Here is a 110,907-nt window from a genome sequence, read left to right on the forward strand (position 1 = left end):
GACAATCAAAACATAGCAGTTACTGAGAGAAATATGAAGAGTTGTTAACCTGACTACCAAGAGTGAACAAATAATGTAAATTCTACCCACTTTTAAGTAATAGATGACAGCAAATGCTTTAGAGTATGCAGAAAAGAAAAACCCTCCAGACCCTCCTGATGAAGCCAGCCTATCACTGATACCAAAACTCAACAAAAGTCAGACAAAAACTAAACTACAGACCAAAACCACTCATGAATATCAATGCACAGGCCCCAAAGAGTGTACTAACACACAGATTCAACGTAGAAAGAAAACCACACCTTTGTAAAATAAATTTATATAAGGAATGCAAAGATGATTCCATCTTAAGAAATCTATCTATATGATTCACCATGTTAGTGTTTAAAAAGAGAAAAACCAAAGGGTTATCTCCATCAATGCTTAAAAAGCACTTGAAAATTTCAACCATTCTTGATTAGCATGCTTAATAAAGTAGGAATTATAATTTTATATCACACACACATGATATAACCAGAAGAGAAAGCCTATGCTGTATCGGGAACCACTAGGATGTTACCCTCACCACGACACCTAACCATCATCATCTTGGAGGTAACAGCCAGCACAATCAGACAAGAGAAATAAGTAAGAGGTATAAAAATTAGATTGTAAAGATAGAGTTAATATTAATCATTATTTATAGGTAATATGATTATACAGCTGAAAAGCCCAAGAAAATCACCTGAAAAAGTATGACAAACAATATGAGTATTCACTACGGTGATTATGAATAAAGTAAACATAAAAGAATCATTAGCATTGCTACTGGGAAAGCTATATGAGATTACTAGTATTTAATTCACCTTTTTTGACTTACAGAAATAGCAATTTCATGCGGGTCAGCCTAATATATATAAAGAACGACTGCCCAGAAAACATAACGGATAAAAGATGCCATATATAATGGCCACCAAAAAGACAAAGTAGTTGAGGATAAAATTGAGAAATGTTCACAATTCATACAAAGAAAACTTTCAAAAATTCTTGAATGGATTTCTGTATCTTCCCAATTAATCTAGAAATTTAACATAATATCAATGAAAACACCAAAAGAAATTTTTAGAAGTAGAAAAACTGGCTTTAAAGTTCTTATTGGAAAGCAAAAAAACCTTCGAAGTTAGAGCTAAGAAACTTGCTTAAAAAAAAAAAAGGAGAATAATGGGGGAAAACCAACTCTACAAGATAGTGTAACATAAAACTGCATCTAAACGGGTATTTTGTGAATGAAGTTGTAGGCGCCCAGGGCAGGCTGCCCTCGGGTGTACTGCAATGGCATACTGATTATTTTGAATTGAATCTATTTGGGAAACAACCAGGACAAGGACACTCAGAACCTTCTGTGTGCCCCTGAAAGCAGAAAACAAATCTCCCTTATGAAAAATAGCCTCCCTGTACTATGAAGTAAAAGACATCCTTATTAACAGAAATAGGGATGTTAAAGTCGAGAAAGCTATAAATAAGCCTTGCTACTTTTTCACTAATTCCTCAGCTGAAATTCTGCTTAGAATTCCTTACTAATTAAAGTTGCCAAACGCCTGCTTTCCTTACAAATCTATCATCCCTTTGTCTAAAATGTATAAAAACTGCCTGCCTTAGCCATTTCTTCTCAATTTCATTATTGGGCCTCTTTTTGCATGTAACAAAAGTTTGGTTTTTCCTTCTGTCAACCTGTCTCAGGTAAATTAATTCTTAGTCCAGCTGGAAGACCATGAAGGTAGGTGAAAAATTTTCCCTTGTCGTCAAAGTCAATGGAATAGATTCCAGAATCCAGAAATAGACTTGTGAAGAATTTCAGCATGATGAAAGTGGCATTTTAATTGAATTGGGAAAGGATTGATTATTCAATTAAAAATGGCTGGACAGTTAACTGAGTGACTATGTAAAAAAAAACCCCAAACTTCCCTCTATATCTCAAAATAAATTTGAGTTAGATCAACAGATTTAAATGGTAACAAACGAAATCTATGAGAATATTCGAAAAGACCACGGAAATATTTCTATGAGTAAATCCTTAGGAAGATATTAGGGAGTTCTTTGGAGTAAGCAAATATTTTAAAGATCTCAAGAGACATGAGAGGTCTTACAAAGTCTAATTTCCTGATGAAGAGTTGGAGATTGGGTTAGGTGAAACCTCCGAAACTCTCTTCTTAGAGGAAGGAGTGGGGAATTCCAAGTACTCCCCTTTTGCCTGCTTAATGCTGTTGATGTAATCAGTGTATTGGCCTATTTCACAATCTCACTGGGCAGGGCTTGAGTGCAGGAGGAGAAGGTAGAACCCAGATGTCAGCTGGATTACCCTATCCTTTGAAATTCAAAGGAAATTAGCTTGAGCTCCTATGTTCTTCCTTAAGGAAATCTGGGCAATTTATGTATTTTCTAATCCCCTTGGGATTTGGAGAATTAATTTATCTACTGGTTTGCCTAACCATGTGCTATCAGTATTGTGCATTGCTTTTATAGATGGAGCAGACTTTACAGAAGTTGGCTTGGTTTCCTTTTGCCTTTGACACCCTCTTCACATAGTCTCACCTGAAATTTACCAGGGCTCTTGGGGCTCTTTATGCATCAGTTCAGCTCTCTTCACATGCAGACTATTTTGATCTTTTCCAGGCTTGCCTTTGCAGATCCCAAAACTCCTTGGTATGTTTTGCAAAACAACGGCTCGTCTAAGCAAATGTGAACGTTGAGCCTGCCAGCAGTAACAGGGCTAGCAAAGACTTTTCTTTTTGGCCTCTGTGTGAAGTAGGGGGCTGATATTTCCTTACTGGTAGGAGCTACTATTCTGTTGTCCTTAGAAGGCAGAAGAGGCTAGAGTCCGTTTTGGTCTTACATAATTTGCTTCTTCTCCATCAGAGAAGGGACCAGATTTCATAGCCATCTGAGTTACACTCTCCCTCTTGCCTAACATTAGTCACTACATAAAAGAAACAAGAAACAGTCCAAAGGTAAAACCGTACAGAACTTCATTTATGGAGTTCCTAGGTCCTGAGAGAAAGTGCTCAATCTAAGTCCCATTGAGCATATTTAAATACTATTCCTAAGATGTTTGGACCAGGATTCATGCGTGAGCCTTATGATTTTTAAAGTTATTAAGTTATTAGGCTGACTTAAAGCCACGTCTGGGCCATCACTTAGTTACTGAAGCTCTTTCAGAACACAGACAAACTGTCCTTTTAAGAGATTCTGACCCTTTATTCGTCTAAATGTCTGGGTAAGATATTTCCTTCCTGTTTCCTGCATTCTAAATCTTCCAATGTCCACCTCTGGGATAATAATCATATCCATATTGTTCAATACCCTGAAAAGAATGAGAAACATTTACATTCTATGGTAGACTGTGGTATGTAAATTTATCAGAGGATATTTTTCTTATTATTTTATTTCCGCTACCAGTGTTACACTGTTGTTATTTCTTAAAAAATTAAAAGCTCCACACTTTCAGGTCAGTAATTTATGGATACAATTAAAAAGTCAAAAGACACAAAAGACTACATATAGCTAAAAACGAGTCTCTCCAGCTCTGTCCCTCACGTACTCTCTTTTGCAGAGGAAACCATGGGACTAGTTTCTTATCTGAAAGATGTACTGTCCCCTTCCCCCCAAGTACACATTCTGTACCCTCCACAGTCCCCATTCCACGTTCTCTACACATTGCTCGGCAGTTTGGTTTTCACTTAGCCACGTAGCTTGGGGACCGTTCCATATCTGCGCAAACAAGATTGACTTATCTTTAAGTCGTTCGTCGTTCCACTTTGTGAAGTTATCATCATTTATTGAACTAATCCAAATCAATGGACACTCACATTGCTTCTAATTTTTAGTTCTCACCAACATTTCTGCAATGAATTACTTTATATGTAGGTCATTTTGCATATAAGAGAATATTTGAAGGGTAAATGAGTAAAAGCAAATTGCTGAGTTAAAGGGTATGAGCAGTCTTAATTTTGAGAGCTATTTTCAAATTGCTCTCTGAAGGGGTTGTGCCTATTCATGCTTCCACTGCCAAATATTTGAAGATACCTGTTTGCTAGTACCCTGACCATCAGAACACGTTAATTTTTAAAAATTATTTTCCTTTTTTCACTTTTTTTTTTTTGCTGTCAATCTTATAGGTGAAAAGTGTATCTCAGACTTTAAGACTCTTCTCACTGAATGATTCAAAATGTCTTTTTACCATATACTGAATTTGTCTATTTGATGCATTTCTGGGCTTTCTGGTTTATTTCATTGGTCTCTCTTATCTCTTCAGACACTATTACTACAGTTTTGATCACAGTAGCTTCGGAGTATGTTTTACTTTAGAGTAGGGTTTAACCACCCTTATTGCTTTTCTTTCCCAAGAAATTTCCTGGCTGTTTTTATTTTTTCTCCATGAATTTGAGAAATAAGTTTGTTTTGCTTCAAAATGAAAACCCTGCTCATTTTTACTGAGATTGCATTTCAGGAATAAATTATTTAGAGATGCTACTACTTTTTAAGGTTTATCATTGCAGGCTTACCATTTCTTACCAGTATCTTTTGAGTCATGTCTTCCTGAAGCTCATAAGAATGTCTTAAACGAAATATTTTCTTATTAATTCTTCACAGCATCTTGGGAAACAGCAGGGAAGACAGAAGATAAGGGTGTAGCCCAAGATTCCATATGATAAAAAGTCCTAATCCAGTTTTATACCTACTATTTCCTAATGCCTCACCACCAGTATATTTTACAGAAATTCAAAAACAAAATAAACTCTTCTACCAAGGATTACATTTTCCTATTGTGAAAAACCAGCAATGTGCAGGAACAATTCTGCAATGTATTTTTTGTGCGATGATCAGTGGCCAAGCACAGAATGCATTCCTATCATGGAGTAACAATTTCACAAGAATTTTGAAACCAGAGTTGGCTTGGATGCTGCACAATGACACCCAGGATCTTGGCCTACTTCCCAGATTTCCCTTTTTGGGTTTTCTAGCAAGTTTGGTCATGCCTGGGAATTTGCTGAATATGGTACTTGGATCAGTGACTTCCTGAATGTGACATTGGGATCAATGGCATTTGTCTGCCCAAGGTTTTTTGGAGTAGAATTTTTAGACATACTGCAGCTGTAAGTAAGTCCTTTATTGACCCGGTGCTCAGTTGCAAGGGTGCAAATAGGAAGGGCAGCTTGTGGGTTGATTACGGAAGGCAAAGATCTTGAGAGAAAAGGTTCTCTTGTGAATATTGAGTTACATACCTGGGCACACTGGTGTTCCAGCTGGAGGATCTTCAAGTCCTTAAATAAATATCTAATGGATTAAAAAAGCTATCTTTAATGCCACTTTTGACAAATGGCCACTTAGTAAAGTTCAGCCAAGACGCGATAAACAGTTGATTATCTGCAGCACGTCCTACCGTCACCCTGGCTCGGTTAACATGGGGAGAGCTGACAAAGAGCCTGCATGAGTTACTGAATTACTTAAGATACAAGCACGTGTTGAGGTATATCCGAGTGTATTTTTGGATTAATTTCCAAAACAATTATCGTTTCCATCATTTTGTTTCAGTCAGCACTATTCTCCTCAATGCCATGTATAATTATGAGCTGACTTATGTAAAATATTTTAAAAATGTATAGTAGTATGATATACATACCTAGATAACGTCTGAGATTACTTGCCACCACATAAATGAGAACATTCTTTAGCTTGGCCGTCTGAAACAAAAAGACTACTGTGTTCTAAACTAGAATGTTATGCAAGAATCTGAATAACATAGTTTACTGAATGCTCAGCCTGTTTAGTGACATACCAAAGAGTAGGACAAAGGCTAACAGCAAAAACATGGGGCAAGTTTTCAGCAATGAATTTAAAGGTATACGGATGATGAAATATTTAATTATCAAGGCAGAGACCAGGTTGTAAAATCTAGCTAATGGAAGTATAAAGATGGAGTGATTAATGGGGTAGCTGTTTAATTTGACGATTCATTGGTTTGCTAAGCAGTAAGAGTGTTGCCCAAATCAGAAGATTAGACCTCTCTGAACGGGAATGGCGATGATGTGATGATGTCATGTATCACTTGCCTTTTATTCCCGTTATCATGGCAACACCTTAGGCTATAAATATGAACTATTTAGACACGAGAAATTAATAAACGGTAAGGCAGAATCGGCAACCAAAGGAAATTGTTATGGTAAATGAGGCATATGGCATATGAAGTTAGGAAAGTATTTACAAGTCTAGGAAAATAACATAATACAAATTTCATGATTCTCCTTAGATTCATAGAATTTATCTCCACCAAGTCATATAAGGAATGCTTTCACAAACATGACTGTGCTCCTGAATCTTGAAATTTGCCATAAGTATTATTAAATTCTGTGGTTACAGGACTCAACAAATTTCAGGTAGTCTTTCAAGCCTCTCAGAGAATGTAAAACATGATTTAAGCTCAAGGGAATTCCTTTTCTTTTTTTTTAAAGATTTTATTTTTAAGTAACCTCTACACCCAACATGGAGCTTGAACTCATGACCCCAAGATCAAGAGTCACATGCTCTTCTGACCAAGCCAGCCAGGTGCCCCTCTAGTTCCTTTTATTTATTTTTTATTTTTTTTTAAATATGTTATCTATTTATTTGAGGGAGAGGGAGAGAGAGAGAGAGAGAGCGCGCGTACGCACATGAGCAGAGGAAAGCGCTGAAGGAGAGGGAGAAGCAGACTCCCCGCTGAGCAGAGTCTGACCAGGGCTTGATTCCAGGACCCCGAGATCATGACCTGAGCCAAAGCCAGATGCTCAACGACTGAGCACGCAGGTGCCCCCCTCTAGTTCCTTTTAGTAACAATTTTTCATTAAGGATTTATGGACTTCTTAGGGACCTCTGTATAGCTAAGAACCTGAGTGTCTATATATATAAACATTACTCACTACAGAAAGAGAACAGGAAACAACAATTCAAGGGTAAAACAAAACAACAAACTCATTATGGAGTTCTTAGGTCCTGTGAGAAAGTACTCAATCCAAATCTTGTCGAGTACGACTGTTGGTACATATCCTGTATAACTGAAAGATTTCAGGGTCTGAATTCTGGAAAAAACAACACCATTAAAACTGTGGTTCCAGGGTGATTATGACAAATTACAATACAGGTTATTTTCAGCTTGCTTAAACCTAGGGTATCTGGATTGACCATTCATAGGATGGTTGTATTCCTAGGTAAGAATATTTAGCTTTTGTATGTATTGAAAGAAATACAGGTAAGATTATACTCACTGAACAACTCACTTGTCAAGTCATCAGCCTTCCTGCTTACAGCCCCGAAGAAGGCAAAGTAGGATGCAATCACCCTGGTTTATTTTTCTTGTGAAATATGCTCTTTTCTACTCCCCTTGCAAGCACTGTGGTTAATTTTACCAGCAATCAAGACCACAAGCAGGGGAGTAAGCTAGAATTTTGACTGAGTCACGATTCCCAGGCCTTTTCCTATAGATATTTTTGTGGAGTCCTGTTTTGAGGCCCATCTGGAACATTCTCCCACACATCATGCTGGGCATGGCAGCAGAGCACAGGTTTAAGCATCTCCACAACGCAGCTCCACCACCATCCTGTGGCTATGTGACCAGGGACTGGTCACCTAAACCTTTGTGTCTTGGTTTCCTTGTGGAAAAATAAGGTCTAACAACAGCGTTTACCTCATAGAATCGTGAACATTAAATGAAGGAATACATCTAAAGCATCTAGAATGGCGCCAGGTAGATGTTAACAATGATTTTATATAAAAGCCACTCAAGTGAAGATTTAATAAACTTGGCATGTTGTAAGCTTCCACACCCCTGGATATAGACATATCCTTAAGTCTTTGTACAGTTGAGGGGGGAAAATGAGCAGAGAAAACTTTGAAACAGGTGGTGATAGCAAATCTTTACGACCACAGATCTAGATGAGAAAACTTCCCAGGCTTTAGTGGGTCAGAAACGGGTGTTTTCCAATTCGGCATTACGATGAGGCACCAGCTCAGACCCCCAACAAGGCGCCCCAGTTGTTCCCATTGCCTGAGAACTTTCTACTGGCCCTACCTGTGGGAATGCTTCTCTTCCAGACCAGTCCCTCCCTTTCTCTGGGCAGTGGTACCCTTTCCCCACAGAAGGCATCGTTAGTACATGTGCTCAGGCAACCATCAGAGGGAAAGTTTTGTGTAAGGATTGACCTTGGGGTGCATTTAAACATAGGTACAAACTTTGGCTCCCCCAAAAGTTATAGTCCCAAAGTTAATAGTTATTTGAAACTTGGGAGTATATTCCCTTCTTTATAAACACTAAAGCAAAATCTTCTAGTCCCTCACAAAAACAGATTAATTGACCAACTACCATTTCTCACGAACTCCATCTTCTTCCCCTTTGTTTTCCCTTCCACTGTGTTTTAGTTACTGTGGGGGTAAATCATAAATTACCGTCTGGTAGAGAAAGAAACAGTCTGCAGCTGGAACGAACTGGGAAAACACTGGGGATTTTTTTCCTCCTATCATGAATTCAGTGATTACTGTCTTCAAAATAAGTAACAGTTCAATAAATGGGAAAAAAAGGGGCGCCTGGGTAGCACAGCGGTTAAGCATCTGCCTTCGGCTCAGGGCTGATCCCAGTGTTATGGGATCGAGTCCCACATCAGGCTCCTCCGCTATGAGCCTGCTTCTTCCTCTCCCACTCCCCTGCTGTGTTCCCTCTCTCACTGGCTGTCTCTATCTCTGTCGAATAAATAAATAAAATCTTAAAAAATAAATAAATAAATGGGAAAAAAAGAGAGAACACATTCCAGGGTGAGGGGATGGCAAGTACAAAGGAAGAGAGATGTGAACATACACTGTTATGTTTAGGGAAGGAAACAGTTCCTGGTCTCTGTAGGAAACTGTCACCGAGTTACCGTGGGGCACAAGCTGGGGAGTGCCTATAATTACATCTAGCTGGCCATTTTTGTTTGGCACAGGTTAATACAACCATTTTTTAAAATAGTATGCTCAGGTTCTATTTTCAACTTCGGCCTGACATACACTTCTGTCACACCCTAAGAACTATTCATTTTGCTTTCTTGGGTTGTGGAAAAAGCAAGGTCCCTTTTGTCTGAGCCTCTTAGTTCCAGGTAGGGTCTTTCCTCAAGGCTTTTCCCAATTCAGCAGTTCCCACGGATTTTGATAAAATAACTTTCCTACTAGAATGTGAACTCCATGAAAGCATGAATTTTTGTATTTTAAAATTCATTGTTATTCTTAGTTCTTAGAATAGAGCTTGGCACATAGTACCAGTGTAGACATAATTCAAAACATTTAAGCACCTATGATATGGTGCCCTGGGGAGGGTCCAATATGATTGAGGTATGCTAACTTTAAAGAACTTGCAAAGAAGGCAAAGAGATGTGTAATCAAACCCCAAATCAAGGCAGAATGAAACCAGTGTAACTATTGAGGTATACGCTATCATGGGCAGTGCTATGGACCGAACATGTGTCTCCCCCAAATTCATATGCTGAGACCTCCCTCCAGAGAGTTTAGAGGTGCGGCCTTTGGGAACAGGTTAGGTCAAAGGGTGGAGCCCTCATGAATGGGATTAGTGCCCTTATAAAAGAGATCCCAGAGAGCCCTTACGAGGGTACGGTGAGAAGAGAGCTGTCCATGAGGAACAAGCCCTCACTAGACACCGGATCTGCTGGTGTCATGAGCCTGGACTTCTTAGCTTCCAGAATGGTGAGAAATGTTTATAAGGCATCCTGGTTATGCTATTTTTGCTATAGCAGTCCAAAAAGACTAAGACCTTGTGCTCACACACAGTAATTAATTTCAACCAGAGGATTGAGGAAAGGTTTCACAAGACATTGTCCTCAAAGAGAGAATTTCCATTAGGGATGTGGAGGTTATTTTTGGCCAAGTGATTATAAGTTTGGACTCTTCTGTTTCCAAGAGATAGAAACCCATCTCAAAATAGCTTACCCAAATACAAGGGAAGTGTAACTGGGAAATCTGGGGGTGGTACTTGCTTCAGCTCTCCCAGAACTCTTGACCCTGCTTATGTGTGTATGCTTCCTTTTCTCCCATAGCAGACAGACAAAATCCATGTTGCAGCGGAGGGAGTGGAGTTTGGTCACAGATCGCTCCATGCTCGCATCACACTGGATTGTATTTAATAGCCATAGAAGGCTATCTTCATTTCAGGGCCAGCAAGTAAGATCCCATGGGAAGCCTCTGGTCAGTCTAGTTTGGGTCACGTGCCTATCTCCAGGCTAATCACCACAGTTCATTGAGGAGGAAGTATACCCGTCACCTGGCCACGGTACAGAGAGTGCTATGACAGAGCTGTGTTAATAGGGACTCATACAAACAGAAAATACTTTTGAGCAGAGATAGGAAAAGTTGCAAGACTTTTGTAGGATTGGCAGCTCTACTAGAACCATACCGAGTGGGCAGGGCTAGGACGGTTTGCTTCCTAAGAAGATGGAGAGGAGAGCACCCCAAAAGAGGAGAAATAAGGTGTTAGGCAGACAAAAACAACAGGTAACCACGACAATAACTAAAATGCATGCGCCCACAGGCAAACGGGATACAGTTTGCCGTGACAGAAATTTGATTGCCAGCGCTCGGCAGTGGGAGATCAGGCAGGAGAGTTAGGTTGGGCTAGGTCATGGGGAGCTGATAGCCACGGATAAACGGGAGTTGTCAAAGGGCTCAGATGAAGGAATGTTGTGATCAGACCTAGGTTGCTCTACTCCTCCTTTCTCAGAAACAGCCTCTGGGCTAAGTCTTCGGCAACGTCTAAGCTGTCGGGCTCTCATGACCCTGGACTTCTTCCAGTCCCGTTTGCCTTTTCTTTCTCCAGTCCACACAGTCTCACCTCAAGAAGGTAGCCCCGACATCCTGGCTGCTTGTTTCCCAACCTAAGGTCGACACGCCATGAGGGAATTGTTTTTGTCCAGCACCGAAATTCCTGGATTCTTACAAAATACACCTAAAGCAACTCCTTTTCAGTCACTCTGGCACCAACCAAAGAGGGGGGGGATAGGAAACAGAAATTACTACCGGTTGGTGGCTAATCTGTGTGGGTTATCAGGGTTAATTTTCTATCGCTTATCACATATTCCAATTGGCCTGAAAGCTTGAGAACCAGGGTCATCTTTTGAATCTTGGATCGATAAGCTGTGAATGGATTACACTGTACAAGATCTGAACGTGCCCATCTTTTTCTGTATGTGCTCTTGAAGGAGCCAGTGTGCCCCTGTGGCCACCAACCCCCCTAGTAGGAGGCGGTATTGTGGCCATGGCTCATGAATGTGTAGATTTTAACATCTTTCCCTCTTCATAAACTTTTGGAGGTTACTATGAACTGTATAGGACCAGGAGGATTATGTTCCTAAGAATGCTTAGAACAGCCGCCTCTTCCAGGCTGTTACTACAGAGCATAACTGCCCGCTCCTGGGGAATGAGATAATGAAGGGGTCCGTTCAGCTGGAGGAGCATAGTGTAACCCAGGAGCAAACTACATTCACACCTCACTTCCTTGAAATGATTAAATGTGCTTGCACTAGCTCCAACTGGGAAAACGAGAAGTGAACACTTCTAAAACGAGGGCTGGTTTTTTTTTGCCATCCAAGCGGATCACTGCAGAGATAAAATGGGAATAATGCTTCAGTAAAAACTGAAGTTTCTGAGAAAATTAACCTTCACTATTGAAAATGAGAGGAAAGAAAAGAAAACGAAAAATGCCACCTTCTAAGAGTTGTTACCGGCAGCCACTGACAGCGTTTCGTACTGTCAGGGAGAGCAGGCGAACATCAGAAGAGGTCACAGAAGCCGAAGGAAGGGTCTTGGGAGGGGCACAGAGCTGGCTGCTTCTGAGAAGTGCACCCAATGGCAGAAAGCAGAAAGCTCCCCAGACTCTTACTGGCAGAGTTTGGATTTGTGATGACAGCCTCAGAACCAACTGGTTATATTTTTCTATGACAAAGCTCACAGGAATTGAAGGTTTTTCAGAGATCAAACATAGAAGGTGCCGTGTGTGGGTGTGGTCAAGGGAAGGTATGAGTGACACTCATCGATACTCTGTTTCCCGGGAGAAAGCGTTAAGGGTGAAGTTAATACACTTGTTTTTCATCTTACTCCAACAGAAGACCAGACGTAATCTTCCTACAGAGTGACTTCCCAAAGTATCCTGATAACTGTAGGGTGGGGAGGAAGCAAGTCGCACCCTGTTACAAATAAATGAAAAACCATAAGGTGAGAGACAATACTAAGCACGCTTCCACCCTTATTCAAACACAAAGGCAGAGGAAAAGTTCATGCTATCTGCCAAGAGATTATTTTGGGGGAAAAGCAGCATGCGCACACACACACACACACACACACACACACACACAGCAGCAGCAAAAATTTTCCGAAGTACTTAAATTAAAAAAAAGTCAATTAGTTAACTTATGTTAGAACAGTTTTAGGAGGGACCTGCTTGTCCTGAGTTGATAAAAGGCCAACATACAAACACTAAGGAAGGGAGTGAAAGGAATATCAAACATTATTTCACACTGTGCAACCTCCCTACCAAGTTTGCATTTGTCTCCAGAATGGAAAACTAATAATGTTTCTGGTGTAGCTTTTTTTTTCTTAATTTATTTAATTTTGTTTTGTTTTTCTTTTTCTTGAGTATGTTGAGACTGAGACAAGAAAGGCCCTCTGTCCCTATCTGGTGGGGCACTCTTTCATAAGGGTCTTGGAAACAAAGGAGACCAACTGGGGAACTCAAGCCTGGAGCCATTTATCAAGGGCGGGCAGTGCAGAAAGCATCAGGTTACACAAGAGGGCTGTGGGTGGGGCACAGAGCACGCACAAAAATGGAGAGAGGCAGTTTCTGCCCTTGAGGAGTTCCCCATCTCGCAGGAGGAAGAAAGCCGCAGTGTGGTCTAAGATGTGGCTGGGAATGGGGGTGGGGATGGGGCTGTGGTGGTGGTGGGGACTAAGTTCTAATTCGGACTCTGTCATTGGCTGGTTATGTGATCTTACAGGGTGGGAGTGGTCACTTGTCAAATGAAATCACAGGAAGGGGCAGATCTCCGTAAAATGGAGTAATTAAATGTGATGATCATTTCTCTAAGTATATTCCAATTAAAAAAAAGAAAGTCTGGTTAAATAAAATTTGAAAAACTTTCCTTCCCTGACCACCCACAGTACCAGATCCAGTCTTACTACATTTAGGGTACCAAAGGCTCCCAAAGTCCTGCTGTAAAAAGGATTCTTTTAAATTTGGCATTTCCCAAACTTATTTTCTGAAAAAAACATCTCTTCACATTTGCCAAACATGCTTTGGAAAATGCTGATCTCTTTGCCCCTCCCAGCTTCAGAATTCTATCGTTAGTGGTTATGTTTCCTTACCGGCACCATTGCTTCCCTCCTCTGCGCTGTGCAGTCAGCCTTTCATTGTGTCTCTTGGGCTGAACCTAACATGCTGCCTCTGGCTTTATTTTTCACGACTTTATGCTATTTAAATGCTCACATGAAACTAAAACAGGGTTGGACCAGATGACCTCTAAAACCTGTATAAACCCTGAGATTTTAGGATTCTTTGAATATCGTCACAAACATCCACTGAAGACCAAAACAGGATGTAGATAACCAGGGCTGTTCCCATCACAGCACTCACGTTTACTTAATGAGAACACTGAGATGCGATTCTGTATTCTGCCATTCTGTACACAGCTCTAAACTCAATACTGCATTTCCTTGCAACTTCCTTTCCCCTTGACTAATGCAAAAGGAGAATATAGGGGGACAGTGTGGGTTGTACGGGCTCCCTAGACCCATCTTAGAGGGGACAGAGTTAAGAGTCCAGTAGGGGTGCTCCTGCCAAATCTGCTCTTTGTAGGTACAGCAAAAGGTTTTTCATGTAAGTAAATTCTTATAAAACATTAGGAAACTATACACATTGACCATACCTAATTATAAAAATATTTAGTGCATGTGTTTCAAATTCAGCCAGGGTACCATCCAATTCCCGGCAGAGGCTTGAGGCCCAGGGGTGAGAGAATATGGATAAGAGACAACTTGAGAATACCCACAGAAGTCGACTAGCCAACACTCAGAGAGTTTAGTAAAATTCTAGTTCTTTCACCAGTGTAGGATTACTATATCCTCTTTTTTGCTCTGTCTTGACCCTTCTTTAATGTTACCCATTTCTTTTTTAGCCCCATCTTCATGACAAGACTGTTGAAAAATACTTTTAAGATAGGGGCACCTGGGTGGCTCAGTCAGAAGGGCATGCAACTGTTGCTCTCGGGATTAAGAGTTCAAGCCCCATGTTGGGTATAGAAATGACTTAAATAAACTTAAAAGAATATTGAAAAAAACACTTTTAAGACATACACTCAAATTAACTTTCTCGATTGTCCGACTGTAGTAGCTGAGAAGGCAGAAATATCGACCAACCTAATTAACAAGAAAGCCATTCAATTGTTTTTCTTCCACCGCAAGCCTTACAGTGAAATCTCTAGGTCTGGTCTGCTCTACTTTAAGGGGCTCAGGTGCCATCACTGAAATGAAGGGTGAACTGACTGGGACACCACTGATGGTTTCTTCTCCCCATCGACTCTTCAGGGGAATGCAAAGCTGGCATATGGCATGTGAATGCCGTGGAGACCAGGGTACTTCAGCCCCCAATGAGGAAACAATAGAGAGAAGAGAATGAGGACGAATGTTCACACGTCACTGTCTGGAGGCTTCTCCAGAACATGTGCAGCGTGAGAATTTCCAAAGGCTGACATGCTATTTAATAGAAAGCAGTAAAAGATTAGATTCTTACGGTCTGCTTCACATATAAAGGGGTAGTTCCAGTACACTGTGTATTATGCTTTATAATACAGTAATGATAGATTGTAACATAAACATAATTGCTGCTGAAAATAAAGTTATGAACTAACAAAAGGCTTTAGCAAAGGCTAGTTTCAAAGTAAAAATAAGGTAAGATTTAATCCAAAACATTCTCCTTATTCTAAGTTTTGATAATTCCTGGGACCCTAATTGGGTTAAAATTGAATGATCTGACCAGTACTCAGAAGAATCATCAGAGCATGTACACAAAATAGAGAATAAAATTTTAATGGTATCAAAAACAGAACTTTTTGGCCAATTTAGTACTTGCTGGAATAAAGTTGCAAAATGTTACTCAGTAACGGACTTAGCTTCTAAATCAAGCTGGAATCACACATACTCTGTATATTACTTGAGTATATACAAGTACATTCCATGATAACATGCAGAAACATGGAAACAAGAAGAGTACTATCAAATCAAGATCACCATCTCTATTAATGAAATAATGAATTGAAAACAAAACACCTGTTCAGTAATCCAGAATATATCATTTTGCCAAGGGGGTTTTAAGTGTTGTTCTTTTCAAGAATTCAAATAAACTCCATATGGTTAAATTTGATTTTGTTTCCTCAACATCAAAAATGAGAAGCAGATAATAGGCTATAGCTATGGGTGTATCTTTTTTTTTTTTTAATTCCATAGCAAATTAAAAGGTTTGATAGACTTTACTCTTCTCAGGTAAAAAGGGCTCTTCACATTCTAGTGGTAAAGAATGAATCCCTTAAAGCTCGTAAACATTTGAGTGTCGCACCACCTACAGCAACATAAGCTCAAGTACCTTGAATGACACAGTCGCATGAGACAGGAGTTTGATTTTCCTGAGAACTAAATTAGACTTACAAAATAAAACAGGGTATGAAAATGACCTGAGTTCACAGGAGTCTCTAAATTTGAAAGGGATTGCTTCAGCTTTGCTAAGATTTCATCAAAAGCCTTTTATAGCAAGCATTTCTTGGGGAGTCACATATTTGGTCGTGGAGACTTGGGATCTTTTTAAGCACGAAGAAGTGCTTTCTGCTGTGCAAATTCAATGAAAGGCCAGAATAAACAAGAGGACTGACGGTGCTGTAGGAAAACCTACAGGTGAGCCTATGGATTCCACTACTTTGTTCAAGAAAGGAGCAGGTGAGATGTTCAACTGATCCAACTCTGCTCCCAGTCTGACGACGGGCAGCTAAGAAAATCCTTGCAAGATAAGCAAAGACAGCACCTTAGATGGAACCTAGTAGAAGCCACTCGGAAGTGAGGGTTGGTTGGGGTAGAGATGGTCCCCTCTAAGTAACTCTCCTCTGTACGTCAGAACCCCAGAACATATTCGAAAAGCAGGGTAAAATACTGGCTTCACAGTCTCTTCTCCAAATTACGCATTACAACTTCTGTGATTATTACTGTTTGCAAACTACTAAGAGGTCACATGTGAATTACTGGTCACTGAACAGCATATAAAAGACTATAGGCTAGCCTCAATCTGAGCTCTTCTGTTTGCTCGGTCATCTAATTCAAGGCACTTTAAAATGTTTTGGTGCCTTAGTGTATTAACACGTAACATGAGAAAAACACTCATTTACTTACCTCAAGGAGCTACCACATAGATGACTGAATCTTAAAGAACTTGGAGCTCCTCAGATGAAAAGCACTGTGGAGACAATCACAGCAGAGGAAAATTCTCCCAGTGCCTTGGAATCCTGATCTATGTGCCTTGTGTCTCGACCAGGTTTTCTTAAACACTTCACAAGTAAAATGTGTTAGTGGCACTCTATCCCTTTATATATGTTAATTGTTTGGCACACAGATGTTTATATATTCAAAATAGTTGTAGTACTCACTACTCCAAAGTTGTTTACTAATTGTCCAATAAAGTTAATGAAATGTAGCCATGATGGAGTACTTTGTGTCAAATTTAGAAAACTTTAGCTTTCTCTGAGGTACATGTCACATAATAAAAAGTTCATTCTTTTTCAAAATAACTGGTGTTAATTATGTGAAACCACAAGTTTTTAATGAAAAAAATACCGAAAGTATGCCACAGTGTCTATATATTCATCTGAAGAGTACAAAGATGGAGTTTTGAGGAAAAAAAGGGTCTTAATGCTATAGAAAACAAAGGTGGTTCTTAAATTGTTCAAAGGAGACATTTTAAAAATGTCATGTTTCATATACTGAAATAAAGCCATTAGAGGTAATAAATTATAAATACAGTAGTTCAAACATTGTTTCTTTTTTTAGCATTAATTTCTCTAAGCAAGTTAAATTCAAAACACTTGAAATCTGTTATCCTCTTGTTTCAAAGGAACTGCGGAAATAGAAGCTTTCACAGAAATGTACCACAGTGATACCACCTGGGATCTTCACATAGACTACACTGGACCTTGGCCATTCTAGATTTACAACGTATTTTGGTTAATACATTAGATTCAACTCAAATGCCTTTATACTTGGGAGAAATCAGATTGTGATTTATAACCTTACAGTTCACCCAAACTCAATTCCAGGTCGTGCTTGATTTTCTGCAGGGGGTTCTGTCAGACTCATAATTAAATGATGAAAACTGTAAATAATTTCTTGCAGACTGAAAAAATATTTTTGTCTTTTAAATAAAGTGCTTTTAAATTCAAATGCTTCTTGCCCTAAACAAAACTGAAACACACTTAAACCTGAAATCTCCATATCTTGACACACACATTTTAACAGAAAGAAATCAGTTTTGGGCCACTAATGTCCTTCCAGAGTTCAGATTGGATCTAAATTGGGTTTTGCATTATTGTCGTGCTCATGTTTGTACATGAAGGTTAAAAGAAAGAGGGCAACATCCAAGGAGGACCAATAGGCAGTGTGTGATGTAACGGCTGACCAGTAGCGGCTCTCCACGAGTCCTTCTCTGAGTTCAAAATCGATTCTGTGATCCAATTCCACTAGAAAGAAAGTCAAACAAAGGAGTAAGGGTTACAATACGTTCTATACAGACTTCACCTAGAGATGAGAATAAAAATTTAGCTAATAGAAGTGATTCTCGTAATTATCTTTTTTTTCCTTAAGTGACTTTCCACTCTAAGCTTATGGGGGAAAAAAACCCCAAAAAACAGAACACCCAAACAGCCTCAATAGCTCAGGATTCTATTTGGTGGAGTCCTTTCTTTTGTATGCTCAGATCAAGATGGGATAATAAAGGAATAAACAAAAAAATTCACTTGGTATCACGGGGTATATTTGGAGTAAAGAAATTGAGCTCAAATCTTAGCTTTCCTATTTAATTTTTGTTCCTAATCTGTAAAATAAGGAAAACAGCCCTCCTGCAAAATTGTAGGCCAGGCTCATATGCAATAATGTCTGTGGGGGTGCACAGGTCACTCAAAGGCTCCTTCCCTGGGGAGGTCCTATCCATCACCTCGCTTGGTGGTGACTTTTTGCAGTCCTAGACTCCCCACGTGGCCATGCAGTCAGCAGGGCCTCACATGTGCCTGGGACATACAAGTGCTCACTAAATGTACGATCGATAAAGAATCCATTGGGTGGCTGGGACAGTTAAACCAGAGGAACAGTGCTGATCCTTGGGAGGAAGGACTCCATTTATAACAGTGCTGTCCTCAAACAATTCAGTGAATTCAGTCAAGCCTTTTTCTAAAACCCACAGTAAGACCCTGCAATACCTGTTAGAGAAAAATCAAGGCTAAAAGAGAATTACAGAGGATTCATTTAATAAGTCCTAGAGATAAAACACTTAGAAAAACAATACTTCGATCCTTAGGATCTCCTTTAAAACTGTCATTGAGTTACATAATATTTTGAAGGAACTATCTTAAAAACAAAAAAACCACTCGAATCTTTGTTCAGAGTGCCAGAGGATGTGGGAAGTAAAAGGCGGCAACAATCAGGGAGGCTGGGACAAAAGTTGGGTGTTTGCTTTCCACTGAACTTGATAATTGCACATAGGAAATCATATCACTCTAGAGAGTGCTTTCATATAGATGTTGAGCTAATGGTTATTTTAAATAGGTACTTGTGACAAGATCCTTTGGTGATTTAAAAATGCATATAGTTGTTACTTTTCTATTCAACTATGCTTTTCTGACAAGGAAAGTCCATGGATCTATCCATACCTTTTCAGATAAGGTTACCTTACCTAAGCAGCATAAATACCAATTAGGTTATAAAACACTTGTAAAATATATTGACATAGGCCCTTTACAATTTTTTAAAACTGCTATATTGCTCATTTAAATTACAATAAGCTAATCCACAATACATCAGAAGCAGCTGAAATCCATACGTGGAACTGTGGGGTAGTAACGTCTGAATCTTTGGTCTTTTGTATTCCATGGGACATTTGAGTTGCTTTGTAGGCACATTCGGGCACAAGAGACAGAAAGGTGAAAAAAGAGGAAATTGGAATTCTCAAGCATGATGAAGAGAAGTCAAACTGTAGTTATAGAGAAAAGAGCAGAAATAAGAGGAAAAACAGAAGAGATGAGAAAAATAGACATTAATATCGGCGAAGACCACTAAGTTATAATTTCTACTTTAAAATGCCACTGTAGAATGTCTTCCTAGTCTAACAGTCTTAAGTCAAATTGTTAAGAGTCAAAGAAAGGGAAATTTTTTCTGTTATAGCAAGTATTATTAGGCTTTGATTTTGTGTCCAGCATTTACTCTTAAATGCTGTTACTGTCGTGAAACACTGCCTTTCATATACTAAACACTCAAATGCTGAATTTAATTACCATCCAGTTATAGCCTCTGTCATTCTTATCACCTACAGGGACTTTCTCTCCGTTGCTATTTATCTGTAGGCTGTCCTCATCAAAATGGGAATAAGGTAGCCAGCCTGTACCGGATGAATTGGTTTCAGTCTCTCATTTTCCTTAAGGCGTTTACAATAGGCAGTCTGGCTGTTAGTGCAGCTGACCTCACGTGTGTTGGTTCTGTAGGTGGAGAGATGCAATTAGGTGGGCCCAAGTCCCATCTTCTCTCTCCCTTTTATGTAGATCACAGAATTTCCAAGGGAGCAAAGGTCTAGGTGGCAGTACCATTCTTTACGTGCTGCGAGATGTGCTCTTGGCCAAAGCAGGGCCAAATCTATATGGAATTGCCTTGGACCTACTTTCTCATGATCAGCATATCAAAAATGGGTGCACAACACAGCTGGTAGTTTTTTCCTAGTTTCTCTCACTGAGTTAGGTCAAAGAGAAAGGAGAACATAAAATCATCACTTGGTCGTTTCTTCTCTCTTTTGAATGCCTAAGGGCTAGAATTCCTCTATCCACAAAGACTAAGATCCTGAACAACTGAAGAGAACTAAAACTGAGAAAAAGACTGTTAGATTTTAACAATCATTAGCAGTTTGCTTATACTGTTTTAAAACATGGATTCTTTTCTTTTTGGGGGAGTCTTGCATACAGGCCTGTTTCCCTTCCTATTCCCCAAAGTGAATGTCTGCAATTTATGAAGTGTGGAGGTAAAGTGTCATCAGTACTGTGCTTTCATCAAAGAACTTTCGGCACAAGGCTTGTCCACATGGATATGGTATTAAAAAAAATGTGTGAACAGAAAGTGAGCATATTAGTATTAAAATGTGTACTAAATGGACAGGTTTCTACTCTTTTAATGTAAACATCTTAACTTCCCTGGAGAGAAATTTTCAAAAACTTAACAGTTATCCTGGGGTACCTGGGTGACTCAGTTGGTTAAGTGTCTTTTGGTTTCCGCTCAGGTCATGATTTCAGGGTCATGAGATTGAGCTCTAAATCGGGCTCTGCGCTCAGCAGGGAGTCTGCTTGGGATTCTCCCTCTTCTTCTCCCCACCCCTCACTCTCTCTCTCTCTCAAATAAATAACTAAAACTTTAAAAAAAAGTTATTTGTAAGTAATAATTATGGTCATAATTGCACGATTTTTGGCTACAGGCAGACACCAAGAAAAATACAGTAAAGGAAAAAGTCTTCAAATGACTGGCAAAAGATTCTTTCATAATAAAAAAGATTACGTTGAGTTCTTGGTAAATTATGTCTTTTTATTTTTGTGTTGCCTCAGTGCAGTCAGACAACTCATGAGGTGAGGTGTTTGACATTCAAGGAATATTTACATTTTGTGAATTGTTGTAATTTCAAATATATTTAAGAATATTCTCCGACTATCCTTTATTTGAAAAAACAAAAACTCTAAAATGAGTTTTATAACCAGTTTTTGTATCTGTCAAAATAATTTCCCAACACTAATCTATCCTGAAAGATACTCAAAATACCTCATGTTTGATAACAGACGGGCTTTACTGGTAAATATAGGCTCTGTGGGTATACCTTGAATACAAAAAAACTCCAGGAGATGGCCAGATTTGCTGGATCCTCTACAATCTGGTTTAAGAAACTTTTCCAATCATATTTAGAACTATTCCCTTCCATTCATCCTTCCATTCAACTAACTTCTGGTTCTCTACATACCCTGTGCTCTGCTTATGCTGTTCTTCTCCTGAAACATCTTTCCCCTCTGCATGTCCAAATCCTACTTCCACAGAGCCTTTTGTGATTTTCCTAGGTGAAAGCATTTTCTCATTCCCTAGAACGGACAGAGTACTTTACCTGTAACTTTGTTACATGGCTGCTCATATTCTACCATATACTGTAATTATTCCTGTAGTTACCTACCTCGCTACTACAGAATATCTACTCCCTAGAAAATAGTTACTTTCCAAACCCGCATTTAACATCTTTGTGGGCAGTACTGAAGTCTGTTCCATTTTGGTATCTTTTCTAGTGACTAGCTCATGGTAAAACTATAACAAGTAATGTTAAAAGAAAAAAAGCAGGGGAAGAGAAAAAGAAGCCATACACATATTACCATTTGAATCAGTCTGGTGTAGTTTTAATTAGTGGGCTAGTTGCCTAGGTAGCTGGGATGGTTTTAAGATGGTAGATATAAGGGCTACTTGAATGCAGGATAAATGAGTGGATTAATTTTCTTTCATCCAACTAAATATGCAAAAAGCACAAGTCAAATAATTTCTTCATGGATTTGACTAACTATTTACATGAGCAGGGGCAAGTGAGAGCACTTATATAACATCATTCCTTGAGGGAAATTCATGAAGTTACACCAACACAAACTGTTGCTCGAGAGCAAAAAAATCCCAATCAGTTTGTTATATTAAAATACTGTTTTGAGGGGCGCCTGGGTGGCTCAGTCATTAAGCATCTGCCTTCGGCAGGGCGTGATCCTGGAGACCTGGGATTGAGCCCCACATTGGGCTCCCTGCTCCGCTGGGAGCCTGCTTCTCCCTCTCCCACTCCCCCTGCTTGTGTTCCCTCTCTTGCTGGCTGTCTCTCTGTCAAATGAATAAATAAAATCTTAAAAAAAAAAAATACTGTTTTGGAATTTTTATCCAGTAAGAGGTTTTTTTTTTTCTCCCCCCCATTTGAAAATAGAAAAAAAAAGTGTGAGATACTAGCAATTAAACAGAGAATTTGTAAAATTAGATGTGGTTAAAAATCCAAGGGAAAACCTGTAACATGTTTTTTGTCAAAGACAAAGCCAATATTAAAAAAAAAGAAAAAAGAAAAAGGAAAGAGACAGGAGCTGTGGAAAAAGGAATGAAAGTTAATGATAAAAGTGATTTTAAACTAAGATTAATCCTTAGTGATACATTTAGAATCTGCAGAAAACTAAGAGACTGAAAATATCTCTTATATCCAAAAATACTAATTTTTAAAAGCAACCCTATCCCTCTTAAAGAAGATTAAATGTTTGTGTTGAAACCAGATACCAGCAGCTATGGTACACCTACAGCCCTAAGGAGTAATGTTACTGACACCTGAAATAACTGGGAATGATTACATTTCTTATACTATGAAACTTTTTTATATCTAAATGTCTTACATGAAAAGAACAGTGAACCTCTTTGAAGCCTTTAGGACAATAAAGAAGGAAAACGGCCTAATGGTTTTCGTCCCTCTCTATAAGGTTCCTTCTTTGTAGGAACGTACAGGAGTATCATTTTAGCACATTAAGCAGCTAATCAGTACTTGGGTTTCAGGACCACTACTACTTAAGATTAGGAAATACAGGAAGAAAATACATATAAAATAGTCTATAATGGTGACATTCAAGCTGATCTCATAGAAGAATTGATGCAATTTTTCAGTGAGCAGAAGACCTCTAAGTAGATCATTTTCATAGTATTCTGAACACTATTCCTGACATATACCATACCGAGGGTATTATCTTTATTCTGCATTACATTTTCCGGAAAAAGAAGTTGTGGGAGATTAAAGAACGATTCCTGAAGTCTGAAATCTGTGAAAAAAAAACACAAGATGCTGTAAAGTGTTAGCTGATGGTTACAAAGGGCCTTCAATGATGTAGTGGCCAAAAGTTAGAATACTCCTCCCAAATATGCTGATTAAACCTGGCATACATAAAGTAGTACATACTTCGGTTTTTACGAAGAGCTCTTTCATGGAAAATGTAAGCATAATTAACTTTGAAATACAATGTCATAATCTGTTAACACCCAGATATTCCCCAAATTTATGCTCATATAAGTTCTAACATAGAGGCAAAACATGCTAAAAGAAACAGATTTTTTTTTCATAATATGTTACAAACACAGGGGAGTACAAGAAATGGAACCATAAAACACCTGTAAATAAGCCTGGACTCTTCAAAAGAAATGACAAACAGCTGTCTAAGATGCTTCAACTTGGTAACAATAAAGTGGTTTCAATGGACAACACACACGTACTCGTCAAAGAGAGAAACCCTGATTGATTCATGAATTCAAAGTCTGTGTCCATTTTACCCTCAACTAGCAAGAGAATCAAAGTCCGCAGCTTCAGAATAAAGGTTATCAAGAAGAACTGCTGTGAGGAGAAAGAAGAAAGGAAGCCAGAATCACCTAATCACAATGACCAAATTCCTGAGAGAAGATTTAAGGAAGAAAGGCTTTCTGATTGGCAAGATATAACAAGTATGACATAAGGAATGTCTAAATCAGGATTACACAGAAAAGTGTATTATTGAAGCAAGTCTAAGAATTAGTAAGGCAAATCTTGGGAATTTGGTTTAAAAGGAACTCTATAGTAGTTTAATTTTAATAGGTATATAGATGTCTAGAGATAAATACATGTTAACTAAGAGTCATGATGATCTCATACTTAGTGGAGTCTATAGTCAACAAGGAATTTACCATTAGGACCAACTAAGAATTTATATGCAAGAATGACAGAAAGTGTACTTATTGTTAAGCTATCAAAATATAATGATGCAATATAGCTAAGCATCTCTATAACTGTTGTCCTGAAAGAAGAAACAGGTTTCTCTATTATCATTTTGAAATTACTATGTTAAATAGTAAAAAGACCTAAAAAAACAGCTTTCTTTCCTCAGATCCTATAGATTCTCTCTTTATGTCTTCATTACCCTTTCTCAGGGGCATTAACATTACAAGGAATTGTGACTTTTTACCTGTCATCTTACAAAATTCTTTGAAAGTATTTTTCCTCCGAAGTTCAGAATTTTGACCTCTGCGTGTTGCAACAGAATTTTGTATTTTTACAGTCACATTTCTGATATTAAGTTGAAGTGAAAGCTTAAGTCAGCAATAGTATAGGAACTTATGTAAGAAACTAAAAAATGAATTTTGTACAAATATCAAAGTCTAAAATGAATTTTCTAGGCAGTGTTCAAAAGGCTTACAATTATAAAATTTTCAGTACTCGGAGACTGACACATAAATAGGATTAAGTTAAAAAAATGCTACTGGTCCAAATAGGAATGTGCAACTCAGGAATGTCCAGGATAATTCCTTCTGGAGAGGGGCTGACTGTGGAGAAAGATCCAGCCTCTTAAGACTGCCACACCTGAGCTTCCTTTTAACTACATTTTATGGATGGCAATGGATGCTGGTCATTTTAAAATTCAGAGTGGCAGACACAGCAAGAAAATAAGGCTACAAGTATCTAAAATAAAATCTGCTTAAACATTTATTGACAAAGGAAAGGAAGTTTTCTGCATTCTACAGTTATAAAAGCAGCTAGTTTGAGAATCCACAGTTCCTTATGTAAATCAATAGAAAAATAGGACTTATTAGTCTTATTTTAATGGACACTTAAAAATAAGGTTCGAAATTAGACCCTTGGAATTAAATATATACTAAATATTTAAGAGTTTCACAACTATTCAAGATTTTAAACCTCAGAAATCTACTGGAAAAAAATTAAATAAAGCTCCATGGTAATGCCAAGTCCAGCATAACTATCCATTCATTCATTCATTTCTTGAATATCTTCTTTTGCTAGGTAGCTGGGATAGGGCTGAAAGCCATACAGTGGATCCGATACAATAATAATAAGAAAGTCCTATAATTTGGTTGGATGAAGGGAACTGTGGAATTAGCAGCAGGATGGTTTTGGCATAGTAGCTTTTAAAAAGTATCAAGAATATACAGCATAGGTTTGAAGCAGTTAAGAGAATTGTTAAAGTCATATTTTAAAAAATCTACTTTATAAAAATCAGGGGGTGCCCACCCCAAAGAGATTTGTTTTATACTTAATGTTTAAGACCCCTGTGCCATTGGGCCCTGATTATTAATGTTCTTAACTATTAATTCACCAATGCAGAGAGTAAAACTCCATTTACCTGGAAACTATACTTAAAAATATAATAAAAGGTACTTTTTCTTTAAAAGCTAACTTATGCTTTAGATTTTAGAGTTGACTGCTCCTGTCAGTACTTTAATCCTCTCTGCCCTCAAGTTGTAAGGAACAACGTAGATGTGAGGAAGGAAGAGTACGAACTAACAAGCAGAATCCAGAAAGCCAGAACTGCTGTGTGGAAGGGTCTGTGTTGCAACAGTGGTCGTGGGAAGCGAGGCAACCGGCTTCTTCTCATCTTCTATTGAGTCTTTTGATGCCTCAGACGGCTGGGATGTGGTTGAACGTCCAAATCTTGAAAACAACATTCCTCCCAGGCCCTTTCCGATGCTAGCGGCCCCTGTATTTCACAAGACAGGGCAGTCAGTCTGCTGAATTACACCACACACCAAGCTAAAGAGCACCATCCAGTTACAGCCAACTGGCAGAGGAACCAAGCCCTAGTCATAGTTTTCCAGGGTGGGAACATAGGAAAACTGTAATTTATATTGTAGGTTTCTAAGTAAAAATGGTGTTGCACAGAATGAGAGTTGTACAAGCTGTAGGAATATAGCTTACAAAAAAAGGAATAAAGATTCTATTTTATTCAAGTGATCATAGTTTATTAAATTATTTGGTAAGTTTAAAAACTTTAATAAGAACCATGGCATTGACATGGGCATATATTTACTATTGATATGCTTTACTACTGAAGTGAATATTTTATAAGAAGCTATCATAAACAATCTGTATGACAAAGTGAAATATCAATGAAAAACCTATTTATAGTGCCATCTTGTGGCATTTTATATTAAGACAACCCGTAACCAAGAGCAATGGACTAATTCAAGTTGCACATAATTGAGCTCCAGCCCTACACCAAAGATTGTGGCTGGTGCTGGAGATCATTTAAAGAGAAATTAAATATCCTTGTTGCCCCCAGAGTGAACACGGTTTGAGAGACTGTTAAGACACGAATCGGAGAACTTGGGGGGGGGGCACCCTTAGAACTCAAGTATTCCCTCATTTTACAGATGAGGCAGCAGACCTTTAAAAATGATGTAACTTACCCAAGATCTTACAGTAGGTGGCAGGGCCAAGATTAAAATGAGGGTCTTGATTCCCAGACCTTCTCTTGTCTATCCAGCTATCTCACAGTCTAAAATTACAAGATCTGATCTAATTGGAGAACCGTTAGGGCTTTTGGCTCTCAATATGAACAGTCAGAGGGTAGTTAATTCTAAACACAGGGATTAAATGTTGGATGTTTTGTAATAAACAGAGTATTTTCAAGTACCCCAAATTTAATGCCTACCTTAAAAAGTGCTTCTATTTACTGATAAGAAATACTTAAGAGGAATTACCTAATATACTTGCTTTGCCTATATTTGTTATAGATTCCCCATAGTGTCGGCGGGACAAGACTGGTGAGGTCACAGGGCTTGGTATTGTTGAAATGCCTTCATTTTCTGGAATTGAGGTAGGTTCTTTTGCTGGGTGGAGAAAGCTTGGCTTCATATACTCATAAGGTAGAGGATTGGAAGTATTATACCAGTGGATCTGGACAGGTGAAATGTTGCTGTAGTGTTTCAGTATTAACGGTTCTAATCTATAAGCCTTGATCAAAAAAAGTTCAAAGAAACACATTAAGGCACAATGCTTGGATCTTACTAAACTGTTTATTCTTATTCTATTGCATGCTCAGCAGACCTTGGGAATTCAAAAAACCCTGGTATTTCTAACATGCATTCTTATTTGTTTACTGTTAATAATATGTAATTAGTCTAATTATATACCCTTAATGATGAGATTATAAAAAAACCAATTAGCGTTAGTCTAAGCTAACAGTGCCCATTAATTTGTTTTTCAGAGAAACAGATTAATTTTCATTATGTTCTGATATCATCTAACAATTAGATTTATGTTAGTCTGACCAACAAAGCTGAAGCAGTAAACAGTAAACTAGAACGATAAATAAGGTCAACCTGTAATATTTTAGGAGCTCTTAGTAAGCTCTCTTTTCAAACAGATTAATTTAGTAACAGCACAAATTGGATGCTGACACAAGACCATTTGTCTAACTTGAAGAAAGAATGATAGTGCGGAAAAGGCAATGAACGGATTTGGCCAGTTAGAATTAGAATTCCCCAAGTTCCTATTCTGGCCTCCCTCGCTTGTCAACCGTGACACCTACCAAGTTACTAGGTCTCAGAGACCCTGTTTTCTGAGGTATAGGAAGGAGAGTAATGTTTCCTACCTCACGAGGATGTTGAGAAGAACGGATAACGTCTGTAAATACTGCCTAGCACAGTTCTGACACAAACTTTATTAAAAAAAACTTCAAAAAATCACAGGAAAACTATAAAATGGGCAGTAAAAATAACTTAATACACTGACTTTGGAGCCCCCCCTTTATAATATAACAAAGTTAAGATTATACCCAGGACAGGGTATACAATGACAACTCCAGAGTTGCCCTACGAACTCAAGTTCACTTTCAAGTTATAAGGCAATGAGTAAATGTGTATTAATGAAATACTTAATGTCTAGCTGGGTGTTTTCACATATATCATACTTAATACTAACAACCTTATGAGGTAAAATATTATCATCTGCATCATATAGATAACAGTCTCATGAGAGGCTTGGCCAAGACTGCGCAGTCTGTATTTGAATCTAATACTAGTTTTCAACTCAGTAAAATTTATTTTGTAAATACAGCACTTTTGATTCTTTAGCATAGAGGAGATTTTCTAAGATTCTTGTATTTAATCAATATTATATTTACTTGGTACTAGCTAAAGATCTTTTTAAAGACAAAGCTATTTTTCTGAGACTGAAAGCTATTTAAAATGGTTTTAAATTTAGTTATACCTAGCCTTGTCCCCAAAAAAGATTTAAGGAAGCATTTTTCTCATCTAAAAATCTTACTTGGTATTAAATGGCCTACCTGGATGCACGATCACTGGAGTGTTTACATTTAAACATTATTAACAGTACAAACGTAACAGGGAATATAAAACCCTCAAATTTTATATACCCACCATGCTAAAATAAATTCATCCACCTTTTCATGTTAAACACATGAAATATTTGAATATTTGATAATACTGAATAAGGGGACCTAACAGACACATTTCAAAATTGTAGCATGCTTCAGAGAAAGAAGAATTTAAAGTGAGATTTTAAAATTTATGGTTGCTGGGTTATTGGTATCACAACTGGTAATGGTTTGACAGTCGAGAAGACTCCTGTTCTGGGTATTAATTGTCCATAGATAATATTTTTCATTATGCTCTTACACTATAACATAAACAGATCATTTCTAAGGTATTTCCCGAGCCCTAAATTAACCAAAACACAAATGTCTTAATAATAGGAATCTATGAATATATAATCAGATAAATGAACTCGTTTCTCATTAGTTCAGTTGTACCCTGCAATATTTCTTACAGAGTCTTTAGGAACGATTTAATATTGAGGGAAAAGCATCTATAACTGCTACTTACCACTGGATCTGTTGGATGAAAAATATTTAGTAACCGGTTACAAATTTCTCTGGGCAAAATATGATCTTGACTTCCAGTGTTTCCTGGGCGGATGCCACGCAATGCCAAGAAAACAGCTAGTGGGGATCCCATGCAGAAGAAATTCTCAACCTAAAATGATAAGTTGTCTTAAATTTTAAAACTGGTTAAGTGTTTTCCAGCAGAATTTGGGTACAACATAATATGTGGTAAAAATGCAAATAATAAAATTATCTTCAAATATAAGTTTTTTATGAGCTTTGTTCAGGTGGTATCTGCATTATTAGTTAATTATATGCCAACCATTAATTATTCTAAAAACCTATTTTCAGAAGCAACTTCATTTTCCTTAAGTCTACTAGAAAACAAAGAACGAGAAGGAGGAGGAAGAACTTCTTAGTTTCATTAAGCTATTATTTTGCATTAAGTAATATTCTAGGTGCTGTGAAGTCTATTGACCAGTAAGGCAGAGCTTCTGCACTCAGTTTACAATCCTGTGGGGGAGGCAGAATAAAATAAATGAATACAGGAAAAGACTGCTATAAGAGAGTAAAGAAAGAACGAATTCCAACTCTGAGGGTGTTTACACAGGAAGAAGCATTTTTTCCCATATTGTTTGAAATTTTTTTAAATTCCAGTATAATTAAGTGTTTATTAGTTTCAGGTGTACAATATAGTGATTCGACAACTCTACACATTACTCAGAGCTCATCACAGTAAGTGTACTCTTAATCCCCTTCACCTAGTTCACCCATCACGACCCACCTCTCCTCTCCTCCTGGCAACGACCAGTTAGCTCTAGGTATTTAAAGGATCTATGTGTTTGTCTTTTTGTCAATTTGTTTCTTAAATTCCACAAATGAGCGAAATCATAATGGTACTCGTCTCTGACTTATTCCACATAGCATTACACCCACTAGATCCATCCACATTGTTGTAAAAGGCAAGATTTCATTCTTGTTTATGGCTAATATTCCCTGGCACATATATATCACATCTTCTTCATCCATTCATCTATCAATGGACATTTACGTTTCTGCCATAATTTGGTTATTGTAAATAATGCTGCAGTAAATATAGGGGAGCACATACCTTTTCAAATTAGTGTTTCTGTATTCTTTGGGTTAGTACCCAGTGGTGAATTACCGGATTGTACGGTAATTCTGTTTTTAATGTCTTGAGGAACCTCCATACTGTCTCCCACAGTGGCTGCACTAGTTTGCATTCCTACCAACAGTCCACGAGGGCTCCTTTTTCTCCATGTCCTCACCCACACTTGTTGTTTCTTGTGTCGTTAATTTTAGCCTTTCTGACAGGTGTCAGGTGGTATCTCATTGAAGCTTTGATATGCATTTCCCTGATGGGGAGTGATGCTGGCACCTTTTCATGTGTCTGTGGGCTACCTGTATGTCTTCTTTGGAGAACTGTCTGTTCATGTCTTCTGCTACACAGGAGGAAGCATTCACGTTGGTGATAAAAGGTAAAAAGGATTTCTACATTTGGGGCTGGGTCATTGGGGCCAGAAAGGAGGACATTTTAGATTGACAGAATCACTGTGAACTAAACCAGAGGCCGGAAAGAATCTGGCTCAATTTAGAAAATAGAAATAGATAGAGTTGAAAAATTGCGTGTCAGGAAAATGTAACTTGGAATGAGAATGTACAGAACCTTGACTATTTGACTAAAAGAAGTAGGACTTAATTGATTTTATAGGTAGTAAAGAACAGGATTTGACCCATGTTTTAGGAGGTTGGTAAACTTGGTAGTAGTCTGTGGATGAACCAGAAAACTGAGAGTCTGGTGACTCAGAGACAAGTTAGGAAACTACAGAAAGTGTTTAGGCAAAAGCTAATCTGAACTGGGCAGGACAGGATGTTCCATTCAGAAATGGAAATGGGAGAAGTGAGGGTGGAATCAACATGACTGAAAGGAGATGGGGATGAGGAATGAGTCAGAGGCAAGTTACAAGCTTTGGGCCTTGCTGACTGGGAGAGTGAAAGGAAATGGAGAGCCAGGATAATGCAGTATACATGGAAGCCATGGGAGAGGGTTTCTAGAAAACTAGTGTGGTCAGCAGCACTGGATTATATACAGTACGCCATACCTCTCCCCGCTAAGGTCACCCTACATCTCTCATATGTCCCTTGATCCTGATAAGTGAGACATCTCCAATTCATCCTTCCCTCTCCTCCCCAACAGCAAAGAAGTTATTCCAACAGACTCCAACACTGTTCATAGCCTTTCATCTGGACTGCACTGTAACTATATTGGCTTTTTTTGTTTGTTTTTAAAGATTTTATTTATTCATTTGTCAGAGAGAGAGAGAGAGAGCACAAGCAGGGGGAGCGGAAGGCAGAGGGAGAAGCCCGCAAGGAGTCTGATGTAGGGACTGATCCCAGGACTCTGAGATTATGACCTGAGCTGAAGGCAGACTCCCAACCAACTGAGCCCCCAGGCATCCCACGCACTGTAACTATATTGTAATTACCCTTGTCCCTGACTCCAATTTTATGTACCTTTAGTCTCTTTCCCCCACTGCATCCAAAGTGATTCTTTTTTCCCAAATGAATGAATATATATTTTGAAAATGGTACCTTTATGTTAAAGAAGGTATGAGAAACTTTTTGTTTGTTTTTAAAGGACTGGTAACTTCGACATGTCTGAAGCCTGAAGAAAATTAACTTGTGTTAATTAAAATTATAGGAAAAAGCATTTGAAATAGTGACACAGGTGAAAACACCAATTTTGAAAGGATTAAGATAATTAAGATAATAAAGGATAGAGAAAGATACAAAAAAATAGTTGAGATAGAAGCTATGTAAATCCTTTCTCTTTTTTGTAAATCTTTCTGCTTGATACACACACGTATATATTTAGATTGACAGAATCACTGTGAACTAAACCAGAGGCCGGTTTACACCTAGCAAATGCTTTATGCTTTGGTCAGGCGTTTCATAAATGTTTGTTAAATTGCCACATCCCTGGAATAAATAACTTTTCTTTATGATTGGTATGCAGTTTCACAGACAAACACACCAAGTAATTATTCTAGTAATGACCGCTTTAGTGATATCTACACCCATCAAAGGATTTTAAAGGTGAAAAAGAGCTTCAGACATTTAATCTAACCTCCTTGTCCGGAGACGAGTAAAAAGATGAATTCAGGATCTTAAATGATTTGGCTGCCAGTACATAATCAGTTAGCAGCAAAGCTTCATCATCAGAAACAAAATTTCCCACTCTCCACACCAGTATTTGTCAATAGTTTGCTTTTTTCTAAGTTCAGTGGTCACCTATAACAGATCTAACATCTGTATTCTGAAAGTAAACCCATCTATTCTGCTCCTCTTAGATCTCTGGAGTCCTAAATATTTGCCAATTCATCAGATATTCCTTTTTAAATTTCAGATTTCTGTATTTTTTCTCCATGAGTAATTAAATAACAACTAAAAATCCGTATTATTAGATGACATGTGACTATGTTTTAGAAGAGTACACAATTACAGTGCATAAGCTCTAGTAATATGATATTGAATTTTGAGAACCTAATGTACTTGGAGGATCATACTCAAGTCTCCAGTAAAAACCCAGGACTTGAAATACAAGAGTTTACTTTTTCTATCAGATCAGTTCTACATATTTAACACATTGATTATATATAATAATGGTGGTAGAGATGGAACTCAAATTCCAGGTGGAGAGGACTCCAAAAACCACGCTCATATGATTTTTAAATAGAAGTTATACCTTTACCGTATGGCTTTTAAATATGCTAAGTTTAAAAAGAAAACATTGTAAGTCATTGAGATAGGCTCAGTAAGAAAATTCTGATTAAAAAAAATTTCTGCATCATTCCATCACTCAACCTGGATATTAAGTTCCTGTGATAAAAGAAAGAGGTTTCAAGAAGAGATAATATAGTACACTATCCCTGGATATACATTCAAATGGAAATGAGTCTTGAGGAACTTGTGCCAGGCTCCATTTAACACTGCAAACAAGTTCTCTGTTATGCAGCTATAGGCTGTATCCTTTCCAACAGTCAGGTCAATGTTCACATCTCTCTGTCACTTTTTATTCTTCTAAATCACTGCTTTCAACAGCTCCATTCTGATGCTCAAAAACCCTGAAAAGTTTCCCACTGTCCAGTCAAATATAAGTTCTTTATTTCTCGCTTTTCCTATTATCCCACAGCCCCTTGCCCAATCCTGTGCATTCTAGCTGAACTGTTTTGCCTGCCCTAAACTAACCACATACATCCCATCTTGTGTTTGTCATATACTTCTCATGGAAAGAAATGCCAGCTTTCCATCCCTAAAATCATCACTGATTATACTTCTACTTATTTTTCCTATCAGCCACAACTAGCTGGTTACTGAGGTTTGTTAATTCTAAATGCTAAATATTTCCCAAATCTGTCTTTTTCTCTTCCCGCTATTTGAGATTATTTCATGTTCTTGGAGGTACTATGAAGTCATACTCTTCCACATCTTTGTTATGCCGTTCCTTTTATTCAGAATAGCATTTCTCCTTTCCTCCGCTTGGCAATATCCAATTTACTGAGATCAAGTACAAATGTCATTCCTTTGTAAACCTTTCCAGGCAAAATTAAACCCCCTCTCTCCTGTATATATCATTCTATACCCTGCTAATAGTACCAATAACACTGTGTTACAGATCCTGAGGGTTGGGGAACCATCTTGTCCATTCTTTTCCTTGTAGAACCCCCAAACTAGCAATGGCCAACACATAGTATGTGTTCTAATATACATTCAATTGAAAGAAAAATTCACATTTCACTTGAATGCTAATGTCATGCTTCAAATGATGTTTGAAAAGAAATTGAGCTGAATAATGAAAATCTCATCTCTCTTTCCTTACCTTAAATTTTAAGGCAGGTGTTTGTGTCATGGATGATGCCTTCAATCCATGTAGTCGTTCTTCTATTTCTCTCAGCCTAGGAAGCAGTATGAGATTACATACTAATATTTATATTTATAATTTCATAAATATTAGACGCTTACTAGTTCACTAAAGAAAAGGATGACCCATTATCCAATCCCTCAAACTAATCCCTACTGACAGTATTTAACAAATGCATCTGCTGTAGTCTATAAATGTTTATAAAATGATTAGTAAAAGTAGCCCTACTCTTCATAATAGCTGCTGTTAATAGCTTTTGGGGAGGATCCTTCAGAAAAATGTGAGGCAAATACAAGCATATATACATCTTAAAAAACACACACACCGAATGTTCATACCATATGCACTGTTCTAGGTCTTTCTTTTTTTCTACTTTTTTTTTTTTTAATTAAGATTTTATTTATTTATTTGACAGAGAGAGAGGCAGCAAGAGAGGGAACACAGCAGGGGGAGTGGGAGAGGAAGAAGCAGGCTCCCAGTGGAGCAGGGAGCCCGATGCAGGGCTCGATCCCAGGACCCTGGGATCACGCCCTGAGCCGAAGGCAGATGCTTAACAACTGAGCCACCTAGGTGCCCCCTTTTTTTTTCTACATTTAATGATGAATCTTGGAGGTCTTTTCATTTCATCGCCTCGTGATCTACTTCAATCTTTGTAACAGCTGTGTCATTGTCCTTCATACAGATCAACCACAGTTTATTAATTCTCTGCTGATGAGATGGGTTATTTCAATTTTTTCCCATTATAATGCTCTGTATCTACTTACATTTAATAAATAACAGAACTAATTTTTTTAAAAGGTGCAGTTCATTTTCTAAACCTGATTTTTTTTTAAACTGGATTTTATGTCTCAAATGCTGCTCCGCTTATATTTTCTCTCAAAACTATCAATTATTTCGACACTACAAAATTCATGTATCTAGCCTATGGTACTTAATAATATTCTAAATGAAATCCTTAGACAACTTCTATAAGACTAAAATAAATCCAAGGCTTCCTGAATAAAAGTATTAGTCAACTAAATTGGTTGTTTTTATATGATGCTACCTATCACGATCAGGGACTTTTCGCTATTCCACTAGAACTGACGGGATGCGTTAAGAGCACAGAGAAGAACAGAGCACGTAACCACAGCTGAAGACAGGAATGTGGTAAAGAGTTATAAGACAGTATCAGGAAGGCCACAAGTGATCCAATAATCGTGAATCTGTGAAAAAATTGGCCAAGGAAAAAAGGGCTTTAAAATTATTTTCAGAATAATAAGACAGACAAAGGCCCATCTCTAAGATTCATAAAAACTATGAAGGATTATAAACTGGTAAACATTTTCGATAAGGATGCTGTGTGGTGACTCAGCTTGGAATAAGCTTTAGCTTTCGCTCCTAATATTGTGAAGAAGAGATGGAAGGAAAAAGAAGATGATGACAAAACAACTTTGTGGTACTGGAACACAGATGTAATTAGCATGAAAATTAACAAAACAGTCTCTAGCTGATTAGTCATGTTATCTAATAATCTTCACACTCCGAATACCATACTTTTCTTTATCATGAAAATCTTACAGTGACCTCCTAAGAAGTCCAGTAATTCCACAAGGACTTAAAATGCTTGAAGAGACTGGGTAGTTTACCGTCGCTTTGTTATATAGAGTTCGTCCAGCAGATGTCGTTCTTCATAGCTCATCCATCGCTCATCCGGCAGCTCTTCTTCCTTCTGCAGCAACTGTTCATAGAGTCGAACTGGATTCCAGCCAGTCATTATGTCATAAGTAATCACACATCCCAAAGAATGTGACACTATTGAGACTTTACCCCCTTTTTCTTCAAAGTCTGGATTCCGAGAACAGAAAAGGGAATATAATCGATTCAGCTCCTGCTGAAGGCCTTTAACAAGCTGTTTGAAATAAGAAAACATCATCATATTAGAAATAATCACTCACTTTGCTATAAACTTTATTTCTAAACGCAAATACATTAAGAAAGAAAAACAGACATTACTGGCCAAATAGACCTAGGTCTATTTTATTTTAACAAATAAACTCAAGCACTTCAAAACCTAGCAGAAAATGAAGAAAAGTATAATGTGTAATCCACCCCACCACTAAAGAATGAAGGCAGATACTACCCACCTACATCTTTTCACAGTCCTTAAACCAACTCTATGAGCCAGCAGTTTCATAGACTGAAAAAAAAGTTCCATGCAGATTCCATTAAGTCTTCCAAAGAGCCCCTTCAAATTTTTTCTTCATTGCAACTTATTCATATGCTATTCTAAATTTTCGTACCTTGTAGTTTTAAGCTATAGTGAATTTTATTTTATTTTTAAAGATTTTATTCATTTATTCGACAGAGATAGAGACAGCCAGTGAGAGAGGGAACACAAGCAGGGGGAGTGGGAGAGGAAGAAGCAGGCTCCTAGCAGAGGAGCCTGATGTGGGGCTCGATCCCGGAACGCCGGGATCACGCCCTGAGCCGAAGGCAGACGCTTAACGACTGCGCTACCCAGGCGCCCCAAAGCTATAGTGAATTTTAGAAAAAGAATATCTGCGTTTATGCTAACAGGTGTGCTAACATATATATATTATTTCATTATGCATTTAGATAAGAGTAATGTAATGAAAGGCCATTGTATGATTGAAAAAAAAAAAAGCTAATGTTGATTTAGTCCATATTCCAAGACTCTCATTAAGCTGGCAATATGTATACGAGTAAAAAGTTGCTTTATGTGGTTGCAAAGCAGGGCTTTTTAAGGCTAAAGTTTAGTAATGTGGGAAGTATCTTAGTCATTTTTCTTTGTAAAATTGCTTCCTTTGAAATTTAGCTTTAACAAATATTAACTGGAATACTCCATAAAGTCAGAAAAAATGCTTGTTAAACCCATACTGGGCCCTGACCTGAGTTTAAGGCAGTTCTCCCCTCTTCCTGTCATTGCTTACTACTATTTGATTATAAATTTCCTGCTTGATATTAATGTAATTCCTCATTTCAGTACTAAGTTCTTAATATGCCAGCTGCTACTCTGACATCCAAATATTACTTACGTCTTACTTCTATTTTTGGTCTTGTTATTTCGTCTCAAGAGGCAACTAGCCTCCACTAGACTTTCCTGAACATTTTCTACCTGCTGACACTAACTGAAAATCATTCGAGCATTCCTGCCCGGCAGGATTAGCAGCGACGTGAAAGAAGGCATGGTGCTCTCTCTTGATTGTTGACATCACAGAACTCTACAATGCAATACTCAGGTCTGCTTAAAGCTACTGAAAGTATGTGTTGGGTCTGATGAAATATATTCAGCCAATGAAGGAAGAGGAGGATAGGAGGAGCTGCTAGCCTGTGTAAGGGTGATAAGGGGCCTTTTCACTAGGGAGAAAGGCAAAGGTTTTACTTTAACTGGACATTTTTTTTCTTGGGAAAAGCCAACTCCAACTTTCAAAGTGCATCAGGATCACATGGAGGGCTTGTTAAAGACAGATTGCTAGGCTCCAATCCATAGGGTCTGATTTAGCAGTTCTGGACACCACATTTTAGGAACTACTGCCTTAGTGGCAAATGTATATAAAAATCTTCTAAGACGTGGGTTGTAGATAATTCCAGTCAATATGGTTTAAGGAATAGGCAGTGTGATAATAATTATAGGGCTCTGCTCAAAGGGAATTATAGTGTAATGCTTTGGACTTAGCTTTGAGAAGAATACCAAGTAACCCTTAAAATTTGTAAATTTTTTTTTTTAAAAGATTTTATTTATTTATGTGACAGAGAGACAGCCAGCGAGAGAGGGAACACAGCAGGGGGAGTGGAGAGGAAGAAGCAGGCCCCCAGCGGAGGAGCCCGATGTGGGACTCCATTCCGGAACGCCAGGATCACGCCCTGAGCCGAAGGCAGACGCTTAACGACTGCGCTACCCAGGCGCCCCATGTAATTTTCTTGATTTATAATCTAAAATGAAAGGAGGTGCAGAAAAAGCTAAGGTATAGATAAGATAAACTCCTTCAAAAGCAACATTTGTTAATAGTTTTTACTTTTGAAGTCCTTGATTTTAAGACTCACACCATGTAAATCCAGAAACACTAAAAGACAAGTACTCTGGCAAAAGATATCCAATCTTTTTGTTTTCAAATACCACCCTCCCCATCAAAATTTAAAAATTAAAAAAAGGAAAAGATCTACCAGCATCTCTACCAGTGATTAACCTATTTCATATCAAAAAATTTTAAAGTATTTCTCACTATACCAATACTTCAGTAATCACATATGGATAACAAAACAAGGATAAATATCCAAGACAGAGAAAGTCTATTTGATGTTAAAATATTTCACCATGGAATGAGAAACACAGAATGGACAGTTTCTGAAGAGCTGATGCTTTCATCTGTTTTAACCATATACTTGCATAGAAGTGGTTTTCATGTTTCTTTATTAGAACATTATCTAGATATGGTAGCATTTTTAATCTTTGCCCATAGCTTACATATACAGGAATGTTTGTATTCCAAAACATTATGATTTTGAAAGCCAAGTTTTATTTTTTTATTTTTTTTTAAAGATTTTATTTATTTATTCGACAGAGATAGAGAGCCAGCGAGAGAGGGAACACAAGCAGGGGGAGTGGGAGAGGAAGAAGCAGGCTCACAGCGGAGGAGCCTGACGTGGGGCTCGATCCCATAACGCCGGGATCACGCCCTGAGCTGAAGGCAGACGCCTAACTGCTGTGCCACCCAGGCGCCCCGAAAGCCAAGTTTTAAACCGTTGTGCACTACCTCGAAATGCTTTTATAAATCATCCAGTCAGCAGCAAAATGAGAAATCCACCTCTATTTTGTGTCCACAAAGTCTACTCTAATTAGGGTTTCTTCTCCTTCTCCTCACTGATCCAATTATATTCTCCCAGCTAATGATCCCTTTGTGACCAAGTATATTCATTTGAGATATATGAACCAAGATTAATGATATACCCTGTGATATTAATTTTATTAGCTCTACAATATTATCTAATCAAGTCAGCTAACCTCACATGGTAGGCAACTGATGGCTTTTCAAAAGCTTAAGAGTTTTTAATTTTCGTAACTGCTGCTTAAAAGTTAAACTTTATGAAGAAAATCAACCCAAAAGGAAAAAGCCAGCAGTTTCAAGAGAGAATCCAAACCAACAAAGTATGGCTGAAGAATATAATTAGTCCTTTGTCCTCTCTGCTTCAGGAAGTTTTAATGAGAAAAAGTAATTTAGAGAGTTTTAGTCATATGCATCAATTGAACGATTTTCAAGTAATAATAACAAGAGATGGCCACGACCATTCTCTTTAAAATTCTTTATTTTTAAAAGTCATTGAAAAGAGAGTTCAGATGTACAAGATGTATAGTTCTCTCTGGATTTTTCATGTTACTTTACTCAGGGTTAAACTAAGGGCCAAAGGCTTTCTGATGTCTCTGTAGTCTGGATTAGTTTCCTTTCTTAAAATGGGTCCTTAGGAAGTATGACCTGAGAAGTACTAATTGATACACAAACTTTTCCCTTAACCATGGCTTTTAAGGATTATTGGCACAATCACTAATTAGGGTCCTCCCATGAGCATCTCACAATCTCCAGCGAAAGGGGAACTAAGAGATGATCTAATTTAAACTGCGGTGAAGGCAGGACTCCCTTCAGTGGCAGCCTGGTAAGTCGCTCAGCATCTACCCCAGTGAGTGTCTACACTCTAAGAGGACACCTCTAGTTTTTAAAAACTTTTTTCCAGTTTATTGTGATATAATTGACACATAACACTGTGTAAGTTTAAGGTGCACAACATAACGATTTGATCTATGTATATATTATGAAATGATCAACTAATAAGTTTAGTTAAAATCCATCACATTATTTACAATTTTTTTCCCTTGAGACTTTTTTTTAAGGCTGCTTTAGTTACTTACAAAGTTCTTGTCATTAGTAAACAAACATGTTCCTTTCCATATTTTCTATCACTGATCCTTATTTACTTTCTAGAGTTAACAGAATAAGTCTCTTCCTTTTTTTTTCTTAAATGGGAGACCTTGAAATACATAAAGACAGATAATTAATCACAACTTGAGAATCTAAGGAGGAGGAATTGTACTGGGAGTTCTATATACATCTTTAATCCTCATGACAACCTTTATCAGGTAGGTATCTTCTGTCCATTTTATAAGTGAGGAAGCTGAGGAAGTGGGAAATTTGATCTAAGGTCACATAGCTGGTTAAGTGGCAGGTTTTGAATGGCATTTATTTTACCTCCAAAGGCTGAGAGGAAGGGGGGAAAAAAGGCTCTTTCATATGCCTACCGAGTAAACCAAACAAGGTTCATTCACCAGGCAAGATACAATTCTAAAGACCTCCTGACTGCTGTTATTTATCACTACTTCCTAAGGAAACAACACTGTTTAAAAATAATTTAATCTAGAATACTGGCTAACATCAACCTGGTGCTAAATGGGCTTGATTTGAAGAATCATCATTTTTTTAAGAACAATTTTTTCCTGTTTCTAAGTTTTCTTTTGTTCTTCACAATACCTTAAGCAATGTTCCCCAAATTTCCCTGATGGTATCACCAGGGTAACTGTTAAAAAACCCAAGTTCACAGGCTCTACCTCACACCCCCTGAATCAGAATCTCCAGGGAAGGGACTGTGGAAACCATTCTTTTTCATTCCTTTTCTTAACCTTTTACCTGGAAATAATTTCTAATTGATAAAATGGTGCAAACAACAACAACAACAAAACAACAAAACAACAACAAAAAAACTCCACAAAGATCATCCATATAGCCTTTACCAAAGGTTTATCTATTGTTAGCATTTTATCCTGTTTATCATTCTGTCTGTTTCTGTAGCACACACATCCCTGTACATTTTTTTGTGACCCATTTGAGGATATATTACATACGTTATCGTCCTTTACCCCCTAAATACTTCAGTGTGTATTTCCTAAGACTAGGAATATTCTCTTCCATACTCAGAGTGTAGTAATCAACTTTACTTTGATATATTTGAATAAATTTACTCTGATATAACATTTCATCTAATCTGATCTACCATCCACATTTTGTCAGATGATTTAACGACATCCTTTGTAGCATTTCCCCCCATCCAGTACAAGTTATGGTCTAGGATGAGATGTTGTATTGGGCTATCCTGTCTTTTCAGCCTCCTTTAATCTGGAACATTCTCCACAGCCATTCTTGTCTTTCACAATATTTACATTTTAAAAGAACACAGTGCCATTCTTACTTTATTTGAACTTCCTCATTCTATGTTTGCTTGATGTTTCCTAATGACTGGAGTACTGCACAAAAGATGCTGTGTCCTCCTAATGTCCCTCATAACACCCAATAAAGGCGTTGCCTAATTTCTCCACTCTATACCTGTTTTTTTTAATGACTATGCAAATATCTTGTTCTTCATCAAAATAATGCCTTCAATTAAGCATCCACTCATGAATCTTGCCCAAGCCTCTTTTACCTGATCCTACCATGACAGCTGCAAAATGAGGATTGTCCTCCAGCATTCCCTCCATATTATTCAGAAAGTCCTTTGCGTTTATGGTCGGCAAAGAAGCTTTCTCCCCCATTTGTGTATCGGTTTGTAAATCATACAGATTATGAATTTCTCAGTGATTTTATAACTCCTTTTTTTTTTTTTTTTAAAGATTTTATTTATTTATTTGACAGAGAGACAGCCAGCCAGATAGGGAACACAAGCAGGGGGAGTGGGAGAGGAAGAAGCAGGCTCATAGCGGAGAAGCCTGATTTGGGGCTCGATCCCATAACGCCGGGATCACGCCCTGAGCTGAAGGCAGACGCCCAACGACTGCGCTACCCAGGCGCCCCTGATTTTATAACTTATTATCCCTATTATAATTCTATATTAAAACTACTACTACCAATTCCTTGCAATAAGTAGTAATAATTACTTGATTACTTTGGTGCTCAAATTGTTCCAGATTTGGCCAGTGGGATGTGCTTCTTTAATTTGGCTCCTGTGTCCTTGTGACCTGCCCCATCATTCTCTGGAGCATTTTCCTACTTTCTGTCATGACAAGTTGTTGAAGCTTCCACCTGTACCTATCTTACTCCAGTCTGAGTCAGCCATTTTCCCAAGGAACCCTGCTTATTCTTAGAGGGTAATAATAGTATTGGAGACAAAGATCCGGGTGCTAGGTATGCTCATTAGATTGTGGTACCCTCCCTTCTTGGCCCTTTCAATGCACACAGGTGGGTAATATATGCGTATATATGTATATAAATATACACTTAAATATACAGACATCTATACACACCCATATATTTTCAAAATCATGAATTCACATTTATACCTTCAATTCCAATAACCCCCATGAGACTGTTGTTTTTCCTATATTTTTAATGAGTACCCCAAGTAATTGCTGTAGTTAAGGATGTCTGGGAAACGCTGCTCACGATGGATGATGAATCTCAGCCACAAGTTCTCTGGTGCTTTTCCACAAAATTCAACTGGATTAAAAGACAAACTAATTTAAAATGCTGGGTGTTCTTGGGGCACCTGGGTGGCTCAGTTGGGTAAGCGTCTGACTTCGGCTCAGGTCATGATCTCAGGGTGCTGGGATGGCCTCATTAGGCTCCCTGCTCAGTGGGGAGCTGGAGAGCCTGCTTCTCCCACTCCCTCCGCATCCCAGCGCCTGCACATGTGCGTGCTCTCACAAATACATGAATAAAATCTTAAAAAAAAAAAAAAACCAAACACTCTGGGTGTTCTCTATTTCATTTATCTTAGCTGTCAGTTCCCTCTTTCCACTGAGTATCTGTTTTATTCAACTCCATTCCAAAGGTAACTATTTTTGGAGATATAAGAGTAAAATAGAAAGTGACTACTTTCTCAGCACTAGCCAGTGGTCAGAGCTTTGAGTCTGACACTTTTCTCTTTCCAGTTTTTCCTGTTACTAATGTCAACTTAAAATTTTTTTTTAAAAAGCTCTTATTATTAGTTTTGGGGAACATGTCTCAGTACGTTTTACCCTTAAACATTCAGGATACCTTCTTAGGAAACCTACCAACCATATGTGTGTGTATAAAGTATACTTATGGTTTATGAGTGTGTATATATGTTATATGCTCTCAGCCATTCTCGTTCCTTTTTTTCCCCCTTACTGGTTTCACTTGCAATACTATAGTTCAATTTCCTAAACTTTAGTGCATATCCAACAATGCCCAAAATATACTATAAAGGACTATGAACACATAAATTATCAGTATTCTACCTCATGAACCAGGCCTTCCTTGTTGGGTTAGAATGAGGTCCAGCACAGTTTCTTTTTACTGTTTTTACTGTTTATTGTACTTTGTTTTACCGTTATCATGCGGAGCAAGGCAGACTTTGCCCCATACTGGGATATGACAATGAGGGACTATAGAAAGAGGAATGGTGAAAAATCCTGAGGGGATGGCAGCCCGAAGAGAAGAAAGTTCTGTGGCAATTAATCTAACATATTTCTATAGATATGCAAGGGATATCCTGAGTGAGGTCAGGGATGACTCTGAATGAACAGAATCAGAAATGAACTGGCTTGGAGCAGCACAGAGCAGCTCTACTGGTAACTATTCCTTGTACCAGTTTCTTCATCTTTTGAATGAGGATACTAACTATATCTATCTCATAGGGTTTTTATGAGCATTGGACAAGCTAACACATGCTAGGTAATTAACAAGGTTATTCCTACGCAACAGAATTCTTTTTTTCTTACCAATAACGTGACAAAATGTATTCAGTGCAGAGTCTCTCATCCCTCTGAATAAGCTTTTACCCTCCCCTTCCCCCCACCCAGGGTTATTTTTGTGATGCATCAGCAACATTACTACTTAAGGAACTATATGAATTCACTACAATGACACAATAAAAGCAAGTCTATTACAAACAAAAACTTGAAGGAAATTTCTTAAGTGCCTAAAACTTTCTTGTGAGGAGAATAGTTGTAGATATAATCCGATTTAGGAAAACTGGTATTTTTCAAAGAGCTGTTTTCTAACCAATCTCTGACTTCCAAGATTATCCATTGTACTAAGGGTTTCCCAATGCGTAGTTTGAAGATAATCAAATTTACTATTAAATACAGGCTATTTATAGGTTAATGGATTCCTCTAAATTCTCATTTGCTTGTAAAAAAAAAAAAAAAGCATAAAAATTTAAAATTCAGGACACATATGCTATCACTCTAAAAAATACCCAACAGCAACAAGATAATCATGATACTTACTTCATCTCTATAAAGTGGGCTAGTATAATACATGATGTCCATTGCACTGCTGTTCAGCATATCCCTTAAACCTCGTACTTTGTCAGGAGTAATGGAATCGACAGTGTCTATAAATTTAAAAAAAAGATTAAACTTACAGAAGATCTTTGTTTTAGGGAAAAAATAAATTGCAAAAAAAAATTACATTCTCTGAAACAACAGGTCTTTAAGTTCATGTTTAAAATTCAAGAGTGGCTTTGGATCTAATGAACCTTCCCTTCTTGCAAAATGTTGAAAGAACAAAAAACAAAAACAGTAAAAGACTAAAGGGGACACGGGAAGGAAAGGAACATTAAGGATGAAAGCCATTATCAAATCTCTAAAGATTTACCATTTTTTCTTATGTACTGGCTTTTGCATGACATTCAGGGGCACCCAGAGCAAAACCAGGCCAACTCTATCCTTGGAACAAGGGTTAAGGAACACAACCTCACTCTTCCTGTACCTCTTTTTCTGTTTCCTTTCTCTTCTTCTTTGGCCTCTGTACCTTGGGCCTGGCAATACCCACGTGGAATGCCTACTGCCATTGGTGGCAAACCAGCAACAAATTAAAAAATTCCCCTATGCTTTACATACATCTTTCTTTAGTGAACCCAAGATCCTATGGACAAAAGCTGCCAAACTACAAACACGCACAAAGGCAAATCAGCAGAGGGCCTCTTCAGTAAACAAGATAAAGTTGGTATAATTTACTTTTGAAAAAAGAAAGTCACTTACACTGCCCTGCAAACAATTTAGCACTCCTGAATTACTGCTAACCCGTGGAAATTCTACCTTGAGAAGCTTGTTCTCCGAAATGCCTAATAAAATGATCAGAGATGCAGGAAACTTTGCATTTCCCACAAAAATACAAGCAGCCCTATACTTGGATAAATATCATAATATGAAAGCACAAGTTAGGCAGGAGAAGGCTTATATTTTTAGTCTAGTGCAGTTTCTCTTACCTTCCAGTTTTTCACTGAATTGGTTTATTTTTATTTATTCCCTACTTTAATACAATCTAATAATGACTGGAAGACAACGATTCAAGCAAAAGCTAGAAGTTTTTTCAAAGATGTAAAAGGTATGGGTAGCACAACCCATTTTTAAACTGTAAAAGTGAAAGATGTGACTACCATGCTGATACGAAGAGTTTCAATGCCATTTTAATGCATTTTCAAAAAAAAAGCTTTTACTGTGAAATACACATACATACAAAGAAGATACTTAATAAATATGTGCATCTGAGAGAATAATTTATATATGGGAACACGTTTCTGCTACCTAGCTTAAGAATATTGCCAGTATCTCTGAAACCCAGAGTATATCCCTAAATGATCACATGCCTCTCCCTAAGTAAACACCAATAAGAAGTTGGTGTTACACTCTTGCTTTATAGATTTATAGATTTACTACATGTTCATTAATATTAATAACTTTAGCCAATTCTATAGCATTTATTATGTGCCAGAGCTTAATATTTTATTTCATTTTGTCTGTTTCTGAACACTATGTAAATTGAATTATTTCACTCCCAATAGTGTGCTTCTGAGAGTCATTGATGTTGACCCATTTGGTGTAACCCACTCATTTCCACTGCTGTATACTATTTCACACATATCTAACAACATACCCACTTTCCTTTGAAAGACATTTGGGTTGTTCTTAGTCTTCTGCTAATATAACTATGCTCCCAATAACACTGTTGTACAGGTCTCCTCGTGCACATGTCTAGGAGTTTCTTTAGGGTATATACGTCCAGGAGTGAAACTGCTGTGGCATCGAGCACGTGCACACTGAACTTTGTAAGAATATGTCAAACCATCTTCCAAAGTGATCATACCAATTCACACTCCCACCAATAGTCAATGAGCATTGTCAATGCAGTACAGCCTCACCAACATCTGGTATTGTCACTTAAATTTTTGCCTGAAGGCTGAAAGATATTTCATTGTGGTTTTAACTTGCATCTCCTTGATTACTAGAGAGATGTACATTTTATAATATATAAAAATATATAATTAAAAATATATATTATAAAACACAGACACACCTATATATATACACATATGTGTATGTATGTGTCTGCCTATCTCCACTTAAGTTTCCCATTCTTTATCCTGGATATTAAAGCTTTGGTGATTATATCTGTTGCTCTGTTGCAACATCTTTTCCATTTGTGGTTTGTCTTTCATTTTTTATGTTGACTATTGAGAAAAAGAAGTTCTTAATTTCAGTCTAATCAGATTTACCAATGTTACTTTATAGTTGTGTTTTTGTGCCTTATTTTTTTCCAATATGTTTTAAAGTCCTGGCTTATGTATTTGATCTTCTGGAATGTGAGGTACGAATCATTCCCCACCACCCCCACCCCAGGATAACTGGCTACCAAGCACCACTATGGGACAGGCCATCCTTTCAGCTGTGATCTGTAACGCTGGCTCTGTCATACTTCAGGTTTCCAAACTAAGCACGGATCTGTTTGAGGGGTCTCTAGTCTGGTGCACTGACCTGTTTGCCTATCCTTGTGCCAATCTAAACGGTCTTAAATACAAAAATTAAAAATAGTCCAGTTATCTACCAGCACATGACACCCTCTTCACTCTCTTGTTCTGTATCTTGGCTATTTTCGGGCCTCCGATCTTTCTACAATAATTTTGGGATTAGCTTGTTAAGGTTTATGAGACTTTATTGGGATTTTGATTGGGATTGCATGGAATCTATAGATCAGTTTGGGAGAATTAATATCTCTAGGATATTGAACCATCCAATCTACAAAAATGACCTTTGTATGTATTTAAAAATTATATTTACTATCTTTTGTTTTTTTCATTTTAATATAAGTATACATATTTTATTAGATTTCTCGGAACCTTGTATTTTTATGCTATTCTGAAGTTTTGCTGGCATATAGAAATGCAGTTATTTTTGCATATAGATCTTTTATTTCACAGCGTTGTAAATGATTTAATTCTAGTAATTTTTCCTTAGATTCTTTTATATATTCTGTGTAGACAACCATAAGACCTGCAAATGAAAACATATCTTTTCCTTCCCTTAAAACTGTTATTTCTTTTCCTTATCTCATTATGCTGGTTAAGACTTCAAATTGAGTATCTTTTATAAGAGCAGAGTATCCTTAGCTTGTTCCTAATTTAAAGGAAATGATTTTAGCCCTTCAATACCAATGAGGACAATGACGGTAAATGAAGGTAAATACTCTTTATCAATGTTTTTTAATTTATAAACAGTAAAATTGACCCTTGAGTTTTAAAGCACATATTCTTTCGCATAACCACCATGATAATCAGAACACAGAACTGTTCCATCACCCTAAAAGGTGCCCTTTTAAATTTAAACTCTCCCTTAAACCCTGTAACTGCTGATCAGTTCTCTGTCTCTACAATTTTGCCTCTTCCAGTATGTCACATAAATGGAAGCACATATTATGCAGCCTTTGAGACTGGCTTCTGTAATACTGTAATACTGGGATATACAGCTGACCCCTGTACAAGGTGTGAACTGTGTGGGTCCACTCACACATGGATTTTTTTTGGTATATACAGCACAGTACTGTAAATGCATTTTCTCTCCTTATAGTTTGTCTTTTATAATAACGTCTTTTATTATTCACAATAAGCCTCTTCCAGCCATACCTGAGTTTATGCTAATAAGGTGACTCTTGAAGGATGGGAACTGACTGCCAGAGGAACCAACCGTGTGATTAGAGGGTTGAACTTTCTGCCCCAACCCTGACCTCTGTAAAGGAGAGGGCTTGAGACTGAGGTCAATTGCCAGTGATTTAATCAATTATGCCTACAGAATAGAACCTCCATAAAAACTCTAAATAACAACAGGGTCTGGGGAGCCTCTGGATTGGCACACACATGGAGGGACTGGAAGGGTGGTACACTTGGACAGGATATGAAATCACTGCACCCCTTCCCCATACCTTGCCCTACATAGCTCTTTATCTGGCTTTTTATTGTATCCTTTGTAACACCCTTTTAAATCAGTAAATGTGTTTTAAACTAGTAAATGTAAGTAAACGCTACCCTGAGCTTTGTGAATCATTTTGTGAATCTGGTAAATTCCTGAACCTTCGGATGGGGTCACCGCCCTTCCCCAATTTATAGCCAGTGAGTCAGACGTACAAGTGACGATCTGGAATGAGTGATGGCATCTGAAGTAGGGGGCAGTCTTGTGGGACTGAGCTCTGAATCTGACTGCACTTTCTCTGGGGAGTCTGTGGCAGAACTGAGTTAAACTGCAGGACAGCCAGAATTGGAGAAATGGTTGGTATGGGGAAAAACCTCCGTATTTTGGTATCAGAAGTGTTGAGAATAGAAACAGTGGTGTTTTTCCTTTAGTCTCACTCACCATAATGCCTTTAAGAGTCTATCACAGTAGTTTAAACCTGATGGAAAATAACAGATTCAGTTTTATTAAGTGTTAATTCATCTACACTGTCTAAATTCCTGAGCAGCCTCAGAAATCTATCTGGGTAAATGGGAAAAGCCCAAAAGATAGTGTTAATTACACTAGAACCTTACATACAAGTTCCTGCTGCTGAGAAGTCTTCTTTGGTCACTAGTATTTTTTTTTTTTTTTTGAACTCATTACAACTGTGGATACCTATTTTGGTTTATAAGCTATAAGTGACATTCTTAACTGACTATGAGATAGAATCACAGACTTGGAAGAATCTGTGGAAATCATCCAGGGAGGCAGGTTAGTGCCGATGAACAAGAGCTCTGGTATCATACAGATCGAGATTCCGTCTGCCATTCTAAGTTAAATTCATTTACCTTTCACCGAGTTTCAGTTTCCTTATCAGTGAAATAGAGCAAATAAAGTGGGTACATTTCATAGACACCTGAGAAAATTAAATGAGAAACTCCATGCAAAATGAACGATGGAGTGCCAGGCACACAGTAAAAGCTCCACAAACAGCAGCCGATATCATGTCTGAACAACTCTTTCACTTTCCAGATTATGCAAATCATGAACTGAAACATGCCATCCTGATGGTTTAAATATTAAAAGGTCACAACTTTGTGCATATTTTAGCTAATAACTCTTTTAGGAAGCAAACAAAAATGATTTTAAACAAATATATTGTATAATTTCTCTATGGTAGATTAGAATGCACCAGCCCAGGGAATGCAGGAACAAAAGAAAAAAAACACCTGAGATTTTATCTTCCAAATATAGGAAAAGAAAATTATTAGAAAGAAAATATAAGCTCATATGGAATTGTGGACAATGTGGACAATCACTTTCTGTCAAAAACTTGAGACAGTATTTTTTCTCCCCACGTGCTCCCCACATCCTCCCACTGCGCCCCCTAATCCACGGAAGGCATGCACGAAAACTGGGCTATCTGTGAAATCTACATGGTGATCCAAATCAACATACATCAATTATTTTAAAAATCAATCACAGACCTGTACCCCTGAAACAAATAATACATTATGTGTTAATAATAATAATGAGATAAAAAAATAAAAATCAATGGATTTTATTTACTTAAATAATCTAGAATGAAGACTGAATATACCTCAAGACAACTAAATGAAAGACACTTTGTTTCCAATGAGCAACACTTTGTTTCCACTGACTAAAATCACTTAATTTTTAAACAAACTGTACCTCCATCAAGAGTAAGTTTTGACCTCCACTCAACAGGCAGAAATTCAACATGTGTTGCGTGGTTAGAGAAATGCCTTTCTTCTATTTTTCTTGCAGCTTCTCTCATCCTGAAAAAACAGAATAAAAACAAAACAACATATTATCAGAGTAACTTCTCACATGTACTTACACGGTATAAAATGTCTTTAATCATGTCACTTAGACTTGCTTCTAACTTCATCCTATAACGTTTCAATCATTATTACACTATGCAGTTCACAAGACTAGGAAACCTTAATTTTGAAGATATTTCTCTAAATTTGTTATCTATGATTTCAAATATTACAAACTTTCACATTATACTCTAAATAATTATATGTATAAATCTTTAGTAGAGAGAGCAGGACATCAAATTCCCCCCACCTTCAGCCATCACTCTGCTCCAAATATTAGCAAGTCATGGCCTATCTTATTTCATCTATTCCTCCACTCATTCTCTCCATAATATGAATTTTTAAATTATATTTTAAAATTAAGATATAGCAAAATTGACTTCTTTTCCCTCCTGGTGTCAGTTGTATAATTTGTGGTTAGCACCCCCACAATTAAGATATGGACTGGTTCTATCATCCCCCCAAATTCCCTCACACTAACCCTTTATAGCAGCACCCTTCCCCCATAATATTTTAAAGCAAATCCCAGACATCACATCATTTCATCTATAAATCATTTAGTAGCTATTTTTTTCCATAATAAATTTTTTTCATAATAAAATTTTTATTAATAGCTATTTCTAAAATGTAAGGAAAACATAACGTATTCAGTACTGTTATCATACCAAAACTTTCAATAATTTTTTGATTTCAGCAAATATGTAGTTCAGTGGTCCCATTTTCCCAGTTAGACTAGAAATGTTATTTTATAACATAAAATATACTTTTACACTTGTCTGAATGGAACTCCAAATATAGCAGTCAGCTCCCCCCCCCCCCCCCCCCGGCCCTTTATATGTGGGGATATATTCCAAGACCCCTAGTGGATACCTGAAACTTTGGATAGTACTGAACCCTATATATACTGTTTTTCCTATACATACACACCTATGAAAAAGTTTAATTTATAAATTAGGTACAGTGAGAGCTTAACAATACCTAATAATGAAAGAGAACAATTACAACAATATAATGTAATGAAAGTCATATGAATGTGGTCTCTCGAAATCTGATTGCATTGTACTCATCCTTCTTCTTGTGATGATGTATGAGACGATAAAATGTCTATGTGGTGAGATGAAATGAGGTGAATGACGTAGGCATTGTGACATAGTGTAGCGTTAGGCTACTACCACCTGCTTCCAGATGCAGATGACACCAGATAACTGACATCACAGAGAGTGAAATTAAGGATAAGGTGGGGGACTACTTTACAGTCCATGCACTGTAGTTGGTGGATATGTCTCTTATGCGTCTTTTAATCTACTGGTTCCCCTTGCTCTTTTTTTGGTTTTGTTTTGTAAATTATTTTTGTCCTGTAGAGTTCCTCAGAGTCTGATTTTTAATGACTGCAACTCCATGGTGTTGTTTAGCATGTTCTTTGTCCTCTACTTCCTGTAATTTCTTAGTGAGATATCAGGGCTTGATCAGATTCGAGTTCTACTGTTTTGGCAAGACTACTACTCCATGGGTGCATACAAATGTGGTGGTCTCTTTTTGGTGACACTAGCAGTTACGACAATCATTACTTAATTTATTATGGTTCCATCACTCCTTATTTGCTTATAAAGCTTACACTTTTCACATCCACTTATCTGTACTTCTCTAGAAAGAGAAGTTTCCTCACATCAAATATTTGGCTGCTTTGTAGTACAACCAAATAGTTTATGAACTGAGAAAAGGCAGGATGAATGGTTAATTCTTCCCTTTTATTAACAATTTTCAAAATACTGAGTTCTTAGCTTGTATATTTTTTGACATCTTTACTAACTCATAGACTTAAGACTTATTTGTTCTTTTTTTTCAAGATTTATTTGTCAGAGAGAGAGAGCGCACACGTGCATAAGCAGGGGGTGTAGCAGGCACGGGGGAAGCAGGCTCCCCACTGAGCAAGGAGCCTGATGCAGGACACGATCCCAAGACCCTGGGATCATGACCTGAGCTGAAGGCAAACACTTAACCGACTGAGTCACCCAGGCATCCCTATCTGAGGTGTTTCAATCCGTTGCAGTTATCATCCTTACTGATGCCCAAATTGTCTCCTTTTTGGTCAGCAAATCTTTCCAAGTTGGCTTCTGTGTCCTTTTGAAACAAACTGAGTTTTCCCTTTTGAACAGTTTGGGGGCTTTTTTGTTCACAGAGTTGTACAATCATCACCACTATCTAACTTCAGGACTTACATTGCCCTCAAAGAAACAATGTAGCCATAGCTGTCACTCCCCTTGTTGCCTCTCCCCAGGCCCTGGTAATTATGAATCTATTTTCTTTCTCTATGGCTCTGTCTCTTCTGGATATTTTATATAAATGGAATCATACATATGTGGCCTTTTGTGTCTGGTTTCTTTCACTTAGCTTAATGTTTCAAGGTTCACCCATGTTATATCATGAATCAGTACTTCACTGCTTTTTATAGCTGAATAATATTCCACCATATGAATATACTTTTGCTTATCCATCATCAACTAACGAACACTTGGACTGTTTCTATTTTGGGGCTATTATGCGAACGTTGCTATGAATATTCTTTAACAGGTTTTTGTGTAGATAGGTTTTCAATTTTCTTGGGTATATACCTAGGAGTGGAATTACTGGCTCGTATGCTAACTCTGCGTTTAAATTTTTGAAGAAGTGCTAAACTGTTTTCCAAAGCAGTTGTACTATTTCACAATCCCATCAGTAACATGAGGGTTCTAATTTTTCCACATCCTAACACTTGTTATTTTCCATCTTTTTGTTAAGAGTCAACTTAGTGGGTGTAAAATGGCATCTCTTTGTGGTTATGAATTCCATCTCCCTAACGCCTAATGATACCGAACATCTTTTCACGTGCGTATGGACCATTTGCATATTTTATCTGGACAAATGTTCAAATCCTTTACCTATTTTAAAAATAGAGTTTTTTTTTATTGTAAGAGTTCTTTACACATGCTACATACTATAGATCCTTCTCAGATTATGATTTGCAAATATTTCCCCCATGCTATGGGTTTTCACTTTCATGATAATGTCCTTTGAAGAACAGAAGTTTTAACTTTTGCTAAGTCTAATTTATCTCTTTTTTCCTCTGTGGCTTCTACTTGTGATGTTGCATCTCAGCAACCATTGCCTAATCCAAGGTCACAAAGATATACTCCTATGTTTTAAGAGTTTTATAGTTTTGGCTCTTATATTTTGGCCTTTGATTAATTTTGAATTAGTTTTTATATATGTGTGAGGCAGAGGTTTAATTTCATTCTTTTGCAGATAGATATCCAGGTGTCCCAGCACCAACTGTTGAACGGCTATTCTTGGGGCACCTGGGTGGCTCAGTCAGTTAAGCATCCAACTCTTCATCTCAGCTCAAGTCTTGATCTCAGGGATCTAGAGAATTATACTTTATTGGACTCCATGCTGGGCATGGAGCCTATTTTTTTTTTTTAAAGGGCTATTCTTTCCTTAATGAATTGCTTTGGCACTCTTGCTGAAAATCAATTGAACTCTCAATTCTATTCCATTGATCTTGCTTTGTAGCAAGTTATGAAATTGGGAAGTGTAAGTCTTCTGTCTTTGTTCTTTTTCAAGATTGTTTTGGTGTTCTTGGTTCCTGGCATTTCTATATGGATTTTAGGATGAACTTGTCAATTTCTGCATAAAAGACAGGTAGGACTTTAATGGGGATGTGTTGAGTTTGTAGCTCAATCTGGGAAGTACTGCCATATTAACAACATTAAATCTTCTAATCCACAACGGTCATTTTCGTTTATTTGGTCTTCTTTAATTTCTTTCAAAGATGTATTGTAGCTTTCAATGTACAAATCGTATATTTCTTTTGTTAAACTTATTCCTAAGTAGGTTATTTTTTTTTTGATGCTGTAATAAATGGAAATGCTTTTTCTTTTTTTTTTTTAAAGTAAACTCTACCCCCACGTGGGTCTTGAACTCACAACCCCAGGATCAAGAGTCATATACTCTTCTGACTGAGCCAGCCAGGCGCCCCCGGAAATGCTTTCTTAATTTAATTTTCAGATTATTCGTTGCTAGTATATAAATACAACTGATTTTTGCATGCTGATCCTGCATCCTGTAACTCTGCTGAGTTCATTTATTAGCTGTAGTAGCTTTTTGTGTGTATGTATAGGTTCCCTAGTATTGTCTCTCTATAAGATCATGTTATCTGCAAACAGAGATCATTTTATTTCTTCCTTTATAATCTGGATCTCTTTTATTTCTCTTCTTGCCTAACTGCCCTGGCTGAAACCCATAGTACAATGTTGAACAGAATTGGGAAGGGACATCCCTGTTTTGTTTTTGATCTTGAGGAAAAGCTTTCAGTCTTTCATTGTTAAAGTATAATTTTAGTCATGAGCTTGTAGATGCCTTTTACCAGATTGAGGAAATTCCCTTCTCTCTCTAGTTTCCTCAGTGTTTTCATTACGAAAGGATGTTAAGTTTTGTCAATGCCTTTTCTGCATCAAAAACCACATGGTGTGTGTGTGTGTGTGTTTCCCTTTGTTCTTGTGTCCATAAGGAATATTGATTTGTATTCATAAGGGATATTGGTCCATAGCTTTTTCTTTTCCTTATGGTATCTTTGTCTGGTTTTGGCAACAGGGCAATACTGGCCTCAAAGGATGAGTTGGGAAGTTTTCTTTCCTCTTCCATTTTTTGGACAGTTTGTGAAGAACTGGTGCTAACTCTTTGTTTTGCAGAATTTGCCAGTGAGACCATCTGGTCCTGAGCCCCCCTTTTTTTTTTTTTTTTGAAGGAAGCTTTTTGATTATTAATTCAAACGCTTTATTTGCTAATGGTCAATTTAGATTTTCTATATCTTCTTACTGATCATCAAATCAGTTTGGTAGTGTGTATCTTTCTAGGAATTTGTCCATTTCATCTAGGCTATCTAATTTTTTGCCACAGAATTATGTGTAGTATTCCCTTATAATCCTTTTGATTTCTGTAAGGTCAGTAATTATGTCCCCTTTTTCATTCCTGATTTTAGTAATTTGAATCTTCTTTTTTCTTGGTCAGTCTAGCTGCAGGTTTCTCCATTTTGCCGATCTTTTCAAAGAGCCACAATAATATATAGAGATCTGGGGCACCTGTGGCTCAGTCATTAAGCGTCTGCCTTCGGCTCAGGTCACGATCCCAGGGTCCTGGGATCGAGCCCTGCTTCGGGCTTCCTGCTCCCCTGGGAGGCTGCTTCTTCCTCTCCCACTCCCCCTGCTTGTGTTCCCTCTCTCGCTGACTGTCTCTCTGTCAATAAAATAAAATCTTAAAAAAATACATAGAGAGAGATCATCCTAGTTGTTTTACAACTGCACAGTTTTCCATCATATAAATAGCCATAGTTTATCAACCAACTCTTACTGATCACGTTTGGGTAATTTCCCATTACACATAAGGCTGAGAAGAATAGCTTTATGCATATATCTTTTAAAAAGTAATTTTGCTGATATTATCCTTGATTCAGAAGTTAAGTTAGCTGGGTCAAAGAATAAATGCATATATAATTTTGATAGACATTCCCACATTCTCTCTTCTTCACTGCAGTTTACTAGCAGTATGAGAATGCCTATGACCTATAGTCTGGCTAAAGGATTTTTGCCAATCTCATAGTCAAGAAATGGCATCTTAGTGCATTTTTAATTTACATTTGATGAGCAAGGCTGAGCATTTCATTTTCTGGGAACTGGTTGTTCACCTCTTTAGCCTATTTTTCTAAAAGGCAGGGATATTTTTTCTTTATTTTTAGAAGTTCCCTATATATTAAGGATATTAATTGTTTATTTGTGATATAAGCTACACACAGTTTCTCTCAGTTTGTCTTACTTTATATTTTTGTCAACATAGCTTTCTTTGGAAAAAATATTTATCAATATTTTTCCTTATTGTTTCTGGATCAGTTATAGTTAGGATAGTTTTCTCTATTCCTAAAGTGTAGAAGAATTCAAACTCCCCTCAATTCCACCTTTTAAGTCCATAGAATTTGTAATGGCTTCATTTCTTATGTTTAAATATGATCCAACAAAAATTTATCTGAGTGTGAGAAATGGACCCAATGTTATTTTTTTTTCTTATGGCTATCTAATTATCCCAATATTTGTTTAAAAAGTCTATCTCCATTTCCAGTATATTTTAAAAGGCATTATTTAGAATATGCTTATATTTTATTGATTATATATCCCCAAAGCTGCCTTTAAAGACATCTAAATAATTTCTAGGTTGCCAAAAGGAAAATCTGCTTTTTGTTTTAACATAACTGAAAATAAATGATAGCTAAAACTTCAGACTTGAAGGCATGACCTCTTTTATTACTACCTACAAAGTCTAAAAGTTCCTTTTTTTTGTTTTTGTTTTATCTTTTAGAGGCAGATACTCCAGTAAGGGTTATAAATACATTTTTAAGTTTCTTTGCCATCTTTTCAAATGTTTAGTTTTAACAAGTATAATATATAAGACTGACCATATTTTAAGATTTCTAATATTATTTTATCCATCTATTTATGTTTGATGGTTGTATAATTCTTATGTATTTCATTATGACATAATAGAATGACCTAATCAAGTACGTCAAAACTGACGGGGTTGAGGAACCCTGACTGAGTTATGAACTCAGGAAAACACTACACTTGCCTAAAATACTGTCCTCTTCTACAGTAAACTCACACAGTTCTCCACTCCACAGGACCACTATCCTAGTTCTCCAATGGTCACATATGTAGATACTGAGTAGGCAAGCAGCCATGCCTCCGAGATCACTTGGTGGTAACTAATTGGAATGACTCAAAAAAAAGGAAAGAAAGGGAAAGATGAAAGAAGATCGTAAGGAGTGGAGGAAGGAAGGGGATAAGGAGAAGGAAAGAAGAGGGAAAAGAGAGGGGGCAGGAAGGAGGGAGGGTGGGAGACAGAGATTGGTTATGACCCCAGATTTGTCTTACTAAAAATGGTAAAACACTTCCTAAATGTATAGGTCTTGACTACATGAGAAACACTGAGACCGATGGAGGGCAGAGGAAACAACAAAACAGGAACGCTTGAAAACCATTATGCTACGGCTCAGGCTACAAACCCATGACTGTGCAGCTGTAAGGCCACAGACAAAGCTCTGTCCTGTTATAAGCTTATTAAACTTCAATGTTTCCCTGCTAGGCAATGAATGCTTGTTCAGTTGATATTTTGAAAAAGGAAGAGATTAATAGTGCCTGAGAATTACTGTCCAATTAAGGATCATTAAATTGCTCTGAAAAAATAAGTCTTTCTAATTCTCCTAAATTAAATCAATTGATAAATTGGTTTCAAGATATACATAGGAAAGGAGAAAAATAGAAAATGATGAAAATAGACAAGGTACACTCTTTACACAAGAAAGCAAGGTCCAGAAGTGTATATGCCACCTTTGTGTGAAAAAATCCAGATTTGCCAAAAGAAACTTTAGAAGAATATAAAATAAATGGATAACATTGCTTTGAGCCACAAGGACAGGGGACAATAAGGGATGATGGAGATAAGAATGGGAGTCAGACTTCTCACTCCGCACATTTCTATACTTTGATTTGTCAACCATGTGAATGGACTTCCTATTTAAGAAATAAATTTGTGGACAATCTTGTTTGCTGTTGTCCTTCCTCCATTTTTTCTGTGCTTACAGGTTTATGCCTTTTTTCTTTTAAAAATTCCTTTGCTATCATTTTCAGTGAGGTTTCAGGAGGGAATGAGATAAGCCTAAGTGTTAAATCTACCATGTTTAACGGAAAGTTTCTTTATACTCTTCTAAAATTACAGCTTTATCATTACTTATTTATGGTCTTAGTATATAAGTTCAGTGAAGATTTCCTTTGTAATAAATTGCCACAAAAAGTATATCCAATCCAATTCAAATACATTCATCCTTTTTAGTAAACCAGTTCTGATATTCCTAGAAGTTGTCTATAAACATTCTTCTCAACCCACATCAATCACTAAAATAAGGTGAGGGATAAACCTCTAATTCTACGCTTCTGAAACATGATTTCAAGAGGTCCTCAGAGAACGAAAGGTTACCAAAGGGGTGGAGTCTAACCTTTTATACTACTATGTTCATTTCAACCGTAGTCTCACAAATACAAAGAAGATTCAGAATGGTAGTGACAAAGGTGAAGTTAATTTTACTCTTTTTATAGTTTTGGACAACTAACTTAGGAATGGTAGAAAGCAGGAAAAAGATTAAGAGATCCTCTGGATTTTCCCATTTATTATTAAGCAGAATTCCTTTATGTTTATTTTCTATCAATTACTAATTTATGTGGGGAGTTTTCTATCAAATTAACCTGTCTCTGAAGGAACAGCGGCAATCTTTTCTGTAGCTGATACTTTTTTTTTTTTTTAAGATTTGAGAGAGAGAGAAAGAGAGCATGAGCAGTAGGGGCAGAGGGAGAGGGAGAGAGAGGCCAAGCAGACTCAGTGCTGAGTGTGGAGCCCGACATGGGGCTCGATCCCATGACCTGAAAGTACCACCCGAGTGGAAACCAAGACTCGGACACTCAACCGACTGCACCACTCAGGTGCCCCAGCAGATGCTTGTTTTTTTCGAGCTACTTTGGATTCATTCATCCTACTTCCAATACAAGCTCTTGATTTTTATCTGTGGCTCTACCTCTCCCTATGTTTATGATGAAGCCAACATCCATCTGATTGTGGAGAGATGACAAGTTCAGCAGATTAGACCCTGCATGGCCACATGTATAGATTCAGGCAGTTGGATGCAACGCCATTGGTCATTGAAATGTCTAGACTAGCTGGGACTTCTGGAAAAAAGGGCTTATTCTTTCTTCTTGAAGTTGAACACAATATAAATCACACCTGGAACCAGATGTCTGAGAATAGCTCAAAAATGAAGGAAAGTAGAGTAGATAGAAATTGAATTCTGGATTCTCATGACTGGAAAATCTTAGATTTAGACTTCTCAGTTTTATGGATTACTAAATCCTCCTTTTGGCTTAAGCCATTTTGGGTTAGGTTTTCCCTTACCCACACCCAAAATAAGCAAGGTGATACCTTCCCATTTATCAATAGCTCCAGAAAGAACATGCCATTAAACCTATGTCTCAGGTGCCTAGGTATCCAAGCAAGAGATCAGCATTTTAACAATAAAAACATAATATTCAAGAAGTCATGTACAACTCATCAGAAAATAAAGTCAGAATCAGAGGGAAGAGATTTTTGTAACATAAGCTATGAAGATTGACAAAAGTTAGGGTGGCTTGGCAGTATCTGACAAAGTTTTTTTTTTTTTTTTTTTTTAAAGATTTTATTTATTTGACAGAGATAGAGACAGCCTGTGAGAGAGGGAACACAAGCAGGGGGAGTGGGAGAGGAAGAAGCAGGCTCCCAGCAGAGGAGCCTGATGTGGGGCTCGATCCCAGAACGCCGGGATCACACCCTGAGCCGAAGGCAGACGCTTAACCGCTGTGCCACCCAGGCGCCCCTGACAAAGTTTTTAAAAGTCGAACTGTACTTTTACTTTAATCCATCAGTTGGCATCAAGAGGTATTACAATAAAAAGTGAAACAAAACTCAACACTGCACTATTAGAGAGATGTTGATGAGGACAAAGTTCCTGGTATCATACAGTATTTGCTCTAAAGGACTCAAGAAACACATTTACTTGAAGCCTCAGAACCAGATAAAGTGTGCTCTGAACCAACAAGTATTTGTTTTCATCACATCATAAATATGATTAGACTTTTCTTTCTTTTTTTAAATTTTAAGTAGGCTCCATGCCCAACACGGGGCTTGAATTCATGACCCTGAGAACAAGAGTTGCACGCTCTACTGACTGAGCCAGGCAGGAACCCCCGATTAGATTTGGTGGAATCTTTAACCCTAACATTTCCCTTCAACATAGTCCTTAACATTTTTCATCACACACAAATACAAACAATCCCCCACCCCCATAACATGTTGGACTTCTTAGAAAAAAAGATGAATATAAAGAAATTAATGAGGTAAATAATGTACCTGGTGTGTTGGTAAAACACCCACTGTTCTCTGCATAAAATTTAGAGTATGGTTTCCCCTGGTAGTAGTTAATAGGCCAGGTTAAACTGCTAACTGGCAATTAAATGGTTCTCAGGGTTTTTTTATAATTATGCAACTTTGAAATTATTCTCAGTTTCTGCAGTTCAGACAGTAAGATACAAACTGAAAACTAAGCCTTTTTCTTTGCTTTCAACCTTAATGTAAATTAATAAGTTAAAAACACTTTCTTATCCTTCATCTTCTCCATGCTATGGGGAAAAAAACTCAAATATCATCATCATCATCATCATCTGGACATAATCACTCTCAAAATTTGGTCCAGAAATTCCATCTATAAAGTAAGAGATATTAGAGTAGTAGCATTGAAGAAACATGTGGTGGAATGATTACACTCTGTTATACCCCAGGCAAAAGTTTGGATTCTAGACTAGATGAAGAATGTATTCATCAACGAACTCACATGGCTGTATTTTTGATAATTCTTCCTTGGTCCATTTTCTGCCCAATGCCATGCACGACAAATACAATATGGGTAGTCTGTGATGGCTTGTCTTCTAACGTGGCTTCTTCTACGTAACCTCTATGAAGTCTGGTCCCACTACTTGATGCTGTAGAAAAATTATGATTCTAAGTTTACTGTTTATTTCAGAAATAGCATTTTGACAACAATATATTGAAAGAAATAATAAAGTAAAAAGGATCTTAAGAAAAAATTTCACTGGGCTGGGTGGGGATGAAATTTGTAAGAAGATGTATCTTGACTGGCTCAGATACAAAGTGCTTAACTGGACATGATGCCAAAGCCAGAAACGACAGGAAAAAAGAAAAGGAAGGAGGGAAGGATGGACAGAACACATAAAAATTTTAAAAAGTTCTCTATCAAAAAAAATACCTGAAACAAAGATAAAATAAAAGATGAATGACAAACTGGGAAAAATTTTGTAAAATATGTGCATAATTAGTTAATTACTGAGGTACAAAAGAGAGCTTACTAATCAAAAAGTGAGAAGACAACCGTTCAAATAGCAATATGGGCTAAAGGTACAAGGTAATTCACAAAACAAATACAAATGACTAGTAAACATAAGATAATCAAGCGTATCTGTTATCAAAGAAATCACAACAAAAGATGGAATGCAAAAAAAATCAGTATTAGACTTAACAAAAATTTCTGAAAAATTTATTAATAATGCTCTCACATCTTCCCTCAGGTACCATTTCCTCTTTTCTTCCCTTCAGTCACACTTCTATAAAGAGCTGTCTATTCTGCCTCCATTTCTTGACCTACCTAGACTTCAACCCATGCCAATCTGGCTTCTGCCCCCTCAATCCATCCAAGTCACCAATGACCTCCATTTCACTAAATCCAACAGAAAATTTTAGTTTTCACCTTCAATTGCCATGTTTTATTTTCACATCACTGCCTGAGGTTTGACTGATGCTGTGTTTCTAGAAGTATAAAAGATATTTATTAATCTTGTCAGATATCATTCTAAATATATGATTATCACTGATGAATACATGTGAACTCAATCACCTTAATAAAAGTTTCATTTAACAGGGTGGTAACTGCCACTAAATTTAATACATATTTAAAATATACTAAAAATAGAATTTCAATAGTCTGTATTTTGAACGTAAGAGAAAAAGATTCTCAAAATCTTGACGAACTATAGTAATATTTAACAATTACCTTTAGAAAATCCCAGTTTTTGGGTTACTGTTCTTGCAATTTTAGATGTTGTTGCATCACTATAAAGATACACTTCATCCATACTGTGCCAGTCCACGTGATTTCGACTCAACTTGAAACTATGAATAGCTGTTGCAAAAGGAAAAATTTATTTGAAGGTTGCTCATTTGCGTGAAGAATTATATATAATACACAGATTTTTGAATCAATATTTGAACTCAGTTCAATAAAAAACTGTTTCGCTGAAACAGATATTGATGTGAAGCAAGTAATGGATAGGGACTTAATTTTATAAATGATTAACCATGCTACAGGGAATGTCGACTTGTTAGAACAACGCGCAATAACTGGCTTACCACCATAATTACCTCTAACATGTAGTTAATATGTTCTGATTATTAAAGAACTGCTTTCCCAGGTGATATGACCATTTCTTAGGTCTAAGGGATAATATATACCTTCATGAAAGCCGTCAATACCTTTGACATAGAAACTTAAGTTTCCTTTCTTCTGTGGATTTTATTTTTAGATCTCTGAAAATTTCACTCAGTGCAAGACAAAACAAGACTAAGAGGAAAAAATTATATTTTTAAACTGGGAAGAGAACAACCTAATTTGTTAGAATATATGGTAGTTTTAAAATGGATATGTTATCCATTTTATCCAATTATCACTGGATATTGCTCACCATAACAGAAATCCAAACTTTAAAGATGTTTTAATAAGAAATCAAAATTTTTTCTACTATGATGTTCAAATCAGTATAGTTATTGCATTTCTGTAACTAAGGTATGCCTGGTGAAAATAAGCTCTAAAAAAAAAAAAAAAAGTCAAACCTATATGCTCAAGGAATACACAAGCTCTCTGAGGCAGGTACTATGTCTCGATCATTTTGTACCACTAGCACCAAACAGTGTCCTAGCACAGTGTCTGACATGTATCACAAATTCAGCAACGTTTGTGGAAGCAACGCTATTAAGAGAACTGTCATAACATATTCATCCATTCATAACTTAATAATTGCTATATTCTGAAGGCCTTAAACTTTCTACTCTGTATCTCTGGTATAGAGATGAGAAAAATTCACATACCCATCTTCAGAAAACCACATACTTTAAAATTGCGATACCTGGTTTATTTTTTAAAAAATCCTTTTTAAACAAAATATTATCTCCCATTACATATAAAGACCCAGAGGTACAAAGAGATTAAGTGACTTGCCACAAAGCTAATTACCAGCAGAGTTTATCTATTCTGATTTGAAGATGGGTTGAAAATAACCTCAAGTTAATATGAAAGGTTATATAGCCCTGGTCAAGATCTAAGATCATAAGTCATTTTTATGAAAACCTATTCCCTACTAGAACACATAGAAAAGTAAATCCTTTCAGGGAAATCATTCTTAGCTATGTTACAAATGCAATTTCAAAAATTTATGAAAAACCAATTTATATTTCACTTATCTGTCAAGATACATTACTAACATAGAACACAGACCAAGATGCAATTAATGTAACAAACATTAATAATGTTCAATCCAAAAAAAAAAAACAACAACAAACCAATAACAATGTACAAACTCAGCTTTTTTTTTATATATAAAAGAACTTCTTGTAAATTAGGAAAATCTTTTGCAAGAGTTTAGTAATTATTTACTTTTCTATGTCTGATCCAAATCACTATTTTATGCTTTTTTATCTAATGTTTCTAAACTACATCTTTGTGAAAATAGTGTTGAGCAACATATGCTTAAAACATTTAAACTATAGAACCAAGATATTAAGAGAATAGTGTTAAGCCAACCAAATTTTTTTCCTTTTCAAAGCATCTACAAACTGCCTTAAAGTAAAACATCTTAGTATTGGTGAACATCCCGTTACTGGACCACACACATTATTTACAAATGTTTATATCGCTTATAATTAAGGAACTCTAAGCAAAATAGCACAATGGACACATTTCTAAAAAACTAATAATTTCTATGCTTTAAATGCTGAACACTATAAGCCAGGGAGAAGTAACTACATGGAGAAACAAAACTACAATTACTGTACCTTGAGAACGCTTTCGTTTAAGACCTGCCGCATCTGTACTCTCCTTATATCCTCTCCATTTGAACAGAGAAGGGAGGGAGAAGGGAGGGAGGTGGTAGACAACTAAGAAAGCAAAAACACTGAGCTTCAAAGTAAATTTTAAATGAGGTTTGCCATTTTGCCTTTTTGTTGTATTAACTTTAAAAAATGAGTCATATTTGACAAACATTATTCTAAATGCTTTATTCATATAATTTCTAATTAAAAATCAGTAAAGCAGAACATTAGTTTAATAATGTTTATCAAATATATGCTCTACTTTTATTGAAAGAAAAAAGGCAAATGATACCTAAAATTTATCACTTAAAGACAACTATGGCTCATCATACTTAATGTCCTTGTACAGATAGAATAAAAAATAGGTCATGATATTTTTGTATGCAGAAGGGATTTATAAGCCCCATCTTCACAATACTGAGGTTATTTACTTTCACCAAATTAGCCGACAGCTGATGTGCAAATTAAGAAGGCAATAAATAATATTTTAAACATTTAATGCAGTTTTCTTGAGAAAATATCACAGTATACATTCCATTAGATGCCTTCTATTACTGAAGTATATAATGGAAGCTTCCCACAGAAATAAAATATTCTTTTCACAACCCTGTTTGAGTTGGGAAAAGAATTTTAAAACGAAACCTTTGCCAAAATAAATCAAACTGGAAGCTCTTTAACTGGTTAGTGATAAAATAATGAAAGTTAGTAATAAATTATAAAAAAAAAGTCACTAGTAAAAATGCATGCTGTGACACCTTGTAAACATGAAACAGACAACATAAAGCCAGATAGACACTTGATATTTGGCAAATCAGTAGATAACCTTAAAGTCAACACTTGCCCTGCTGAACACTGATAGTTACATATCAGTAAATTTCTTTACATTTTAAATAAGCATTTAAAATAAATCCACTTGAAATTGAACCTTATAAATCAGTTTTTCTTTTCTTCTTCTTCTTTTTTTTTTTTTTTTAATAAATCAGTTTCTTAACAGTTCAGGAAATGAACCACAAAACCTTTATGACTTAGTTCAAATTTGTGTTCTAAAACATTTGCTTTTTCATCCTCACTCCCTTCTACATTAATGTGACGTTCAAAGGTTAAATACTGCTCAAATATGAATATATTTAATTCCTGTTGTCCAGTACTAAATACATTTTAAAAATCTGTTGTATGTATAGATGAAATATATTCAAAGATTTGTTCAATAAAGGTAACTGAGAAATGCTTACAAGGTACTTAATAATTACAACTATATGTAATTAGATGCCTACAGACTAGGATTAAAAACTGGGTTGTAACATTAAGATTATAAAAACATTTCATTGTTATAGAGGGGTGGAAAATGACAACTGAAACAATTTTCTTCATTGAAAAAGTTTCTTCTCAAAGATGCCTTCTGGTCAGTTATTGAGGAGTAGATGCACCACTTGCAGGAAACATTTTTAAACAAAAAATTCTTTAGGATAAAGCTAAATATCGAAGTAGATCAAACTGGAATAAATTTGAGACTTTACTACTCAAAGAAACAAAACCTAGATTTTATATATCCACTAGTAAAACTAACATGTGCCAAATCCATATTTACTAAAAGAAAACTAAAATAATAAAAAAATATCATTAGTAAAAATGTATGCTGTGACATTTGGTAAGCATGAAACAGCCAACATAAAGCCAGACATAGACTTGATATTTGGCAAATCAGCAGATAACCTTGAAGTCAACATTTCCCTGTTAAATATTGCTGGTTATATACCAATACAAAATGTCTTTACATTTTAAATAAGCAATTATTTAAAAAATCCACTTGAAACACATATGGACCATTTGACTACACTTCAAAATTACGCAAACACTTTCACAAAACTAGTCAAGATATAAAAAAGCAAGGCTTTTCTTTCTGAAGGAACAGTACAATTTAGGGATTAAAAAAGACAAATACCCCAATATCCTAAAAGTAGAGAAGTACATTTATTTAAAACATTTTCACAAAATTAAATAGACATGGTTCTTTACCTTCCTCTTAAATTCTTATTTTCACTTGAAAGTCACTTGCTGTATTTGTCACAATATCCCATAGCATAGTTAGAAAGCTTAATTTTTTTCAACCCAAAGGACAGAATTAGGGGTACTACTGTAAGCACAGTAGAGACAAAAAGTATTTACTATCAATCCAACAGGGATCACCATTAAATGAAATTCAAGTGTTAGAAAGCATTATTCAAGTTTTTCCCCTAAAATAAAGTTTTAGTTAGGAATTCTTATGTTAGCAAAAATATGCATAAACTCAAAATGTTAACTTATTAAATGCTAACAATTAAATATTATTTTATATACTAAAGCCTTACATAACAATGAAAAAGATTTTAAGTACTATAGCATTTCTAATAGATTTCCTTACTAATCCTTCTCTTAAAGGGATTTTCTTCATTAAATAATTCTGAAAGCAGAGTATCAAAAAAGGGGGTTGCTGATGACATACTAATCCCCAGAATAGAACAACTCAATGACTTTTCCCTTTCTAAAAGCTGGTAACCTGGATAATCTCAACTTCAGGGAAAGCAGGTCTGCACAGCTCAAACATGCCAACTGTAATGAGAAAACTCCCAGCAACCTTCTTGGATCTCAGAGAAATTAAGTTAGGTACATGTACAAAATGTAATAACTAAAAGCTAGAAGATGGAAATCCTCTTAGTCACCAAAGAGGGAGGAAAACGAAAGCTGGTTAGAAAGGATTAGCAACTCCCAACTCCTCTCACGTTTTTGACTTTTGCAGTTCTATATTCACAATTTGGGATAGTCTTATCTAGCAACAGTGATAGGAATAAACACTTTACATGCCAAATTGTTAAATGTTTTAAGTCCTTCAAGATACACCAACGCTTGTGATGTCACAGTACCCCAAAATAGCTTGAACGGTAACCTATCCATGACTTTATATTGATAGTGTGTGACTCTTATAGATAGCATATAGTTAGGTTTCACATGCTTAATCTGTCAATCTCTGCCTTTTAATTGGAGCATTAGTTCACTTACATTTACTGTAATTACTAACATGGGTGAACTTAGGTCTACCATTTCCCATTTATCTTCTCTTTGTTCCATCTGTATTTTGTTTCTTGTTTCTCCTTTCCTGATTTCTTTTGGGTTAATTAAATATTTTTTACTATTTCATTTTAATGCACCTACTGGACTTTTCTTTCATAACCTTGACACTTAAAAAAATCATCTTTATTGAGGTATAATTGACAAAAGTATAAGGTATTTAACGTGTACATCATAGTAAATTGATATACATTGTGAAAGGGTTCCCCTTATCTAGCTATAGTTAATTAGACCCCTTAACACTTTTGAAGAGCTCTGATCAGTTATTTTGTAGAATGTCCCTTGAGTTTATTTGATGTTTTCTCATGATTGGATTGATATTATGCATTCTTTGGTCAGGGTGAAGTACAGGACTAACCCATTTAGTTTAACCTTTTTAAAACTGATTATTGCTTGGATAAATTACAAAGTGAGTCAAACACTAATCTGGCACCATGTTCAAGTATTTTCAAAATTACTTATTTGAAGGGCTGATTTTATTTGTAGAATTCATCCACAGTGAAACTCTAGACTTCCATTTGTTAGGCTGCTAGAAGGTGGGGTGGGAAGAGAATCAATTTTTATTTTAACTCTAACAGAAAACAAAATTTAGATTAAAGTATCTAAATCACAAAAAGTAATGATGCTTTTACAGGTTATCTTTACTTTTACGCTAAAAAAGTTATGCTAAACCTTCATCAATCTATTTCAAGGCTTACTTTGAGATTAGTAGGAAAATTAACAAGGAGAAAATATTAAAAAATTCAATTTATTTGTGGCATCAGCTACCCTAACCAAAACACAGATAAGGTCAGAAAGAAAAGGAATTATTTTAATGTCCTTCAAGGCAAGAACTCTGTTTAGTTTCTTTGAAATTCCAGAGGAAAAAAAATTCCACAGAGCACTTAAGAGTTCCTAGATACAATATTTTAAAATGTTTTTAATTATTAAATGGGATTTTTCCAGAAAGCCATATCTGAAAAACTCCACGTCACTGTGATTGCAAACTCTCTGTATTCCAAGTCTGTTTGCAGAATATCTAATTCTGTATTCACTGTTTACTGTGTTATCTTATACTCACTCTTTATGACTACTCTCATCTTTGGCTTTGTCTTCCCCAAAACTTCTTGAGGGTCAAAACCCTGTATCTTTCACAAAAGTGCCTAGCACAGTACTATCTGCACATGGAAACATTTAAAACCTCCTGACGATATGAAGAGTCAAGGCTTTCTCATATGTACATGAGAAAATTTAGGTGGAAAAGAAATTTTTACCCTAATTAATGAAATATGAAATTTCAGAAGGTTGGAGGTAAGAAGCAAAATAAAAGATTATGTTTTTATCTTTGCAGATATGGTAAATTTGATTTTTCTAACAGTGGTGGCTTTTTGGACAGCAAATGTTCTTTCCTTAAGACCAGTGATAATTTTCAAATGTACTACAAAATTTCCCATAATCTCCAAAGTGAAGTATCACATCTTAACAAAGAAATGTGTGTTTCACATAAAAAAGAATAACAAGTAAAATGGCTGTAAATTTATGACAACAGTATATATACTAAATTGAACTTAATCGTTAATAACGACATATGCTGAAGCTTTAGTTACATGCCACAGTATATTTTAAAAAACCATTTTTTCTTCTAATGAACCTTAAAGAATCATCATTTAGAAAGATCACAATGCAAAAATGTTCTAACAGCTTAAAATTTTTCTATTACTAATGAGAATTTTGCCAGAGTATATCCTTAAAGCTAGCAAAAAATATTACTGTAATACCCTAAACTGACACTCTAGAATCAACACACATACTCAAAGACATTCTAAAAATCTACTCACACAAATACACCATGTTCTTTATCAGACTTAATTTAAATGACTGACTCATTAAAATCAGGGCACTGTGAGGAAAATTGAAGTATCCTGCCATACTTAACATTCTGATAGGCAGTAGAAGTAAAAAAGACACACAAAATTCTAATTTTTATTGTAATAAAAACAAGATTCCAAATAGATATGATCTAGAAATTAAACAGAGCTGATGACTAACTTCTATAAGATAAATTAGCAAGAGGAAAAAGAATATTTTGAATACAGTACAAGAAAGGGGAATAATCTACTTATATTTTTATTTTTTATACTCATCCTTTTTCTCTTCCAAGCTCTTAAGTTTTTTCCCCCTACACTAATAATAAGGAATTCGAGTGGCTAACCTGGGTTTGTTAAGATGAACTGCCATTTCTGAGGGAGGACTGAAGGAGAATTAACAGAAAGAAGTCTAGAATTCGGCCTTCTCCACCAGCAATCTTAGTTTGGTAGTGCTGATGAGCCACAGCTTTCCTCACTTACGTAGACTTCTAATCAACTAGACACAAAAGTTATGTTAATTTGGTATAAACTAAACTATACAGTTTCCTTGTTTGTGTCATGAATGTTAGCATGTGTGTGTGTGTGTGTATGTGTGTGTGTTCAGAGAGAAAGAGAAGGAGAAAGAAAAGACTTAGGATGTTTGTTACTAACAATAAGAAAAAAAAAATAAGCCAATTTAAAGCTTATTGTTTTGCCATTAATTATGTCATGTGAACAATTACTTCCAACCACATAATTTTTTCCAAGCTGCGTTCTGTGAATTACTTGATCAATACTGAGTTTTTCTGCTTTAGAGATGTTTTATGAGAAGGGGAAAAAAAAATCACTAATTCATATTTTAATTCACTACTTTCAACAGGGCTTGCCAAGAAACCTCCAAAATAAAGGCAAGCACAGAAGAAGAAATATTATTTTCGAAAAAAATATTTTAGAAAAACATATTTTAGAAAAAAATATTTAGAGAAATCTACAAATTCTAGTCTACCTATATTATTATACTCACCAGAATAGCTGATCCCACTGCCTGCAGTAAATGGAACAATAGAAGTATTTTTAACTTTACCACACATTTTGAATTTTACTCAAGATCAGACACATAATGAAACATGGCAATCTTGGCTATTATATAAATATTTTAAGTTATTGCAAACAAATCCAAATGCTGAGTAAGGGAATATAAAGAGTAGACTTAAAAGTTGATGGGGTTCTCAATATGGAGACAACCTAAAGGTACTTATACAAAGGAAATTAAGTGTTGTTTTTTTTTTTAACTTCAGGAAAAGAACCAATATTAAAATATTAACGAAACTGCCCTTTTGATATAATGACAGATTTTTTGTAGATTCATATTTCGTTGGTAATTACAAACGACTGAAAAGGACTAATTCACAGAACATATAACAATTTGTACAATAGTAAGTTATGTTAGTGTCATGCCAATGAACACGTATATTAAGTAAAATAACAATTGGGACAGTTTAGAAATTCATAGCAGTATTAAATTCTAAAATAATAAAATGTTTAAATCAGAAATTTTATAAATTCTAACACTCATGAATTACTATGCAAAATTAAGAACTACTCTAAACTTCATCAGGAACTTACTTGAAGTTACTTGTAAGTAACTTGAAGTTACTTACAACATATTAAATGTATTAATTGGTCTTACCGTCTTTTCCATCTATGGATTTTGACACTTCAATATCAAAATTTTCCTGCATCTGCTGACCTCTAAAACAGCTGAGATGTTCTTGCTCAATTAAATTACTTTCTTCTTCTTCTAGAGGCTGCCAAGTACCATCAATAAACCACTGTCCACGCATTACTGGTATTTTATCTGCCTCTGAAAAGAGAAAACACAGAATTCTACATTTTAGGATACAACCTCCATGAAAGAGACATAGTAACTATAATTTTATGTTTTGTTGCTACTGTGGCAAAAACTTCCATGACCCAGCAGAATCATTTAAAGTTTTAAATTTCAGATTTCAAGCCATAGTATATATTTTTTACAGTATATCATTTTATTTATATTGGATATGATACACAAAAATTACTTTGGCATTAGAAAGGTAGATGAGCAGTTATCTTCGTAACTGAGGCCCTGAGTAACCCAAATTAGTAGGCGATGGGGTTAAGACAAGTTCATGCAAGACTCTGGTGATAGTTCCAATGTCTTAGAAAATACTGATATATGCTCCCAGAAGTAATTCAGAAATAGTGTGTGTGGTAGTAGTGTGTTGCACTTTTTAGGGCTGCCTTGAAGGTTACAGACTCCCAGTTAGAATATAGGAATAGCTGATACATTTAATTGTAGTAAATTCCTTACCCATTTTAGAAAAAAATTGAGTAGAAAATTTTCTTGAAAAACTATAAACATTCCTTTGATTATACATTGTTCCTATAAGCCTTCCTTCCTTCCACCTCTCCCCTCCCCCTTCCTTTCTTCCTTTCCCTCCATGCCCAGTGTGGAGCCCAATGCAGGGCTTGAACTCAGGACCCCAAGATCAAGACCCAAGCTGAGATCAAGAGTTGGGATACTTAACTAAGCCACCAAGGCACCCCTATTTATTTTTATTTTAACTAATGTAACTGTCAGTTATGTTTCCTTGAATCCTTTAAGATTTGTAAAAAAATAAAGCAAAAAAAAAAAAAAATGGAAATAAACCCTAAAAATAAAAAGCAAAATAAAACAAATGAACTTAATTATGTAGAGATTTGGTGGTTTAACCATATACAGAAAAATTATTTCAAGTGGGTTTAAAACACAGTAAATTTTACGTATATATTAGGATACATCCTGTAAACAAAAAGAACTACAAATACATCTTAAGCCTGAATTTTGTTTCCTTGAGCTTTTTTTTTTTTTTTTTAAAGATTTTATTTATTTATTTGACAGAGAGAGAGACAGCCAGCGAGAGAGGGAACACAAGCAGGGGGAGTAGGAGAGGAAGAAGCAGGCTCCCAGCGGAGGAGCCCAATGCGGGCCTGGATCCTATAATGCCGGGATCACACCCTGAGCCGAAGGCAGACGCTTAACGACTGTGCCACCCAGGGGCCCCTGTTTCCTTGAGCTTTTAAAAATGTTGCTCTACGGTAGCTTTTCTTGGTATATTATTCTTGAGAAGTCTGATATGTCTATTTTTTTTTTTTTATAAGTAAAGTGATCTCCTGCTCACTCCTTACCCCAGAGGACAGAAAAAAAAAATTGCCTTTAAAGTCTAATATTTTTGACTAAGAGTTCATTTTCTGGATCAATCTGTCCAGGTGGGCTCTTTTAACATATAGATTTTAGTTTTTCTCTTGTTTCTAAAAAGCTTCCTTGGATTATGGTTTAGTCATTAATTCTGTTCCACTGATTTCTCCCCTTTGGGAACTCTAATTGTAGATATGTTGGGTCTTCCTTTGCCTATATTGTATTTCATACACTTTCTTTCTCAAGTTTTTTACTTCTTTCTGCATCTTTTCCATTATTTTCCTTCCTTTTATCAATGCCTCTTACGTCAGTGCCCCTATTAGTATGTGCACAAGTTTGAAAATTTTTTTATTCAGTTGGAGTATTTGTTTCCTGAAACTTCTGGAGATGATGGTGGATTAGGAGGATCCTAAGCTCACCTCATCCCACGGATACAACTAGGTAACACCCACATCAGTGTAAATAACCCAGAAAACAACCTGAAGACTCTCCACAGATAAATATAGCCACGAGGTCACAAGAACGAGGGTAGGAAGGGTGGAGACGTGGTTGGGAACCAAACTGACTGGGAGACTGTCTGCAGGAGGAAGTGATGCTGCAGGCACAGAGAGGGAGAGGAGCAGACACCTCACCAGGCACGGGGGACCTGCACTGGGAAGAGGAATCCTCATAACGTATGGCTTTGAAAACCAGAGGGTCTTAACATCTCGAGTTCTTACAATCAGTGGGGATTGAAAACTGGAACTTTAAAAAACAGTGGGCTTGGCTCTGGGAGAGCCAGAGAGTGATAGAAAGTGAGTCCCTGACTGAAAAGAGACAGTAAGAAAAGAGCCCCACTGAGACACAGATTAGATACTACACTTGATCTTAGCCAAAAGGCTGAGAAGCGATTGAGACACAGATTAGAAAGAGCAGTTTAAAAAACACCTGGGGAAGATTCATTTGTGAATCTCAGAATGTATGCTGGAGAGACAGGGATTTTTAAGATACTTCTCCAAGAGCAAAAGAGCTGGAGGGTGCCATTTCCCTCCTCCTAGCCTAGATATACAGACACCTGGGGGAACCACTGGGAACTCTCTCCACCTAGCTTGTTAACAGAGCTCTTTCCTGTGGACCTGCCCCTCCCACAAACCCTCAGCAGGAGTCCATTCAAAGCAACAAGTGTGGCAGTGTGCAAGTAGCCCCAACAGAGGCCAGCACCGCTCCAAAGTGACTCCTGCCCCAGGGAGAGGGGAAGACAACCACACACAACAATCGGACTGCAGCCCCAGCAGTAGTCAGAGGCCAGACATGGGGTCTGACTGCAGGTCCCACGTACCAACAAAAGCTTCCGAGGCGACAACAAAGAGAAAGCACCCCGCAGTTCAGTGATACTGCATCTCTGACAAATGCCTGGTCTGACTCCACTCAAGCCCAAGGCAGCCCCAGACTGGCCCATTAACAACACAAGGACCAAACCTTGCCTGCAACAGGCAAGGGGAGTCACTGCAGATGACTGGACTGAAGGCAGTGTGGCTCACCACAATAGTAGGGCATAAGCAACACACATAAGAAACACCTGAAGTGCCAGGTTCTGGTGAACAGGGGACACTGCACTGCAGGGCACTACAGGAATCTTCATCTTAAGGCCACTACTGTCAGGAGCAGGAGATGTAGCCAGTTTACCTAACACATAGAAACAGAGAGTTAGACAAAATGAGGAGACAGGAATATGTCCCAAATAAAGAATAGGACAAAACACAACAAGAAAGCTAAATGAAATGGGATAAGTAATATGCCTGCTAGAGAATTAAAGTAATGGCCATAAAGATATTCACTGGACTTCAAAAAAGAGTAGAGGACCTCAGTGAGAACATCAACAAAGAGAAAACATGAAAAAGAATCAGAGATGAACTCAATAACTAAAATCAAAAATACATTAGAGGGAATAAACAGTACACTAAAGGGAAGAAGAATGGATTGGCAACCTGAAGGACAGAGTAATGAAAAACAATCAAGCTGAACAGAGGGAAGAAAAAAGAAAAAGAAAAAATAAGAATAGATTAAGGACACTCAATAACACCATCAAGTGCAGTAACTTTCAAATTACAGGGATTCCAGAAGAAGATAGAGAAAACAGTGCAGAGAATGTATTTTGAGGAAATAATAGTGGAAAACTTTCTGAATCTGGGGAAGGAAACAGAAATCCAGATCCAGGAGGCACAGAGAACCCCCAACAAAATCAACCCAAGGAGGTCCACACCAAGACACATAGTAATTAAAATGGCAAAGTATAGTGATAAAGAGAGAATTTTAAATCAGCAAGAGAAAAGAAAACACTTAAATGCAAGGGAACTCCATAAGGCTGTGAGCTGATATTTTTTAGCAAAAAAAATTGCAGGTGAGAAGGGAGTGGCATGATATAGTCAAAGTGCTGAAAGAAAAAACCCTGCAACCAAGCATACTCTATCCAGCAAGGCTATCATTCAGAAGAGAAGGAGAGATAGACAAACAAGAATTAAAGGAATTCATCACCACCAAACCAGCCTTTCAAGAATGTTAAAGGGCACTCTTTGGAAAGGAAAGACCATTAGCAGGAGTAAGAACAGTAGGAAGCATAAAAGCAGTAAAATTAAGTATATCTATAAAAATCAGTCAAAGGGGGGGTGCCTGGGTGGCTCAGTCATTAAGCCTACCTCAAGAAACAAGAAAAATCTCAAACAACCTAACCTTTCATCTAAAGGATCTAGAAAAAGGAAAACAAAACCCAAAAACAGTAGAAGGAAGGAAATTAAAGGATTAAAGCAGAAATAAACAAAATAGAAATTAAAAAAATAGAACAGATCAATGAAACCAGAAGCTGGTTCTTTGAAAAGAGAAAAAAATTGATAAATTTTTAGCCAGACTCATCATAAAAAGACTCGAATAAGATCGGAAATGAAAGAAAAATAACAACCAACACAATAGAAATACAATGTTCATCTAAGCTCTTTCTGTAACACCACAGAAATACAAACATATAAGGGAACGTTATAAAAAATTACATGCCAACAAACTGGGCAATGTAGAAAACATGTCTTAATTTCTAAACACATATAACTTCCCAAAACAGAATCAGGAAGAAATAGAAAATTTGAACAGACCAATTACCAGCAACAAAACTAAATCAGTATTCAAAAATCTCCCAACAAACAAAAGTCCAGGACCAGATGGCTTCACTGGTGAATTTTACCAAACATTTAAAGAAGAGTTAATACATACTTCTCTCAAACTATGTCAAAAAATAGAAGAGGAAGGAAAGCTTCCAAATTCACCCTACGAGGCCAGCATTACCCTATACCAAAACCAGATAAAGACACTACAAAAAAAGAGAGCTATAGGCCAATATCTCTGATGAACATAGATGCAAAAATCCTCAGCAAAATATAAGTAAATTGAATCCAAAAATATATTAAAAAAACCATTCACTACGAGCAAGTGGGATTTATTCCCGAAACGCAAGGGTGGTTCAATTATTCATGAATCAGTCAACATGATACTTCACATCAATAAAAGAAAAGATAAAAACCATATAATCATTTCAATAGATTCAGAAAAAACATTTGACAAAGGGCAATATCCATTCATGATAAAAACCCTCAACAAAGTAGGTTTAGAGGGAACATACCTCAACATAACAAAGACCATATATGAAAAACCCACAGCTAACATCATACTCGGTGAAAACTGAGAGCTTTTCCCCCTAAGATCAGGAAGAAGACAAGAATGTCTACTTCCCCTACTTTTATTCAACACAGTACTAGAAGTCCTAGCCACAGGCATCAGACAAGAAAAAGAAGTGAAAGGCATCCAAACTGGTGAGAAAGAAGTAAAACACTATTTGCAGATGACATGATACTATATACAAAAAACCCTAACGACTCCACCAAAAAAACCATTAGAACAGATAAATGAATTAAGGTCTCATGATATAAAATCCATATATAGAAATCCACTGCATTTTTATACAATAATAAAGTAGGAGAAAGAGAAATTCATAAAACAATCTCATTTACAATTGCTCAAAAATAATAAAAACCTAGGAATAAACTCAACTAAAGAGGTGAAAGACCTGGACTCTGAAAACTATAAAAGAACACCAATGGGGGTGCCTGGGTGGCTCAGCTGGTTGGGTATCTGCCTTCAGCTCAGGTCATGATCTCAAGGTCCTGGGACCGACCCCGCATTGGGCTCCCAGCCCAGCAGGGGAGTCTGCTTCTCCCTTTCTCTCTACCCCTACTCATGCTCTCTCTCGCTCACTCTCTCTCTCAAATAAATAAAATTTAAAAAAAAAAAACAACAACACCAATGAAAGAAGTTAAATATGACACAAAGAAACAGAGATTCCATAGTCATGGAATGGAAGAACAAATACTGTTAAAATATCCATACTACCGAAAGCAGTCTACAGATGTAATGATATCCCAATCAAAATCAAAACTAGTGTTAATCATAATCACAGATTTTAAGATACACTACAAAGCAGTAGTAATCAAAACAGTATGATATTGGCACAAAAACTGACACGCACATAGATCAATGAAACAGAACAGAATGCCCAGAAATAAAATCACAATCATACTGTCAATTAATCTACAACAAAAGAGGTGAGAATATGCAATGGGAAAAAGACAGTCTTTTCAACAAATGGATGTTGGGAAAATTGGACAGCTATATGCAAAAGAATGAAACTGGACCACTTTCTTAAACCATACACAAAAATAAACTCAGAATGGACTAAAGATGTAAATGTGAGACCTGAAACCATAGAAATCCCAGCAGAGAGCAAAGGTAGCAATTTCTCTGACATTGGTGGTAGCGAACATTTTTCTATGTAGGTCTCCTAAGGCAAGGGAAACAAAAGCAAAAATAAACTACTGGGACTACATAAAAATAAAACGCTTCTGCACAGCAAAGGAAACAACAAAGCAAAAAGACAACCTACTGAATGGGAGAAGATATTTGCAAATGATTTATCCAATAAGGGGTATCTAAAATATATAAAGAACTTATACAACTCGACACCAAAAAATCAAATAATCCAAATAAAAAATGAGCAGAAGACATGAACAGACATTTCTCCAAAGAAGACATACAGAGGAGATGGCCAAGAGACACATGAAAAGATGTGCCAGGGAAATGCAAACAATAAGATATTACCTCATACCTGTCAGGGTGGCTAAAATCAAAAACAGAAGAAACAAGTGTTGAAGAGGATGTAGAGAAAAAGGAACCCTTGTACACTATTGGTGGGAATGCAAACTGGTGCAGCCACTGTGGAAAACAGGATGGAGGTACCTCAAAAAATTTAAAATACAATTACCATAAGATCCATTAATTCCACTACTGGATATTTACCCAAAGAATAGGAAAATGCTATTTTGAAAAGATATATATGTGCATCTATGTTTATCATTTTTTTTTTTACAGTGGTCAAGTTATGGAAGCAATGCAAGTGTCCATTGATAGAAGAATGGATAAAGATCTCTCTCTCTCTCTCTCTCTCACACACACACACACACACACACACACACACACACACACACAGAGGAATATTACTCAGCCATAAAAAGAATGGTATCTTGCCATTTGCAACAACATGGATGGATCTAGGGCATATAATGTTAGTGAAATATGACAGAGAAAAACAAATACCATATGACTTCATTCACATGTGGAACGTAAGAAACAAAACAAAGGAACAAATAAAAAAAGAGACAAATGAAAAAATACTCTTAAATACAGAGAACAAACTAATGGTTACCAGAGGGGCAGTGAGTGGGGAATGGGTGAAAGAGATGAAGGGGATTAAGAGTACACTCAGCGTGCTGAGTACCGGGATAATGTACAGAATTGGTGAATCATTATGTTGTACACCAGAAACTAATATAACACTGTACATTAATTAAACTGTTATTAAAAAAATAAGAGTTTTCCTCTGTTTTGTGTTTCCTTTTTGGGAAAGAATTTTTATCAGTGGAAATATGTTGGTTCATATTTTCTGTATTACTCTTAAGGTAGCTTTGTATAGCATCTAATTTATTTCTATTCCTGAGCACTTTATGCAGAGTTCTTAGTTGGAAGACTGTCTGCTTCTGCGGATTAGTAAAAGCAGCTGTTTTAATGGATGATGTTATGGTGGTCGTAGGGGTGGTGGTGGGTGGGTGGGTATTGCTCCTGTGTGTCTTATTTCTCTTTGATTTCTCCAGGACACTTATTTTCTCCTTACTTTCTTCTTTCCTTTCCCTGCAATGGCTCCAAGGGGCACCATTCTTTCTCTGTCTCCTTTCCCAGGAGCAATGTTTCTCTGATGCTGCTAGTGGTCCCTCTCTTTCACACACATTCCCTATAGCTAGTGCTATGAATTCCTAAGTCCAGGCCTGTGTCTGTATTTTCCCAGTTATGTGGGGGATGTTTTCTTTCTGAGGGTCATTGTGCTTGTGCTTCATTGTAAACCCCCGATCTCCTTTCCTCTGTCTTCAACGTCCCTTAAGCCTCTCCTTGCCCCACTTTTCAGACTCAGAGGCTTAAAGCAGCAATAGGAACCGTTGTAATTTGTTCTTTACATAAAAACAATTTAAAATTCATGGTATTATCTATGTTGTAGTAATACTGAAGGTGGGGTTTATATATGGGCTGTGTGTGTGCCTGTACGTGTGTGGTCCTGTTTGGTCTTACGGCTTTTGGGGAGGATGTGTAGAGAGATTTACATTTGGACAGTTGCCATCATCGTCCAGACCCAAAAGCTCATCTCATTTAATTTTTATAATAATCTTAAAAGATAGCTATATTTACTGCAGTTTTACAAATAAATAAGCTAAGTCTTAGTGAAACTAAATAACTTGTCCAAAGGCACATAGCTAAATAATACAAGAAGCAGGATTCCTACAAACTTTGACTCCAATGTTCATCTAAGCTCTTCCTACTATACAATACAACCTTCTCAAGAAAGAAAAATCGTTTTTTAGCCTTCTCCCCGAGAAATACAGGCTGTTAAGCTGTGTTGGTAATTTGAAAACAAGTAATTTGGGAGATTTTATATTGACAGTCTATTACGAGACTTACAAACCAGAGCCAACCACGGCTCCCCATAAAAACCAGAGAAGGAAAAAGGCAGAGTGAAAAACAGTTAAACACGTTTATAGCAAACATCTGCACTTCTAACTCTTTTCCTCTCTTTAGCCTAATAAATCTAAACATGTATTCTACTGATAGATGTTTTGGGAGTTTTACCCAAGCTTTAAATGCTACCAGTATGCTATCAAATACTGTATCATCTTTCTGGCTCAGACCTCTGTCTTGTCCAAATATTCAACTGCCAACTAAACGTCTCCCAGTAGACAGATCAAAATTACCAGAATCATAAATAGCCACGGAACACACTAGATTCCTGGAAAACAAAATGGAACACAAGCCTGTTACTTGATTCGTATTCCCCTTCATAGCAAACAGTGTGCTGACAGTATTCAACCAGTCACCCAACACAGAACTCTGGGGGTCATCCATGATGCCTCCTCCTCAAATGCTTCTTATAACCAGACATTAATCACTATTGTATCTCCTAAATCACCTTCAAATTCACCCCATATTCATTGGGTCCACAGTCTAAGTTCACACTCTTATCATTTCTGTTTTATTTTAGGAACTTCCTATCTAAATGTAGTATCCCTAGCTTCAACTCTCACCAAAAGCCTGCTCACACACATATGTATGTGTAAGTACACACGTTCATGTACACACATACACAAATTCCCCTAACTTACTCTCTTCTTTTTAGAGAACGACTCGATCCTTCTTTTACAGAGTTCCCAGAGAACCTTTCTAAAATACCACAAATCATGTTATTCTAATACTTAAATTCTTTAATGGCTCCTCACTACTTACTAAATGAACTCTGAGCTTCTTTTTTTTTTTTTTTTTAATGATTTTTTATTATATTATGTTAGTCACCATACAGTACATCCCCGGTTTCCGATGTAAGGCTCGATGATTCATTAGTTGTGTATAACACCCAGTGCACCATGCAATACGTGCCCTCCTTACTACCCATCACCGGTCTATCCCATTCCCCCACCCCCCTCCCCTCTGAAGTCCTCAGTTTGTTTCTCATAGTCCATAGTCTCTCATGTTTCATTCCCCCTTCTGATTACCCCCCCACCTTTATCCCTTTCCTCCCCTACCGATCATCCTAGTTCTTATGTTCCATAGATGAGAGAAATCATATGATAGTTGTCTTTCTCTGCTTGACTTATTTCACTTAGCATTATCTCCTCCAGTGCTGTCCATGTTGTAGCAAATGTTGAGAACTCGTTCTTTCTGATAGCTGAGTAATATTCCATTGTATATATGGACCACAACTTCTTAATCCAGTCATCTGTTGAAGGGCATCTCGGCTCCTTCCACGATTTAGCTATTGTGGACATTGCTGCTATGAACATTGGGGTGCACATGGCCCTTCTCTTCACTACGTCTGTATCTTTGGGGTAAATACCCAGTAGTGCAATGGCTGGATCATAGGGTAGCTCAATTTTTAATTTTTTAAGGGACCTCCACACTGTTTTCCAGAGTGGCTGTACCAACTTGCATTCCCAACAACAATGTAGGAGGGATCCCCTTTCTCCACATCCTCTCCAACAATTGTTGTTTCTTGCCTTGTCTATTTTTGCCATTCTAACTGGCGTAAGGTGGTATCTCAGTGTGGTTTTGATTTGAATTTCCTTGATGGCTAATGATTTTGAACATTTTTTCATGTGTCTGTTAGCCATTTGTATGTCTTCATTGGAAAAGTGTCTGTTCATATCTTCTGCCCATTTTTTGATTTGTTTATTTGTTTCTCGTGTATTGAGTTTGAGAAGTTCTTTGTAGATCTTGGATACCAGTCCTTTATCTGTAGTGTCATTTGCAAATATATTCTCCCATTCCGTGGGCTGCCTCTTAGTTTTTCTGACTGTTTCCTTGGCTGTGCAGAAACTTTTAATCTTGATGAAGTCCCATAAATTCATTTTATCTTTTGTTTCTCTTGCCTTTGGGGATGTGTCATGAAAAAGGTTGCTTTGGCCGATGTCGTAGAGGTTGCTGCCTATGTTCTCCTCTAGAATTTTGATGGATTCCTGTCTCACATCGAGGTCTTTCATCCATTTGGAGTTTATTTTTGTGTATGGTGTGAGAGAGTGGTCAAGTTTCATTCTTTTGCATGTAGCTGTCCAATTTTCCCAGCACCATTTATTGAAGAGACTGTCTTTTTCCCACCGGATGTTTTTTCCTGCTTTATCAAATATTAGTTGCCCAAAGAGCCGAGGGTCCATTTCTGGGCTCTCTATTCTGTTCCATTGGTCTATGTGTCTGTTTTTGTGCCAGTACCATGCTGTCTTTGTGATCACAGCTTTGTAGTACAGCTCGAAATCCGGCATTGTGATGCCCCCAGCTTTGTTTTTCCTTTTCAACAGTTCCTTGGAGATTCGGGGCCTTTTCTGTTTCCATACAAATTTAAGGATTATTTGTTCCAGTTCTTTGAAAAATGTCCTCGGTATTTTGATCGGGATAGCATTGAAAGTGTAGATTGCTCTGGGTAGCATGGACATTTTAACTATGTTAATTCTTCCAATCCATGAGCATGGAATATCTTTCCATCTTTTTATGTCTTCCTCAATGTCTTTCAAGAGTGATTTATAGTTTCTAGAATATAGGTCCTTTACGTCTCTGGTTAAGTTAATTCCAAGGTAACGTATGGTTTTTGGTGCTATTGTAAATGGGATGGATTCCCTAATTTCTCTTTCTTCGGTCTCGTTATTCGTGTATAGAAATGCAACTGATTTCTGAGCATTTATTTTGTATCCTGCCACGTTACTGAATTGCTCTATAACTTCTAATAATTTGGGAGTGGCTTCTTTTGGGTTTTCCATATAGAGTATCATGTCATCTGCAAAGAGAGACATTTTGACTTCTTCTTTGCCAATTTGAATACCTTTGATCCCTTTTTGTCGTCTGATTGCTGTTGCAAGGACTTCTAGTACTATGTTGAATAATAGTGGCGAGAGTGGGCATCCTTGTCGAGTTCCTGATCTTAAGGGAAAGGCTTCCAGCTTTTCTCCATTGAGAATAATATTTGCAGTAGGCTTTTCATAGATGGCTTTTATGAGATTGAGAAATGTACCTTCTATTCCTACACTCTGAAGGGTTTTAATCAGGAAAGGATGCTGTATTTTGTCAAATGCTTTTTTGGCATCGATTGAGAGGATCATATGTGAACTCTGAGCTTCTTAGAATTATAAGCTCATGATCTTTCTTTGACTACCTCTTCACATAACTGATGCTATGTTAATATTTATTCACCTAAATATCTGAAGGTCTACCATGAATCAGGCTTTGGGGTAGGCTCTTGATGATATATAAGATAATGCTGATGGTGCCTGTGCTATCCCTGTCAACTAGAACAGTTCCCTGAATGTGAGTTGTGCTTCTGTATCCTGCATGTGCTGTTCCTTCTCCCTGGATGCTCTTCCCATTTTTCTTCATTTAGCTAACTTTCATTCTTCTCTCCTTCAGGAATCCTTTGGTGACCTCTCCTTCTCCGTGATTTTTTTTTTAAGATTTTATTTATTTATTTGACAGAGATAGAGACAGCCGGCGAGAGAGGGAACACAAGCAGGGGGAGTGGGAGAGGAAGAAGCAGGCTCATAGCGGAGGAGCCTGATGTGGGGCTCAATCCCATAACGCCGGGATCACACCCTGAGCCGAAGGCAGATGCTTAACGACTGCGCCACCCAGGCGCCCCCTTCTCCGTGATTTCACTGAGTTAACTCTGCACATCTATCAGTGTTTATGTTACTGTATTCCAACTGCTTAGCCTTCCTCACTTCCATGGGATCCCTGGATGTAGGTACTATGTCCTTGGATGCCTCCAAAACCTAAAAGGTAAGAGCACCTATGATAAAGTAGGATTTCAAAAAAGTATGCTGAATGTGGCTGAATAAAACATATTCCTTCAGCTTATCCTATCACCTGGCAAATCTGGTCGATGGAGCACTTTTATTAGTGCTCCAAACTGGGCGGCCTTCCTCAGTTTGAGTGGTACTTGCCACCTATTTAGTTGGTCTATGCTGTGGTCTGTCAGCCATTAACGTTCTATTTTCTGATAATTATGTGAGTCAGAGGAAAGAGTTTGACTATTTTCCCAGAGTAAAAGAACAGGTTATTTTTTGGGGGGTGGACATTCTGTTGAAGAATGACACACATACAGAAAGGTGTGCTAATCTTATGCATACAGCTCAAAGGCTTTTTACAAGTTAACGACATCCAGATCAAGAAAGAAAACATTATCGGGGCGCCTGGGTGGCTCAGTCGTTAGCTCAGTCGTTAAGCGTCTGCCTTCGGCTCAGGTCATGATCCCAGGGTCCTGGGATTGAGCCCACTGTCAGGCTCCCTGCTCAGCGGGAAGCCTGCTTCTCCCTCTCCCACTCCCCCTGCTAGTGTTGCCTCTCTCACTGTGTCTCTCTCTGTCCAATAAATAAATAAAATCTTAAGGGGAAAAAAAAAAAAGAAAGGAAACTTTATCAACATTTCAGAAGCCCCCCTCATCCCTCTCCTTTCCAGGTGCTACCCCTCACCAAGGGTAAACATAATTCCTACCTCTAGCATCACAGATTATTTTTGCTTTCTAGTACCTTATATAATAGAATCATGTAGTATGTACTCTTCTATTTAGTTTCTTTGGCTCAGCATTATGTTACTGAGAGTCAGCCACAAAGTGGGATTATCTGCGTGGTTCGAGTACTTGCCAGGTGATAGCAAGTGAGCATTACATAGCTATCAGCTATGTTCTTGGGCTAGCTTCTTCTACTATTAAAATAATTCCAAATAGCATAGAGATGTCAGTCAAAAAAAATCCCCAATTATATGCTTTAAAAGATATTAAATCATCAAATCAGTAATGGATCGCCATAGGGGGCAAGCTCTAATATTAGGAAACTACCCTAAATAGGCCTTTAGCATATAAATGAAGCACTGTTTTGGACCAGAGAGGACTATTCCTGCCTCTCTAATATGGACATACTTTTCACCCTGCCTGAGGCTCAGAATACCCCATGCCAGGGTGCCCTCATGGCTGGAAACCCTCCTAATCCAGCTTGTGCTTTGACATCCCACAATAAGCCACGATCCCTTGTGGCTAACCTCCCTGCCCCCACTGGCCTCCACTATCCATGCTAGGCTGCCTCTCATGCGGACATCTCTTCACTCAACTTGGGCTCTGACATCCCAAGCCCAGCTGTCCATATTGCACAGGAACAGGAAAACAGAGAAGGGCTAGTGTTCTGGTTCTTGGCTTGGGACAATCTCCCCATCAGGAGACATTTGGCAATGTTTTCTTTTGTTTGTTTGTTTTTTAAAAGATTTTATTTATTTATTTGTCAGAGAGGGAGACAGCATAAGCAGGGGGAGCTACAGGCAGAGGGAGAAGCAGGCTGCCTGCTGAGGAAGGAGCCCGATGAGGGACTGGATCCCAGGACCCTGGGATCATGACCTGAGCCGAAGGCAGACGCTTAACCAACTGAGCCACCCAGGTGTCCTGATATTTGGCAATCTTTGAAGATATTTTTGATTGTCACAACTTCGGGGTGGGACAGTGCTGCTGGCACCTAGGCCACAGATGTTGCTAAACATTTTACAATGCACAGAACTGCTTCCCTGACCTCACACCACCCTCCCAGCAACGATGAATTATCCACCCAAAATGTTGACAGCGCTGAGGCTGACAAACTCTGGGCTAGCAGCTATCTTTTAAAACCTAAAATATGGGTATCTTCTTATACAGCAATTCTAGAAACATGCTTTATAGAATAAACTCTTGTAAAAATGTCTGAAGATAAACATGTTTACCTCAACATTGTTATACTAGAAAACAGAAGAATAAAAACAAACCAAATGACCTAAATTTCTACCAACAGAGGATCAGACATATAAATGGTGCTTGGCAAAGTTTAATAAGCATGTTACTGGCCTTGCAGTAGTTTGCCAGGGCTGCCGTAAGAAAATACCACATTCTGGGTGGTTTCAACAAGAGAGACTTATTTTCCTTCAGTTCTGGAGGCTACAAGTCCAAGATTAAGGTGTTGCAGGTTTGCTTCCTCTGAGGCCTCTCTCCTTGGCTTGGAGATGGCCACCTTCTCCCTCCAGCTTCAACCGGTTGATTCTTTGTATTATGCATCCCTCGCGTCTTGTTCTGTGTCCACATTTCCTCATCTTATGACACCAGTCAAACTGGATTAGTGCCTTGCTAATGGCCTTGTTTTAACTTAATCATCTCTTTTAAAGGCCCTATCTCCATACACTGTAACATTCTGAGGTAGTGGTGATAAGGGCTCTACCCTATGATTCTGTGGGGAAGACAAAATTCAGCCCATAGCAGTCCTCAAAAATTTTTACTATATGATCCATTCAGGCCTTCTCATTACATTTTCATCCTTTTCTCACATTTTAATTCACAGAAGTCTTATTTTAGATGTTGTTAACAAAAGCTTTAAATCATTGGCCCTTTTGTTCTTAACTGTCCAAGTTTAATATTTGGGTGGTTCCAGGCAATGCAGAATTTTACATGCTTAGGAAAAAGTTCTCTAGTTCCTTGGCTAGTTAAAAAATGTTTGATATAATCTGCATGGACATAGGAAAAACACCTATAACCAAAAATGAAGCCTATAACATAAAAACAGACTTTTGAATTTTTTATGTTAATTTTAGCTTAATGGAGATAATCAATTCAATATTGACTATAGCCACTCCATCAGATTATAATCAAAAGGATAGAAATGGGGGCGCCTGGGTGGCACAGCGGTTAGGCGTCTGCCTTCGGCTCAGGGCGTGATCCCGGCGTTGTGGGATCGAGCCCCACATCAGGCTCCTCTGCTATGAGCCTGCTTCTTCCTCTCCCACTCCCCCTGCTTGTGTTCCCTCTCTCGCTGGCTGTCTCTATCTCTGTCGAATAAATAAATAAAATCTTAAAAAAAAAAAAAAAGGATAGAAATGAACATAGCCGGAACTTTTAGAATCAGTAGAGTGTCATTCAAACCTATTTTCTCATCTCTTTCTACATAATACATGTTTCCCACAGTTTTATCCTTGGTTCTCTCAAACTTGGCCGATTATCAGAATCCCTTGAGGAATTAAATTTTAAAAATGGGTTTTTCAGATTCCTTGATACACACTTAAAATCATAGTCTTCTAGAGCCAGGGTCCAGAAATATGTATTTTCTAAAAGTTCTCCAGGTTATTACTGTAAAGCAAAATGCTCGGAAGTGACCACTAGTTCACAACCAGCTTAAATTAGTAATTACTGGAAATATTTTGAGCACATTTTCATGCATACTTATTTCTAAATGATGCATCTGTATTACTCTTCTACATACATACATTAGAAAACATTCAAAAATAGAAAATTTGAAGGGATGAAATAGAAAGTAAATATAAATTCAAGTATTTTCATTATAATATCCCCAACAGAGTGTCTGCATACTCATTTTAGAGACCTTGGCTTAAATTATGAGGATCTTTGCATCTTCAATTGCAACACTGTTTTCTTCTGAGCTCTAGACCTATATATTCAATTGCCCACTGGATGATTCCATCTGGGTGTGCACTAGGCACCTTAAGCGCAATCAAAATAAACTGTTTAGCTTCCTTCTGCCACCCCAAGGCAAACTTGGGGGGGGGGGACCTGTTCTTTCTCCATAATCCACCCAAGTTAAAAGCATTAGGGATGAGCTGGACACCGTCCCTTTTACTCATGTTGCATTGATAGTGTACCTTCTACTCCCTTACATTCTCCTCCAACCCTCCAATAGCCATTCAAAGTGTGTTGCCCTAGACCCGGTTTTTCCCTTGTAACACTGCAATAACTCCTTTGCTAGTCTCCCCGAGTACAACATCACATTTCTAGATTTCCATTTATCTTCCACACTGCTGCCAAACTCATAATTTAAAATGCAAATCTGCTCAAGCAATTTCCTCATTTTATACTTTCTAGTGTTTCATTCTCACAGGATAATTTTAAATTTCCAGTATGAAAAGGACTAATCTAATCCTTGCCTATCTATACCCAGTTTCCTTCTACCCTTTTCTGCCTTATTCTCAGTGCTCCTACCAAACAGAACCTCCTGAGTCCTCTGCATGCAAGAGTCCTCCTTCAAGACTCTAGGCTTTGGGGCACCTGGGTGGCTCCGTCGGCTCTTGATTTCACCTCAGGTCATGATCTCAGGGTCCTGGGATGGAGCACTGCCTGAGCCCCGTGTTCCTACTCAGTAGGGAGTCTGCTTGAGGATTCTTTCTCTCTCTCCCTCCCCCTCTGCCCCACCCCCAGCCCTCAAGTGCGTATGCTCTCTAAACAAATAAATCTTAAAAAAAAAAAACAAAAAACGACTCCAGGCTTTTAGCCATGCCATTCCCTCTGCCAGTAACACCCTTTAAGATCCAACTCAAGTATTTCTCTGGAAAGCCTGAGATAGAGATGATCCCTCTCTTCTGTAACCTAACAGACACTAGATGAATATTTATAGAATGAAAATAATAACATGTGACCTGCTGAGTTAAAAAGTATTGAAAGAAAATAATTCACATTACAAAAAATAATAAATAATTCACATTTCAAAAGAGAAGCACAAAGTTTAGGAAGATGGCAAACAAATGTCAATCTGTCAACGCAGTTTCTCTTCAGGTGAATATGAACTATGATCATTCCAGAAAGTAAGCTCTAAACTGAGTCAAAATTGAAAGAAAAGCCAAAATCTTTTGTAAAAAGGAGGAACAGAAGAGAAAAAGGAGAAAAAGCCAAAATTCAGAATGTTAACAAGCATAAAAGCAAAAACTTGAAAATACGCAAAAAGAAGTTGAGGAAAACACTTGAGATTCCTAAGACTAAAATCACAAAAAACTTATTTGAGGAATATATTTAAAAATCATCAAATAGAGGGGCGCCTGGGTGGCTCGGTCCATTGAGTATCTGACTCTTGATTTCAGCTCAGGTCATGACCTCAGGGTTGTGGAATCAGCCCTGCATCAGGCTCCTCTCTCCCCCTCTCCCTCTGCCCCTCTCTCCCCCACTCTAAAAAAAGAAAGAAAGAAAGAAAGAGAAAGGAAGGAAGGAATCATCAAATAGAAGGAATGTAGCAATAAAAGTGGGCATGTATTTCTTACATAGGTTACAAAATAATCCAGGACATTAATTACTGTTGGCATATAATCTTCGCATTTGCTCAGATAGTACAAAAGGTCATAGATGGTATACAGGAGAAAGGGAACTAGTTAAGGACTCAGAAGGCTGGGCCTAATTCCAGTTTGATCTTTACCTTCTCTCTGCAACCACCTTGTAACATGAGGATATCCTACCTCATTGCAGGGTTATAATAGGGATTAATAAAATAATGTACACGAAAGTACTTCGTAAATTATAAAATCCTATTCCTACTTTTGGTGTTATTCTGATTTGCATAACATCTTTTTCTTTTTTTAAAAGATTTTATTTGAGAGAGAGAGAGAGCATGCTCACGAGAGAGTATTAGCAGGGTGAGTGGCAGACAGAGAAGCAGGCTCCCTGCTAAGGGGGCTCGATCCCAGAACTCTGGGATCATGACCTGAGCCAAAAGCAGACACTTAACCAACTGTGCCACCCAGGTGCCTGATTCACATAATATCTTTTTAAGTTTCTAAAACCACATGCAGTGGTTAAATCTGGCTATATCAAGACTAGCCTTCTAGAATCCTCAGCCATTTGAATCAACTAAACTGCCTTTTCCCCTACCATCTCTTCCAAAATGAAAACCTCACACTATGACAACTGGAGAAGCAGGCTCAGAAATCCAGAAACTAAACAGAAGATTAAAACCTACACATGAGATCACTGCAGACATACTCTGACGGGCAGGCTAATCCAGTACTTGGATTTACTTCCTGCTGATACCAGTAAAAGGGGAGGGGGTCCTTTGATATGAAAATAGAGATCCTCAAGAGTCTGTTTTTTATATGGAGGTGTAAGAAATAAGACAGAAAAAGAAAGGGGGTGATTAGGAAGCATGAGAAATTAAATGCAGCAGTTGGTTTGGTAGACTGCATGTAATGTAATATTCTGCAAAAAAGAGGCAGCAGCAAATAGTTTTGAGGTACTAGAGTCTAACAATCACTTCTACCCTACAGCCCATAAAAACAGCTACAGAAGACACCTTGATTGTACTCTGCGTGGCAAACAGCTACTTGATCCATGTTAGCTCACTAGATAATTACTGTTGTCCATTCCAACATTCCTACGCAGAAAGACAGGTAGGATATGAGAGTAATAGGTTGTGCGTAACAAGAAGAGACATAAAAAAGGCCACCAAGAATGGGAAGAGGAAATCAGTTTGCTCAATTGTAAGGACAGACTTCCACTTAATAGTCACGATGGAGTAATGCATATTAGATTTACTGCCCCACCGCAGACAACTAGAAAATCAGATAAAATATATGGAATGATGATTTTCAGATATTGCACAACAGGCAGAAGAGGACAGTGATCACTGGGAGAAGTGCCCAAGCTTAGTACCTAGAGCTTCCATACTATACAGCACAGGAAGAGGAAACCCAAACAGAACCTAGCAGTCTTGCTCAGATGCCAAATGGCTCAGAGTTCAGGGAGGCCAAGGCAGCTAGAATCTGTGGGGCAAAATATCAGAAAAGAGAAGGCTATACAGAAAGACACTGCTGGAGATCTCTAGAGGAGTTCCTTTGAGGCTTTGGTCAAATACTTATCTATGCACACATGGGAGAAAACTATTGGAGGCCAGGGGAAAAGATCACTGGAAAGGAGAAGGTGTAACACTCTTCAGAGCTCATATAAGGCCAGGGAGTAGTTCAAGTTCCAGTAAGCAAGAGTAAAAAACACCTAATTCTCTGGGGCCTTAAGCAATGTCCTCAGAAAGATATTGCCTTAGTAGTGGGGATAAATTGTCCCAAAACTAAAGGCTGCTTTCACCACCCTAATAAAGCTCAAAAGAAAGCCTTGATAGGGCCAAAAAAATTTGAGGTAACTTAACTGTGTACTAGAACAAAGCCCAATAATATTAAAGGAATCCTACAAAACTCAGCACACAACAGAAAATGCACAGTATCTGACATCCAAAACAAAACGAAACAAAAAAAAAAAAACAAAAAAACCCCAAATGTTAAAAAAAAACACAAAAATCTAACCCATAACCAGGAGAAAAGTCAATCAATAGCAACAGATCCAGAAACAACACAGATGGTAAAATTAGCAGACTAAAGATGTTAAAACCATTATATTCTCTAGATTCAAGAAGGTAGAGGAAAACATGAACATGGTGAGGAAGGGCACAGAAGATATAAAAAAATACTTAAACTGCATTTCTACAGATGGAAAATACAACAGAAATGAAAAATATACCAAATGAGATCAACAGCAGATTAGACACTACAGATGAAAAGATCAGTGAATTTGAAGTTTAAAGCAAAGCAAACATATTCAAAAACATAATAGAAACCATTCAAAATGAAATACAGAGTAAAAAAAAATGCTGAAAAGAAAATGCACAAAGCTGTGGGACAATATCAAGCAGGCTAATATGCAAGTATTAGGAATCCCAGAAAAGGGGTAGGGAAACAGAAAAAAAAATTTTTCAGAGAAATAATAGCCAAATATTTTCCAAATTTGATGAAAACTATAAGCCCATAGTTCCTAGAATCTCAAGAAATCCTACACAGAAGAAATATGAAGAAAGCCACACCAAGACACGTCATAATCAAACTGGCGGTGGAAAAGCAGCCAGAAAAAAAAAAAAAAGATGACTTCTAGAAGAAAAAGTAACAGCAGTTTCTTATCAGAAGTTATACAAGTGAAAGACAATGGAGTGACATGTTTAAGTTCCGAAGGGAAAAAAAAATGTCAACCTAGGATTTTGCTATATCGAGTAAAAATATCTTTCAAAAATGAGGGAGAAATAAAGACTTTTAAAGACAAAAGCCAAGAGAATTTTTCATCAGTAGATGTACACTATGAGAAACAGTAAAGGTAGGTCTTCAAGAAGAATCTTCATAAAGGAATGAAAAACAGAAATGATAAATATGCGGTAAATATAAGATTTTTGTTTCTTAAAGAAATTTATTAAAATCGACCTCTTAAAGCAAAAATATTTTGGGGTTTATAACATGTAGAAGTAAAATGTATACCAACAGCAAAAGGTAATGAGGGGTAAATGGAAGTACACTCTATATGAAGTGACAACATAATTTCTGGAGTTAGGCTGTGACATGTTAAAGACGCACACTGAAAATCCTAGAGTAACCACTACAAAAATAAAAACAAAAAAGTATAATTGAATTTCAGCCTTTGGTTAGAATGTAAAAAGCTAAAAGAGCATTTATTTCTCCTACCCTTAAAACAAACAAAAGACACACATTTAATTTCCAAAATTGTAATTTTTCTCAAATCCTTCAGAGACCTGAAGTCACAGAGCAACTAACTAACACGATATCTAAGACAGGGAGGAACTAGATAGGAGTATTTGTTTACTGGGGGTAGATACCAGATGTCATAAGAGTGAGTATAAAGATTTCAGTTAAATTTTTAAATAAATTGCTAAAGGCAAGGTAGACCACAGTGAGAGTATAGAATCCCTGGGGCCTCAGACAGAGAGTAACTGCACCCTCCTGTACATTCTTCTTCAAAGATTTTACCAGGACCTCTAAGAAAGGCTGGGGTGAGAAACCTGGAAACAGTGCATGGTGCGGGCCTCGGGGGAGGGAACAGCAGCAGCTACGGTAAAAGTGTGAAGCCTTGCCTGGATCCTTCCTATCCTTGCCTGGATCCCACCCACGGAACAAAAGCCTTAAGATATTATTAGAAACGCAGAAAACACTGTTGCTTTTAGGGCACAGATGAAGACCCCACAGCAGCTGGGAAAAGCCACTAGAAAAAAAAAAAACACCCTACCCTTGGTGTAGGGGCAAGACACTGTCTTGGGTCTAGACAATGAGGGTTTTTTTTTTTTTTAAAGATTTTATGTATTTATTTGAGAGAGAGAGAGAGAGACACACACACACACACACACACACACACACACACAGAGATAGCAAGAGAGAACATGAGTTTGGGGAGGAGAGGGAGAAGCAGGCTCCCTGTGGGGCTCGATGCTAGGACCCTGGGATCATGACCTGAGCCGAAGGCAGACTCTTAGCTGACTGAGCCACCCAGGTGCCCATAGACAATGAGGTTTCCTATCGCTGGTGTAGAGGCAGAATCACCGAGAAGGACCCGCTCTCAAGACTCAGAGACACTGTACCTAAGAATGAGGCTGAATCAGAACAACAGAGAATGTCCTGTCTCCACTCTCTGACCACCATCACCAACACAGCAAGCATTTAATCTACGGCTAAAGGAGGGTAATAGCATGGAGAGAAACCCTCTGGCAAACCAGTCCCCACCCTAAATACAAGGTAATGCCAGGCAAATTTGAAGCCCGTGGTGCACTTATGATAACAACTATAGTAACAAAATCCAAACCCAGCTCAACTCCCAAACAGACTGCCTGAGTAACCTCCCATACTAAAGGCTGGCCAAAACATAAGGTTTCTAGGCTAATTAGACCACTGTCCTACAGATGATGTCCAGCTTTCAATAAAAAGTTGAGACAGATGAAAAAGAAAGAAAACATACCATCAATAGATAAAATAATAGAATTAGATCCAAGATGTCCCAGATGTTGGAATTATTAGAGAATTTAAAATAACTATGATTAATATGCTAAAGGCTGTAGTAGAAAAGATGGGCAACATGTATAATCAGATGGATAATTTCAGCACAGTGATGGAAACTACAAGAAAGAATAAAAAATGCTAGAAATTAAAAACACAGGAAGAGAGATAAAGAATACTTTTGATGGATTCATCAGTAGACTCAACACAGCTGAGGAAAGAATCAGCGAACGTGGAAGTCAACAGAAATTACCCAAACTGAAACACACACATACACACACAAAAGTGGTGGAAAAATTAAAAAACAGAATAGAGGGGCGCCTGGGTGGCACAGCGGTTAAGCGTCTGCCTTCGGCTCAGGGCGTGATCCCGGCGTTCTGGGATTGAGCCCCACGTCACGCTCCTCCGCTATGAGCCTGCTTCTTCCTCTCCCACTCCCCCTGCTTGTGTTCCCTCTCTCACTGGCTGTCTCTGTCGAATAAATAAATAAAATCTTTAAAAAAAAACAAAAACAGAATAGAGCATCCAAGAGCTGGGGACAATATCAAATGATCTAATACACATGTAATTGTAATCCAAAAAGCTCAGAGAACACCAGCCAGGATAAATATGAAAAAGGTATCCCTAAAAGCTAGTAATGAAAATAAGAGAGAATCATAACAAATACTTGATCCAAAAGAAGGAAGATAAAGGAAAAAAGGAACAAAGAATAAATGGGACAGGGGTGCCTGGGTGGCTCAGTCGGTTAGGCTCTTGGTTTTGGCTCAGGTCATAATCTCATGACTCCTGGAACTGAGCCCCAAATTGGGCTCCCTGCTCAGCAGGGGGTCTGCTTGAAGAGTCTCTCCCTCCCCCTCCCTTCACCCCCCCCAAATAAATAAATCTTAAAAAAAAAAATGGGACAAACAGAAAACAACTAGCAAGATGTTCAATTTAAACTCAAACTTAGCATTAATCATATTAAATATATAAATGGCCTAAAACACCAAATAAAATCAGCACATCTCAGAATGGAATTTGCAAAGCAATATCTAAGATAGGTAAAGATACATATGGGTTTAAAAGTAAAATAAGACATATTATGCAAATATTAAATCAAAAGAAAGTTGGGAGTGTCTAAATTAGTATCAAAGTAGATATCAATATAAGAAATAAACCAGAGATAAAGGGGGACTTTTCAAAATGATGAAGGCTTTATTTCATCACAAGGATATAATAACCCTAAATGTGTATGCACCTAATAATAGAGCTTCAAAAAACATGAAACCAAAACCAAGAGAACTACAAAAACAAATAAATCCACAATTACAGTTCGATATTTCATCTTCCTCAATGACTGATAGAATGAGTTTAGAGAAAATCAATATAAATACAGAATTTTAAATTGGAAGGGCAGAGCAGAAACAGGTAAAAGAAAAACAAAGATGAAATAAAGATAAATCAATTTGTGGGTGGAAGGCTGGTTCCTCTCAAACTGCATGAAATACAACCTCGGACTGGCTGAACTGGTGACCGTCCGATTGAAGATGAAGACAACCTAGGATGAGGCACTTGTGAGCCATTTAGACTGGAAGAGTTAATTAACAGAGTTATCAGTGTTGAGGTCTATAACCACCCCCCGCCCCCAAAAGAATTACTTGAGATACCTATTGAGGAAGATTCTCAGGCCACAGGCTCAGATCTGTTGCATCTAATCTCCAAGGACGAGATCTAAAAATGTACAGTTTTAACCATCTTCCCAGTGACTGTTAAGCTCAGTGAAATCTGCAAACTACTGGTCTAAGATAGGATGCCATTCCATAGGCAACAGAACCCAACAGAGGCGATTCAAAGGCTGAAATGTATTTCACTGCCCTCACCATACGGAAAGGTCTTCATTTTGTTCAGTGTCAGAGTCTACAAGAGGAATTAAGGGGCCTGCGATGTGATACTTCACTGTGATTCCCAGAACTCTTGGGGGGAATGGTGGTGGTAAGATTAAGCAGCTTTACGATGAACACACAGATGTATATATAGAAGGGTGAGGGAGAAGGGGAAAGGAAGAGTGAGGGACTACGTGTGTATGTATGTGTTATGTGTGTATACGGTCATCGAATGCAGGGTGAAGTAATTTTGGTCGAGCCATAGATTCACATTCTTCTTTTTCACAAATAAAACATGCCGACCACACACTTTTTAATTTCCAGAAGCTAGGCTTCTAGTTGAAGAGCCAATATATCAGCCTGGCTTAAATATAATGGCTAACATTTATTGAACCAGGTACTATGCTAAGTACTCTATGTGTATCTTAACAGAATCTGTAATAACCTTGTGAAGCAGGAATTATTATCCCCACTTATGAAGTTGAAACTGGACCATCAAGAGATTATAACTTGCCTAAACATAAGGCTATGAAAAATCAAGGACTCAAACTAAGGGAATTTGGCAACAAAGATCTCTTTTCTGAGCCCACTCAGTTTTATTGCCAGTGCTGGTAAGGGATGGCCGCTTCAAATCCCTGGGCTAAAAGATTCAGATCTGAAGCTAGATTTTGCACTAGGTGCCAGAACCTAGCTGCCATTCCTACCACTATTGCTTCAACTGCAGGTCAATTAAGAGGAATCGATTCTTCAAAGTTTTCATGTTGAGGTCTCCACTGTAAAAGGAATTATGGGTCATTTCTTTCTTGCCAACATGGCAAAAGACCAAGAACACTACTGGCTCTGCCTCAACTGAAAACTGGGCAGCCTTTTGAAAGCTGTAAAATTCTCTATTGTATCAAAAATCCCGGTAGCTGGTAGAGATGTTCTAAATGAGCTTTGGGGATGAAGTCGGTACCTCCCACAGCTGGTGACAGGATCTGCATACCAAAAAAAGGAGATGCTCAAGAACTTAGATTTCATGAGAAAGAACTCCCCCTTTCCCACAGGCAGCAGACACAGAATGGAATGGTCTCACCTGTGGTGCACAAACGAGGAAAACTGGAGAAATATAGCTCGTTCTGGGGCAAAAATCAGCCACAGTTTCTCACAGGGGCAGGCAACAGTTCACAAGGGTAGGTTCTAGGGCTGTGCCTAATCGAGAGTCGATTACCAAGAGTCAAGGCCAAAGAAAATACTGTGTCAGGAAAAGGACTGCAAATTGAAATAGGGGAGCTGAAAGCCAAGAATGTCAAGTGGGTTGTAAATTGGAAAGGACAGAAGGGGCAGGAAAATGGAGAAGTAGTAACAGCTAACTGTTATTTAGAACTTACTATTCATCATGAGAGGTTTCAAGATCTTATTGTAACACATTTACTACAACAATCCTAAGAGGTAGGTACTATTAACCATATTTTATAGAAGAAATTGAGGCACAGAGAATTTAAGTTGCCGGAAGTCACACAGACAGTATATGGCAGAGCTGGGATTCTGGCCCAGACAGTTGCCACCAGTGATCATTTACATTCATAAACATGAGACAGTGCTGCCACTCTTGAAAACCCAGTAAGAACTGAACTGGAAGTGGAAGAGATAAAACCGAAGACCTTAGGTGGGGTAAGAGTTGACTTCAAAACACATGAAGTAAACCAGGTCTACCCTTTATGTGAGACCGATCATATACTTTGATGGGTTCTAGATCTGTCCGTGAAAGCCAGAATACTGCCAGGCAATCAGAATTCCAAACAATTCAGTCCAGTATTCCAGGATTAGGAACACTCGTTATATGTAAAGTACAGTAACACCTTTCTTGCCCACAAAAGAAGTGTAATATATAATGTAGTTTACACAAAATAACAGGCTAAATAGTAAATAAGTTAAAAATAAAAATAAACTATATCCAAAAATATATTCTAAAATATAAGGTCCCAACTTTTTTCTAGTAAAAGACAAAGAGCAGAACTATGGGTAGTGGTACTAATCTTAAATAAGAGTAAGAGTGGTTAGCTATACAATGAAAATGTCAAGCAAAGGCAAACATCTGTTCATAAAGGTTACAGACATGTATACCAGCCTCAGTGCTAACCATATAGTAAGGGTTCATTTTGGTAGTGGACAGCCAGCATGGTAAAGTGAGTGCATTAAAAGTGCTTAAAGAGCCGTACTGTCCTTTGCTCAGTTTGAGCGACCCTCAACAATTTCTTTCAAGTAGACGCTCTCTCTCCAATGACTATCTTTTGATTCGCGGCAAAGATTTTGTTTTCTAAAGCATAAACAAACTTGGGGGTACTTAACATATCATAAAACAGATCAGATGTCAAAATGCAAGCTTTACTGAAGGTCTAGGTGGGTGAATCAGGTGGACAGGGGATACCCTGGGCCTACCTAGAAGCAATTCTATAGAATGAGAAGAAAAAAAATTAATTCAGTCAATACAATACTAACTGAAAGTTGATCACTGTAATAAATAGTAAAATAAAGGTGGAACTACATTTAGCTCTATCTCCAGGAAGGCTCAGAAGTAATTCTAACTAGGCTCCCTGTGCATCATCTAAAGTTACTGAGCAGCACATTCTATGGCATATGACCTAGAAGATTTATGTTTTGGCAAAGCCAATCCAGCTCTTTGTCCCGTATCACGTGTCTCAAGGACTTTCCTGCATCAATTTTCATGATGGTTCACTGAGAAGTGGCCAAAAGGGGAAACAGTAACATTAGAGAGATTTCCATTCACATAGTTAAAACTACCCTTCAACAAATAAAAGCTTAACGCTCAACTAATTTGGAAAAGATATCCATTCAGACAGAATTTACATTTCTCTAAGATTTCTAGATACCTGAGGTCTTGGGGTACAAAAGTTGCAATAGCAATGTAATTTCCAAAGGCTGGCCTGGCCCCAAAAGTCATTCAACAGATTTTATTTAAACACCCAAGTGCAATGATTATAAAGATTATCTGGATATAGCTTTAATGTAATAACACGTTAGAATAAATACTAATGAGTATATAAATTATTATGTATGGCAATCTGGCAAAATTAGAAAGCAGTACATAAAACACAATTACTTTTATATGATCATATCAATACTCCCACCATTTTTCTTTAGTTCTCTGGCACAGGCAATCTTGACAGTAAACCACGCGTAGCAATTTACACAACCTTGAATGTCACTTGTCCCCTAATCTTTCCACGATCTTAAATTTTACCTGTCCCCTAATCCTGGGGTATCAAAAAGTATCTATAGTATGCTTTTCATCCCATTAATCCACTCCTTTGTCAGTGATTCAAATCTTTTTGTGGGCAAAATTTCCCTTTACCAAAGCATATTCAAAAGAGTAGAATTGTAAGTTATATCTACTGGCTCTAAAAATCATGTTTTTCCTTGTTCTACTTTTTAACTGAGCTTTTAGAAATGTATTGTGGCAAAAAAGAAGAAACTGGTATCTATACCCTTTATCAGTGTTGAAGTTTTTCTTGATAACATGTACAGTTTAAATTTTATCACACTCATGAAGATATAAAGGACTTAGATTGCCCAATAATCACGGATTCTAGAACTATCTCCCTACCTTCTCTGCCAATAATCATCTTAGGTTTCCTGTGAGTATATTCCCCATTTCCCTCTCTCCTTTCTATCCCCCTACTGTCCTCACCCAGGGTCCATAATCTCAGTGGATTCCACGACTAGAATATCCAGCTTTCCTCCCCTCCCCTCCCCTCAGATCAGAAAAGGATCACCTCTAGGGTTCCAGACATCAGATCTTAGCAAAGCAGAAACTATAGAGCGTAATGTGGAGATAAGACCCAGGAAATAAGATTTGGAAGAAGGAACAGTACAAAAGGTCTCTTCCATGAAAAAATAATAAAGGAGGAAAAAAAAAGAAGAGGGTTACAGATGGAGTAAAGTAAGACATACCAATTACTTTGAACATTTATATAAAGCACTTGTACAACATGCATTATTACATTTGAGCCATATACAAACAAGGTGGATCAATAACTGATATGAAATCAGTTTTAAAGTAATGGTCCAATGTAAAGGGGAAGAAACGTCCTGAATGCCTTGATCAGATTGTGCCAAGTACTGCCCTCCATATATATCACTCAGTGTCATTCATATCTTCGTGCTCTTTCAATGGGTTGCTGAAATACGTAGTCTAAAGCAGGCTTGTCTAGAATAGGGTTCTCAGAAGACTTCTGCCAGGATTCTGGAAACCTGAGCAGCCAGGGTTCCAACGCTGCCCAAGGCTGCTTTCCCAAGGGCTAATGGGAGACAATGAATGCAGTTAAAAAGAGATAGAAGAGACTAACACTTTTTCAGGCATGTCAATCCCCGGTCTCCATTCCCTATAGTTCTGCTTTACTGGAGGCAGAAACTGATCAGGAAAGACTGACTTCTCCCAGCTTGGACTCCATTACTTTCCCATGATGCCCTGTGCCTCATAAAGATTATTAATTATTAAGGTTAGTAACCCTTAAATGAAAAAGACCGAAGAGATGGTTACAGGTATGCCATGTTAATAAACACCATTTAATTTGGGTACTTGCAGAAAAAGCCCTTATTTTTCTACCTCATTTTGGTGGGAATATTATTTTTTCTTTAATATATCATGAAGACTGGTTAATTTTTAAAGTTTTTGAAAATGGTTTAGAATGATAATAATGCAAGTAGACCTCAAATATATCAGAAAGTGGGGGAGGGGGGAGAAACTACACATTCATATAAATATTTGGTCAGATCACTTTAGTCAATAAATGGAAATTACATACTCCCTAGTGTACAATGCACACATCACTGCCATAAGAACTGCTATGAGACTATTCATCAAATATCTCTATAATGCTCCCTATGCCTTTCTACCACTATTAGTAAATAGGGCCACTTTCTTGCTAATATTCTTTACAAACATTTTTTCACTTATGGTAAGGTACAGGCCAGTAACAACAAACACTGTACTTGATAATTTTGCACCGGTCAGCCTTATGAACTTTCACGTGAGTTTCTACAAGTAAGGATTACTGTTTTCTGAGACCCACACAGATATAGTTAACACCTAGCACTTTGTGCCGACCACCGTTCCGGGCATGTTATATACAGTAATTCTCAAAAGAAGCCTATGAGATGGCTACAAGCAGCTTAGGAAGAAGAGGGGGAGCAAGGGAGTTTACTTAGCCATTACTCAGCAATAATCAATTTTTATCTAAAATGTCTACATGCAGTAAGAAAAATAAACAGACAATAAAATGAAAATAAATTTCCTATAATATTTTTTCATAGGTAATAATATGGACTTCCTATCTATAAAAGACAAATTCTATTCCCCTTCTGATTCACATACCCCGAATTGGTTCAAATTTGGTCTGCTAGTAAGAGTTCAAAAGGAAGAGCAAATATAAATTACACCTTTTAGACTAAGCATAGCTAACTTATTGGCCTTGACACCCAGGTGCAGTGGGCTCAATTAGGTCACAAAAGCCTAAACCACCACTGAAATCCTACACCACCACTCTGTAGGAACTTTTTGAAGTCTTTCTCTTTCTTTCTTTCTTTCTTTCTTTCTTTCTTTCTTTCTTTCTTTCTTTCTTTCCGTTTTGTTTTTTTTTTTTAAACTTTCATTGCCACCAAGCAGAAAGCTTCCGGAATTAAAAAAGTATATGAGAAGGAAGTCTAAAGCTGTAAAAGCTAAAGAGACCATACTGGGATTGAACCCTCACGAGACCATATGAAAACATATAATACAGAGAGACCTGAAGAACCAATCAGAGCAAAGTGATATGGGATTTTGTAAGAAGTGGTCAATTAGGGACAATAAGCACCATTGTGTTTCCATTGTAGTTCATATGAAGGCCTGGGACACCCACAGGATTGTATATTGCAGAAAACTATTTAGAAAAAACTAAAATGGAGTGAAAATAGGTGTTGCTGTTATTCTAGTTAACAAAAATTAATTTATAAGTTATAATTGGTCTACTGGCTACCTGCTTTTGAAAAGGAGATTTGAGAAGGCTAAGTCCACACTCCCTTTCAGGTTAACTTCTGTAGGCCTTCACGGTTTCTCTCTTGGTTTAGGATACTACCATTCTAACGATATACCCCAACTCTCCAATTCAACCTTTGTGTTGTCACTAATCACCTAAATAATAGAGAACCTTCAATTGTTTGGTTTAATACTCACAGGATATAGTCCAAAGTCCTTAGCACGGCATATCTACTCTTGTTCCTTCCCTAGCTACTCTCCAAATGCACCATTCAACGACAGGTACCCTTCACAATCTCCTCCTGTCCTTGACCAAACACTTCTGGCTCTGTGGTGGTCAAATCCCAAGCCTACCCTATGTGTCTTGGCCCCTGCAGGTGCAGCCTTAATTTCCTCAAAATGCCATGCAATTTCATGTTTCTGTGTCTTTGTATATGTTACCCCATCTGACTGAAATGCCTTTCCCTGCGTCTCCCCATTTTCTTTTTCTTGATTAAATTCATCCTTTAGGATTCAGTCTTACATTATCTGGCAAGCTTTCCTGATACCCTCACCCTTGGGTGGTGTGTCAGTTGCTCTCTGGACACCACACCTATTCCCCCAGCAGGCTCTAAAATGCTTCACCACTTTCTAGCTGAGTAACCTTGGACAAGTTCATTAATTTTACTGAGCCTATTTCTTCATAAACAGAATGTTAGCATTAATTTGATATCACTATGAAATAATGCGAAAAATTATTTTATAAACAGCAAAGCACTATGCAAGCATTAACAATTTTACCATAGAGAGCCTAGGTGGCTCAATCGTTTAAGCATCTGCCTTTGGCTCAGGTCATGACCCCAGGGTCCTGGGATCGTCATATTGGGCTACCTGCTCAGCGGGAAGTCTGCTTCTCCCTCTACCCTTCCCCCCTGCTCATGATCCCTCTCTCTCTCCCTCCAATAAATAAAATCTTAAAAAAAAAAAAAAGAGCCACAATTTTACCATAAACCAAAAGAGCACACAATATTCTAGGTGAATATACTTTAGTCGATTTAAGGGTATGGTTCATCCTTTGGTCTCCAGGCTCCTCTCCAAGAATGCCCTGCATTTTATCCAAATTTCCTGCTCCACTAAGTCCTTGTTTTTCTATATTCAAAGGAAAAAAATCTATACTGATGTGTAGCACATTTGAAGAAAACACTAAGTGGGAAACTCCTGAAGGGTAAGGATTGCCCTTTTCTCCACCTTTCCTAATGCCTTCATGAGATTACTATATTATGCACATACAAATACTTGGCAAAAATGAAAAAGCTGAATGAATAAATGAATGAGTGAATACAAGCATACCCTATCCTTAGTGAGCCTGTAATCAAAAGGAATGATGTGACAAATCCCATATGAATCTGGTCTTGTGAAAATGTTAATGCCTTCACTGTCATCCTTAAGTGTAGTAAGTTAAATTTTCTATGCTTATTTGATTTGATTTGACACACACTGTAATTGCTATCTTAGTGACTCATGCTTCACATGTTTTAACATTATCAGAATCACTCATGCAGTTCAATACCTATTAAGTATCTACTGCACTAGGCCCAATGAGAGTATTAAGATAAAGGTGGACTCTGCCCATAGATTGCTAAACATACAGAAAAGAAGCAAAGTCATCAATATATATTAATATAAGACAGAATACTGTAAAATGTATGGAAGACCTAAGGCTTGTGACAACCAATGAAGACAGATATCTGAGTTACGGCACTAGGTCCATAAAAACTGAAACTATGTATTGCAAATTGCTGGTAGCCAATAGTTCTGTCACAGTAGAATATATATTATATATTACATACGTAACACTTGCTTTTAACCCCATTTAATTACAAACTTGTGTTGCTGTCTAATTGAATAAGAACCTACGGTTAACACTTATAAATCACACGTGTGCCCAGCACAGTTTCAAGCCGGTTAGGTACATTATTTCATTTCACCTCCACAACAACACTACAAGGTAGATACAATTATCCCAATTTTATAGATGAGGAAACCAAGGCATAGGCCTTAGTAATTTTTCAAGGTTAAGAAGCAAACTGAGAATATGTAAACAAGAACGTAAGAGACAAAAAGGAGTATTCCACAGAGAGTGAGCGGACCCATTTGCCAGCAAAGCTTCATGCAGTGCTTTCCACGTCTCCCGAATGCACCAGGTGGAAACAACCTATCTCCTTTCCTTTCCCGCCTGGGATTAATGTTCTTTTCCATAACTGAACTGTTGATTCTCCTGCAGATCAGCTCAAACATTCCCAATTCAGAGGACAGGCTGTTCTTTAACTCATCGGCAGTTCAGGGTAAATGAGACCGAATCAGATCCCCAGGTGGACAAAGCTCAGGTAGGATCGCGAAATCAAACCTTCGGGCTGGGCATCCGTTCCTGGATTACCTCCAGGGGGTGGCAGCAGCATCCAGCTCACCCAGGAAGCGCTACCCTCGCAGAATCTTCTCCTTCTGAACCACGGGAGGCTTGGATTTTGCCATCTGCTCGTTCATCCCTCACCTGCCGGCTCTGCGTGTCTAATCTCCACCCTGCTCCTACCAAACGGCAGGCCTCAAGCGCCTCGCTCTCCGCGGCGGTCAAGTCCCAAACCCACCCGGGAGCTCGTCCGCCCCAGAAGCAGCCCGTCCCGCTCCCTCCCCCGGCTGGCTACTCACGGTTCCAGTACACCGGGTAGCACTCTCCTTGGGTCACATCCACCTCGTAGAGGCCGCCCCGCACACACACCCGCTCGATGTTCACCAGCTCCTCCATCTCGGGCTCGTGCCCCGCAGCGCGCGGGCAGAAGCCGCAGACGCGGTCCTCGTCGTCGTCCTCCCCCGAGCTGGAGGCCGGGCCGCACACACGGTCGCCGTCCCGGTTCTCGGCCCGGGGTCGGCCACCGGTGGCCTGCAGCAGCGTTCGGAAGGCGAGCTCAATGCGGAGCGAGTCATAGCCGATGAAGGGCTTCCAGGTCTTCTTGTCCTCCTTGTAGAACCAGCGAACCTCCTCGGGGCCCAACTCCGTCACCACCTCGTAGCGGTGCCTGGCGGCCGTTCCGCCAGACCGGGTGCGCTTCCTCTCCCCGAAACCCCCTCCCGCCGTCCCGCAGCCCCCGGCGCTCGACGGGACCAGCGGCGGTTGCGGCGGCGGGTGCAGCGACGAGGAGCTGCCGCCGCCGACGCTCTCGCCCTCGCTGTAGTAGCGCAGCGAGGAGCCTGACTCCGCCGAGCTGAAGTCGTAGTTCTCGTCACTGAGGCAGGAGTCCAGCGCCAGGTGGTGGTTGTGGTCCTCCGCGCCCGGCGCCAAGTGCAGCCCCGGCTCCCCGCGCAGCAGGGCCAGGGGCACCTCGCCGTCGCCCGGGTCCCCGCCGGGCAGGTGGTCGAAGCAGCAGACGCCGCCGCCGAACGCCGGCTCCGCATCGGAGCTCAGCTCCCAGGCTGCGCTGCCGCCGCCCCGGCCGTTATGTTCAGGGCTCCGCGGGGACCCGCGGCCCGGGTAATTCATGGTGTGGAGACGCCGCCGGCTGCCCGACCCCGCGCCGAGCAGCGGCCCCCAGCGCTTCCGCCACACATTCAACGCCGTCGCCCTCTCCACCGGTAGTTTTTAATCTTTCAAATCCCAACCGGGGCTGCGGAGGCAGCGGCGGTGGCTCCGCCCCCCCCAGGCCCGCGGCAGCCGCAGCCGTGTTCCACCGCCCGCCCCATTGTCGCGCAGCCCGACGTGGGCGGTGCTTGGCCCCGGCCCCGCCCCCGCCGGCCGCGCGCGCCGCCCCGGAAGCCCCTTATTCGCCCGGGCCTCGCGCGAACAGCCGGGTTCCTCTCTCTGGCCTCCCGGTGGTAGGTCAGCTCAGGGCAGCCGCAACTCATCAGATGCCTCAATTGCCTTCCGCCTCCACGCTCCACTCCCCGCACACCTGCCTCGGCCCGCGCCTTTCTAGGGGTCAGAGCCCAGATGAGAGGCTTTATCCCACTCATCCTTGTATTCTGGGTCATGAGCCCGAGGGCTTAAGCTACTGGAGAGGGCCCCAGGAAGTTGGGTTTCCCCTGACATTGCTTTTGTGACTTCAGGTCCTCATCTGAAGCTTCTCAGTCCCTCCATAGCTGTCAGACCGCACAAAGGCATTCCACCCCCTGCTTGCTATCCCAAATGTTGACGTCACCATTCCCTCTCGGAAAGCTGAGTCTAAACCTTACTTCAATAGATCACCTCCTATTGTTTATCTTTCAATACTTATTTCCAGTTTTCTCAACCTCATTGTAAGGCCCCTGATGGAGACCGAGTCCATAAGTCTCAACCCCACCCGCACAGTGGGTGCAACAATGTTGATTATAATTGCCGGCAAGCGCAACCAGTTGTGATAGATTATTATATTGAAAGCCAGAAAACACTAGGTCCTAGACTTAGATAACCACAGGCAAGTCACTTCATCTCCTTGATCTTTTTGGTTTCCTCATCTGTAAGATGAAGTGATTATTGGACCAGATGATCTCTAAAGTGTCTTCCAGCCATGGAATTCTGTGGTCTTCTCGGTTTCTTCCTGTTCTTTATGCATCTCTGATTCTGTAGCTCACTTTCTGGGATCAGGTTGAATGCTGAGCGGCCACTGTGTAGTTCTTTTATATTACAAAAAAAACTTTAATTTTTAAAGGTCATTTATTTATTTATTTGACAGAGAGAGAGAGACGCCATCGAGAGAGGGAACACAAGCAGGGGGAGTGGGAGAGGAAGAAGCAGGCTCCCAGCGGGGCAGGGAGCCTGATGCAGGGCTCAATCCCAGGACCCTGGGATCACACCCTGTGCCGACGGCAGACGCTTAATGACTGAGCCACCCAGGTGCCCCCCCAAAACCTTTAATTTTATAAGTGCAACACCCTATGTTGAGAATCCAGAGAAAAACAATCTCTAACCTCAGTGTTCTCAATTCATGAGCAGACAGTCTACAGTTCCTTTTACTCCTCTTGTGGAGGAATCAGATCAGTGGGGCAGTTTTTCTTGCTCTATGATCTAACCTGTTAGAGATTAAGTCATAAAATAAAGCATGGCTGTCTTTAGCTTGTGAAGCGCTATATGAATTTGAAAGAAAGGGCATTACTTCCTGTGTGCATACAAGATATGGAATAGTGCTAAAGTTAATGGCTTAGAAAGCAGAGCATGGGCTGGATTTTGTTCCTATTTGTGCCCTTGCCCAAATGATAATTTTATGTAGTGAACAACATGCCCAACTGGACACGGCAGCCCTGACTCAAAGCATCTAAGATTAGAGCCCTCATCTCCATTTATACCACTTTCTGAATACTTGCTTTCAGTTTCTTCTCCAGTCTTTCTATGACAACATGCAGAATATGAAGTCTGGTTATGAGCTTTGCTCTATTTACTACCCATGAAAGCATTTATTCTGCAGTGCTTTGATATACATGCCAGGCACCTCTGTTCTGGGTGTTAATATGAAAGGGAATGGGAGAGACTTAGTGCCTACTTTAAGGACCTTACACTCTAGTGGGAGATACAGACAAGTACACAGATACATTATAGTAGAGTGCGATAAGTACCATAAAGGGGATTCAAAATAAGGGGCATCATAACATTTAAAATATCTCTCTTTCTTCAGGTTTCTCGATGGAACATAGCCTACCTGTATAGTTCTTTTTTTTTTTTTTTAAGATTTTATTTATTTATTTGACAGAGAGAGACAGCCAGCGAGAGAGGGAACACAAGCAGGGGGAGTGGGAGAGGAAGAAGCAGGCTCCTAGCGGGGAAGCCTGATGTGGGGCTTGATCCCAAAACGTTGGGAAGGTAGACGCTTAACAACTGCGCCACCCAGGCGCCCCCCTACCTGTATAGTTCTGATCGGATTCTTTTAGACCAATGTTAACCTGTTAGGACAGTACAATTCCCATTAATGAATATTATTGTCTGTAAAAAATATCCTCTCTACCCTGTATTAGATGAATGTTTCTATCGTTTAAATGTTGCACTTTTTGCGTTATATATATATCCTCTTGTGGTCCATTGGATAAGGCCATGCTCTTTTAGGTAGTATGATCTTTCTTGAAGAAGCTCTTGATGCCCAAAGATGATGAATAAACCCCCCACAATCCAGTTGACAGGAGAAGGGAATCCCACATTCTCTTCTGGTTTCACTGTCTTGGTTTAGACCTTGGCAAGGGGAGATGTCATTCAGTATTTCTGGGAGTCGAGATTGCTTCTGCCTCTTGGAAGTGAGCTGGAACTAGAAGGACAGACCCATGTAGCTGGCCCCAGGCTGACAGTGAGTAAAGATACTTGAAAATATAATATCTAATTTCATGTGACTATATGTGTTTATTTCTTTGTTATTCCTTAGCCATGTCAAGGCAAAGGCCAGGAAGTTACTCTTCTCAACGTTCTTCTCTGCTTAAAAAAAATCATCCTTTATCTGATCCTTCCTGCTACTTCTCTCCTACTTTTGCTTTTTAAAGCATCTTTTTTAGGTCATAATATCCTGACAAGAGGGGGAAGGTTTCCTCTGTTGCAGTCCCCACTTGTTGGCACAGGTGTCAGGTGGCACTCCACATCATTATTGTATGCAATTGACAAAGCAGTATCTGAACATTCATGGTTGTATGTAAAGCATTACATACAATGTAATACAACAACAATACATTGTTGTATTTTAATCATTACACAAGACCAAGCCTCCTTCCCCTAAGCCAAATAAATATGATTGATTCACACTTCTGGCATTTGTGGATCCAGGCGGCTGCAATAACCCGTTGGATATGGAACCAAGCCTGAGGGAGTTCTGGTTGGCGTGGGAAAGTAAAAGAGGCAAAGCCAGGTGGTTTGTACTATTAAAGACTAAAGTACTTCTGCACATCCTGCCATCCTCCCTTCCCCATTAGATATGACTGGGGCTATCTAACAACAATGACCATCTTTCACTCCCCATCTCTCAAAAGTTACATGGTGCAATTTTATGCCACCTTTCCCTTTTCTTCTTAAATTTTCCCTATCGTTCATTTTAACCCACTTTCACCTGTAAAAAATATTGAGCCATTAGGCCTTAGGCCATATAATTTATTCTGAACCAATAACCCACACCCACACTTGAAATGGCTTTGTCCATTGTATATTGATGAAAAATTTAGAATGGAGAAAGAGGGTGGTCATGTAACCATACCCCTGTTTGCTCTATCTCCTGTTTGATAAACCATCCGCTATATTTAAATTTTTATTGTACTTTTTATATTTAGGATCACTATCTAGTTTCTTAAAGGGAGAATGTCTTCGTCTGCTCATGCTATCATAACAAAATACCACAAGCTGGATAGCTTATAAACAATGTATTTCTCAGAGTTCTAGAGGCTGGGAAGTTCAAGATCACGGTGCTGGCAGATTTGGTGTTTGGTGAGTTCTTGCTGGCTCATCTTTTCAGTCTTGCACAGTCATCTTTTCATTGGTTCTTCACATGTCAGAAGGGGCTAGGGAGCTCTGTGAGGCCTCTTTTATAAGGGCCCATCACCTTGGGGATTAGGATCTCAATATATGACATCTGGAGGATACACAAACATTCAGACCATGGCTGAGAACTTCTTTTTTTTTTTTTTTTTTTTTTGGGTGAACAGATTAAAAGGAATGATAGCCTAGACTAAAGCAGGGAACATCCATTGAACATATATTAGATGTTAGCTAAGTTCCAGGCACTAGCTAGGCCCTACAGTGAAGCATTCACAGTCTAGAGGTATCTTTAAATAAACCCAGAATGCCAATTTTTTAGTTCCTATGAGGAATATAATAGTAATGCCAGAATGACCGCAGGAGTCATTCTTTCCCTAAAGACAGATCAATAGAGGAAGCCAAATTACAATAAAAAAATGTAGCTACGTGAGCAGAAATAACATAGGAATATGTAATGAATAAAGTCATTCATCCTTCTATTTATTCATTCAACAAATATTTACTGTCTATTGCTATTTTGCTTATGGTTTGTTTTTGTTTTTATGTTAATTGAAGTCATACTTAAAATGTAGAATTATCAAATGCATTTACCTAAAGGTTTGTAAGGGGTCTGCCCTCAAAGTTGTACCTACCAAAACCCCATAAAGTTTTTTTTTTATTCCTTCTGGAAATAAAGGTCAATGGCATTGAAGGTATATATTCAAATGAAACAGATTGCAGATCAGCACAATATTGATGCATTCTTAATGGAGGCAGCCACAAAATCCTCATTAGCTTGTTTATATCTGAAAGAGAAGATTTGGCTATATCCCTGTCCTTTCATTATAGAAAAGTGAGTTAGACTATAACCATAGACTATTGTGAGGTCCACATTATGCATCCACTGTAGATGCATTTGATGACTTTAGTGCTCCAGGATTCTTTCCTTTCTCACACCAGAGGTAAACCAAAAGTACATATTTATTTATTCACAAACTATATAGTATATAATTCATACAAAGTACATATATAGTATATAATTCATATCAGTTACTTTCTACAATAAGTAATTATCATCGTAAGTTTTGCTAGGACTTAGATGTAGCATATTGTATATGTGTAGTTTATTCTGATTTTCATATAAGAGGTGAGAAAGGAAAGGGAAAAGTAGCTATGTTTCAGTAGGGCTTTCCACTTGTGCAACTCTGAGTAATTTGCTGAGTTTTTAAAGGACTGAGTGGCAGAATCAATTCATTGCTTTTGCAACTGTTGCTTAAGATAGTGTGCTTATCCTTATATCATAAGTCAGCATTTCAAATGTCAATCAGTATATGATTACAGGCTCACAAGCCCACAAACCCCTTTCACGGCTTTCCCATTGCCTTTGGAACCGTACAAGATTGCCATTAGGGTAATATCATTAACAAATTAAAATGGGATGGTTAGAAAGCAAAGTTCTTCAGAAATTTAATGTTTTTTTTCAAGATTAAATAACCTATATTTTAAATATAAGAAATGAATAACAACCTCCTTGCATTTACAATTCATTCTTTCTTTACTTCTTCAGCTTAGAACTTCAAACTAATTCTTAATCATCAATGAGAGCTTCTAGTCCTTCATCTGATTATTCATATTATTGTACTTCTCAAGGTAGAAAATATAAACTTTGATAACTCATATTACCACTCTCAGGCTAGAAACTATAAATCTCTTCAGGTTCTCTTGAGAGGCACTTTGGAGATAATTTTTGAAGACATAGAGGGACAGTGTATTAGTTTCCTAGAGCTGCCATAACTATCTTTGCATAAACTGTGTGGCTTAAAGCAAAAGAATTTCATAGTTTCACAGTTTTGAATGCTGGCAGTCCAAAAATCAAGGTGTTGTTGAAATTGGTTCTTTCTGAAGACGCTGAGGAATGAACTGTTCCATGCCTCTCTCCTACGTTCTGATGGTTGCTGGCAATCTATGGTGTGCCCTGGTCTGTAGCTATATTTTATGCCAGTCTCTGCCTCTGTCATCACATGGCCTTCTTCCTTGTGTGTCTTTATGTCTGACCTCTCCTCTTCTTATAAGAATACCAGTCATTGGATGTAGGACCACTCTAATCCAGTATGACTTTTTTTTCTTTTTTTTTAAATAGTCTCCACACCCACAGTGGAGCCCAATGCAGGGCCTAAACTCACAACTGTGAGATGAGACCTGAGCTGAGATCAAGAGTCAGATGCCTAACTGACTGAGCCACACAGGAGCCTCCAGTAGACCTCATCTTAATGAATTACACCTTCAAAGACTGTATTTCCAAGAAAGTCTACATTTTGAGGTTCCAGATGAAGAAGAATTTTGGGGGGGACACTATTCAATCCACTATAAACAGAGTGAATAAGCAGGCACGAGTGTTTATTTTTTATTTTTTCAATTTTTTAAAAAGATTTTATTTATTTTACAGAGAGAGAGACAGCCAGCGAGAGAGGGAACACAAGCAGGGGGAGTGGGAGAGGAAGAAGCAGGCTCCCAGGGAGGAGCCTGTTGCGGGGCTTGATCCCAGAACTCCGGGATCACGCCCTGAGCCGAAGGCAGAGCTTAAGCACTGAGCCACCCAGGCACCCCAAAGGCATTAGTGTTTAAACAGCTTTGTTAAACATGTAAACAATGACTAGATTAATCTTTACTGGAGAACTATTTTTTTTTAAGATTTTATTTATTTATTTGAGAGAGAGAGAGTGAGAGAAAACACAAGGGAGGGGGCAGGGAGAGGAAGAAACAGGCTCCCTGCTGAGCAAGGAGCCCAATGAGTGGCTCAGTCCCAGGACACTGAGATCATGGCCTGAGCAGAAAGCAGACACTTAACTGACTGAGCCCCCCCCCCCCCC

The 110,907-nt window shown here is 38.0% G+C and overlaps 1 protein-coding gene and 1 pseudogene across 2 annotated transcripts; both read right to left on the reverse strand.

The window, feature by feature from the left end:
* Positions 1 to 15,107: 15,107 nt before the first annotated feature.
* DDHD1 (DDHD domain containing 1) lies at positions 15,108 to 104,262 on the reverse strand. 2 transcript variants are annotated; one of them, XM_040641846.1, is made up of 13 exons: positions 103,297 to 104,262; positions 70,462 to 70,635; positions 61,751 to 61,879; positions 60,518 to 60,665; positions 49,871 to 49,977; positions 44,201 to 44,307; positions 35,595 to 35,857; positions 33,925 to 34,000; positions 29,026 to 29,175; positions 26,881 to 27,133; positions 25,686 to 25,877; positions 23,097 to 23,180; positions 15,108 to 17,810 (listed from the first exon to the last, which is right to left on the reverse strand). In XM_040641846.1, exons 1-13 carry the CDS (start codon positions 104,123 to 104,125, stop codon positions 17,629 to 17,631), a joined length of 2,694 nt encoding a protein of 897 aa, XP_040497780.1. In that variant the 5' UTR covers positions 104,126 to 104,262; the 3' UTR covers positions 15,108 to 17,628. The 2 variants fall into 2 exon arrangements, with proteins under 2 accessions (XP_040497780.1, XP_040497781.1); XM_040641847.1 differs by lacking the exon at positions 23,097 to 23,180.
* LOC121105319 lies at positions 72,745 to 72,879 on the reverse strand (annotated as a pseudogene).
* Positions 104,263 to 110,907: the final 6,645 nt, after the last annotated feature.

The sequence above is a fragment of the Ursus maritimus genome, unplaced genomic scaffold (assembly GCF_017311325.1).
Source record: "Ursus maritimus isolate PB19 unplaced genomic scaffold, ASM1731132v1 scaffold_25, whole genome shotgun sequence".
NCBI lineage: Eukaryota > Metazoa > Chordata > Mammalia > Carnivora > Ursidae > Ursus > Ursus maritimus.

Coding starts and splice junctions, on each gene's coding strand:
- DDHD1 (XM_040641846.1), bottom strand. CDS start 104,125: ATGAATTACCCGGGCCGCGGGTCCCCGCGGAGCCCTGAACATAACGGC. Junction 70,636..103,296: donor CTACCCGGTGTACTGGAACC/GTGAGTAGCCAG, acceptor TTCTCTTTTCAG/AGGCAGATAAAATACCAGTA. Junction 44,308..49,870: donor AAAACTTACTCTTGATGGAG/GTACAGTTTGTT, acceptor TTAAATTTATAG/ACACTGTCGATTCCATTACT.